Genomic DNA, 144,179 nt, shown 5'->3' with positions numbered 1-144,179 from the left:
CCCTTAAATAGTTACAGTTGTCCTTCAAGTACACATTCACAGGTAAGGGGTTAGGGAGGGCATTACTCACATGGCTCAGCTTTCATTGTTTGAGCTAATCTATTTACCTAGTTGATATCACACATTTAGCTGTTTTTTTTAGTACAATATGTCATTAGCATAGTAAACATCATTGTTTCCAAACGAATAGAAGTCAACATTCAGGGTTATGGTCTGTCCACAGCCACATATATTTACAAGTCAACACAAAGATAATAGTGTATTTCTCTTGGATTGTCACACACCTCTGCTTTCAGGGGCAATTTCACTGCAAGTGAGTTCAAAGGGGCCTTACTTTGTAAAGAAGCAGTTACTACACAACACATTAAGTGCAGTAAAAAAAAGACATATGGGGCAGAGAAACGTGATTTGTCGCTCCACAAAACACGTTTCCACTGCTTTATAGTCCAATATTGGTGTGCTTTACACAACTCCATCCAGTGCTTGTGCTTGATGATGTAAGGCTTGCAAAATCACAGGTTTTCAGATCACTTCTTTGGTTCTGAACTGGGAACTCCTGTACTCAAACTGTCACGCAAGGTGTGGGAAAGACTTGGTGCAACACAAAGGGAAGAGGGAAAGGGAGCCCAGACACTAGGGAAAGGGGGGAGTGGAGACCTCCTAGGCTGGTCTAGTGTCACCCTGTCTCCCTTAACGACCCTATATTGGCTTTTCACCAATTGCCGCACGCGTGCTTCGCCCTGTCTTTCCCTGGCGTATGGCTAAGGCTAGGGAAGGGAGGAGATGAGCACTAGTCGATCCCCACTGAACATTAAAGACAACAAGGGAGGACAAACAGGTGGAAATTGCTTAGCTTTAGATGACTCCAGATAAACGAACACACGTCCTCAAGGTCCAGAGAGGAAGATGTATTGCTCTTACTAAAGCCTTCACAAGGAGTACTGAATGTCGCCAGCACCTCCCTCTGAAACACAGCAGGTATTTATACACCCAGGCAGGGTGTTAATTAGCCAGAGGAAGGTAGCTGCTGGGTCCTAGAGACAGCCTCTAAGAAGATGTCTGTAATGCCAAACGTAGAGATCTCCTGCAACCCACTGCAGGCCGACTGTCTGTCACTTCTGACACACCCCTGACAGATGTTCAAGACTTCAATGAACCAAACTTGTATATAAAAAGTAGAAATCCACTAACAGGGAGGGATCATTTGAAATGGGCGGCATAGGGTTCTCCTCCTTTTTCTCCTCCATTTTCCTCCTTCCACCTTGTCCAGGAAGATTCTTGGCTGCTCCATAAGAAGCAAACTTATTGATATGTTTGCCACATCTCAGCACTGACTGACAGGTAATTGAGCAGTGCATCATTGCATTACTGGCTATCAGGCACTGTTGGGGCCTGAGTACTGAGCGATGACTGAAGCCGCACCGGCCGTGTCTCTATGACTGAAAGCTCTAGGCGGCAGGAGGAATAAAGCTCATTTCCTCCTTGTAGTGAAGCTTTCAGTGCAGCTGCACAACTTTGGGTCGCTATTAACCTGCAGATTAACCCCATATCTGCAGGATAGTAGTGGTATCATTAATCGAGGCCTGACAACTTTTTCAGTTTTGTATTCTTTTCTCTTGCAAAGTTTTCATTATTTATGTGTTTTATACAGCGTTTAGCGCTGTATAAAATGAAGCCTGATTTCTTGCTACCACCAAGTCTAACTGCAGGACTTTTGCAGTCAGTTGATGGGTTTTTATCACCTACCTCCGCAGGAATCTGGTGGCAGCCGGTGGTAGCTTCCTGTTGATGCCACATCTAGGCAGTGTTGCCAGCTATCCTTTCATTTTGAATTTGCAATCTATGTTTCCAGTTGCATCACCAAGAACTTTCAATGCCCTTGCTGTGTTTTTTTAATCATTTTCCGTGTTTATTTAAGGTAATGGTCTTTTCTCTTACCTTTTTGTATCAGTATCTTGACAAATTAGGAATTTTATTGAATTAAAGACTATTGCTAATAAGAAATAGGCTAAAATTTCTCAAGAATGCTGCCAGAACTTGGTGTTTGACAGTTTACAGCAGGTCATACAACTTAAGCTGCCCCGATGGTGCGGGTTCAGCTGTATAATATGGCCAACACTATGCTGCAACAGATAGGAGTTATCTCTGACCCTATCCTTGATGTTTAACCCCTTAGGTGGTGCAGACATTAGTAACATAATTAAGTGCCTGTCAGCAATATGGCTTCCCAAATAATAAAAGTGATCATAAATGACAACTTATCTCGCAAAAAAACGGCCCTTCACACAGCTTAGTCAATAAAAAAAATTGGTATGAACCAACTGCAACACAAAACTGAAGAGTTTGTCTTTTTAATTTTATGAACTTTATAGCTTTGGTATAATTGTACTCATGCCATTATGTGGAATAATGTTAGCATGTTATTTTTACCAAGTAAAGAAAAACCCCAAATGTTGTTGTTTTTTCTTATTCCTTCCCCCCTAAATTAAAATTGGAGAAGACTAACAGGAGAGGTGAGAAAAGCTGTATTATGAATGCTCCTGACGGAGTAGGAGAATTCATAATACTTACATATTACTAAGTGCCGCGAAAGTAAAATTTGTTAAAAGAAAAGTAAAGTGATCACCCCTTTTAAGGGAATAAAAAAGATTGGAGAATTTTTCAGTTAAACAAATTAATTTATTTTTTTTCTCATACAACAGAGGCACATTACACTTTATAGTTACAGTTCACAATCATTGGCACAAGATACTTGGTGGTTGCTATTCACTTTAAGTAGCACAATACGCTGACTTTTTCCATTCTTCTTAACAAAGTCCAAACTGACCCAGTTATTTCTTCCTCCAGGGCTGAAGTCTGACACAGGCCAAGCAATCCTGACCTACCACAGGGCGGTAGCTCGCACTGTATATGCTCATCTGAGGAATGGTTTCCAACAGTCTACAAAGGCCTCACAGAGCTGGATCCTTTAAGGTCTCTTACAGCCTCACAGTCTTAATGTCTGATTTTCCCTAATACGTTCATTCAGTATGAATGCTGGATGGGAGTACAATACTATATATATCAAGTACCATGGGAACCAAGCACCCAGTGGGAGCCGGTAATTCAGAATAGTCGTCACGTGACTCAGAAGAGGACCGGAGCGGCACTGAAAACTGGAGAAGATGGCGATGAGTGAGTATGTTAATACATATAATATACACTATACATGTACATTCACACAGGTTTGGCCCATAAAAATTTTAATAGGAATGTTTCTTTAAAGTGGGGTCAGTATAGCATTTACCTCCTTCCACACTCATGAATCCTATTAATCTACAATCTGCATTTTTTTCATTAGTTTGTAAGCGATTATTTTTCTCCACTTTTGCTGTTGCCTCCTAAGGACCTTTGGTACATAAACACTCCTTATCCATAGTCTCATATGCTTCTCCAGTGCAGTAAGAAGGGAGGACAATGTTATAAATACATTACACCGGCCACCATATATTACTATCATACAAGAAAAGGCACAGACCCAGTAAGGAAAGTTAAACTATGTGAAATGTATTATAATTGTGTATTTGTGTTATATGTATATGGTTGTTACCTCTCATCACTCACGAAGAGCATACAGCGACACTCAGGTCAGGAAAAAACCCCAGTGGAGGAAACCTGCAGGGAATCCATGGCCGCTGAACTGCCCTTCCTCCGGGCATGCTAAAGGAGGTTAACACTATAAATCATTCAGTGTTTGTTTGTTTGTATGTATGTACATTATTTTGGTATGTGTGTGTAGGAGTGTGTATGTATGTATGTATTATGTGTGTTTTTGTGCGTGCATGCATATGTGCATTATATATTACCCGCTCTTTTTGTTGGTCATCCATCATGGTCTTATCAGTCAAGGACCTCAATTGATGTCCCAGGGTCCTCTGCGGTGTCTATCCGGCATGGATGCAAAATTAAGTTTCTACAGCGGGCACAGGACACTGCGCTCCTCCAAGGACCGTGGACTTTGAGCTCCCATGCATTCCTATTCCTGTACCGTATAGCCCAGCTGTGATGGATCCGCCGGTTTCTCATCCATACCCAATGGGAAGGGTCTTGTGCCATTATCTAGAATTATATTGTTTATAATGTAACTTGTCTTCTTATGTCAGGTAATATTATATATATAAAAAAAAATACTAACCAGCTCACACGTGGTCCGGTCCACCCACACTCTGAAGTCCATCCGGTGGAGCATCTGGTTGCGTTGGTAATGCAGCTCTTCTTTCCTCTGTATCCAGGTTCTTCCTAAAGCCCACGCGTAGATTTCATGACGGAAGTATTCATCTTCCTCAAATTGGTTAGCTAAGAATCTGAAAAAAGAACAAAGTTATGACCCATATACTTTAGTATATACTGTAAGTGCAAAAGGAGTGGGTGAGTATAAATGATAACAATGATGAAAAAATGTTAATATGGACCCAAAAAGTCAAAAGGCTGCATAGTAAAGTTTGCTATTTTGTCTTTGCAGATAGAATGGTAAGACATTTTTTTTTTCTCTTTGCACTAAGATAAAGACCTTAACTGATTTTCCACCTATAACTGGTAAAGCCAATATAAAACGCTGGATCCACAACTATTGAGAGTTTTCCTCAAACAGGTTTACATGAAAAAACTTACAGTGATGCAAAGAAATTCTCTCTATATTCCTCGGCGCTCAGTCCGGCTCTCTTGAAGTATACGAGGACCATGGCGAGAAGATACTAGTGGAAGAAGACAAGAAGTTACATTTTGGGAATTATTTTTAGCTGTAGGTATCTGTATGAGGCTGTATTTTAGCTGTTATAATGACTGATGTAATTCTGTAATCCAGACACAAAATTCACTGATTGCAATTGTTCGCCTGTAATACTTCTCTACCAGGTATATGATGTAAATTATCAATTCTGCTAAAGACATTGACTGCTAATTGTCCTTTTATTTTGTCATTATAAAGGTACCTTGTCCGAAATCCTCAAACAGATGTCCTTTGCCAAAAATAGCTGGATATCCTCATCTCCTAGGAGAAAGGATGAGATTAGATTCTATACATTCAAAATATTTAATAAATTACAAGGGATTAAAGAGGATTTCTGTAATGTTAACCCCTTTTTGACATATAAGCTAATAGTGCTTCATATGTCGGGGCACTGTCTTTGATACAGGCTTATTTATTAATGAAAAAATAATCATATCTGGTATCACCGTGTCCATAAATTCTAGTCTATCAAAGCATACGCTTAAAGCACCACTCCAGCGTTTGTTGTTTTTCAGTCCCCTGCCCCCGATCATATACTCACCCTCCAGCCTCTTCACCATTTTTCAGCACCACTCCGGTCCGGCACCATCTTGTGAGCAGCTTCTGACTGTCCAGAAGTCAGAAGTTACGTCACAAGTAGTGATAAGTGAGCGTGTTCTGTTAACCCTTTCGGTGAGCATGCTCTGGTGCTCGCCGAGTATCTTCAGCTTTGCTCGGGTCTTATGTTTTCGTCACTCAGTGCTCATGATTTTCGACAGTTTGACAGCTTTAATACATGTGAGGAATGCCTAAGAAACAGGCATTCCTCACATGTATTAAAGCTGTCAAACAGTCGCAAATCATGCACACAGCGCGACTAAAACATAATACCCGAGCACGCTGAAGATACTTTGGAAACACCCGAGCATGCTTGTAAATCTCGAGTAACGAGCATGCTCGCTCATCACTAGTCACAAGCTCTCAATACAAGTCTATGAGAGCCAGAATGAGGGCAGAACGAGGCTCTTATAAACTCTTATTGAAAAGTGACCTTTACACCACTCCATGAAACACTGGAGACCGAAGGGGGCAACACTGGAAAATGATGACTTTACTGACGTAGAAAATCACGTTGAAAAGTCATTTTTACAATACAATGAATGATTAGCATAATAACAAACCTTCCTCGCCCAAAAATTTTTTTTCCAGTTTTCCTGTACATTGAAATAAATATTGCCGTTCAAAACTCCAGCTAGTCCTGCAAAAAAGCAACCCGTCAACTTCGATGGAAAAATAAAAAAAAGTTATGGCTCTTGGAAGAAGGGTAGTAAAAACAAAAGCACATAAATGGAAAATCACCATGTTGCAAAGGGGTTAATATTGATAGACCATCCACTTAACTATTTACCCAAGCACAAAGCTGGATACACAGGTGTGGCCATATCCGTCCAGTACTGCTGCTCACTCCCATTCATGTCAATGGGACACAGATGTAACATGCAGTACCAGGCATGGCACAACCGTATGGTGTTATACCAGGGTAACCAGCGAAGGGGGTAATACTCTCACTAGAGAACTGAGGCCTTGTCACTCAGCTGATACATGGGGGCTTCAGAAGTCAGGACCCCAACAATCACATAAGATAAGCCAACTGGCAGTAAAGTCAAGTCATTTTACCAAGCAGCTTATAGAAAGCAGCCCATTCTTCTGGCTGCAGCGTGAGCACCTTCATCCTCTTCTGGCAATTTTCTATCATGGTGGTCGGCAAACTGCGATATAAAATATAACTACTGTATATCCATCAGACAGTCCAGTGTACAATATACAAATGCAGGTCTAAATTAATAAATTTACAATTAACTCCTTCTTGACATTCGCCATACATATCCAGGGTATTTTGGGAACCTGTGCATGGAGCAGGTTTAAGAGCATCTGCCTGAAAAAGGAGCCAAGCTCTGATCGCTCCTGTTAAATCATTATGGCCACGGCCCCACTATCAGTATTTGGTCAGTATTTTTTCTCAGGAGTGGGAGCCAAAACCAGGAGTGGGTGATAAATGCAGAATTGGTGACTTGTTTCTATTATACCTTTTCTCTGATTGTTCCTCACCTGGTTTTGGCTCCCACTCCTGAGAAAAAATACTGACCAAATACTGATAGTGGGACCGTGGCCTAAATATGACTTTCTGTCTTTGACAGCAGCATTTAGGATGCTCACTCAGGGGGCATGCCAGCACGGGCGCCCATCGCGACAACCTTATATTTGAGATGTCTGTTGAAGACCAGCCTGTGATTTTCTGTATATATTGCACTTTTGTTAGATTGCAGTTTATATAACAATCAGACAATCACAGATTCAAGTCCAATTATGGGAGAAACAAAAAAAAGTTTTAAAAAATATAAAAAAAATTAAAAGAAAATTTGAATCACTCCCATTTATGACACTAAAATAAATGTTGCATCTTTAAAAGTGCTATCTATCAAAATATAAAGGTATTTCACCTGTAATGTGAATTCCGTAAGGAAAAAGAAATCGAAATACCAGAATTGCCATTTTTTGGCTGTTGCATCTCTTAAAAAAATGCAATATAAGTTGACAAAAACATCTCACATACCCCAAAATGGTGTCAATAAAAATATCAAATAAAAAAAAGAAAAAGCCTAGGCACAACTTTATGCATTAAAAAATGAATAAGTCTCAGAATACGACGGCACAAACACTTTTTTTTTCGTACAAATTTCAGAATTTTTCTCATCACTAAAATAAGTTTGGTATTGCCGTAATCGCCCTGACCTGGAGAATCATATTGCCAGGACTTTTTACCATACAATTAATGCCGTAAAACAGAACCCACAAAACAATAACAAAATTGTGTTTTTCTATATTTTTTGCAATTTTTCTGCACTATATGAATGGAAAAATAAAGTTATTCTTGGAAGGGGAAAACAGCAAAAAACGTAAAAATGAAAATTGCCTGCGATGTGAAAGTGTTTATAAGAAATGGCGCATTGCAGTGTAAGGACATGACGTGACCTTAGTGCTGTCATCTTGGAAGAGGCAGCAACGGACATAAACCTGATGAGCTCCGTGCTGTAAGTATCATATCAGATAATGGGTAACGATAAGTGTGGACCTTGTATATGGGGACTGTAGCGTTAATAAATCTCACGTCTCTTCTTCATAAAGAGCAATCAGCTCTCTCTTCCTCTTCCTGCTCATCTTTTTTTCTTCTTCCTGAGTCTTATAGAGAAGGGAATATCACTATAACCATCTTACAGAGATAATACAGAGACCTATAATAGCATGAGCTAGTACTATCGGAGCTCACCTGCCATTATATCATGGGCATAGCCATAGGCAACTCAAATGGCTGCTGTCACAGCCCGGCCCGGGTGCCTGAGAGAGCCCAATAGCCACGTGAAATTACAATTCCATTAGAGATGGCACATGGTGTATGAGAGCCCTGCTATAGATGGTATTGTGGCCCATGGGCTGTGTACCATACATATTTGTCTAGAAAAAAACAACTAACCCCAAATGTAATCTTTACGTTTTTTTCATTAAGACTGGCGTTGTGTCCGTTAGTGTTAATGAAGGGCTCTCTGGAGCATGATGTGCGAAATTCATGAACATATGAACACCATTGAATGCATTTAGCGCATCTTCTCAGTGGTGTGCACCTCCGTATGCCTCACTAATATGTTACTCCAGTCAGAGACTTGAGTTCCAATTTTTTGCATAAGAAATGCCTTGCAATTTTTTGCTAAATTTGACGAGCGAGTGCAGTCAGGTCCTATTCCACCCCAGCTTCTCCCGAGCTCCACCCATTTTGATGGAACTACTTTAAACTGATGTGAAAACTTCAAAAGTCGCAGTATTTTAGCACAAGGCTAAAAGCTGTGTGCCCACTATGCGTTTTTTTAAGCGTTTTTGCAGCGGCAATTCCGCTGCAGAAACGCTTAAAAACGCTTGGTAGAAGGTCTGTCATGGTCCCCAATGATAATCCGCATGTGCTGTGCACATGCTGCGGAAATTTCCGCTGCGGATTATCATTGCGGAAAAATCCACAGCACTACCATTAATTTTGCGAAAATGCGGCGTTTTCGCCGCCATTGACTTGCATTGGAACGCGTGGATTACGCATCACTGCATCTGTACATCTGGAATCCATGCGTTTCAATGACTCTCCTCCAGACCCGGGTACTATAGAACCTGTAAAAAAAAGAATAAAATAAATATTATACTTACCTCCTGATGACCTCCGGAGTCCTTGTCTTCACTTGCCGGCAACTCGCGGTAGACTAAAGGACCTGCGCTGACGTTATTTAGTTATGTGACTGGTCACGCAACCGCTGACGTCGGCAGGTCCTTAAATCTACCGCGAGCTGCCGGCAAGCAGAGGCAAGGACTCCGGGGGCCATCAGAAGGTAAGTATAATATTTATTCGTTATTTTTTACCATACTTTCGGTCACACTATATAAATCCATGCTGGTTGCATGGATTTATATAGTGTGACCAAGTTGTCAAGCACTTTCCAAGTGGTGCTAAAATTGCTTGAAAAGCGCTTGACAACCCGCATGCGGAAATGCATGTGAAGAACGCTTCACATCCGCATGTCCCTGGCAGGAAAAACGCATGTACAATCCGCATGCGTTTTTTTCTGCCAGGGAGATGGAGAAACGCTCTGGAAAAAATCCAGAGCATTTCAACATCATGGGCACATAGCCTAATTGTATTTCTTCTGGCAGATCACAGTTCAGTCACCATGGCCCCTGTCATTTCACATAACCCCTATGCACAGTATGTGCTGCCACTCCCTAGTGTATAGTAACCTCCCAAAAAATGTCTGCAAACCCCATTTAGATAACTAGGACAGTCACTTAAATTTCGGGAACAAATCTGGAACATGAGGCTATATACCCTTAGAGATCTTACTAATCTTCACAGCAGAGACCCCTTGTGGTGCAAACTTGAGTACGGGGATTCAGTTAACTCTAGAATTTTTCCTCTTTGGGTTCAGGTCTTCCAGAAATTATAATACATTGACATAAGACACATTTTCCCTATGACTTTGCGTTGACTTCTTCCTCCACTACTGGCCCACTCCTGGCTAATAACCATAGAATAATAATGATGACCAGCTTCACCAACTAACTGGGTAATTCTGTATGACCCTATAACTTGGGATCCATCAGAAAGAGTTGGGAAATAAAAGTGATGTCTTGGGTTTTACTTTGGTCACCATGGTTTATCCATATTTTGAGAATTTAGGTGAAACTCTTTGAGTTTATGAAGTCCTTTCGCTTTCAGTGTCAGACTGCCAGCTGTCGCTGGCATCTGGATGACCTGGAGCAGTTATTGTAAGTAATAAATAATGATACTTTACCACTGAAGACAGTTAGTGTTATCTTCCAGAAGATGCTGATGTGTAGTAAGGTCGTCTCCTCCTTCGCCAAACAATTAAAAATGGTCACTAAATCGCTTTTGGGGTCAAAGTGGAGCCTGTGCTATCTCTATAAAAGCGATGGCAGAGTGGCACCAACTGACGTTTTTTTTCTAAATGTGAATACAAATTCTGCGATCCTATTGGTTGATGTTTGCGGCACATGCAATGATGATTTATTCTCCAGTAAATTTAAAGGGGAAGTACGCTCAAATAATGTCAGGTTGAATTAAATTCTGAGGCTTCCAATTAAGTCAATTAAAAACCTAAAATTATCTTTATATTTTCAATCATTCTTACTATTGTCATTGGTTTTTGTCTTATTTTTGTATGTCAGTTCTTAGGCTAATGTTCAAGGAGCATTTAGATAAAACTTTCTATGTGCGAAATTTACCTAATTTGTCCCAAATTCTCAAAGATAAAGAATATAATGTGGCATATATTAGTCCAGAAGGCCTAGTCTGACGTTTGGGGTTTTAATGCCTTCCCATCCCCAATCCTACATTTTCACTTACTGGATGTGGCTATAATTTATGTGCAACCTCTGTGCTTTTCCATTTCTTCATAGACATTTTTTTCTTGAATCAGCTTCTAGGAGCAGCAGTATGTAACGCAGGGCGGCCAGTGAGCTGGGTCTGAAGAGAAGAGCACCCCAGCATGGACTTCTGTATGCAGAGAGCCTGACAAGAATGACTTTGGTTGGCTTTGTTTTATATAAAACATATTTCAACATTGAAATTGGAAAACCAAGAAGGAAGTCATGGAATTCTGAATATCACAGGATGGACAGACATGTTAATGATCTGGAAATGATGAAAAAATGGAAACAAAATTTTCAAACTATCTTGATTTTTTTATTATTGAGTATGAGCTCTACATGCAGAAATCCCCGCAATTACATACCATGGAATGTTATCAGTGAAGTTATTAACCACTTCGCGCCAGAGCCTGTTTTTGCCTTCGTGACCAGGGCAATTTTTTCAATTCTGACCACTGTCACTTTATGAAGTAATTACTCTGCAACGCTTCAACAGATTCCCCTGATTCTGAGACTGTTTTTTCGTGACATATTGTACTTCATGATAGTGGTAAAATTTCTTCGATATCACTTGCGTTTATTTGTGAAAAAATCAGAAATTTGGCGAAAATTTTGCAATTTTCAAACTTTGAATTTTCATGCCCTTAAATGAGAGAGATATGTCACACAAAATAGTTAATAAATAACATTTCCTACATGTCTACTTTACATCAGCACAATTTTGGAACCAAAATTTTTTTTGTTAGGAAGCTATGAGGGTTAAAAGTTGACCAGCAATTTCTAATTTTTCCAACAAAATTTACAAAAACGTTTTTTTAGGGGCCACATCTTATTTGAAGTGACTTTGAGGGGCCTTTACGACAGAAAATACTCAAAAGTGACACCATTCTAAAAACTGCACCCCTCAAGATGCTCAAAACCACATTCAAGAAGTTTATTAACCCTTCAGGTGTTTCACGGGAATTTTTGAAATGTGGAAGAAAACAATGAGCATTTAACTTTTTTTTCACAAAAATGTTACTTTATACCCAATTTTTTTATTTTCACAAGGGTAACAGGAAAAAATAGAATACACAATTTGTAGTGCAATTTCTCATTAGCGCGCTGATACCCCATATGTGAGGGAAAACCACTGTTTGGGCGCACTGCAGGGTTCGGAAGGGAAGGAGCGCCATTTGACTTTTTGAATGTAAAATTTGTTTGAATAATTAGCAGACGCCATGTTGCGTTTGGAGAGCTCCTGATGTGCCTAAACAGTGGAAACCCCCCACAAGTGACACCATTTTGGAAACTAGACCCCTTAGGGAACTTATCTAGATGTGTGGTGAGCACCTTGCACCCCCAGGTGCTTCACAGAAGTTTATAATATTGAGCCGTAAAAATAAAATTTTCACATTTTTCCCACAAAAACATTTTTCATCCCTTAATTTTGCATTATCATAAGGGTAATAGGATAAATTGCACCATGAAATTTGTTGTGCAATTTCTCCTGAACACGCCAATACCCCATATGTGGAGGAAAACCACTGTTTGGGCGCACGGCAGGGTTTGGAAAGGAAGGAGCGCCATTTGACTTTTTGAATGTAAAATTTGCTTGAATAATTAGCGGACGCCGTGTTGCATTTGGGGAGCCCCTGATGTGCCTAAACAGTGGAAACCCCCCACAAGTGACACCGTTTTGGAAACTATACCCCTTAGGGAACTTATCTAGATGTGTGGTGAGCACCTTGCACCCCCAGGTGCTTCACAGAAGTTTATAATATTGAGCTGTAAAAGTAAAATTTTCACATTTTTCCCACAAAAAATGGTTTTCATCCCCTAATTTTGCATTACCATAAGGATAACAGGAGAAATTGCACCATGAAACTTGTTGTGCAATTTCTCCTGACTACACCGAGACCCCATATGTGGGGGAAAACTACTGCTTTGGTGTATGGCAGGGTTCGGAAGAGAAAGGAGCGCTATGTTGGCTGGGATAGGTTGCAGACACCATGTCACATTTGAAGAGTCGCTGACATGCCGAAACAGCAGAAATCCCCACAAGTGACCCCATTTTGTAAACTACACCTCTCAAGGAATTCATCTAGGGAAGTAGTGAGTATTTTTTAATTTTTAAATTTATACCATTGGGCAGTGAAGAAAACATAATTATATTTTTACCACAAAAAAATGTTTTACCCTCAGATTTTACATTTTCACACAGGGCAATAGGTAAAAATGGTGCTGAAATGTGTCACACAATTTCCTCTAAAAGTGGCAATACCCCATATGTGGCTGTATCGTAGCGGTTAGCCATACGGCGAGATCTGGGAGGGACTGAGCGCTATTTGACAGAGAGAACAAATTATTGTAGATTAGGCATTTGGATTTGGGAGCATAAAATTTTCTGAATTTCTTTTGGGGGGCAAGGGCCATTTAGCTTTTCCAGAGCCTTTCTGCTGCCAGTAACTTGGAAGTCCCTTATATTTTTAACAGATGATGGACCTGAGTGGGGACTAGCTTTTTTTGAGGACCGAGTTGAAGCTTTTATTGGGAACATTTTACGTAACATTTATCCGGCACTCTGGCTGAGCACTTACAGTACAGACCAAAAGTTTGGACGCACCTTCTCATTTAAAGATTTTTCTGTATTTTCATGACTATGAAAATTGCACATTCACACTGAAGGCATCAAAACTATGAATTAACACATGTGGAATTATATACTTAACAAAAAAGTGTGAAACAACTGAAAATATGTCTTATATTCTAGGTTCTTCAAAGTAGCCACCTTTTGCTTTGATGACTGCTTTGCACACTCTTGGCATTCTCTTGATGAGCTTCAAGAGGTAGTCACCGGAAATGGTCTTCCAACAATCTTGAAGGAGTTCCCAGAGATTTAGCACTTGTTGGCCCTTTTGCCTTCACTCTGCGGTCCAGCTCACCCCAAACCATCTCGATTTGGTTCAGGTCTGGTGACTGTGGAGGCCAGGTCATCTGGCGTAGCACCCCATCACTCTACTTCTTGGTCAAATAGCCCTTACACAGCCTGGAGGTGTGTTTGGGGCAATTGTCCTGTTGAAAAATAAATGATGCTCCAAATAAATGCAAACCAGATGGAATAGCATGCTGCTGCAAGATGCTGTGGTAGCCATGCTGGTTCAGTATGCCTTCAATTTTGAATAAATCCCCAACAGTGTCACCAGCAAAGCACCCCCACACCATCACACCTCCTCCTCCATGCTTCACGGTGGGAACTAGGCATGTAGAGTCCATTCGTTCACCTTTTCTGCGTCGCACAAAGACACGGTGGTTGGAACCAAGGATCTCAAATTTGCACTCAGACCAAAGCACAGATTTCCACTGGTCTAATGTCCATTCCTTGTGTTCTTTAGCCCAAACAAGTCTCTTCTGCTTGTTGCCTGTCCTTAGCAGTGGTTTCCTAGCAGCTATTTTACCATGAAAGCCTGCTGCACAAAGTCTCCTCTTAACAGTTGTTGAAGAGATGTGTCTGCTGGTAGAACTCTGTGTGGCATTGACCTGGTCTCTAATCTGAGCTGCTGTTAACCTGCGATTTCTGAGGCTGGTGACTCGGATAAACTTATCCTCAGAATCAGAGGTGACTCTTGGACTTCCTTTCCTGGGGCGGTCCTCATGTGAGCCAGTTTCTTTGTAGCGCTTGATGGTTTTTGCAACTGCACTTGGGGACACATTCAAAGTTTTCCCAATTTTTCGCACTGACTGACCTTCATTTCTTAAAGTAATGATGGCCACTCGTTTTTCTTTACTTAGCTGCTTTTTTCTTTCCATAATACAAATTCTAACAGTCTATTCAGTAGGACTATCAGCTGTGTATCCACCTGACTTCTGCACAACACAACTGATGGTCCCAACCCCATTTATAAGGCAAGAAATCCCACTTATTAAACCTGACAGGGCACCCCTGTGAAGTGAAAACCATTTCCAGTGACTACCTCTTGAATCTCATAAAGAGAATGCCAAGAGTGTGCAAAGCAGTCATCAAAGCAAAAGGTGTCTACTTTGAAGAACCTAGAATATAAGACATATTTTCAGTTGTTTCACACTTTTTTGTTAAGTATATAATTCCACATGTGTTAATTCATAGTAATGATGCCTTCAGTGTGAATGTACAATTTTCAAAGTCATGAAAATACAGAAAAATCTTTAAATGAGAAGGTGTGTCCAAACTTTTGGTCTGTACTGTACATCGGGGTTTCCATCTAAATTTCCAAGTGATGTAATTCAGATGAAACCCCTGCAGGATCCATTCACTATAATGAAACAGCAGAGTTACTCTGGACTCCGTCTGGCCTCTGTTTAGCGGTGTCCTTTTTTTCAGAAGTCCACAAAACTGTGGCCAACCGCACTTTTATGCACGCCTAAAAAAAATGAGACCGTGAGATCACAGGCCAGATGGCATCCACAGTGGCCTAAATCTGCCTCATTACAGGGAATTTTCCGTCATGGGTTCCGTCTGAATTACGTATTTCAGAGATTTACACGGAAACTCTGGTGTAAGTGCTCAGCGCAGAGCGCAGGATAAGTGTGAGCAGAGCCTTACTGCGATCTTTGGGAGACATAATAAACAAATCAGTAGCAGGTGAAGAATTGGTTTTATTTATTTTTTACGCCGTTCCTTGTGTGGTATAAGTGCTGAGATTACTTTATTCTTCGGGTCGGTGCGATTACAGAGCATTTTATGGGGGCCAACATGGAGCATTTTATGGGGGCCAGTATTCTGCATGGAGCATTATATGGGGACCAGTATCCTGTATGGAGCTTTATATGGGGACCAGTATCCTGTATGGAGCTTTATATGGGGACCAGTATCCTGTATGGAGCATTTTATGGGGGCCAGTATTCTGTGTGGAGCTTTATATGGGGACCAGTATCCTGTATGGAGCTTTATATGGGGACCAGTATCCTGTATGGAGCGTTATGTGGGGGCTAGTATCCTGTATGGAGCATTATATGGGGACCAGTATCCTGTATGGAGCATTTTATGGGGGTCAGTATCCTGTATGGAGCATTATATGGGGTCCATTATACTGTATGGAGTACTATACTGTCCGGTCTGCACTGTGCGCTGTGAGGATTCGCCGGTTTCTGAGCTATTGTAGAATTTACAATAGATATCGCTCATGTAATGTAGTAAGTGAAATCTTTGCATTGTACTATATATATATATATATATATATATATATATATATATATATATATATATACAGTACAGACCAAAAGTTTGGACACACCTTCTCATTTAAAGATTTTTCTGTATTTTCATGACTATGAAAATTGTACATTCACACTGAAGGCATCAAAACTATGAATTAACACATGTGGAATTATATACTTAACAAAAAAGTGTGAAACAACTGAAAATATGTCTTATATTCTAGGTTCTTCAAAGTAGCCACCTTTTCCTTTGATGACTGCTTTGCACACTCTTGGCATTCTCTCGATGAGCTTCAAGAGGTAGTCACCGGAAATGGTCTTCCAACAATCTTGAAGGAGTTCCCAGAGATGCTTAGCACTTGTTGGCCCTTTTGCCTTCACTCTGCGGTCCAGCTCACCCCAAACCATCTCGATTGGGTTCAGGTCTGGTGACTGTGGAGGCCAGGTCATCTGGCGTAGCACCCCATCATTCTCCTTCTTGGTCAACTAGCCCTTACACAGCCTGGAGGTGTGTTTGGGGTCATTGTCCTGTTGAAAAATAAATGATGGTCCAACTAAACGCAAACCGGATGGAATAGCATGCCGCTGCAAGATGCTGTGGTAGCCATGCTGGTTCAGTATGCCTTCAATTTTGAATAAATCCCCAACAGTGTCACCAGAAAAGCGCCCCCACACCATCACACCTCCTCCTCCATACATCACGGTGGGAACCAGGCATGTAGAGTCCATCCGTTCACCTTTTCTGCGTCGCACAAAGACACGGTGGTTGGAACCAAAGATCTCAAATTTGGACTCATCAGACCAAAGCACAGATTTACACTGCTCTAATGTGCATTCCTTGTGTTCTTTAGCCCAAACAAGTCTCTTCTGCTTGTTGCCTGTCCTTAGCAGTGGTTTCCTAGCAGCTATTTTACCATGAAGGCCTGCTGCACAAAGTCTCCTCTTAACAGTTGTTGAAGAGATGTGTCTGCTGCTAGAACTCTGTGTGGCATTGACCTGGTCTCTAATCTGAGCTGCTGTTAACCTGCGATTTCTGAGGCTGGTAACTCGGATAAACTTATCCTCAGAAGCAGAGGTGACTCTTGGTCTTCCTTTCCTGGGGCAGTCCTCATGTGAGCTAGTTTCTTTGTAGCGCTTGATGGTTTTTGCAACCGCACTTGGGGACACTTTCAAAGTTTGCCCAATTTTTCGCACTGATTGATCTTCATTTCTTAAAGTAATGATGGCCATTCGTTTTTCTTTACTTAGCTGCTTTTTTCTTGCCATAATACAAATTCTAACAGTCTATTCAGTAGGATTATCAGCTGTGTATCCACCTGACTTCTGCACAACACAACTGATGGTCCCAACCCCATTTATAAGGCAAGAAATCCCACTTATTAAACCTGACAGGGCACACCTGTGAAGTGAAAACCATTTCCGGTGACTACCTCTTGAAGCTCATCAAGAGAATGCCAAGAGTGTGCAAAGCAGTCATCAAAGCAAAAGGTGGCTACTTTGAAGAACCTAGAATATAAGACATATTTTCAGTTCTTTCACACTTTTTTGTTAAGTATATAATTCCACATGTGTTCATTCATAGTTTTGATGCCTTCAGTGTGAATGTACAATTTTCATAGTCATGAAAATACAGAAAAATCTTTAAATAAGAAGGTGTGTCCAAACTTTTGGTCTGTACTGTATATATATATATATATATATATATATATATATATATATATATATATATATTTCTCTGTGGTATTTGTGCATCGTGAATCGTGGTGTGTGCTAAAGGGGCCTACTGAGACTCTTTCGCCCAGGGCCCACAAAAACCTGGAGCCGGCCCTGGTCCCCAAGCCTGGTCCTCATATTGCAGTAATGGTCCCCCAACTTGGTCCCCTTCTTGCAGTAATGGTTCCCAAGCCTGGTCCTTATATTGCAGTAATGGTCCCTCAACCTGGTTCCCATCTTGCAGTAATGGTCCCCAAGCCTGGTCCTCATATTGCAGTAATGGTCCCCAAGCCTGGTCCTCATATTGCAGTAATGGTCCCCAAGCCTGGTCCTCATATTGCCGTAATGGTCCTCGTCTTGCAGTAATGGTCCCCTCACAAACACATTACTCCACAGCCGGGGCAGAGCATGGCAGTAACATCATACACTACCAGTGCCAGCACGCCGACATCAGCTGTTGGCCTCTGATTGGCCGGTGGCTGCTAGTCGCATTGGGACGCAGAGACCAGCTCTCTGCACCATGATACACCATGTCCGAGGGCGCACATTCAATTACAGATAAGCACTGGAATCGGCGTCTCCCTGGACCGGGCCACATCATTACGGGACCTCACGTGCTTGCGGGCTGAATGACGCAGCCTGAGAGTCTTTGAGACCCTACTGTAAATTATACCTTTGTTTCATCAAGGCCAGACATGTACAGATTTTTACTCTTCTTGACCCTTTGTACGTTGTGAGCTTTATCTAGCTCTAAATTGAAAAGGCGGAATAAACTCCGGCTGAGGTGCTGAGCAGTAGGGCAAGTGTCACCCATATGAAAAAAGTGATAGAGGGCACTTAGTGCTTTATTTGCTATATCTGACGGCTTCTCCATTGTTTGAAATTACACATTATGGCTGTTCAACACTTCACCTACTCTTTATCTATTTGTCTGCGCTAATACTTTAACTTTATTGCATGAATGCTGTAAAACAAATAGGGAAAGAGCAATTCATAGTTATTTTTCTGATGCTAGTAGAAACCAGTAGCCTTAAGGGAAACCTGTAATTTAAAAGAACGCTATTAACCTGCAGATATGGCAGCCCGCTCTAATGCTGATTCAGCTGTCAGTGCTGAGGCTTGGTTACAGCCACAGCTCTCTATGCACTGAATGGTGATTGAAGCCGCGCCGGTAGCACCCCTATGACTGATAGAGCGAGGCTGCCGGGTGGAATAAAGTATATTTCCTCCCAGCAGTGGCTCTCAGTGCAGCGGCCGCACGTTGTCATATCTGCACGTTAATCGCGTTATTTTACACGACAGGTTCCCTTTAAAAAGTACACCTACGCTATGCACCATAATAGTATGGCAAGAAATCAGGTCTGCCATGTATGAAAACATATTGGGCTTCTTATCTGTATAAGGCTACGCTCCCACAATGAGATTTTGGTGCGTTCTTAATGTTCCAGCAAAGTGGATGGGATTTATAGGAATCTCATGCCCACTGTGCTTTTATTTTACTCAGCATAAACTGACCTGCGGTGCGTGTTTCCAAGCCACAGCATGTCAATTTATCTTGTGAATACACTGAGTTTTGTGTGCGGATTTCTCCCATAGACTTGAATTAGCGGTGAAAAATCCGCAGGTAGAAAACACATGTAATCCGCAGCTATGTATATCAATAAAGATTTGTCAAAGCCAAATACTGGGAAGTATCAAAAACAAAGCAGCTTTCTTTACAGCATGACACACCGAAAAGAGCAGAGTCAAAAACGCATGTTAAAAAAGCTCACACAAAATGAAAAACCGCAAGTAACCTAATTTAAATAATAGGTGCAGAAATTCTGCAGTGTCAGAAACTCACTAAAAGCTCATCATGGGAACGTAGCCTAACACTGACCACTGTAATACACTGAAATTCGTACAAGTATTGCAATGTATTATCTTAGTGATCAAAAGATCGTAGGTTCAAGTCTGCTGGTTACTTAAGAATATATTGCAAAAAGTCTGTGTTTAGTAAAGTTAAAGAGGTAAAGGTAAATGCTTAAAAGGAACCTGTCATGTCCCAAAATGTTGTTAACTTGCAGATCTTGGGTTAATCTGAAGGTTAAAAGCGTTCTGAAACCACGCAGCTGTAAAGTGCTGTCTGCTTGCGCTCTTGCACTCTACAGACCAACGGTGTCCCAGTCACAGTGTGCTGTCAGGTGTAGGGGGCATCACACTCACTTTTAGGTCAAGTTCATCAGGTGGTGACATCTGTGACCACTGGCGGACAAAGACAAAAAAGGGCCCCTTGTGCAAGAACAGTATTTGGGCTTTTTACAGTCCAATAATGCAAAATGTCACCTGCTTTGGAGATGGAGGTAGTGGCCCCCATGTAATTCCACGTCCACCGGCCTTAAGATGTTAGAAGACCAGGCCCGCTCCTTGGTAACTGTCCCGAGCCCTAGGTTCCAGACATTAGAGGAATGTCCACCAGGGATATCAATATGGCCTCCCACTTCCTCGAACAATTGGCCCATTCTGTCCCCAGCAGCCCACTGCACCTGAACTTGACCTTGATACTGCACTTTTCTAACCACCCACTGTCAGGAAGTACCGCCTTTTTATCAACACTAGTTCCCACCCACTGGGCTAGTTCTATCATTAACTATTTGCTATGTTATAGACTAAACCTGTAGCTAAACCATTTACTATATAAACCATACTCCTGCTATCTCAAAGCTAATCCTATACTTATCCTGCACTATACACTACTTACGTTATTCAGTACAGACCAAAAGTTTGGACACACCTTCTCATTTAAAGATTTTTCTGTATTTTCATGACTATGAAAATTGTACATTCACACTGAAGGCATCAAAACTATGAATTAACACATATGGACTTATATACTTAACAAAAAAAGTGTGAAACAACTGAAAATATGTCTTATATTCTAGGTTCTTCAAAGTAGCCACCTTTTGCTTTGATGACTGCTTTGCACACTCTTGGCATTCTCTTGATGAGCTTCAAGAGGTAGTCACCGGAAATGGTTTTCACTTCACAGGTGTGCCCTGTCAGGTTTAATAAGTGGGATTTCTTGCCTTATAAATGGGGTTGGGACCATCAGTTGTGTTGTGCAGAAGTCAGGTGGATACACAGCTGATAGTCCTACTGAATAGACTGTTAGAATTTGTATTATGGCAAGAAAAAAGCAGCTAAGTAAAGAAAAACGAGTGGCCATCATTACTTTAAGAAATGAAGGTCAGTCAGTGCGAAAAATTGGGAAAACTTCGAAAGTGTCCCCAAGTGCAGTTGCAAAAACCATTAAGCGCTACAAAGAAACTGTCTCACATGAGGACCGCCCCAGGACAGAAAGACCAAGAGTCACCTCTGCTTCTGAGGATAAGTTTATCCAAGTCACCAGCCTCAGAAATCGCAGGTTAACAGCAGCTCAGATTAGAGACCAGGTCAATGCCACACAGAGTTCTAGCAGCAGACACATCTCTTCATCAACTGTTAAGAGGAGACTTTGTGCAGCAGGCCTTCATGGTAAAATAGCTGCTAGGAAACTACTGCTAAGGACAGGCAACAAGCAGAAGAGACTTGTTTGGGCTAAAGAACACATGGAATGGACATTAAACCAGTGGAAATCTGTGCTTTGGTCTGATGAGTCCAAATTTGAGATCTTTGGTTCCAACCACCGTGTCTTTGTGCGATGCAGAAAAGGTGAACGGATGGACTCTACATACCTGGTTCCCACCATGAAGCTTGGAGGAGGAGGTGTGATGGTGTGGGGGTGCTTTGCTGATGACACTGTTGGGGATTTATTCAAAATTGAAGGCATACTGAACCAGCATGGCTACCACATCATCTTGCAGCGGCATGCTATTCTATCCGCTTTGCGTTTAGTTTGACCATCATTTATTTTTCAACAGGACAATGACCCCAAACACACCTCCAGGCTGTGTAAGGGCTAGTTGACCAAGAAGGAGAGTGATGGGGTGCTACGCCAGATGACCTGGCTTTCAGAGTCATCAGACCTGAACCCAATCGAGATGGTTTGGGGTGAGCTTGACCGCAGAGTGAAGGCAAAAGGGCCAACAAGTGCTAAGCATCTCTGGGAACTCCTTCAAGATTGTTGGAAGACCATTTCCGGTGACTACCTCTTGAAGCTCATCAAGAGAATGCCAAGAGTGTGCAAAGCAGTCATCAAAGCAAAAGGTGGCTACTTTGAAGAACCTATAATATAAAACATATTTTCAGTTGTTTCACACTTTTTTGTTAAGTATATATTCCACATGTGTTAATTCATAGTTTTGATGCCTTCAGTGTGAATGTACAATTTTCATAGTCATGAAAATACAGAAAAATCTTTAAATGAGAAGGTGTGTCCAAACTTTTGGTCTGTACTGTATATGCTCTAGCCCCAGCGTCTCCTATAATGTATATACACAAATTCCAGCATCTCCTGTGATGTATATGCTCCAGCCTTAGTGTATCCTATGTGAAATGTATGATCCAGCTCCAGCATCTCCTGTGATGTATATGTTCCAGCCCCAGTGTATCCTATGTGATGTATATGCTGCAGCCTCAATGTATCCAATGTGATCTATATGCTCCAGCCCCATTGTCTCCTGTGATGTATATGATCCAGCCCCAGTGTCTCCTGTGATGTATATGTTCCAGCCCCAGTGTATCCTATATGATGTACTGTATATGCTCTAGTCCCAGCGTCTCCTATAATGTATATACACAAACTCCAGCATCTCCTGTGATGTATATGCTCCAGCCCCAGTGTCTCCTGTGATATATATGCTCCAGCCCCAGTGTCTCCTGTGATGTATATTCTCCAGCCCCAGTGTCTTATGTGATGTATATGTTTCAGCCCCAGTGTATCCGATATGATGTATATGCTCCAGCCCCAGCATCTCCTATAATGTATATACTCCAACCCCAGCATCTCCTGTGATGTATATGCAATGTATCCTTTATGATGTATATACCACAGCCCCTCCTGTGATGTATATGCCCCCAGTGTCTCCTATGATGTATATGTCCCAAACCCTCCTGTGATGTATATGCCCCCAGCGTCTCCAGTGATGTATATGCCAGTCTCCTGTGATGTATATACCCCAGCATCTCCTGTGATGTATATACTCCATACTTAGTGTATCCTATGTGATGCATATGATCTAGCCCCAGTGTCTCTTGTAATCTATATGCTTCAGCTCAGCGTCTCCTGTGATGTACATGCTCCAGCGCCAGCATTTCCTGTGATGTATATACTCCAGCCCCAGTGTATCCCATGTGATGCATATGCTCCAGCCCAAGTGTCTCTTGTGATGTATGTATTCAAGCCCTAATGTACAAGTGCTTCGCACTAAATTAGAATATCATCAAAAAGTTAATTTATTTCAGTTCTTCAATTCAAAAAGTGAAACTCTTATATTATATATAGTCATTACAAACAGAGTGATCTATTTCAAGTGTTTATTTCTGTTAATGTTGATGATTATGGCTTACAGCCAATGAAAACACAAAAGTCATTATCTCAGTAAATTAGAATACTTTATAACAACAGCTTGAAAAATGATTTTAAAATCCGAAATGTTGGCCTACTGAAATATATGTTCAGTAAATGCACTCAATACTTCCAGGTTGCTTTGATAGCAGCCTTCAGCTAGTCTGCATTATTGGGTATGGTGTCTGTTACGGATCCGGGTGGTGGAACCTCTGTGCCGTGGTGCAAGGAGGGACCCATAGGGGCGTAACTAAGTATCAACTCAGACCGACCCTGGTCGTACGGCGGCTAACGACTCTGTGACCAGGGAGGGACCGAGCGGAGGGACCAGGTGCTACTCTGGGGAAGACCTTGTAAGAGAGTAGGTGGCTCCCACAGGTCAGATGACTGGAACTGACCGGTAGAGCGGATGGGCACAACAAGCAGGCAGAAGTCTCTGGGCTAGCTGACAGGTGGTCACGGCACGTGACGGCAGAGCAGGCAGAAGTCTCTAGGTTAGCAGACAGGTGGTCACGGCAGGTGACAGCAGGAGCTTCCAGGTAGGCTATCTAGTAACAAGCAGGTAACAGGCGAGTGCTCCCAGGTGAGCGGGCTAGCAGGCACGGCAGGTAGCAGGCAGGTAACAGGCGAGTGCTCCCAGGTGAGCGGGCTAGCAGGCACGGCAGGTAGCAGGCAGGTAACAGGTGAGAGCTCCCAGGTGAGCGGGCTTAGCAGGCAGGTAGGTAGCAGGCAGGTAACTGACAGGTGCTTCCTGGTAAGTAGGCGGACTTGCCCATAGACAGACTGGTGGCAGGCAGAGACGCCGATGCTATAGTACCCCCCCTTTACGCCCCCTCTTTTTTAGGCCAGAAAGAAATCTTTCAAGGAAAAGCGGGGCGTGGATTTTCTCCTTGGGTTCCCAAGTTCTCTCCTCTGGGCCAAACCCCTTCCAATCCACCAGAAAGAAAGGTTTTTCCTCTTACCCTCTTGGTGGCCAGAATATTTTCTACCTCAAAAACGTCCTCAGCGGAAATCGGGGCAGGGGAAGTACCTGGATTATTGGAAAAAGAATTAAAGACAACTGGTTTGAGGAGAGATACGTGGAAGGAGTTGGGAATCCTTAAGGTGGCTGGAAGCTTTAACTTGTAGGCCACTGGATTGATTTGTTTAAGGACTTCAAATGGACCGATGAACCGAGGACCCAACTTGTAGGAGGGTATTTTGAGCCGAACATGTTTGGAGGAGAGCCAAACCTTGTCTCCCGGATGGAATTGAGGCGGATCCAGACGTATTTGTTATGCACACGCCCGGGCTGAGCGGCGTGTGCGTGTGATTGTAGTGATTCCACTGGACCATGAACCGGAGAGTGCCTGGAGGGGCGTGACTAAGTATCTGGCCGATCCGACCAAGATGGCACGACGGCATACGACGCCAGTGCACCAGGGAGAAACCGGGCAGAGGGACCAGGTGCTACTCCAGGTCAAACTCCGGACACGGGGGTTGACCCACACAGGGATTACTGGATCAGGCTGGTTAGGCTGGCGCACAGACTGGAGGGTATAGGCAGGCACGACTGGTATGCAGGCAGGCGGGTAAAGGCAAGCGCAGCTAGAGTGCAGACAGGGAGGCACTAGCAGGTAGGAACACAGGCGGGATAGGACCCAGTACACACTGGGACTCAGGAACAATACAGGTAGAGGGGTACAGGCAAGCACAGCTAGAGTGCAGACAGGGAGGCACTAGCAGGTAGGAACACAGGCGGGATAGGACCCAGTACACACTGGGACTCAGGAACAGGCAGGTTAGGCTGGCACAGACTGGTGGATATAAGCAAACACGGCAGGTATGCAGATGGGTGGATACAGGCGAGTATGCAGGCAGGGAGGTACTGGCCGAAAGGACGGGCTGGAGCACAGAAAGGTTAAGACCCAGTACAGACTGGGTCACAGAACCGCAGATGCGGTAGACAACCACAGCAGAGAGGGAACGCCCGAAGCGGTGGGCAAGAACAGAGCAGGACGGGGCTGCAGGAGCAGCGAGCACAAGCAGGGCAGGACAGGACTGCCGGAGCAGCGGGCAGAAGCAGGGCAGGACAGGACTGCCGGAGCAGCGGGCAGAAGCAGGGCAGGACAGGACTGCCGGAGCAGCGGGCAGAAGCAGGGCAGGACAGGACTGCCGGAGCAGCGGGCAGAAGCAGGGCAGGACAGGACTGCCGGAGCAGCGGGCAGAAGCAGGGCAGGACAGGACTGCCGGAGCAGCGGGCAGAAGCAGGGCAGGACAGGACTGCCGGAGCAGTGAGCAAGGAGTCAGAGCAGGCTAGAACCGCCGGAGCGGTAAGCAAAGGAGTCAGAGCAGACTAGAACCGCCGGAGCGGTGAGCAAAGGAGTCAGAGCAGGCTAGAACCGCCGGAGCGGTGAGCAAAGGAGTCAGAGCAGGCTAGAACCGCCGGAGCGGTGAGCAAAGGAGTCAGAGCAGGCTAGGCTGAGTAGGGGGGACAGGGCTCTGTTCACACGGAACAGACAGGAAGGGAAAGGCAGAGCCAGACACCCACAGGGTACTTGCAGTGAAGTAGCGAGTGGACCACAAACTCACAAACGGGAGTACAGAGACAACAAGCAGGAGTTAGGTACGAGTTCAGACTCTGCAGAAAAAGGAAGGGAACGGACATAGAGGCAAAACAGGTAAAGGATAGGAGAGAGTTCAGACTGGAACTGAGTGTACGGAGGAGACCGACACTGCAGCGGAATACAGGAGCGGGTCTGGGAATACGGCCCCCAGAGAGGCAGGACGAACAGGCAAGGAGCGTGTTCAGACAGGACAGACAAGATACAGGAGCGAGTCTAGGTAATCAGCCCCTAGAAGGCGAGAGGAACAGGCTAGGAGCGTGTTCAGACAGGTCAGACAAGATACAGGAACAGGTCTAGGTAATCGGCCCCTAGAAGGCAGGAGGAACAGGCTAGGAGCGTGTTCAGACAGGCCTGGAAATACAGCCTCCAGGATAGGCAGACAAGAGAACACAGAACGGGACCTGGCACCTTCAGAGTGTAAGCACACACTGAATGAAACACTATGCTCAGGCAGGGATAGATGGGCGCAGCTGACCTATATACCAGGTGACAGACAGCAATAGGCTGAGGACGCACAAGAGGTGTGACCCACAGCAGGTACAAAAAGCAGGAAGTGATCGGGCGCCGCCCTTAAGCAGCAGAAACAGACACAAACAGACAGCATGGAGGGAAGCCAGAGAGACATTCTGGACAGGAGATCAAGTGCGCGCTCTTGCACAGTGGGAGATGGACCACTATGCAAGGACGCCGCCAGGTATGTTACAGTACCCCCCCCCCTTACGCCCCCTCTTCTTCAGGCCTGCCAGAATCTTCCGCAGGGAATTCGAGGGCCAATTCTTCACTTCGAAGAGATCACTTCCCCTGTCCACCGGAAAAACTGGTCTCCTCTGGGTAGCTAGGATGCTACCTCCCATCCAGCCACCCTTAGCAACAGACGAAACGGGTGGAGTACCAGGAACAGCACACAAGGAAGTCTCTCTCCACATATTTTCAGGTGGCACCCCAGAGGGTACAGGAGACAACTGGAAGTCCTCCACCGGGTTGGAGGGGGACAGAGACTTGGGGGTAATCTCTGCTTCGAGGTACATCTTGTCAAGCTCACAGGAAGAAATAGACGGGTTATCAGGTACATAATGAGGAAAAGTCACTGTCTCTTTGTTTTCTGGTGGTACCCCGGAGGATTCAGGAAACAACTGGAGGTCCTCCGCCGGGTCAGAAGAGTGCAGAGGCTCAGAGAAAACATCTGCTTCAGAGTACACTAGGTCGGACTCACTGGACGAAGCAGGCGAGGTATCGGGTACCGAGTATAGGAAAGTCTCTGTCCATTCTCCACCAGGTGGCACCCCGAAGGGTTCTGGAGACAACTGGCGGTCCTCCGCCTGGTCAGAGGGGTGTAGAGACTCACGGGTAACCTCTGCTTCAGAGTACACTAGGTCGGACTCACTGGACGAAGCAAGCGAGGTATCAGATCCAGGATATAGGAAAGTCTCTGTCCATTTACCACCAGGTGGCACCCCGAAGGGTTCTGGAGACAACTGGAGGTCCTCCGCCTGGTCAGAGGAGTGTAGAGACTCGGGAGTAACCACTGCTTCAGAGTACACTAGGTTGGACTCACTGGACGAAGCGAGCGAGGTATCAGGTACAGAGTATAGGAGAGTCTCTGTCCTTTCGCTACCAGGTAGCACCCCGAAGGGTTCAGGAGACAACTGGAGGTCCTCCGCCTGGTCGGAGGGGTGTAGAGACTCGGGGGTAACTACCACTTTGGGGTACCCATTGTCAGGCTCACAGGACGAAGCGGACAAAGTATCGAGTACCGGGTGTAGAGAATTCTCTCTCCATTTGTCATCGAGTGGTATCCCGGAGGATTCAGGAGGCAACAGGGGGTCCTCCGCCAGGTAGTAGAGGTGCACAGACTCTGAGGTAACCACAGCTTTGGAGCATCCTTGGACATGCACACCGGTTAAAGTGGGTGAAGCATCTGATGCCGGGTGCAGGAAGTTCTCCTGTGTGGAGTCTGGATGGGCAGAAGTCTCTTCGGGCAGGAGAACTGGTGCACTACCCACGCACATTACCCGTTGGGGCTTCTCCGGGATACAGGGAGATGAAGCTTCAGTAGGGACTTCAAGGTTGGGGTCAGGAGGTCTCAGGGAGGACAGACCCTGGCGTGACGGCTTGCCTCTACGTCTAGCACGTCTGGACTGCCTCTTGAGGTTGGGAGAAGTATTCCGGAAAGCGTAGTCACCCTGTGAGGATTCTGGGTGGGCAGTAGTCTCATTGGGCTGGAGGACTATTGCGCTACCCACACACATTACCCATTGGGGCTGCTCCGGGATATTGGGAAGTGAAGCTTCAGCAGGAGCCTCCGGGTTAGGATCATCGAAGACCATTAGAAAGGCCACCAGGAAGGCCATTAGGCCCAGGAGGATCGGATCCTGTGTTTCATATAGGGGGTTGATCCATTCCAAGGCATCACCCGCCAGGTAAGACATAATGAATGCCACCTTAACCCGATCGGTGGGAAAACATAGAGGGTAGAACTTGAAGTGTAGCATGCATTGCTCCACAAATGCACGACTTTGTCTAGGATCCCCATAATAACGTAGCGGATCCGCGGGAACGAGAGCAGATAGATCCATCTGGACGGGTGCGTAATTCGCCTGGAACTCAGCTAAAGGAAAAAAAAAATATTTTTTATTTATTTTAATGCATGTATTCGCTGGAAAACTTCTCAGAGAGCGAAGGCCGTGGGGCTCAACGGGAACCATGGCCTGAGCATGCTGTTATGCACACGCCCGGGCTGAGCGGCGTGTGCGTGTGATTGTAGTGATTCCACTGGACCATGAACCGGAGAGTGCCTGGAGGGGCGTGACTAAGTATCTGGCCGATCCGACCAAGATGGCACGACGGCATACGACGCCAGTGCACCAGGGAGAAACCGGGCAGAGGGACCAGGTGCTACTCCAGGTCAAACTCCGGACACGGGGGTTGACCCACACAGGGATTACTGGATCAGGCTGGTTAGGCTGGCGCACAGACTGGAGGGTATAGGCAGGCACGACTGGTATGCAGGCAGGCGGGTAAAGGCAAGCGCAGCTAGAGTGCAGACAGGGAGGCACTAGCAGGTAGGAACACAGGCGGGATAGGACCCAGTACACACTGGGACTCAGGAACAATACAGGTAGAGGGGTACAGGCAAGCACAGCTAGAGTGCAGACAGGGAGGCACTAGCAGGTAGGAACACAGGCGGGATAGGACCCAGTACACACTGGGACTCAGGAACAGGCAGGTTAGGCTGGCACAGACTGGTGGATATAAGCAAACACGGCAGGTATGCAGATGGGTGGATACAGGCGAGTATGCAGGCAGGGAGGTACTGGCCGAAAGGACGGGCTGGAGCACAGAAAGGTTAAGACCCAGTACAGACTGGGTCACAGAACCGCAGATGCGGTAGACAACCACAGCAGAGAGGGAACGCCCGAAGCGGTGGGCAAGAACAGAGCAGGACGGGGCTGCAGGAGCAGCGAGCACAAGCAGGGCAGGACAGGACTGCCGGAGCAGCGGGCAGAAGCAGGGCAGGACAGGACTGCCGGAGCAGCGGGCAGAAGCAGGGCAGGACAGGACTGCCGGAGCAGCGGGCAGAAGCAGGGCAGGACAGGACTGCCGGAGCAGCGGGCAGAAGCAGGGCAGGACAGGACTGCCGGAGCAGCGGGCAGAAGCAGGGCAGGACAGGACTGCCGGAGCAGCGGGCGGAAGCAGGGCAGGACAGGACTGCCGGAGCAGCGGGCAGAAGCAGGGCAGGACAGGACTGCCGGAGCAGCGGGCAGAAGCAGGACAGGACTGCCGGAGCAGTGAGCAAGGAGTCAGAGCAGGCTAGAACCGCCGGAGCGGTAAGCAAAGGAGTCAGAGCAGACTAGAACCGCCGGAGCGGTGAGCAAAGGAGTCAGAGCAGGCTAGAACCGCCGGAGCGGTGAGCAAAGGAGTCAGAGCAGGCTAGAACCGCCGGAGCGGTGAGCAAAGGAGTCAGAGCAGGCTAGGCTGAGTAGGGGGGACAGGGCTCTGTTCACACGGAACAGACAGGAAGGGAAAGGCAGAGCCAGACACCCACAGGGTACTTGCAGTGAAGTAGCGAGTGGACCACAAACTCACAAACGGGAGTACAGAGACAACAAGCAGGAGTTAGGTACGAGTTCAGACTCTGCAGAAAAAGGAAGGGAACGGACATAGAGGCAAAACAGGTAAAGGATAGGAGAGAGTTCAGACTGGAACTGAGTGTACGGAGGAGACCGACACTGCAGCGGAATACAGGAGCAGGTCTGGGAATACGGCCCCCAGAGAGGCAGGACGAACAGGCAAGGAGCGTGTTCAGACAGGACAGACAAGATACAGGAGCGGGTCTAGGTAATCAGCCCCTAGAAGGCGAGAGGAACAGGCTAGGAGCGTGTTCAGACAGGTCAGACAAGATACAGGAACAGGTCTAGGTAATCGGCCCCTAGAAGGCAGGAGGAACAGGCTAGGAGCGTGTTCAGACAGGCCTGGAAATACAGCCTCCAGGATAGGCAGACAAGAGAACACAGAACGGGACCTGGCACCTTCAGAGTGCAAGCACACACTGAATGAAACACTATGCTCAGGCAGGGATAGATGGGCGCAGCTGAGCTATATACCAGGTGACAGACAGCAATAGGCTGAGGACGCACAAGAGGTGTGACCCACAGCAGGTACAAAAAGCAGGAAGTGATCGGGCGCCGCCCTTAAGCAGCAGAAACAGACACAAACAGACAGCATGGAGGGAAGCCAGAGAGACATTCTGGACAGGAGATCAAGTGCGCGCTCTTGCACAGTGGGAGATGGACCACTATGCAAGGACGCCGCCAGGTATGTTACAGTATTTTGACAGCAAATCTCTTCATCCGCTCGGAGGACTGAAGAAGTGCGGACCTAGTATTCTCCCAAATGGTGGAAAATTCGCTGACCAGAGACTCCGCTGCAGGGTTGTCCACAGAAGCGGAGACGGGAAACGGAATCCGGGGATGTTGACCATAGACTATAAAGAATGGGGACTTGGAAGTCGATTCGCTCTCATGGTTGTTGTAGGAGAATTCGGCCCATGGTAGGAGGTCCACCCAATCAGTATGGTGAGCATTAACAAAGTGCCGGAGGTAGCCGGTAAGGATCTGGTTGATCCACTCCACTTGACCATTGGACTGTGGATGGTAAGCGGAGGAGAAATCTAGGGTGACATCCAGCAGCTTACACGTAGCTCTCCAGAAACGTGAGGTGAACTGAACCCCTCGATCCGACACGATGTGGAGGGGTAGACCATGGAGATGGAAGATATGAAGGAAGAAGTCCTTAGCTAGCTCTGATGCAGACGGGAGACCAGGCAAAGGGATGAAGTGGGCCATCTTAGAAAAGCGGTCGGCGACCACCCAAATGACTGTACAACCGGCAGAGACAGGGAGATCTGTAATATAGTCCATAGCAATGTGTTGCCACGGGGCATTAGGTACGGGAAGAGGTAGGAGATGACGGGCTGGTTGATGTCTAGGAACTTTGTTGCGGGCACAAGACGAACAGGCTGAGACGAAGTCTACCACATCCTTGCGCAGGGTAGGCCACCAGTAATGTCGGGTAATGAACAGGAAGGTCTTTTTCTGGCCAGCATGGCCGGCTAGTTTAGATGAATGACCCCAGTGAAGAACCTTCTTCCGATCTGGTACTGCTACAAACGTCTTACCGGGTGGAAGACTAGTCAGATCCAAGGGGGCCACATTCATAAACTTGGAGGGATCGATGATGTACATAGGCTCCTCCTCTTGGTCGGAGGACAGGAAGGATCGGAACAAGGCGTCGGCTTTGACATTCTTGTCCGCCGGGTGGAAATGTAGGACGAAGTCGAAGTAGGCGAAGAACAAAGACCACCGGGCCTGACGCGGATTAAGTCTTTGGGCATTTTGGAGATATGCCAGGTTTTTGTGATCCGTATAGATGATCACCGGGTATAGAGCCCCTTCAAGCAGGTAACGCCACTCCTCCAGCGCCAATTTGATGGCTAGCAGTTCTCGGTCTCCTATGGAGTAGTTGCCCTCAGACGAGGAGAAGAGTTTGGAGAAGAAGCCGCAGGTTACCATTCTCCCGGATGAAGACGTTTGGGTGAGCACCGCTCCGGCTCCGGAGGAGGAAGCATCAACCTCCAGGAAGAACTGTTTGTTGCTATCCGGACGGTGCAGCACTGGGGCAGAGGAGAAGGCTTGCTTTAAGGAAAGGAAGGCCTCCTCAGCTTCGGACGACCATTCCTTGGGATTTGCTCCCTTACGGGTGAGCGCAGATATGGGAGCAGTCCAGGAAGAGAAGTGCGGGATGAAGAGACTGTAGTAGTTGGCGAAGCCCAGGAATCGCTGAATTGCCTTCAACCCCTCCGGACGGGGCCACTTTAGGACAGCAGAGAGCTTCTCGGGATCCATTCATAGGCCTGTCTGGGAGATAACATAGCCCAGGAAAGGAAGAGAGGTCTGCTTGAAGAAGCACTTCTCGTATTTTGCATAGAGGTGGTCTGCCTGAGCCTAAGCAGGACCTGACGAACATCCCACCGGTGTGTGTGAAGATCCGCAGAGAAGACCAAAATATCGTCCAGGTACACCACCACGCAGGAGTAGAGGAGATCACGGAAGATGTCATTGACCAATTCTTGGAAGACTGCGGGAGCATTGCAGAGACCGAAGGGCATGACACGGTATTCATAGTGACCGTTCCGGGTATTGAATGCCGTCTTCCACTCGTCTCCTTGACGGATACGGACCAGGTTATATGCTCCATGTAGATCCAACTTGGAAAAGATCCTGGCGCCCTTAAGGCGATCAAACAACTCGGAGATGAGTGGCAGGGGGTATTTGTTTTTTACCGTGATCTGATTGAGTCCTCTATAATCAATACAGGGGCGTAGCGAGCCATCCTTCTTCTTGACAAAGAAGAATCCGGCTCCAGCCGGGGAGGTAGATTTCCAGATGAATCCCCTAGCCAGATTCTCCTCAATGTATTCAGGCATGGCCTGGGTTTCGGCCGCCGACAACGGATAAATACGCCAGGTACCAGGTCGATCGGGCAATCATATGGCCTATAGGGTGGCAGTGTCTCTGCTTCCTTTTTACCGAAGACATCCGCATAGGACCAGTAAGGAGCCGGAAGACCGGGTAAATTAGCTGGGGTAGGTGGTGGACGAGCCGGGCGAACCGGAACCAGGCAGGTCCTGTGGCCGTCCTGACCCCACCGTAGTACTTCACCGGATTGCCAATTCAGCACGGGTTCATGCGTCTGGAGCCAGGGTAGACCTAGCAATAGGGAGTGGGAGAGTCCGGGTAGCACATGGAAGGAGATTTTCTCAGAGTGCAGCATTCCCACCTGCAGGGTTATGGGTTCAGTGACGAGCAGGATGGTCACCGAAAGGAGTCTTCCATCCACGGAGGCAACTGACAATGGTTCAGCCAGAGGTTTGGTGGGAATCCGGTATCTCTCTACCCGGGACTGGGAAATGAGGCTTCCAGCAGCTCCAGAATCCAGGTGAGCAATTTCAAAGTGACGATTCTCTCCCCAGGAGATAGAGACAGACAAAGTCAGGGACGGAGAAGGCTTCCTTTGCCTAGGACGACCTCTCCGAGCGGTCCTAGACACTGGAGTTTCCCAGCCTTTCCGGGCAGGAACGGCTGAAGTGCTCCTTACTGCCACAATAGAAACCGCTCCCCTCGGCTCGGCGTGACTCTTGGCGAGATTTGACCATCTTGGTCTGGTCGATCTGCATAGGTTCGGGTGAGTGCACCCGGGGAGTGACTGGTTGAGAGGCAGGTCTCTGGAAAGTAGGAGCAAGGCGAGGAAACTTTCTCTCCCGGGTAGTCTCTTTGGTACGTTCTTTGAAACGGATGTCAATCCAAGTAGCTAGTGACACTAGGTCATCCAGGGTGGTAAGAATGTCCTGACCGGCTAACTCGTCCTTAATCCGACCGGAAAGACCCTCCCAGAAGACGGACACCAGAGCCTCGTTGTCCCAGGCAAGCTCAGAAGCGAGGGTACGGAACCGTATGGCATATTAGCCCACGGTGAGACTCTCTTGGCGGAGACGTAGCAGAGAGGAGGATTTTCGTCCTGGTTCATCGAAGACTTTCCGGAAAGCAGCGAGGAAAGACGATAGGTCAGACACCAGGGGATCCCCTCTCTCCCACAAGGGATTTAGCCATGCCAGTGCTTCCCCAGTGAGATGGGACATCATGAATGCCACCTTGGCCCGGTCGGAGATGAACTGATGTGCCAAGAGTTCGAAGTGCAGGGTGCACTGGTTTATGAAACTTCAAGCTAAGGCGGGGTTGCCTGAAAAACGTGGAGGTGCCGAGAGCCGGGGTCCAGGGCTGGATGCTGTGGTATAGGTGGGCAGTGGTGCTGCCGGAGCGGAAGTCACACGACTCGAGGTGGATACAGGTGGGACAGACAGCTTGTCCAGTCGGGAGTTGACATTCCGCAGGTAGTTCAGAATGGTTTCCTGTTGGGATCTCTGACGGGAAACCTCCTGGTACAGGTCCGTAAGCGAGGGGGCTTGGGGGCCACCGGGTTCCATAGCCCGAGCAAACTGTTACGGATCCGGGTGGTGGAACCTCTGTGCCGTGGTGCAAGGAGGGACCCAGAGGGGCGTAACTAAGTATCAACTCAGACCGACCCTGGTCATACGGCGGCTAACAACTCCGTGACCAGAGAGGGACCGAGCGGAGGGACCAGGTGCTACTCTGGGGACGACCTTGTAAGAGAGTAGGTGGCTCCCACAGGTCAGATGACTGGGACTGACCGGTATAGCGGATGGGCACAACAAGCAGGCAGAAGTCTCTGGGCTAGCTGACAGGTGGTCACGGCACGTGACGGCAGAGCAGGCAGAAGTCTCTAGGTTAGCAGACAGGTGGTCACGGCAAGTGGCAGCAGGAGCCTCCAGGTAGGCTATCAGGTATCAAGCAGGTAACAGGCGAGTGCTCCCAGGTGAGCGGGCTAACAGGCACGGCAGGTAACAGGCGAGTGCTCCCAGGTGAGCGGGCTAGCAGGCACAGCAGGTAACAGGCGAGCGCTCCAAGGTGAGCGGGCTTAGCAGGCAGGTAGGTAGCTGGCAGGTAACTGGCAGGTGCTTCCTGGTAAGCAGGCAGACTTGCCCATAGACAGACTGGTGGGTAGAACGGAAGACAGACTGTCGGGCTGGAGAGTAGTCAGGCTGGCGGACTGGAACAGTAGTCAGGCTGGCAACTGGACCTGAGGGCTGAAGCAGAGGTAAGTATACTGTGCAACAACTATTGCTCGAGCACCTCCATTTTGGAGGAGGTGCCTTAAATATGGGAGGTCCTCCGACCATTGGCCGGGGACTCCTTAGGACGGCGCGCGCGGCCCCTTTAAGAGAGAGGGAGCGCGCGCGCCCTAAGCACAGTGCCCGGGAAGCAGCGCGCGCCGACAGCAGCAGGAGGAGGAGCGCTGGAGGACGCCGCGTGGGGAGCGAGGAGGTGAGAGGGACGGCGTCTCTGCCTGGCAGGGGGCAGAGACGCCGATGCTACAGTGTCTCTCATCTTCCGCTTGACAATACACCATAGATTCTCTATGGGATTAAGGTCAGGTGAGTTTGCTGGCCAATCAAGCACAGTGATACTGTTGTTTTTAAACCAGGTATTGGTACTTTTGGCAGTGTGGACAGGTGCCAAGTGCTGCTGGAAAATGAAATTTCCATCTCCAAAAAACTTGTCGGCAGAGGGAAGGATGTAATGCTCTAAAATTTCCTGGTAGAAGGCTGCGCTGACTTTGGTCTTGATAAAACACAGAGGACTCACACCAGCAGATGACATGGCTCCCCAACCTTCACTGATTGTGGAAACTTCACACTAGACCTCAAGCATCTTGGATTGTGTGCCTCTCCACTCTTCCTTCAGACTCTTGGACTTTGATTTCCAAATGAAATGCAAAATTTACTTTCATCTGAAAACAGCACCTTGGACCACTGAGCAACAATCTCCTTGGCCCAGGTAAGACGCTTCTGGTATTGTCTATTGGTCATGAGTGGCTTGACACAAGGAATAGGACTCTTGTAGCCCATGTCCTGGATACGTCTGTGTGTGGTGGCTCTTGAAGCAATGACTCCAGCAGCGGTCCACTCCTTGTGAATCTCCCCCAAATTTTTGAATGGCCTTTTCTTAACAATCCTTTCAAGGCTGCGGTTATCCCGGTTGCTTGTGCACCTTTTCCTACCACACTTTTTCCTTCCACTCAACTTTCCATTAATATGCTTGGATGCAGCACTCTGAACAGCCAGCTTCTTTAACAATGACCTTTTGTGACTTACCCTCCTTTTGAAGTGTGTCAATGACTGCCTTCTGGACATCTGTCAAGTCAGCAGTCTTCCCCATGATTGTGGAGACTACTGAAACAGACTAAGGGACCTTTTTAAATGCTTAGGAAGCCTTTTACAGGTGTTTTTTGTTAATTATTCTAATTTACTGAGATAATGACTTTTGTATTTTCATTGGCTGTAAGCCATAATCATCAACATTAACAGAAATAAAGACTTGAACTAGATCACTTTGTTTGTAATGACTCTATATAATATGAGTTTCACTTTTTGTATTGAAGAACTGAAATAAATTAACTTTTTGATGATATTCTAATTTAGTGAGAAGCACCTGTATCTGATGTGATGTATATGCTCCAGCCACAGCATCTCATGTGATGTATATGCACCAACCCCAGCATCTCCTGTGATGTATATACCCCAGCGTCTCCTGTGATATATGTGCTACAACCCCAGCATCTCCTGTTATGTATATGAACAATCCCCAGCGTCACATGTGTGATGTATATAATCTCAGCCCCTCCTGTGATGTATATGCCCTCAGCCCCTCCTGTGAAGTATATGCCCCCAGCATCTCCTGTGATGTATATGTCCCTAGTGTCTACTGTGATATACATGCCCTGTCTCCTGTGATGTATATACACCAGTCCTAGCTTCTCCATTCATCTATATGCTTCAATGTCTCCTGGGATGTATATGCCCCAATGTCTACTGTGATGTATATGCCCCAGCCCAAGCATCTCCTGTGATGTATATGCCTCAAAGTCTCCTGTGATATATATACTCCAGCGTCTCCTGTGATGTACTGTATATACTCCAGCCCCAGTGTATCCTATGTAATACATATGCTTAAGCTCCAGAATCTTCTGTGATATATATGATCCAGCCCCTTGTGTATCCTATGTGAGGTATATGCTCCAGCCCCAGCGTCTCCTGTGATGTATATGTTCCAGCCCCAGCATATCCTATTTGATGTACAGTACAGACCAAAAGTTTCGACACACCTTCTCATTTAAAGATTTTTCTGTATTTTCATGACTATGAAAATTGTACATTCACACTGAAGGCATCAAAACTATGAATTAACACATGTGGAATTATATACTTAACAAAAAAGTGTGAAACAACTGAAAATATGTCTTATATTCTAGGTTCTTCAAAGTAGCCACCTTTTCCTTTGATGACTGCTTTGCACACTCTTGGCATTCTCTTGATGAGCTTCAAGAGGTAGTCACCGGAAATGGTCTTCCAACAATCTTGAAGGAGTTCCCAGAGATGCTTAGCACTTGTTGACCCTTTTGCCTTCACTCTGCGATCCAGCTCACCCCAAACCATCTCGATTGGGTTCAGGTCTGGTGACTGTGGAGTAACAACATAAGAGAAAGAGATGTGCAGAATGCATATCTAAACAGTTCTTAACGGCACTTATTGCATTACATCAAGGGCTCCTTAGATTATGAATCACAAGTTTATTTCTGCATTAAGTCATAAGGAAGACCAAAAAAAATGTACAATTGACCAAAAATCATAATTTCATGCCACAGAGACACTTCTTGTGTAGAAGGCAAATCTTGATGAGCAAAAATCAGTTATAAAACTATTATCCGCTTATGAGACAGAAAAACCACTGGGTCCCATCTTGCACCAGTCCTTGGGCTCCTAAAAATGGACACAGGAATGTAATTATTACAGTTATATCTAAGACCCTGGATAGTTCACACAAGGAGACCATGATATCACAGCACATTGATAATAAATAGTGAAGTCACAGTACAAGGAAGATAGACACAATGATGTCATTATACGTGGAAAATGAACACTGAAGTCATAGTACAAGAAAGATAGATGCAATGATGTCATCGTACGTGGAAAATAAACAATGAAGTCATAGTACAAGGTGTAACGGGTCTGGGAGGTGGAACCTCTGAGCTACTGACGCGCCCCCTGGGCCTGTGTTGTGCAGGGGAACCCGGAACCGGGCCTGTTGTAGAATGCTGGGGGTTGTAGTCTCCGTGTGGCGGTGACCCGGTCCGTGCCCAGGGTGGTCAAACCAGTGGCAGTCTATTTGTATTGTAATAAGTGTCCGACTACGCCACCCGTGGATTGCGGTCAGTGGGGACCGCCGCTGCACTGCAGACCACTGAGGCTGATGTTGTTTGCGCAGCTGAGTATGGGATGACTCCCCACGGGAGAAGTATTGCCTCAGGGCAGCTAATGTGGAAGATGATGGGAGTGATGGTCTGAGGGTCCCAGTGCTAATGGTGCAGGAGCGGCAAGGAATCACAGAGACGGGAGGTGCAGTTCAGGGTCTTTACTGATGGTACAAGGCAGACCCTCCCGGGAGTACTGGCTAGTATAAGGGGCCTGGTCAGTCTGCGAGCAAGCAGGAGTTCCCCTGGCCAGGTGGAGTTGTAGGCCTCCCCGTTTATCTGCACTCTTCCTGGCTACCTTGCTGTCAGCGGTTACAAGTAGCCCACGTCCCTGAGTATACCGTGTGGTGCTCACCCGTATGGCTGGTGACTTGGGGCCTTCTGTTAGCCTCCGCTCCTGGATGGCGGTGCTGGTCCCTTCTTTGTGACTGAGCCTCCGGGCTTCTATGGCCAAAGGACCTGGAATCCCCTGCCGGCTGGTTTCTGCTGCTGGGTATATATCAGTCCCCACAGCCTCGGACTCCTGTGTCCGGTTTTAGTGTCTTCGTCCAGGGCGAGCTCTGCTCAGCTCCAGCCCCTGGACTTCAGCTACTGCTCCTCCAGAGCTCCTGATCTCACTTTCCCTCTCCAGACTCTGACTCTGTCTGCAGCTTCACACACTAATCCCGCCCCAGACCCAGTTTATAAGGGCGGATTCCTCCCCTCCCAGGTCTGGGTGGGCCGTGTTGCATGTTTAGGGCTCCTGACCAGAGAAACCTCCCACTTGCTCTCAGACATAATATCTCTATTACTGTGGCAACCAGACCCCTGGGGTGTCACATTCCCCCCTAGTAAATTTTAGTACTCCGGGACTAAACACATTTTTTAAAGAAACATAAATACAAGGTATAACAATAATACAATAACATATTCACAAGAAACTTTAGTCTGTAGAGGTCACGGCGTTTCCGTGACCGGGTGTCCATATCACCCAAGGTGAAGTTTATGAAACAAAGGGGGTGTCCATGTCACCCAACAAGGCGAAGTCTTGGCACAGAATAGGGGACCTGTCCAAAGCAAACCCCTTGCGTTGTCCTTGGGCGTGGCTGCAAGGGTAGACTAACTACTTTGGGCCGCAAGGAGGCCACGCCAGACAGGTTTTCTCTTCCGCGGCCGTCTTCGCAAGAGGCACCAAGGTGCAACTATCTACAATACTGTTCCGGTTATCCAGCGTCCATAACCTGTTAGTCCATAAAAATCTGCAGGGTAACTGAGAAACATAATTAATAACAGGCAACAAACATAAACCATAAACATTTTTCAATAAACAGTCAACTTTACAGTGCATTGGTTTAGATTCTCCAGCGAGCGGGCATCTGACCTCTAGTGACTCTAGTGGACCTACGGAGCTCACTAACTGGTTCTGCACTACAGGGTGTAGGAGGTGTTATGGGCAAGCTGGGCAGCTTTCTGCGCACTCTTTGGCTCACTAGGGGCACGGCAGGCTCACTACTAGCAGAGGGTTGATCCTCCTGTACTGCTGGTGTGGACTCTTCTGCCTCTTGGGCCGGCTGCTCATCCAGCTCTACCGGTTCCTCTGTAGGCACTTGCGGGGCTGGCTGGAGAAAGGTGAGGACGGGTACCACGACAGCGCCGTTTATTTGTGTCCAAGACCGGGGGAAGTCTCCGAGTACGGTACTGATCATTTCTTCCCTTTCCTCTGCGGGTTGAGGGTTTTCTTGATCTTCTTCAGGGCTTTGCAGCTGCTCGGGACACTTCTTCAGGTGGTCTCTGGAGACAATGGCTGTGGTTTCTCCTCCATCCTTACTGATTACGCAGATTTTTGGGTTCTCATGGCTTGATGGCAGTACGGTGTACGGGTCCTCCCACTGGTCGTCCAACTTGTGGAGTCGCCTCTTCCTCTTCAAGACCTGCTCTCCAGGTACCAGGGGAACAGTGGGAGCATACTGGTTATAAGCCTTCTCTTGCCTTTCTCTAGCTTGAGACAGACTTCGCTCGACACTCTCCTGTACTTTCCGATACTGCTGCTGCCGTTCTGTATCCCAGTCTGCCTCTGGCGAGGTGTCCTCAGGCGTCAGGACTCCCATATCCAGGTCAATAGGCAGCTTACCAGGTCTTGCTCTCATTAGGTAAGCCGGGGTACAGTTGGTGGAACCTACAGGGATGTGGTTATACAGGTCCACCAGATCGGGCAGTTTCTCAGGCCACAGACTGCGTTCTTCCAGGGGCAACGTTTTTAGCAGATCTATCACCACCTGGTTCATCTTCTCGGAGAGTCCATTGGTTTGAGGGTGATAGGGCGTTGTTCTTATCTTCTTGCAGCCATACAGGTTGCAGAACTCCTGGAAGACCTCCGCTTCGAAGGCTGGTCCTTGGTCTGTCAACACTTGGTCCGGGTACCCGTGTGGACGGCAGAAGTGCTGCTGGAAGGCTCTAGCTGCTGTTTGAGCCGTTAAGTCCTTGACCGGGACCACCACCAGGAACCGGGAGTAATGATCTACGATTGTGAGGGCGTAGACATACCCAGATCTGCTTGGAGCCAGTTTCACATGGTCCAGGGCTACCAGTTCCAGTGGCTGTCTGGTGATGATGGGCTGCAGGGGAGTCTTCTGGCTGGCTCGGTCTTTTCTTCTCAGGTGGCACGGGCCACAGTCTCTGCACCACCTCTCGATGGCTCCTCTCATGCCTACCCAGTAGAACCGTTCACGCAACAAGAACTCCAGCTTCTTCCATCCGAAATGCCCTGCTCCGTTGTGGTATGCCTCCAGAACCATAGCCGCGTCTCGTCTTGGGACCACTACCTGCCAGGTCAACTCATGTGTTCGAGAGTTAACCATTCTCCGGCACAGCTTCTCCCTGTAGAGGAACAGCTTACTTTTCTCCTTCCACAGTTGCTTGGTCTCCTCCGGAGCATCTGGGTCAAGACGGGCATTGGCCTGGGTCAGCATTTCCTTCACCAAATGGACTGCGGGATCACTGTCTTGCGTCTCCGCCCAGTTGTAGTGGGGCAAGGGATTGAACGTCACGGAGCGCCTGTCCTTCACACGGTGGGAATACAGGGTAATCCCATGACGGTGGAACGCAGGGAGCTCAACTTCTTCCAGATCTTCTGGATCTTCCCCTACGTCCGGTAAGTTCGGCATTCTAGACAGGGCATCCGCGTTGGCATTTGAGCGTCCTGCCCGGTATTTGATGGTGAATTCAAAGTTGGACAGGCGGGCCATCCATCTCTGTTCCAGGGCACCGAGCCTTGCAGTGTCCAGGTGTGTCAACGGGTTGTTATCCGTGTACACGGTGAATTTGGAGGAGGCAAGGTAATGCTTGAAACGTTCGGTCACTGCCCACACTACTGCCAGGAACTCCAGCTTGAATGAGCTATAATTCTCAGGGTTCCTCTCCGTGGGCCGTAGCTTTCGGCTGGCGTAAGCGATTACCCGTTCTTTCCCTTGCCCGATGTTGCTTGCGTCCGTGTGGAGGATAAAGGGCTGGCTGTAGTCTGGATATGCCAGGATTTCATCCCCTGTGAGGGCCATCTTCAGCTGGCAGAAGGACTCCTCTTCCAGCTTTTCCCACCTAAAGGGCGGCTTCTGGTTTTTGGCTTTCCGAGATTGACCTATCAGGAGGTCCTGCATAGGGGCTGCCATTTTGGTGAAACCGGGAATGAATCTTCGGTAGTAGCCTACCAACCCGAGGAACTGCCGCACTTCCTTTATGCTGGAGGGTCTTGGCCAGTCCTTAATCACGGTGATCTTATCAGGGTCAGGAGCCACTCCGTCAGCACTCACCACGTGTCCCAGGTATTGCACCTTTGGTTTCAGGAGGTGACACTTGGAGGGTTTCACCTTTAGGCCGTAGTTTGCCAGAGCTTCAAACACTTCTGCCAGGTGTTTCAGGTGGTCCTCGTAGGTCTTGGAATAGACGATGACATCGTCCAGGTACAACAGGACCGTCTCGAAGTTCCGGTGTCCCAGACAGCATTCCATCAACCGTTGGAAGGTTCCTGGTGCGTTGCAGAGCCCGAACGGCATACAGTTAAATTCGCTGAGACCCATCGGGGTGGTGAATGCGGTCTTCTCCCGGTCCGCCTCTGCTACAGGAACCTGCCAGTACCCGCTAGTGAGATCCAAAGTAGAGAAGAAGTTAGCAGATTTTAATGCAGCTAAGGACTCTTCTATCCTTGGTAACGGGTACGCATCTTTGTGTGTGATACGGTTGACCTTCCTGTAGTCTACACACATTCTCATGGTGTTGTCTTTCTTTTTCACTAAGACTAGTGGAGCTGCCCAGGGGCTACAGCTGTCCCTGATTACCCCAGCCTCCTTCATGTCTCTAAGCATCCCCTTGGCGCGTTGGTAGTGTGCCGGGGGTACGGGTCGGTATCTCTCCTTTATGGGAGGATGGTCTCCCGTGGGGATGTGGTGTTCTACCCCTTTTACTCGCCCAAAGTGTAGCGGGTGTTTACTAAACACTCTCTCGTACTCTCGAACCACCCGATAGACTCCCTGTTTCTGGTGTGAGGGAGTGGAGTCAGTACCCAAATGCAGTTGCTGACACCAGTCCTCCATTGGTTTCTTAGAGCCGTTACCTTCCTCTGGTTGAGATGGAGGCAAGGGTTCCACGGCCTGTACAGAATTCTGGTTTATGGTGAACAATTTGGCTAGCGTGGCATACCGGGGCAGGTATACTTCTCTCTCCCCGATATTTATGATGCGAACGGGCACCCTCCCATGGCGTACATCGACCACCCCCCGTGCTGTCAAAATGGTGGGCCTACTGTCTGAGTAGACGGGTTCTACCATTGCTTGGTAGTCTCTACCTCTTAGACCAATAGCTGCCCGGCACCAAATCATCATCTCACTTTTTGGGGGCATGGCAATAGGGAACGGGTCACACATTCTCACGCTACCTATCTCACCACCAGATAGTTCCACCTGTTGCCGCTTCATCAGTGCCCGGATCTCTTTTTGGAGCACACGCTGCTGGCCGGAACTGGCATTCTTGGCAACCTGCTGTAAAATGAGAATCACCTCTGCAAGACAATTTTCAATCACATTAGTTCCCAAGGTTATTCTAGGGTGACTCTCATGACGGTCTATGTCCACTATTATCAGTCCTTGTGCCGCCAGTTCGACTTTACCGATCTTAATGGTCACCTCTTTGAATCCCACCTGCGGCACGGGCTGACCATTGCTGGCGATGATACTCAGGTCGTCATCTGGGTAGCGGGTTATGTCCGAGTCATTCCAGTACTGTTTAAAGAGCACGGATGGTGGTCACCTGTGACTCAGTGTCTAGTAGGGCACTCACAGGAATGCCATCCAGTACCACAGGCAAGATTGGACGTCCCCCTACGTATTTATCACGCCAGTTTGATGGGCCTGATGGTCTTATGCCTGGGGGTTGGCCCTCTACCCCAGGTTGTGCCCGTTTAAATGACAGTACCTTGCCACATGTCCGGGTTGATTGCAGCGGCGGCAGATGGGTCGTCCGTCCTCGTTGTATCTGTCGCTGGGTCTTCCTCTGGCCGGTGGGGTCCTCCTCAGTCGGCGCCACGGGACGTCCTCCGGTCCGGATGCCAGCTGGATCTTTCCTGGAGAAGAGACCTGTAAAGACTGCACAGTTCTGGTTAGCGCGGCAACGCTCTTAGTCAGCTCTTGGACCTGATGGTGCAGGTCTGTAGCCGGGTCACTGTTTAAAGCCTGCGCATCAGCTCCCACAGACCCTGCAGACAAGGGCGCCGTCTCCTGGTGGTAAGTGATAGCAGGGAGCCTGTGGGTCGCAGCGCCACCTGGTGCCGGTTCTCGAAGCACCCGGATGGCTCTGTCCTTGAACTGTGCAAAGTCCAGGTCAGGGTCCTGTAAGGCCATTGCCCGCAACTGGGTTCGGTGGGCATTGCACAGTAGACCCTCAATAAATTGTTCAGTCAACAGCTTATCTTCATTTCCCACGCTGTCAGGGTCTGCCTGCTTAATGGCTCTCAGGGCCTCTTGTAGGTTTAGAACATAGTCTCTTATACTCTCATGTGCCCGCTGTTTACACCTATAAAATCTGAGCTTTATTTCGGCTGAGGTGCGGGTGTCAAATGTGTCTTTCAGCAGGGCTAGTATCTCTCTGACAGTCCTCTTCCTCCCAGGTGGCCAGGACTTTACCTCCCTTTGGGCTGCCCCGATTAATTGGGCCACCAGGATGCTCACTTTTTGCTCTTCTGTGAGGGGGTACACCTGGAAGAGGCTATCCAGTCTTTCTCTAAAGTCATTTAGAGTATGTGACTCCCCTGAGTACTGGGGTAGCCAGGTTGCCCCCGGGATATAGGGCATGGTGAATGGCATGACTGCTGTAGCGGTTGCGCTGGCGGTGGCTGTGGCAGTGGAGCTCCCCTCGGTATCCGGCATCCTCCTCCCCCCTAGTGGACCGTGGCCTACCTTGCGATGCTCTTCTTCCGTAGGCCGCGGCTCCGCAGTCGATCGTCGGGGTTGAGGACCTGGCGTCGCGCTCCGATGACATCAGCGTCGCTCTTCCTCCCTTCCAGGACCTTGCGCAGCGTCAGAGCGTGGGGCGGAGCGTGGGGCGGAGCTTCGGATCTCGCGCGCTTTCGGCGTCCACGCCCCTCTTCTTCCCGTGCGGCGTCCCGAAGATGGCGTCCGAAGGCGGGAAGCAGCTGCGGATGGCGGGAAGAAGGCAGAAGACGGCGGGAAACGGTCCAAGATGGCGTCTGATGGCGGGAATCGGCTCCGGATGGCGGGAAACGACTCCGGACAGCGGGAAACTTCACCCCAGGTAAGTATAATAGTCTCTTTTTCAGGCACGCAGTACCCGGTGGTTGCGGGCACGAAATCCTGCCGACTACGCCAAAGTTGACGCGCCCCCTGGGCCTGTGTTGTGCAGGCGAACCCGGAACCTGTTGTAGAATGCTGGGGGTTGTAGTCTCCGTGTGGCGGTGACCCGGTCCGTGCCCAGGGTGGTCAAACCAGTGGCAGTCTATTTGTATTGTAATAAGTGTCCGACTACGCCACCCGTGGATTGCGGTCAGTGGGGACCGCCGCTGCACTGCAGACCGCTGAGGCTGATGTTGTTTGCGCAGCCGAGTATGGGATGACTCCCCACGGGAGAAGTATTGCCTCAGGGCAGCTAATGTGGAAAATGATGGGAGTGATGGTCTGAGGGTCCCAGTGCTAATGGTGCAGGAGCGGCAAGGAATCACAGAGACGGGAGGTGCAGTTCAGGGTCTTTACTGATGGTACAAGGCAGACCCTCCCGGGAGTACTGGCTAGTATAAGGGGCCTGGTCAGTCTGCGAGCAAGCAGGAGTTCCCCTGGCCAGGTGGAGTTGTAGGCCTCCCCGTTTATCTGCACTCTTCCTGGCTACCTTGCTGTCAGCGGTTACAAGTAGCCCACGTCCCTGAGTATACCGTGTGGTGCTCACCCGTATGGCTGGTGACTTGGGGCCTTCTGTTAGCCTCCGCTCCTGGATGGCGGTGCTGGTCCCTTCTTTGTGACTGAGCCTCCGGGCTTCTATGGCCAGAGGACCTGGAATCCCCTGCCGGCTGGTTTCTGCTGCTGGGTATATATCAGTCCCCACAGCCTCGGACTCCTGTGTCCGGTTTTAGTGTCTTCGTCCAGGGCGAGCTCTGCTCAGCTCCAGCCCCTGGACTTCAGCTACTGCTCATCCAGAGCTCCTGATCTCACTTTCCCTCTCCAGACTCTGACTCTGTCTGCAGCTTCACACACTAATCCCGTCCCAGACCCAGTTTATAAGGGCAGATTCCTCCCCTCCCAGGTCTGGGTGGGCCGTGTTGCATGTTTAGGGCTCCTGACCAGAGAAACCTCCCACTTGCTCTCAGACATAATATCTCTATTACTGTGGCAACCAGACTCCTGGGGTGTCACACTACTATACAAAGGGGCAGTCCTTGTAAGGAAGCGGGTGGCTCCCAGGGAAAGCAGGCAGGCAGTCACGTCAAGTGACAGGGATAGTCTCTGGGTAGAAGGGCAGGAGGTCACGGCGAGTGATGGGGACAGTCTCTCGACAGGCGGGTGGTCACGGCAAGTGACAGCAGGATAAGAGTCTCTAGACAGGCGGGCGGTCGCGGCAAGTGACAGCAGGATAAGAGTCTCTGGACAGGCAGGTGGTCACGGCAAGTGACAGCAGGGTAAGAGTCTCTGGACAGGCAGGTGGTCACAGCAAGTGACGGCTAAGCCTCCAGGTAGGCTAGCAGGCGGGTAGCAGGTGAGCGCTCCCAGGTGAGCGGGTAAGAGTCTCTGGACAGGCTGGCAGGCAGGTATCAGGCAGGTATCTGGCAGGTGCTTTCTGGTCCGCGGGCGGACTGATCCATAGACAGACTGGCAGGTGCTGGTAGGCAGACTGTCGGACCGCAGGATTGCAAGCAGGTAGACAGGTATCAGGCAGGTATCTGGCAGGTGCTTCCTGGTCCGCAGGCGGACTGATCCATAGACAGACTGGCAGATGCTGGTAGGCAGACTGCCGGACCGCAGGATTGCAAGGAGGTAGACAGCCCTGGAAAACAAGCTGGCAACGGGACCTGAGGGCTGAAGCAGAGTTGAAAGGCTTTGCAACAACATTGCTCGGGCACCTCCATTTTGGAGGAGGTGCCTTATATATGGTGAGATCCTCCGGCCATTGGCCGGGGACTCCTTAGGACGGCGCGCGCGTCCCCTTTAAGAGAGAGGGAGCGCGCGCGCGCCCTAAGCACAGTGACCGGGAAGCAGCGCGCGCTGCCAGCAGAGCGGGAGGAAGACGCCAGGCACGGAGCGGAGAGGTGAGGGGAACGGCGTCCCTGCCTAGCAGGAGGCAGGGATGCCGACGCTACACAACGTAGATAGAAACAATGATGTCATCGTATGTGGAAAATGAACACTGTGAAGTCATAGTACAAGGAAGATAGACACAATGTTATAGTAAGTGGGAAATAAACACTAAAGTCATAGTACAAGGAAGTTAGATGCAATGATGTCATCATATGTGGAACATGAACACTGTGAAGTCATAGTACAAGGAAGATTGACACAATGCTGTGACACCATAAGAATAATATGCCCAGCCAGTGGTGTACTGCTCATAGCAGAAGACCAGGCAGCCCATATGGAGCGTATGACTCTAGGGGCCTGGTTGCAGTGCCAGCAACGCCCCTGCACCCGACTTTCAACTGTATCCGCATCCTGCATGCCGATACAGTTGAAAGTAATGATGGAGGAGGGAGCGTCATCTGCTGCTCCCTCCTTCATCATTCTCCCTGTACACCTGACATCTCAGCCCAGCAGGCGCAATGATGTCATTACATCGCGACCGCTGTGCCGTTGTAACGCAAGGTGTAGGAAAGACTAAGTGCAACACAAAGGAAATGGGGAAAAGGGGCCCTAGACTCTAGGGAAAGGGGGTAATGGAGACCTCCTAGGCTGATATTATATCACCCTGTCTCCCCTAACGTCCCTATATTGGTTCTGCACCAATCGCCGCACAGGAACCTCGCCCTGTCTTTACCTGCCTTTTGTCCCTGACTAGGGAAGGGCGGAGATGAGCACTAGTTGATCCCCACTGATAAGTAAAGACAACAAGGGGGAACAAACAAGGGATGATAGCTTAGCTTTAGGTGACTCCAGATAGATGAACACACATCCTCTCCAGAGAGATGAACACACGTCCTCTTAGGACCAGAGAGGAAGAAGTAATGCACTTGCTTCAAACCACACAAGGGGTCATGTGAGTATCGCCGGCACCTTCCTTTAGCAAACAGCAGGCATTTATACACCAGGCCAGGGTGTTAATTAGCAAGAGGAAGGAGCCACTGGGTCCTAGAGAGACAGCTTCTAAGAAGGTGTCAGTAATGCTAAACGAAGAGATCTCCTGCAACTAAATGCAGGGCAACTGTCTGTCACTTCTGACACACCAGTGACAGCCGAGCAGTGCAGACAACACACTGAAGAGAGCAGAGCAGCAGGGGAACAGGGATAGGTGAGGTTTTTTTTTAAACAATACTTTTGGGGGCCATAATACTCTTTGTGGGGCCATCATACTATTTGGAGTGCTATGTGGGGGCCATCATGCTACTTGGATGGCCATTATACTATTAGAAGGGCTATTTGTGGGGCCATCATACTATTTGGAGGGCTATTTGTGGGACCATCATACTGTATAAAGACCTATTTGGATGGCCATCATACTATTTGGAAGGCTATTTATGGGGCTATCATACTATTTCTAGGGCTATTTATGGGGCCATCATACTATTTGGTGGGTTATTTGTGGTCCTTCATACTATTTTCTGGGCTATGTGTGGGGGCATCATACTATTTGAGGGGGCATCAAAATAATTGGAGGTCTATGTGAACACCACAATACTATTTGGAGTGCTATGTGGGGACCATCATACTATTTGGGGGGTATCATACTATTTGGAGGACTATTTGGGGGCCATCGGACTATTTGGACTACTCTGTGGAGACTATCATGCTAATTGGGAGGGTCATTATACTATTTCCAGGGCTATGTGGGGGGGCCATCATACTATTTGGAGTGTTATGTGAAGGACATCATACAATTTGGAGGGCTATGTAGAGGCCATCATACTATTTGGAGTGCTCTGTGGGGATGATCATGCTAATTGGGGGGTCATTATACTATTTGCATGGCTATGTGGGGGGCCATCATACTATTTGGAGTGCTATGCAAGGGTCATCCTACTATTTGGGGGGCATCATACTATTTGAAGAGCTATGTGTAGGCCATCATACTATTTGAAGTGCTATGTTGGGGCCATCGTACTATTTGGAGAGCTATGTGGCGGCCATCATACTATTGGGGGGCATAATACTATTTGAGGGACTATTTGAGGGTCCACATACTATTTGGAAGACTATGTGGGGGGCAACTATACTGTTTAGAGGCATGTGTGGGGCTAATTATACTGTTTGGAGGGCTGTGTGGTGAACATTATACTCTTTGGTGAGCTGTCTGGGAGCCAATTATAATATTTGGAGGATTGTATGGGGGTCAATTATGCTGTGTGCAGGGTTGTGTGGGGTCCATTATATTGTGTGCAGGGTTGTGTGGTGTCCATTATCCTGTGTGAGGGGTTGTACAGGGGCCATTATACTGTGTAGAGGTTTGTGTGGGGACCGTTATACTGTCTGGAGGGCTATGTGGGGAGCCATTATATTGTTTAGTTGGCTAGCGAGGGCCATTATAATGTGTGTTGGCCATTATACAGTGTGAAGGATTATGTGGGGGCCACTGCACTGTATAGAGTGCCATCATACTGTATTAAGGGCTGTGTGAGGGCCATCATATTGTGTAAAGGGCTGTGTTGGGGTCATCATACTGTGTGTGGTGGACTAGGGAGGCCATCATACTGTGTTGGGGTCACTGTGGTGGTATCATACTTTGCGGGGCGTCCTGTAGGGTCATCATACTGTGCGTGTGGAGGGTACTGTGGAGGAATTCACTGTGACAGTTACTTATTGTGTTTGGGGGCCACATTTGTTGGCATCATACTTTTTGGGGGCCATGAAAGGGGTATCTTAGTGTGTGGGTTTCAATAGGGGCAAAATTACTTTGTAAGGGCTGCAACGTTGTGGAATATGCTCTTCAGTGATCCCGCTGAATATTATTTTATTTTTTTTGGGGGGGGGGGGCAATTAGGATTTTTGCTATGAGTGTAGCGATAATAGATACTGAGATAATAAGTACTGCTACGCTCTTATAAGACAGAGTGGCCTCTGGGCCCTTTTAGACACACCGCTTATGGTACGTTCACATGACATAATTTAATGTGGATGTTCCATTTCGAGATCCAGGTGAAATCTATCCTCAAACCATTCCCAATTGTTTTCAACATGCAAATTCCAGCTGAAAATCATGTTGACTGAGTTAATTGAATGAGGCTAATCTGCATGCGAATCTGTGGCATATCAAACTGCAAATCTGCAGCAGAAACTGAACAATCAGTCTCGGATTCCTGGTGCAAATTTTCTGGCAAAACAGGTTCACATATTTCTGATACAATCAAGAGCTATATGAATGTACGAATACTGTCATATTTCAGATCTGTAATATTACTCTTCACAAGTATGTTTTTGAAGTTGCTGCCAATTTGCCTGTTCAAATTGATACCGTGAAAACAGATTTGAGTGAAATCATGTGAGCAAATAAGTAACAGTTGGGTGCGGTGACCAGGATGTGCTGTACATAAGAGCTGGACTTCAAGGATTCCTTTAGTGACAATTTGCTTCCAGGACTGAGAAGAGTCACACTAGCTGGCTGGTCTTCTCCATCCCAAAAATCTCATTATCCTCATATCACTATGCCTATATTTACCCTGCACACTAATATATGCCAGAGCGCAATACCCCAGACCCTCATGTCTGACGTGAGCCAGCTACTTGAACAAGCCATGGATGTACCAGCTAAGGTAAGATGTGGGATTAGAAGAAGATCGCAATCACTATGAAGATTGTACAAAAAATTATTCATATACTTATTTAAAGGTTTACTTTACTCGATCATTGAAAATTAGGAATGTATTAAAAGGGTTCAACTAGATGGGATAGAATAAAAAGAGTGCAAAGCTAGAAGTATTTGTTTTTCAACTCGTGCACTAGTTTTATGTAGAGTTTTTGTTATACGACTTTCTAAGTGTTTTTATGTATTTACCATTAATAGAGATAAAAAATAGCACTTCCAATCTGTGGATGGAAATAAATTAAATTCTAGGGTCATTTTCCACACTGCAGATTTTGGTGCAAATATTTCTGAGACTTTTAATAGGAATGGGGTTGTTTCAGATGAATGGGACAGTTGCAAAACTTTTCACAACAAAGTCTGCTGCAAATATGCAACATATTGGCCTATAGGATGGCAACGGCATAGTATTATTGGATGGCATAATAAATAAGTTCCTTCACTGTTTACAAAGTTGTGCCAACTGCAGGTTAGTTACAAGTGAATGATGCTGAACGCATAAAGAAAGTGATGGAGTTAGTGCACTTCAAAATCTTGTGCCTACTATGAAGCGATATATGAAAAAAGTAATTTATAATGTTTCCTATATGGCTAATAAAATGGAGGACTTTGAAAATAGATTACATTGAAGTGAATAAGACAAGCTGCGATTCTAGGGACAGCGAACCGTACAGAAGAGCCCCCATACTTGTGTAAACAATTATGTGGCTCCTTCATGTGCTGATTGGCAAGAGCCCCAGAAATCCTCACAATAAAACATTTATGGCATTTTCTAAGGATAGGCCATCAATGCTTAAGGTTATCTGCACATCTTCCTTGACGAACATTTTAGCATGGACTCTATGGTCACTGAAGTACAGTTATAAGGATTTCAGAAGTTTTTACATTTTAATTGACAAATACATCAAGGTTATGCAAAGACTCAATATTTCCAATGTTGAGCCTTATTTTTCAAAACTTCTGCAATTCATCCTGGCATTCTGGATATCAGCTTCTGGGCCAAATCCTGACTGATGGTTGCCCGTTCTTACCTAATCAGTGCTTGGAGTTTCCTGCAATTTTTGTGTTTTTGTTTGGTCACCCACTTTTTGAGGATTGACCACAGGTTCTCAATTGGATTGAGATCTGGGGAGTTTCCTGGTCATGGACCCAAACTTTCAATGTTTTGTTCACTAAGCCACTTAGTTATCACTTTTGCCTTGTGATATAGTGCTCCATCATGTGGGAAAAAGCATTGTGCATCACCAAACTACTCCTAAATCATGGGGAGACTTTTCTCTTTCGGGATGTTTAGATACCATTCTTCATTAGGATGTTATTGGTGCCATATATCAATCCAGCCCAATTCTGTGGAGAATATTTGAAGAGTAGTTATCCCAGGGGGTTCTTCTATCATATGCTCAAAGTCTATCTAATGCAGGGTGTAGAATCGTATAGCGCTTAGGTATTGGGCTATAAAATAGGCGCTTGATGGAGGTAGGAGGAAGAACATAGACCCCAAGAATGAAATATGGTATTGAGTCAATAAAGCAATCAATGAAACCATAACACCACTCCGGATCACATGGTGTTAGTAATACAGCCATATACACGAAAATAGACCCCCATTTGAAATAGAAGGTATGTGTGGTGTGCCCACCCCCTGCACCCATGGTTTTCAAAGCCTCTGAATTTTATCGAGTATCATATGAGTCTCTTGGGAAAAAACTATGTGAGTGCCTCACTATACCCAAACCTACGATATACCAAAAAACTATTTTAAGATCAGCCATTTCCGTATTGGGTGCCTATGGGTGTGAACTTAATGGGAGCACACATCACCAGATAGACTCCCAGCAACCCTCTCATCAATGGCAAAAGTAAGTGTAGCACCCTGAGGATTCGGCTGCTACAGGGGTATTGCACCTCAACCCAGAGGTGTGGTATTCCACTCCCGGGTAAGGATGGAGTGTGGAGCTGAGCTCAGTAAGCTGCATGCACTACACACATCCCATTTCCGAGGAACAGACCAACGGTACTCTCACTTAGAAATGTGCAGGTACGACAGAGTCTGTTCCTGGCTGGAGTGGGAGGGGGGTGGTACATCCCAGTAGTGTAGGGGCAGATAGGGGGAGCAGCCTGGGTAAAGATAGGAGCTCATTGGGTGCTGGTCACCTGAGCTCACACATAGAGGGAGTATTTAAGGTGGGCACCATCTAAGATCAGGGTCGGTCAGTCAGCCACAGTCAGTCAGTCAGTCTGTGAGAAGTAAGTCTTTGCAGAGCAGTGGAAGAGAGCAGAAGAGCAGAGCAGCCCCAGCCCAAGAGTGAGAGAGGAGAGCAAGAAAGACCCAGAGGGGGAGAAAGAAGGAACTCTGAGACCCCAAATACAACCACAGGGTGAAGAGTTGGCAACAGGGTACCGGATCCCAAACTGGTGGGGGCTACAGCATACCTCAGCCAGAGACCGGAGGCCGTGGGCAGCATCTGCCACGGCCACCCACCATATCCACCCGGAAGGCAGACCACGCATAGGGTCAGGGAACCCAGAGTCAAGGGTTACCAACAGAAGGCCCGAGGGAGCCGGACATAGGTGGATCCCTGGTGGGGAAGGCCAGAGATGAGGACAGGACAGAACGGGAGCTCAGAACCACGCTCCAGAACTACTTGGGGGTTGGCCGAGTCCAGGACCTGGTGGACGCAGCACGGCTCGGGTGGTCACTCAAGGCCGGAGTGACCGGAACATCTGCAGTAAGTAAAGAACCCTGAACTGCACAACCCGACTCTGACTCTCATTACCATCATCCCTGCACTTCCATAACCACCATCCTCTGCACCTGACCCCCTGAGACTATACCCCTCCCGTTGGGGGTTATACTACCTAAGCTGCACAAACACCATCAGCCTCAGCGGACCCTGCTGCAGCGGCGGCCGTAGTGACCGCAATTCAACGGGCGGCGTAGTCGACATAAAGAACTTTAGTAACATCAGTAAGGACTGCCACACACTGAGCTTGACACCCTGGGCACGGACCGGGTCACAGCCACTCGGAGACTACAACCCCCATCTGATCCGGCTCCGGGTATTCCCTTAAAGAATATGGCCCAGGGGGCGCGTCATAAGTGCATGAGCAGATATCAGATATAATTCTTGTTAGATCTAGTTCTCACAATAAAACCAAAATAGATGTTTGCAGTGTATTTGTGAAGTTACTTAAGCTACAACTATAAGTCATTTAAACCAGGAAAATGCAACATAACCTTGGATAAAAGGGGGAGATTTAGAAACAAACATGATTGTGTAATCGTGACTACAAGAACCTTTTTTTCTCTCTTTTTCGTGTTGTTCCAAAACATACAAAGGAAATAAACATGTGTATAACAAAACGTGTAATTGCTATAATTTTCTGGGAGAAATACTTCATTTTCTGGAACAATTTCAAGGGTGCCAACACTTTCGGCCATGACTGTAAACAAGTGCTTTCAGGCAGTGCATGATGCTCTGGTATAATAACAAAGTATAATTCTATAAAAGAGAAAATATTATCAGAAAATGACCTATTGCTTCAATCTGTTTTTTTGTTACATGTATTATTAAAAAAAAATTAGCAATTTTTTTATATCACAATCTTTATTTAAAAAAAATTAGAAACCTTGCAATTTTCACTCTAGCCATTGAAGCTTTTTTAACATAATTCCTGTCCATTCTGAAGAGTTTTCAGCAGGCTCTTTATCATCAGCGGCAGCTTTATAGTGACAGGTAACATCTCTATACACAGCTGATAATACAGGATCCACCAATCATAATAGGCGATGTTATACCTGACCATGCTCTCCCTCCCTTTACAACGACTTTTGCTCACACTCATTAAACATGCAAAAGATAGGATTGGTATCCAACCATTGTGGCTAATGTACTGAAACAATAGGAAGTATGGGTCTAAAAAAGCCCCATTGGCCAATGTAAAAATCGCATGATTTCTATTTTTATTTTTATTAGAAAGTGTGAAAAAAAATTACCAAATGTTTTAAAAAATACATGTAAGGCTGTGTGCCCACGATGCGTTTTTTAAGCGTTTCCACAGCGGCAATTCCGCAGCGGAAACGCTTAAAAAACGCCTGGTAGAAGGTTTGCAATGTTCCCCAATGACAATCCGCATGTGCTGTGAAATTTCCGCAGCGGATTATCATTGCAGAAAAATCCACAGCACTACCATTCATTTTGCGTAATTACGGCGTTTTCGCCGCCATTGACTTGCATTGAATCGCTTAATATCCGCATCACTGCATCTGCACATGCGGATATTCTGCGATTCAATGTGCGGATGGTACCCGGGTCTGGAGAAGAGGAGACTCTCCTCCAGACCCGGGTACCATAGTACCTGTTAAAAAAAATAATTTAAACTAAAAAATAAACATTATACTTACCTTCTGATGGCCCCCGGTCTTCTATCCCGAACGTCTTGGCTCACTGGCGGCTCGCGATGGTGTAAAAGGACCTTCCATGACGTATTTAGTCATGTGACAGGTCACGCAACCGCTGAAGTCGGCGGTCGCGTGACCTGTCACATGACTAAATGACGTCATGGAAGGTCCTTGTACACCACCGTGAGCCGCCCAAGACACCGGACGCACCAGAGAAGGAGACCGGGGGCCATCGGAAGGTGAGTATAATGTTTTGTTTTGTTTTTTTTTACCATTTTTATTCTTTTTTTAACTATTAACTTGGTCACACTATATAAATCCATGCCGGTTGCATGGATTTATATAGTGTGACCAAGTTGTCAAGCACTTTCCAAGTGATGCTAAAATTGCTTGGAAAAGCGCTTTACAACCCGCATGCGAAATCACATTTGCAAACGCGTGACATATGCTTGTCCCTAGCAGAAAAAAACGCATGTAAAATCCGCATGCGTTTTTTCTGCCAGGGAGATGCAGAAACGCTCAGGAAAAATCCGGAGCATTTCTGCATCGTGGACACATAGCCTAACACAAAAACCTGCTTTAAAAAAATAGTCCATTTTCTGATGATAGCTCTAAAGGGGTACATTTTAATTAATATAGATCTTGGAATAAAAATAATTCCCACAATTAGATGTGTTGAAAAAAAATGTTTCTGTGCAGAGATAATCATATAAATGTGCCCCTGCTATGTACTGTGTAATGGCTGTAATGCAGGAACATAGACGGCACATACCACATCTCCTGGGCAGGGGAGGACGCAAAAGAGAAACAATATTACAATATGGGATCACATCTTTTAGTTTCTGTGAGGTATAACGTTTTTTTATGCAGGAAAGCAGCAGCTGTGATCCCCATGCTTTAACATCTGTATACTTTCTTTTGCGTCATCCCCTGCCCAGGAGCTGTGGTATGATCAGACCATGGTCCTGCAAGATCAGACACAGACATTACACAGTACACAGCAGGGGCACATTTATAAGATTATCTCAGCACAGAAAAATTTATTTTTAACACATCCAATTGTAGAACTTATTTTTATTCCAAGATCTAGTGATTGAAATGCACTTTTTAAGTAGATAAGCAATCAAGCTGTTAACCACTATGTATTTAGCTGAAATAGACTGGAGAAGAAAATATGTAGGCATATATGCATAAAAGTCCCTAAGCTACTGCTGACCTCAGAACTATTTTAAAACTCAGCCCACAGTCCAACCTGTACAAATGGGCATGTTGTCAGAGTAACCGTGTGTGTCTTGAACATCATAAACCTACAGGTATTACAACATACATATTTGTCTCAGGAGGACAGGAAACTCTTGAGCCAAGACTGTAGAAACAATAAAATAAAATCAAGCTGTAAACCTGAGTTTGAATGAAGTGACAACTGAAGGAATTAGGATAGAATCATAGAATGTTAGCGTTGGAAGGGACCTCCGGGGTCATCGTGTCGAACCCCCTGCTCCATGCAAGATTCACTAAACCATCTCAGACAGATGTCTATCCAGCCTCTGTTTGAAGACTTCCATTGAAAGAGAACTTACCACCTCTCGTGGCAGCCTGTTCCACTCATTGATCACCCTCACAGTCAAAAAGTTGTTTTCAAATATCTAATCTGTATCTTCTTCCTGTCAGTTTCCATCATTGCTTCTCGTGTTTCCATGTGCAAATGAGAATAAGGATGATCCCTCTAAACTGTGACAATTCCTTCAGATATTTGTAGACAGCTATTAAGTCTCCTCTTAGCCTTATTTTTTGCAAGCTAAACATTCCCAGATCCTTTAACCTTTCCTCGTAGGACATCATTTGCAGTCTGCTCACCATCCTGGTAGCTCTTCTCTGAACTTGCTCCAGTTTTTCGATGTTTTTTTTAAAATGGGGTGCCTAGAACTTGACACAGTATTCCAGATGAGGTCTGACTAAGGAGGAGTAGAAGGGGATAATTACTTCATGCGATCTAGATGCTATGCTTCTCTTAATACATTCCAGAACTGTGTTTGCCTTTTTTTGCTGCTGCATCACACTGTTGACTCATGTGCAGTCTGTGATCTATTAGTATACCCAAGTCTTTCACTCACTGTAGCCTGGTCAATCCCATACTTGGTCATTTTTTCAATAAGGATAGTATAAGATACTTTATCAAATACTTTGCTGAAGTCGAGATATACTATAACTACCACATTTCCCTGACCCATCCAGTCACTGATTCCATCATAGAAGGAAATAAGATTAGTCTGGCATGACTTGTTTGCTACAATCCCATGCTGGCTCTAGTTAATTACTGTATTCTTATCCAAGTACTTACATACATGCTGTTTAATAATTTGCTTAAAGATCTTTCCTGGTATAGAAGTAAGGCTTACTGGCCTGTAATTTCCTGGTTCCGTCTTCTTTCCTTTTTTGAAGATAGGGACAACATTTGCCCTTCTCCAATCTTCTGGGACTTCTCCTGTTCTCCAAGATTTTTCAAAGATTCTGGCTAGTGGTTTTGCAATTTCCTCTGCTATCTCTTTTAGTACCCTAGGATATAATTCATCTGGGCCAGGAGATTTAAATTCATTAAAATTAGCTAAGTGCTCCCTCACCATCTCTCTGTTTATAGATAGTGTGGATTCTTTTATTCCTTCGATAGCACAGTGAAGATCAGCTGCAAAATAGGAATTTAAAAGTTCGGCCTTCTCAACATCATTTTTGACCACTTCACCCTTTTCATCCTGTAAAAATCCTATAGAATCTTTAACTTTTCTTTTGCTTTTGACATACCCCCAAAATCCTTTTTTATTGCTTTTGGTCTACATTGCAAGCCTCACTTCATTACTGGCTTTAGCTCATCTAATGCTTGCACTGCATTCCCTGCAGACAGCATTCTATTTTTCTTTAGATATGCCCCCCCTCTTTCCATTGCTATACATTTCTTTTTTCCTTTTTAGCAAGTGTTTAAGTTCTGTGTTCATCCAGCCTGATCTCTTTAAATGCTTCCAATTCTTCCTTCTTTTCGGGATTGTTACTGATTGTGCAATGAGAATTTTATTTAGCAAAAGCTCCCATCTTTCTTGGACATTTCTGTCCTTTAGAACATCCAGCTATTGGACCTTTTCTACCCTCTTTCTGAGTTCATTAAAATCTGCCTTTCTGAAGTCTAAAGTTAATGTCTTCCTCCTCGCAGGCCATCCTCCTCTTGTAATTCGAGGATAGTATGATCTCTGCCTCCAAAATTCCCAGCCAACCATTCCCTTCCTCCTCAACCATTTCCTCCCTGTTGGCAAGAATTAGGTCCAAGATGGCAGACAATCTTATCCTTTTTTTGAGAACAAAGACATCTGATGTAAGAAGAGTTCATCCATATCTTCAGTCTGTCTAGGTGGCCTATAGTAAACACCTACAATAGTGTCCTTTTTGTTCTTTTCTCCTTGTATTTTTACCCAAACAGTTTCTAGCGCGCAACCATTCTCTGAGCTTGGATCTCTGTGGAGATATACACTTTCCTAGCATACAATGTAATACCTCCTCCCCTCTTGTTAAGCCTGTTTCTTATAAATAAATTGTAGCCTTCAAGGTTTGTATTCCAGTCATGTGTATCATCCCTCCAAATTTCAATGATGCCTATGACATCACATCTCTTTTTCTGTGTTAGCAGCTCATATTCTCCTTGTTTGTTTGCCATGATACAGGATTAGTGTGTTCTATATTACATATTCATCCATTTTTATAAGCTGGATTGTCTGAAAGGAGGCCTGGGTGTTCCGAACTTGGCCAAATATTACCAAGCAGTTTAGCTAGCCCAACTAACATCATACCATACCTCCACTGAACCACCTATCTGGCTTTCTCTGGAAGCTCCAGAATACCATCCACTAACTCTCGATACCCTAACATGGCTCCTGCCTGCCCAACTAAATCATATCACTAATCCCATCATATCGCATTTGCTTAAAATATGGGATTCTTTAAAATACTCCTCTGCCCTTGTTTCCCCCCTTTCACTGTAAGCTGCCCAAACAAGGTAGTCGTGGGCAAGCTGTTGCCCATGTTCGCTTTGGCACCCTACAGACAAAGTGTGTCCTCACTCTGGTGTGCTGCTGTGTATGTGGTGTTCCCCACTTACTTCTGGCCAGCCAGCCTCTTCAGACGCCAGGAACTCCTCTTCTGGAACCAGGGCAGCAATCAATTCAGAGGACACAGAGTTCATAAAAGCAACCAGAACTTTACTTGGTAACAGGCAGTATTTACAAGCAGGTATAAAGGATAATGCACAACGGTTTGTCATCTTTCCCACAAGTAGCAGATACAACTTCAGCCGTGGTTCCCGATCTAGGTGAAGCATCTCTGTTGTTTTCTTCTCTAGCCTTAGAGACTCTTCCTCACCAATGACATTATATGGATGCCATTTCTCTCCACCTCTGAGTACTTGAGTCATGACTTCTTCTGCAGCCTCGCAGACAGAATGTGATTCCAGGCTCGCGATGACTTTGTTGAGGTTCCCAGGTAGGCTAAGGTGACTCTTGTGGAGGGATTCCTTGGCGATCCAATGTCCGGGATACTAAGCCCACGTCTACCCTAGCAGCCACTATAGAGCCTGCTCGTTTCTGCAGTACTGCACACTACTGACTAAACTCTACTTCCTGTTTCTGGAAAATACCCAGAGATTCCTAAAGTGCCCATTCACTATTGCTGTCCTCACGCATAGCTAACTCTCAAACTGTCTCTATGCAGGCTGTGTTACCGGCAAAACATCACCTTTCACCTACATTCTAAATAATGACATCTTGGGACCGTTAGTTACTACTACAGCCCACAAGGACACATATCAGGAACAAAGCATTATTCACATTCTATACCATAGCAGCATTGATGTCTTCAAGGAGAACATGGCAGCTGGTCATCTCCTTACACTACCCCTAGCCCTCCTGTTGGGTAACTCTCAATTTCTGCAGGGTACTGAGTCCCTTCTATCCTTTCGTTCATGGATCACAGCCAGAATCTCTAGACTCCATCATCTATTTAGTAAAGACAGTATTACTGTTCCCAGTCCTCCAAAAGAAATGCAACCCTCCCCTAGGGAAATATTCTGATATTTAAAACTCAAACACTTTATTTCCATGCTATTAAGGAATTTTACTCCACCCTACACGTTCACTCCATTCGAGCAAAGATGCAGCCAAAACCCAAATTCCCGCTGGGAATCTGACATTGGAACTACCTTAACTAACTCAGAATGGACCCAAGTTTGGTCCTCCTCTACAGGCTGTATTCTCAACATTCTGATGCTAGAAACAAATTACAAGGTACTAACAAGATGGTATCTGACTCCAGTCAGGATAGCCAAAACAGTCCCCAATTATTCACCCAAATGTTTTAGAGGATGCAGATCCACTGGTGACATGTACCACATATGGTGGTTATGTGCCATAGTACGCAGGCTTTAGATCGGGTACACTTCCTAATTCTTTCAGTAACTGACCATAACCTTAAAAAGGACCCCTGGGAAGCCCTGCTCAACAAGCAAATTCCTAATATCCCTAAACACTCGCACGTCCTTATTTCATTTATATTCCTAGCGACTAAACAAATAATAGCCTCAGCTTGGAAAAAATAGGAACTAGACAAAGTCAATGTCTTGGTATATGATTAACAAAAAGTTATCAGCTATTCTCACAGACAAAGTTCATAGACTTGAAAAAATTTGGCTACCCTGGGCAGAGTACACCAACTAAACCCCTTTTGCAGCACCTCCACTACATTTAAAATCTTCTTCCACCCCTGACTCTTGATGAAATAATACCTTCTAGAAGAACCATTTGGTCCCATCCTCAGGCTCCATTCAATTTCCTACCTCTCACCCCTTCCTCCACCCTCACCTTTGTCTCCCCTACAGTTTTTTTTCTCAATACTTGCTAATACAATCACATTTTGCATTGTGCAATATTCGTAATGTACTTTTGTCTCTTGAGTGTTCTATATAGAATTCATAGTCCCGATTTCAGAGGTGAAATCAGAATCTCTGTATCACGTAAGTTTTTTTTAGATATGATGTGAAACATACTATTTATTGCTAATATGTTAAAGCAACTACTTGAAAATTTTTCTGTCACAGCAAATTTTACATTGGACATGTTGCCATGGATACAACATTGTTATATATGAGGCGTCAGCTGCAGCCGGTCGAATTTCAAGTTCATGAACATTACCGTTTCCGCGATCAATCCTCATTGCAAATGCTTGATATACATCTCTAGTATGTTGTAATAAATTGAGTCTCGTCAGTGTCGTAATAGCCATGACACTTTCTGTTACATTTGCGGTGAGTACACTCTGAAAAGTCAGAGAAGAAACATAAGTCCATTCATCAAGAAAGCATAAGAACTATATTTTGGTTGTGCAATTGGGGACCAAGCTAAGTCCTGGGTTATGAAAGTTATGAAAACATGCAGTTACTGTTGAACCAAATTCATTACAGCAATCACAACTGGAATATATGCGGAGATTGAAGGTAGTGGCAATTCTCCTTGGAATGCAGCTTAGCTTTACCAAGTGCTGCTGCTTTCTCTGTGAATGGGGCGGTCGTGCGAGAGATCAACACTTTGGTCAGAAATGACTGGCCACTACGTGCAAGACTGGTTGCTGGGAAAAAAAATATAAAACATGATGCGCTTGTAGATCCGTCAAAGATATTTCTTCCTCCTCTACACAAAACTCGGGCTAATGAAGAACTTTGTTAAAGGACTGAACAAGCAAGCGGAGGCATTTTGTTACTTGCGACAGAAGTTTCTATGTATCAGTGATGCAAAGATTAGAGAGGGAATTTTTGTTGGCCCACAGATTAGAGAGATAATGAAAGACAGTCACCATCTCCAATGCACTGAAAAAGTTGCATGGACAGCCTTAAAAAATGTGATTTCTAACTTTTTTGGCAATAGAAGAATGTCCAACTGGTGGAAAACATGCTCTCTGAGTTCAAATCGATGAACTGTAACATGTCGTTGAAAATACATGTCCTGCATTCCCACTTGGACTTTTTCCCTAGCAATCTTGGATCTGTTAGCGATGAACATGGTGAAAGGTTCATCAGGAGATTGCAAAGATGGAGAATGATACGAGGGCAAGTGGAGTTCTTCGACGCTGTCTGACTACTGTTGGCATCTGATTGATGATTCGCTAGTGGCTGATTATAAGCGAAAATCGGCAGCAAAACACGGTGGTTGGAACCAAAGATCTCAAATTTGGACTCATCAGACCAAAGCACAGATTTCCACTGGTCTAATGTCCATTCCATGTGTTCTTTAGCCCAAACAAGTCTCTTCTGCTTGTTGCCTGTCCTTAGCAGTGGTTTCCTAGCAGCTATTTTACCATGAAGGCCTGCTGCACAAAGTCTCCTCTTAACAGTTGTGGTAGAGATGTGTCTGCTGCTAGAACTCTGTGTGGCATTGACCTGGTCTCTAATCTGAGCTGCTGTTAACCTGCGATTTCTGAGGCTGGTGACTCATATAAACTTATCCTCAGAAGCAGAGGTGACTCTTGGCCTTCCTTTCCTGGGGCAGTCCTCATGGGAGCCAGTTTCTTTGTAGCGCTTGATGGTTTTTGCAACTGCACTTGAGGACACTTTCAAAGTTTGCCCAATCTTTCAGACTGACTGACCTTAATTTCTTAACGTAATGATGGCCACTCGTTTTTCTTTACTTAGCTGCTTTTTTCTTGCCATAATACAAATTCTAACAGTCTATTCAGTAGGACTATCAGCTGTGTATCCACCAGACTTCTGCACAACACAACTGATAGTCCCAACCCCATTTATAAGGCAAGAAATCCCACTTATTAAACCTGACATGGCACACATGGGAAGTGAAAACCATTTCCGATGACTACCTCTTGAAGCTCATCAAGAGAATGCCAAGAGTGTGCAAAGCAGTCATCAAAGCAAAAGGTGGCTACTTTAAAGAACCTAGAATATAAGACATATTTTCAGTTGTTTCACACTTTTTTGTTAAGTATATAATTCCACATGTGTTAATTCATAGTTATGATGCCTTCAGTCTGAATGTACAATTTTCATAGTTATGAAAATAAAGAAAAATCTTTAAATGAGAAGGTGTGTCCAAACTTTTGGTCTGTACTGTATATGTATGGCGATCGAGGGGTAGTGATGTGCAAAATTTTTAATTTGCTGTATCTTAAAAACCCTACATGATAGATATTGTTGGCTTACATATTCTTGTTCAGCATTGTGAAATCTATATGAATCAACCAAAACTAGAAGAGACAAAACAAACTATAAAAAATTGTTGTTCAGTGAAATCATTGTTTAAAAATTAAAATAATGAAACGTAAATGAAAGTATGTGCATACACAAGGAGCATATTGTACAAATACTCTTGTCTGGGTTGTGTGGCCAGCTTTCATTGCATGGTGCTACATTAACATACATTATATTGTTTGTGTCTTCTAGTACTTTGCGGTGATCATTCACCCAGATCAACAATTGTCTTTTGCTGGAACTAAAGATCCCTGTGGCCTCTGTAGTCTGCAAAGCATTGCAAAGACTGGTGGTATACGTAATGAAAGATACTCCAAGATACTGTGCGAGTTTCTCAACAAACAGCTGCAAATACCTCCTGAAAGGCAAGTCTTGTGCATACATGTATTATATGTCTTTTTATTGATATTGACAAAGAGGTGGATCACACGGGAATGGAAATGCTTTACAGCTATTACAGAGTGGAAGAGTTGGAAACTACAGAAATCCTCTGGGTGCTGCCAAAGCTTCCCCAAATCCAAAAGCACTTCAAGAAAGTTTCCTGTGCATGATAGCCTCTGTCATCAGAAAAAGTCAGAGTCCAGATGAACATTCGAGGTTGTATAAAAGGGGCAGGGCCTTGATAAAAAAAAAGTAATGCATGATTATGCAAAACATTTTTGGAGTTGATATTTACATACCACAATCCAGAGTCTCACGCAGAACCACTTAGAAGAGTTAGAAAGTATGAGAATGGATAAAGATTACCCCCTACCACCACCATCATTCATTTAATGCTGAGGTAACACTGTAGATGTCCGTGGGTAGGAAAATGAGGGTAATAGTCCGTACTGCCGATGTAGATAAGAAACCAGGGAACAGTGACAGTAAGAACAAGTGGTTTATTCTCTATGTGTTTCGAAGTTGGACTAACTTTTTCAACAAGAGAACCACAGTAGTAGATTAAAATACATCAGCCAGGACACAATATCTACTACTGTGGTTCTCCTGTGGAAGAAGATAGTCTGCGGTGCCGATGTTAGACTATCACCCTCATTCTCCTACCTATTGATTGTTACGACGGGATTCCCGGACTGCGGGGACTCCAACCAAACGCTGACGCGCCCACCACCCCTTTACATCGCCAATAATACACGAGGTACAACTTGATGGGTGAAGGTCAGTCGCAGCTTTATTAATTATCCGTTTATTTTTCCATTAGAAAGGCACTTAATTTATCAACATGCTCGTCGCCAAATGCCCTGTTGTCTCGTCACAGGCAAGTCAGCCAACGAGCGGTACTTTACAACATGTCCTTTCTTTATTTCCAGGCCACTGTGACTTGCAAAGTCTAAAAGAAATAGCCACTTTAACCGTCTTCTCAAAGGGGAGGGAGGGTAGGACCCACAGGGGAAAAGGAAGGAGGCTGGGTCATCACTAGGTTTTATACTTATGGGACGGCCTGTGCCAGCCATCTCTGTTATTTTATTGGTCCCTGCAGGGACTTCCCATTACCCACTGGTAAGTAAGGGTTGGTGGAGGGGTGGGCACCAATCGTCACAGATGACTGGGAAGGGGCACCGCAGTCAGAGGCACTTTCCTTATTTAGTACAGTGCCTGCCAGACTGCAGGGACCCCAAACAAACGCCGATGCATGCTTAATCCCCCACCACCCCTCTACATCGCCAATAATACACGAGGTACAACTTGATGGGTGAAGGTCGGTCACAGCTTTATTAATTATCCGTTTATTTTTCCATTAGAAAGGCACTTAAGTTATCAACATACTCGTCGCCAAATGCCCTGTTGTCTCGTCACAGGCAAGTCAGCCAACGAGCGGTACTTTACAACATGTCCTTTCTTTATTTCCAGGCCACGGAGGATCCTGCGTACTCGTATGCAGGACTCCGACCCCCACCCATCGCTTGTAATGCTTGTTCGACTCCATCTTGGAGTCCAGACAAGAATATGTCGAGTCCAATGTCCGTGAGGTGCACTCCGTCGGGCCTTAGAAGGTTTGCGTTATCCCCTTCTAGTTGACGGTGCTGTATTACCACTCCGCATCTGTCCCTTATAAATTTTGACATCCGTGCATTGATTGTATGCCTCGTACGTTCGATGGCCATGCTGCCTCGTGCTCCTTGCCACACTGCTCTCGGCACGATCTCGGACCACACTATTGTGAGTTTGGGAAAGAATACTTTGAAACCCTCGGTATCTAATTTCATCATCGTAACCAATTCTGTGATCTTGTAATGGCAGAGGATGTTTCCCCCGGCATGTATGATCAGAATGACAGGACTTCTTGCTTCTCTCGCGATATCGACTGCCCCCAGGAACACTTGTGGCCATTGTAGGCCACTGTTATACCTCTCCAATTAAATTTGATTCCCCAAAAACCCAAATTACTCCCGCCTGGGCGACACTTTGCCCGTTGTTCTGCCCAATATATGAATGAATGGCCTAATACCCAAACTGTTGGCTTTGCAACACCTGGAAGAAAATAAACCGAGTTAACTTAACAAGTCAGGTCTTACGTGTCTCACGAAACACGCGGAGCGTCATCGACCTATCCTCTGAACTTCTGCTTCTGGCAATCCTGCTCTTGCTGCTTCTATTGCTGCGCCTATGCGGAATGAGTGTGTCCTGTAATCTTTGGGGTGGGTCCCTGCCGCTGTTAAACAATTATTAAATATTGATTGAAATTGGTACCTCGTTAGTGAAGAGCCGTCGAGGTGGGATAAGGAGAAACTGACTCGTCTGATAGATAGATCGATCGATCGATCAATAGATAGGTTTTGACTAGTTTGACCGGACAAACCATCCCGTTTGTAGGGTGCAATAGCACCCAGGTGCCCCTGTCGGAAGGATCTACTTTGGATTTGCGTATGCGTATAACGTTATTGGCTATGACTACGTCTTTGTGGATTAACCATCCACTGGCGCTGTTCTTTGATCGAGGGACTAATTCGCTGATACGTAGCGCCCCAAAAAATGCGATCCCAAAGGCGACAGACAGGAGTGACGACTCAAATTGGGAGTGGCATGTTACTGCCTTTAGGGATATGATGTGAGTAAGCAGGCTTATCGAAATGGGGCGTCTACATTCCTTGCTTGGCTGAGCCCTTTTCCACTCTTTTAAGGCTTGTCTAATGATGAATCTTTTTGTCACGTCTTCCCAATTCAGTAATTGGAAATGAACTGCCACTTTGGCCAGCCTCTGATGTGCTGATGCCCCTGATATGCCTTTATTCACGAGCTGGTAGAGAAAATTGGTGGCAACTTCTAATCTGGCTTGGTCACACCTGTCCACTCTTCTGCCTGCCACTAATCGTAGCCACTCTTCCCATGCCTTACCATATGCTTGCCATGTCGACGGTGCGACTTAAGCCCAAGTAACGGCATCAGTTTTCGCCACTAGGTCCCAGAGGGGGGGCAAAGGGAGCCCAACGGATGGGCGTTAGGGAGGAGCTCTCTGAAAACCTGCCAATTAAATTGTCATAGTGCGTTATTAATGGCATTATTTGCCTCCAGGCCATGTATTATTGTGATTTAAACATAGCAGTGCTAGCCAGCGCAGGAGGCCTAGTACTGGAAGGGATGACGATGATATCTTGTTTATGCAAAGTGCCAGGTTGACATTTTCTGTTTGGAAAAGGATGTTTTTGTTAGCCAGGTGCATGCCCCATAGTTCTAGCGCTGCTACTATCGGAAAGAGTTCTAGGAGGGTATAGTTTTTAGTCAGTCCTTGCTCTTTCTAGTAGGGGGACATAGGCCTGTGCTCCACTGGGTGTCTAGTATTGCTGCGTAGCCACCAGATTCTGCTGCCGGCGTGAATAGTTTTAGGTCCTGGTTGGATGTTTCGGCTGACATAAAGAAGTTGTGACCATTGAATGACTGTAAGAAAGTTTTCCACACTTCTAAATCCGCCCGTAGCTGCCTGTTGATTTTGATTTTATGGTTAGGTTTGGACGCGCCTTTTGTTGTAAGTGATAAGCGAGGAGAAAAAACTGCCGACCGGCATCACCTGGCTCGCGAAAACGAGAAGTCCTAGTAACGCTTGCATTTCCTGTAGGGTTACTTTCTGTACCGCACAAAAACCTTCGATCAGGTGAATTGTTTTTTGTATTTTTTCCATCGGGAGACGAAACACCATCGCCGTGGTGTCAATTTCTATGCCTAAAAACGACAGCTTTGTTGTGGGGCCTACGTTTTTTTCTGGGGAGAGTGGAACTCCGAACCGTTGCAAGATGTTTTTAAATTCGTTCAGTAGTGATTGGTATAGGTTTGAGTTTTTTGGTCCAACAAATAGGAAGTCGTCCAAGTAATGGGTGACGGACCTACTGCCGATTACGTGCCTTAGTACCCACTCCAGGAAGGAACTGAATAGCTCGAAGTAAAAGCAAGAGATTGAACAACCCATTGGGAGGCAAGTGTCGTAGACGTAGTTGTTGTCCACTTGGCATCCCAACAGGTGTACTGGTAATAGGCGTTAAGCGGATTCTATGTGAGATTTTGAAAGCCGCGCTCCTGGTCCCGCGTCCCATACTAGCGTTACTGCTCTGTCGAAGGACGCGTAGGAGACCGAGGCCTCTTCCGACGAAATACCGTCATTCACGGAGTCTCCTTTGGGGTACGATAGATGGTGGATCAGGCAGAATTTACCTGGGTCTTTTTTGGAGATTACTCCCAGCGGGGAAACTCTCAGGTTCCTGAAAGGTGGGTTTGGAAAGGGGCCTGCCATTCTACCTAGGGCTACTTCTTTTTATTTCTGAGGATTTTAGGATGTTCTCTTGCGGATTTTAGGTTATTTGCGAAGGTGGGCAATTTATTGAACTTGAAAGGAATAAAAAAAAGTATGTAAAGCCAAAACGTAACTGTCCCGCCTCTTCCTTTTTAGGAGATCGGTCTAACCATGGGCCCATCGCGGTTACGCTCACTGGGGTCCTTGGATTCTGACTGTGGGAGTTTGGTTGATAATTTGCTTGTCGGGCGAGAACATCTTGCGGCGGGGTGGGCTCCCCTACAGGCTGAGCATTCCTGCTTGAATTTGCATAGTCTGAAAAAAGACAGTGTCCCTCGTTATACAACCAGCAGGCCCGGGGTCTATGTACCTCCACTGAATTTTGGCCTGCTGTTGTCAGTTGTCCAGTAGCCACTGTTGGAAAGGGGTGGTGCTTTTGCGACAACATAAGTCGCAGCCAAACGTCGGTTGCTTTTACCCCCAGCCTAATAGAGGTTGCAGGGCCATCCGCCTACGCACTTCCAGGACCCACAGGGGAAAAGGAAGGAGGCTGGGTCATCACTAGGTTTTATACTTATGGGACGGCCTGTGCCAGCTGTCCCTGTTATTTTATTGGTCCCTGCAGGGACTTCCCATTACCCACTGGCAAGTAAAGGGTGGTGGAGGAGGGGGCACCAATCGTCACAGCTGACTGGGGAAGGGCGCCACAGTCAGAGGCATTTTCCTTACTTATACAGTGCCTGCCGTTCTGTGGGCGCTGCAGCAGCTGATTCATCCTGATTTCTCCGTTGTGGATTAACACAACACGACAGGTGAGCAGTTCCTCAAAATATCTAATACCTTCTTTTTCCCTAGGATAAGACCCTATTGCGCTTGGTGTCCCCTTTTTCCTTTACTATAGATGTTTTACAACAGCTAACAGTAATAAGCTTTGCCTCAGGCCAATCTCTGAAAACACATGCGACATTCAGAACACGGAAATATCACTTCACACAAAGCTTGCCCTAAAAACGGTGCAGATTTGAATTACAGAAGTATAAGATTCTTACAAGTTATCTTCACTACAATATAATATGTGGCTGCTGCAGGATTTCCCAACAAAGAGAGACCATGAAATAAAGACTATGAGGTTCATAAAGAATTCCCTTTCCTCCTAGATACATGCCTCTTAATGAATTTGGTGCAATCTTCAGGGTTGTCATTCTTCAGAGGCCTTTTGGAAAATAGCAACTGGAACTTGATTGGTTAGGATGGGCATCTGCTCCTTTCCTTTGCATTAGTTTTATTATTCTATAGCGCTATCATATTCCATAGCGCTTTACAGACATCATCACTGTTCCCAATTGGGCTCACAATCTAAATTCCCTACCAATATGTTTTTGGAGTGTAGAAGGAAATGGGAAAATCCGGAGGAAACATATGCAAACACAGGGAGAACATACAAACTCCTTGCATGCTGTGCAAACCAGGGCGAGGCCACCATTCCAAGAGCTGGATAATACATTTAAATAGCTTCCCTTGGCTGGTGTTCACAGTTCGGCACCTGGTCCTTTGTCTGCCCTTATTCACAGAGGTCAACTTTGACACATGGTAAGGTTTTTAATATTAGACAGAGTAGGGCTATCCCGAACGGGTTCACTTTGTCGTGGTGGGATAGCTTTCATACTATTTTTGATCAAAAACAGTGTTACTAAGAACCTTATTTTATTTAAATGCACTCGCTTTTTATTTATTTGCAACAGGGTTTATGTTCATTTTGCTTCTTGTAGTTTTTTCTAAAAAATAAATGTACTACTTAAAGATAGAAAATGAGTTTCCCTACAAAATTAATAAAGCTCACAAAGCCTTATCAAAATCCTTCATATTGCCTTGAGGTGACACAAAGTTTATTATTTTTTTTTTTATAATTGAGCTATCATGCTTCATTTGTCATTACTCTAAGCACATTATCCATTTTAATTCAGCAAAAAAATCAAAAACAATGGCCCAATGTAACATCTACACAAACATCTAGACAAATATTGGCTGATGCTCAGATGCTTCCTCTCTTCTATGGTACGGCTCTTGTGTGGAGTACACAGCACAATTTTACAGCTGAAATGTCAGACAAGCCTAATATTCTTTCTTTTCTTTTTCTTTCTTTTTTTTTATATAGCGCTAACATATTCCGCAGCGCTTTACATACATTATCGTCACTGTCCCCATCGGGGCTCACAATCTAGATTCCCTATCAGTATGTCTTCTGAGTTCAAAATCAATCAGTTTTTCAAAGAATAAATAGTATGAGCTGAAATAAAGCCTGGGCTTGTCTGCTGGTCAGTATTTACCAGCATATGACAACTAGTGCACAAATAATAAGAAGTGATATGGTTGTGGCGCTCACCATTGATGCAGTTATACAAATCCTTTATTGCAGTTGCCTAGTCATCGTATGTGAGATAGCTATAAAGCAACAGCTGTTTCACCTTAAAGCCATCATATCGAACGCCAAACAGCCTCCATATATATAAATTATCCAGCTTTAGTTACATATAAAACACACAAGACAATAGTATGTTAAAATATTTTTAAAACCTCAAAATTATAAAATTAGACCTACACATATTTATGATCACTAATTAGACTCAGTTGATTACGGTCACTAAAACCTACAGGACCAAAAGCTTCCAATGGCAATATCATTTCAGCTTCTTTCCTCAGCAGTAGTGTGGGGCAGATTCATTAAGACTGGAGTTGCGCATAGTGGCACCTTTCCTGAATTTGATGGGCAGGAGTAGCCACACCCTGTCCTGCCCAGGCTCCTCTCCAGCTCAGCTCATTTTGGCAGAGCTGCTTCTAACTGGTGTGAAAATGCCAAAAGTCTCAAAATGTTTGTGCAACTCACGCCTTTCTAAGTGTTTTACACCAGTTTTCTGCCAAAAAAGTTTTGATGAATTGGGGTGACTGTCTTATCGTGCCCTCTTGAAGGTGCCACTACATCATATAGATCGCCTGGGGTTAGATCTGGCCCCATGTGCCTCACGGATATGTGCATTTGATTTGTTTTGTGTATGCGCCTTTTACCACTACGGCTTTCACATTTTTCAGCCTTCTAAATTAAACAATTAATTTCCTACTACCTATCTCGGACAATAATGTTTGTTAGTTTTCACTCTCTCCTCTATAGTCCTTCACTTTCTACTAACCCATATAATCCCTATTCCAAGTAAGGAACTCTTCATCTCTCCCTATATCCTCCCCATCCATCTCACCTCCTCCTCAGAACTATTCCTTAACATTCAATCCCGTGTCTCCAAACACAGACAGCCACCTCATGCTCTCTCTTGCTCCCACCTGGTAACACTTTCTCTGCTCCTCATCACTGCCAGCGACATCTCTCCAATCCTGGTCCTCCTCACCGCATCCCCACAGTCACTTCCGCCTCCTATCCACGATCCCATTCACCCAGTCCCGACTTCTCCAGTCGCACTAACAGGAGCTCTGTGGAACGCTCACTTCGTCTGAAACAAACTTTCCTATATTCATGATCTTTTCATTACTAACAAACTTTCTTTCCTCGCCATCACCGAAACCTGGCTCACCCCCTATGACACAGCTTCTCCAGCAGCACTTTCATATGGTGGATTCCACCTTTCCCACACACCCCGTCCCAGCAGCAAACATGGTGGAGGAGTAGGCTTTCTCATGTCTGATACCTGTGCCTTCACCCAAATCTAACTGCCGCTCTAAGTTACTCTCCCCTCTTTTGAGGTGCACTGTGAGCTCATCTGCTTCCTCTCCAACCCCCAACTGGCTGTCACAGGGACAGCCACCACTTTCTTTGAACAATTCACCACCTGGCTACTTCATTTCGTTTCCGCCGACATCCCCACTATCATGGGCGACTTCATCATCCCCATTGACACTTCCCACTCATCTGTCTCTAAGCTTCTATCCCTCACTTCTTCCTTCAGCCTTGCTCAGTGATCTTCCACAGCCACTCACAAAGATGGCCACACACTGGACCTCATCTTCACCTGCCTCTGTTCCCTATCTAACCTCTCCAACTCACCTCTCCCTCTTTCTGACCACAACCTACTTACATTCTCTGCCCTCTTCTCTCCAGGTCCGCAAACCCCACTGCACAAACTTGCACACCCTCGCAGAAATCTCAAACACCTTGACCTACACTCACACTCTGAATCCCTCCTCCCTCTTGCAGACATAAGTTTCTTACACAATGCAGACGTTGCTGCTGCTTTATATAACACCACAATAGCAGCAGCTCTCGATTTGGACGCCCCTCTCAAACGTACCAAAGCTCGCACAATCAATAGGCAACCCTGGCACACCAACCTGACTAAAGGACTGCGACGGGCCTCCAGGGTTGCTGAGCAGAGATGGAAAAGGTCCCACTCCAATGAACACTTCATCGCATTCAAACAGTCCCTCACTATCTTCAAGTCCACAATCACTGCAGCAAAACCAACCTACTTCTTATCTCTCATATCCTCCCTGTCTCACAACCCTAAACAGCTATCCGACACTTTCAATTCTCTCCTCCGACCCCCAGCGCCTCCTCCCTCTCCTCTCATCTCAGCCGAAGACTTTGCCTCATTCTTCAAGCAGAAGATTGACAACATCAGACAAAGCTTCTGCCTTAAGTCCCCACAGCCCCTCCTCACATCTATCCAACCTTCCTCCTCCAAAACCAGCTTCTCCACCATTACAGAAGATCAAGTTTCCTCTTCACTCTCCAAATTGCACCTCACCACCTGTGACCTCGACCCAATGCCATCCCACCTCATCCCAAACCTTACCACTGTCTTCATCCCAACTCTAACCCACCTCTTCAACCTGTCACTAACAACTGGCATCTTCCCCTCATGTTTCAAACATGCCTAAATCACACCCATCCTCAAAAAGCCCCCCCTTGACCCATCCTCTCTGTCTAGCTATCGCCCCATAGCACTCCTCTCCTATGCCTCAAAACTACTGGAACAACACGTCCACCTTGAACTGTCCTCCTACCTCTCCTCCTGCTCCCTCTTTCACCACTTACAATCAAGCTTCCGACCGCACCACTCCACTGAAACTGCCCTGACTAAAATCACCAATGACCTACTAACTGCCAAATCCAAGCGCCACTACTCTGTCCTCCTCCTCCTGGACCTGTCATCTACCTTTGACACAGTGGACCATTCCCTCTTACTGCAGACTCTCTCTTCTCTTGGCATCACAGACTTGGCCCTATCTTAGATCTCTTCATACCTAACAGACCGGACACTCAGCGTCTCACACATCACCTCCTCATCTCGCCCCCTATCTGTCTGTGTCTCCCAAGGTTCATTTCTATGGCCCCTGCTTTTTTTTCCACTCAACCTCACTCAACCCCCTCATCTGACCTATCCATCAAAGTTAATGACTGCCCACTCTCCCCAGTAACACAAGCTCGCTGCCTCTGTGTAACCCTAGACTCTGATCTCTCCTTCAAACCACATATCCAAGCCCTTTCCACTTCTTGCTGACTCCAACTCAGAAATATCTCCCTGATCCGCACATTCCTCAGCAAAGACTCTGCAAAAACACTAGTGCATGCGCTCATCATCTCCCGCCTCGACAACTGCAACCTCCTGCTCTGTTGCCTCCTTACTAACACTCTCGCAGCCCTCCAATCTATCCTAAACTCTGCTGCCCGACTAATCCACCTGTCCCCCCACTACTCCCCGGCCTCCCCCCTCTGTCAATCCCTTCACTGGCTCCCCATTACCCAGAGACTCAAGTTCAAGACCCTAACCTTGGCATGCAAAGCCATCCACAACCTGTCTCCTCCACACATCTGTGACCTAATCTCCCGGTACTTACCTGCACGCAACCTCCGATCCTCACAAGATCTCCTTCTCTACTCCCCTTTTATCTACTCTTCCCACAATCGCAAACAAGATTTCTCCCATGCATCCCTCCTACTCTGGAACTCTCTACCCCAACATATCAGACTGTCGCCTACCGTGGAAATCTTCAAAAGGAACCTGAAGGCCCACCTCTTCCGACAAGCCTACAACCTGCAGTAACCACCGCTCCACCATATCGCTGCCCGACCAGCTCTACCCTCACCTACTGTATCCTCACCCATCCCTTGTAGATTGTGAGTCCTCATGGGCAGGGTCCTCTCTCCTCCTGTACCAGTCGCTGACTCGTTTTGTTCAAGATTTTTGTGTTTTTGCTACGTATACTCCTTTTTCACATGTAAAGCACCATGGAATAAATAACGCTATAGTAATAAATAATAATAATACACCAATTACTGGGCAGCACAATGGCTCAGTAGTTAGCACTGCAGCCTTGCAGCGCTGGAATCCCTGGTTCAAATCTCACCAAGGACAATATCTGCAAAGAGTTTCTCCCCATGTTTATGGGGGTTTCCTCCGGGTTCTCTGGTTTCCTCCCACACCCCAAACCATAAAGATAAGGGAATCAAGATTGTGAGCCTCAATGGGGACATTGTCAATAATATCTGTAAAGCGCTGTGGAATTAATAGCGCTATATAAATGAGTAAAATAAAAAATTTAAATAAATTATTTCTAACAATGGATTTTTTCTTTGAACCTCTATATTAGACTATATTGGAAAAAATTGTTTTCTTTTTCTTATATTTCAATAAGGATAGGCTATGCTGATTGTAAACTCAAAACCTTGCTTAGTTATCTCAAACCGGTATCCTTGTGTTAATGGTCTATTACAAAGTTCTTGTGATAAGAATGTCTCATTGCTATTGTGGATACTGCACAATCACAGGAATTGCGAATATTGTAAGCCTTGGTTAACATGAAAGAAATGATAGCTGTCATGTCTCATTGGAGATATGGTAGTTATCATCTTATGATAACCTCTACCTTTTACATTTAAAGGGGTATCTGTTAAAAAAAAGGGATCATGGGCAGGTAATATTTGAATATTACAAAATAGCATTACTAATCTGTTGAAGCCCCTGACACTCCAACACAATGCTAAAGCATTACTGACCCATGCCCCATTTTTTAACTGATTTTCACATGTCCAAAGGATCCATATGTCTAAAGCTATAGTGCTATGCTAGATTTATTAAATAGGTATACAGTGCCTACAAGTAGTATTCAACCCCCTGCAGATTTAGCTGGTTGACACATGCGGAATTAACTTGGCATTGTGACATTTGTACTGTAGATCAGCCTGGAAGTGGGAAATGCACTGCAGCAAATTTTGTCTTTGTTTTTTTTTTTTGCTTTTTTTTTTAAAACGTTAAAAGTTAATTCAGAGTGTCATTTATTATTCAACCCCTCAAACCACAAGAATTCTGTTTGGTCCCCCTAAAGTATTAAGAAGTAGTTCAGGCACCAAGAATAATGAGCTTCACATGTGTGGATTAAAGATCTCTTTTGCCAGCCTTTTCTGACTATTTAAGACCCTCCCCAAACTTGTGAACAGCACTCAGACATGGTCAACATGGGAAAGACAAAGGAGCATTCCAATGCCATCAGAGACAAGATCGTGGAGGGTCACAAGGCTGGCAAGGGGTACAAAACCCTTTCCAAGGAGTTGGGCCTACCTGTCTCCACTGTTGGGAGCATCATCCGTAAGTGGAAGGCTTATGGAACTACTGTTAGCCTTCCACGGCCTGGACAGCCTTTGAAAGTGTCCTCCCGTGCCGAGGCCAGGCTTGTCCGAAGAGTCAAGGCTAACCCAAGGACAACAAGGAAGGAGCTCCGGGAAGATCTCATGGCAGTGGGGACATTGGTTTCAGTCAATACCATAAGTAACGTACTCCACCACAATGGTCTCCGTTCCAGACGAGCCTGTATGGTACCTTTACTTTCAAAGCGTCATGTCAAGGCTCGTCTACAGTTTGCTCATGATCACTTGGAGGACTCTGAGACAGACTGGTTCAAGGTTCTATGGTCTGATGAGACCAAGATCGAGATCTTTGATGCCAACCACACACGTGACGTTTGGAGACTGGATGGCACTGCATACAACCCCAAGAATACCATCCCTACAGTCAAGCATGGTGGTGGCAGCATCATGCTGTGGGGCTGTTTCTCAGCCAAGGGGCCTGGCCATCTGGTCCGCATCCATGGGAAGATGGATAGCACGGCCTACCTGGAGATTTTGGCCAAGAACCTCCGCTCCTCCATCAAGGATCTTAAGATGGGTCGTAATTTCATCTTCCAACAAGACAACGACCCAAAGCACACAGCCAAGAAAACCAAGGCCTGGTTCAAGAGGGAAAAAGTCAAGGTGTTGGAGTGGCCTAGTCAGTCTCCTGACCTTAACCCAATTGAAAACTTGTGGAAGGAGCTCAAGAATAAAGTCCACATGAGACACCCAAAGAACCTAGATAACTTGGAGAAGATCTGCATGGAGGAGTGGGCCAAGATAACTCCACAGACCTGTGCCGGCCTGATCAGGTCTTATAAAAGACGATTATTAGCTGTAATTGCAAACAAGGGTTAATCCACAAAATATTAAACATAGGGGTTGTATAATAATTGACCCACACTTTTATGCTTAAAATTTAATAAAATTCAACTGAGCAACATAACTTTTTGGTTTGTAAGATTTATGCTTCTGTTCATAAAACCTACTCTCGTTTGCAGTTTGAAGGCTCTAACTTATTTGCATCTTATCAAACCAGCTAAATCTGCAGGGGGTTGAATACTACTTGTAGGCACTGTATATAGTTTATATATACGCTTGCGCTGGTAACAGAGTGTGGGAGTGAGACGGGTATAGATGAAATAAAATAAAAGGATTTATTAAGACAAGTTAAAAAGTAAAAGGTACAATTTTAGTTAAAACCGGATTTAAAATCGGATTTAAATAATCATAAGGCTGGGAAGGATCCTCGTGGTCCTGAATGAAGTGCGTAGTGCTTCTTATAAATGGGATGGAGGATTTTTCGTAGAAGAGAATCCCCTAGGAAACATAGATAGTGAACAGGTATAAGTAGGTTAACCTGTGTAGGGGGATCCAGAATATTTATAGTTACCTGTGGTTGATGCAAAGAGCAGATGGCTGGTTAATCATTGAGATGGATAAGATAACCTGGGAGTGATACCTTTAGAATAGGGAGAGAGGTTCTAAATTATAAAAAATGAGACCTGTAAAGAATGAAGGGCCGATATAGTTACCTGGGTCTTTTTGATAGGGAGAATGGTAGTGGATTCGGCCTGTTTAGGCAATTTTCTATTACGTAGAGGCTGTAAGTGATGGATAGTTCATAAGTACCTTAGGCTATACGGAAGGTAGTTAGGACAGTTTTGAGCCAATATACCTCTGTTGTTGAAGAAAGGGGAGAATGCGTGGATTATAAACATAAGTGTTCCTTCAACAACAGAGGTATATTGGCTCAAAACTGTCCTAACTCCCTTCCGTATAGCCTAAGGTACTTATGAACTATCCATCACTTACAGCCTCTACATAATAGAAAATTGCCTAAACAGGCCGAATCCACTACCATTCTCCCTATCAAAAAGACCCAGGTAAATATATCTGCCCTTCATTCTTTACAGGTTTCATTTTTTATCATTTAGAACCTCTCTCCCTATTCTAAGGCTATGTGCCCACGATGCAGAAATGCTCAGGATTTTTTCATGAGCGTTTCTGCATCTCCCTGGCAGAAAAAAACGCATGCGGATTGTACATGCGGATTGTACATGCGTTTTTCCTGCCAGGGACATGCAAAATGAAGCGTTCTTCACTTGCATTTCCGCATGCGGGTTGTCAAGCGCTTTCCAAGCAATTTTAGCATCACTTGGAAAGTGCTTGTCAACTTGGTCACACTATATAAATCCATGCAACCAGCATGGATTTATATAGTGTGACCCGAGAGAATGGTTAAAAATAAAAAAATAAACCTATACTTACCTTCCAATGGCCCCTGCAGTCTTGCTGCGCTCCTGTGCTGGCTGCAGCAAGATGCAGTCTTGCAGAATTGGCGCGTTCTAATGCAAGTCAATGGCGGCGAAAACGCAGCGCTTCCGCAAAATAATTGGTAGTGCTGCGTTTTTTTCCGCAATGATAATCCGCAGCAGAAATTTCCGCAGCATGTGCACAGCACATGCAGATTATCATTGGGGAACATGGCAGGCCTTCTACCATGCGTTTTTTAAGCGTTTCTGCAGCGTTTTTGCCGCTGCGGAAACGCTTAAAAAACGCATCGTGGGCACACAGCCTAAAGGTATCACTCCCAGGTTATCTTATCCATCTCACTGATTAACCAGCCATCTGCTCTTTGCATCAACCACAGGTAACTATAAATATTCTGGATCCCCCTACACAGGTTAACCTACTTATACCTGTTCACTATCTATGTTTCCTAGGGGATTCTCTTCTACGAAAAATCCTCCATCCCATTTATAAGACACACTACGCACTTCATTCAGGACCACAAGGATCCTTCCCAGCCTTATGATTATTTAAATCCGGTTTTAACTAAAATTGTACCTTTTACTTTTTAACTTGTCTTAATAAATCCTTTTATTTTATTTCATCTATACCCATCTCACTCCCACACTCCGTTACCAGCGCAAGCGTATATATAAACTATATATACCTATTTAATCTTTTTACCCATTAGACTACTGTGGTAGTAGTTTTTCTTGCAGCAGGTTCACAGTATCCACCCACTAGCACCACCACTCTTATTAAACTATGCTAGATTTACCTTACTCAGTTTTCATTTTCACCTATGCATGTATTGCAGTTCTCTCATAGAAATTTTTTCTATTGTCTCTTTCAGGGTTTACATCACTTTCATTGACGTAAATGCGGGAAATGTTGGTTGGAACGGTTCTACTTTTGCTGGAGTTCCTCTTTAAAACCTTGGAATAATACTATTTGCATCTGCAATGTATTTTACTTTCTCCTATGAATATATTGTACTAGCAAATAAACAGAAAAAAATTACAGTTACAGCTTTTAGACTTCCATCCTTTGTCTTCTCTTATGAAATTGAAAGACTTTATTCAGAAATTCTTTGTCTTATTAAGATAAGATAAGATATACTTTATTTATTCCGGAGGAAATTGCGGTATCACAGCAGCAGAACACAGATCTCGAACATGACACATATGATAACATAACATTTGGAATGCTTTAGACATTGCTTTTCAGACATTTGTTAAACACCCCCATAGCTGTTGGAACAAACGATTTCCTGTATTTTTCCTTTTTACACCTTAGTTGTATTAGGCGATTGCTGAATGTGCTCTTCTGTTTCGCAAACAGTTCATAAAGCGGGTGTGTGTTGTTGCCCATTATAGCTCTGCACTTCTTCTTAATCCTATCCTTTACCACCTCTTCAAAAGTCCCAAGCTGTAGGCCCACCGTCGCGCTAGCCTTCTTGATAAGTCTGTTGAGCTTGTTGGCGTCAGCAACACGCACACTGTTACCCCAGCAAATTATTGCCGCAAAGGTGGCACTAGCCACAATGTGTAACATACCTGGCGGCGTCCTTGCATGGTGGTCCATCTCCCACTGTGCAAGAGGGCGCACTTGATCTCCTGTCCAGAATGTCTCTCTGGCTTCCCTCCATGCTGTCTGTTTGTGTCTGTTTCTGCTGCTTAAGGGCGGCGCCCGATCACTTCCTGCCTTTTGTACCTGCTGTGGGTCACACCCCTTGTGCGTCCTCAGCCTATTGCTGTCTGTCACTTGGTATATAGCTCAGCAGCTCCCTTCTATCCCTGCCTGAGCATAGTGTTTCCTTCAGTGTGTGCTTGCACTCTGAAGGTGCCAGGTCCCGTCTCTTGTCTCCTGCTTTTTGTATCAGTTCCCGTGTCTGAACTGAGTCCTGTATGTCTCCTGCTTTGCGGTATCAGCTCCCGTGTCTGAACTGAGTCCTTTCTGTGTTCTCTTGTCTGTCCTGTCTGAACACGCTCCTAGCCTGTTCCTCCTGCCTTCTAGGGGCCGATTACCTAGACCCGTTCCTGTATCTTGTCTGACCTGTCTGAACACGCTCCTAGCCTTTTCCTCTCGCCTTCTAGTGGCCGATTTCCTAGACCCGCTCCTGTGTCTGGTCTGTCCTGTCTGAACACGCTCCTTGCCTGTTCGCTCCGCCTTCTAGTGGCCGATTTCCTAGACCCGCTCCTGTGTCTGGTCTGTCCTGTCTGAACACGCTCCTTGCCTGTTCGTTCCGCCTCTCTGGGGGCCGTATTCCCAGACCCGCTCCTGTATCCCTCTGCAGTGTCGGTCTCCTCCGTACACTCAGTTCCAGTCTGAACTCTCTCCTGTCCTTTACCTGTTTTGCCTCTATGTCCGTTCCCTTCCTTTTTCTGCAGAGTCTGAACTCGTACCTAACTCCTGCTTGTTGTCTCTGCAAGTACTGTGTGAGTATCTGGCTCTGTCTTTCCCTTCCTGTCTGTTCTGTGTGAACAGAGCCCTGTCCTCCCTGCTCAGCCTTGTCTGCACTCTAGCTGTGCTTGCCTGTAACCCTCTGCCTGTATTGTTCCTGAGTCCCGGTGTGTACTGGGTCCTATCCCGCCTGTGTTCCTACCTGCTAGTGCCTCCCTGTCTGCACTCTAGCTGTGCTTGCCTTTACCCCCCTGCCTGCATACCCGCCTGCCTGCATACCAGTCGTGCCTGCCTATACCCACCAGTCTGTGTGCCAGCCTACCAGCCTGTTCCTGTATTCCCCTGTGTGGGTCAACAGCCGTGTCCGGGGTCTGTCCTGGAGTAGCACCTGGTCCCTCTGCTCGGTTCCTCCTTGGTGCACTGGCGTCGTATGCCGTCGTGCGACCCTGGTCGGATCGGGTGAATACTTAGTCACGCCCCTCCAGGCATTCACTCTCCGGCACGGTCCAGTGGAATCACTACCAATCACACGCACACGCCGCTTAGCCCGGGCGTGTGCATAACAGCATGCTCAGGCCATGGTTCCCGTTGAGCCCCACGGCCTTCGCTCTTTGAGAAGTTTTTCCAGCGAATACATGCATTAAAATAAAATAAATAATTTTTTTTCCCCCTTTAGCTGAGTTCCAGGCGAATTACGCACCCGTCCAGATGGATCTATCAGCCCTCGTTCCTGCGGATCCGCCACGTTACTATGGGGATCCAAGACAGTGTCGTGCATTTGTGGGGCAATGCATGCTACACTTTAAGGCCTACCCTCTCTATTTTCCTTCCGATTGGGCTAAAGTGGCCTTTATGATTGACTACCTAGCGGGTGATGCCTTGAAATGGGTCACCCCCCTATGGGAAGCATGGGATCCTGTCATCCTTGACCTGCAGGCCTTCCTGGTGGCCTTTCGTATGGTCTTCGAGGACCCTAACTCTGAAGCCCCTGCTGAAGCTTCACTTCCCAATATCCCGGAGCAGCCCCGACGGGTAATGTGTGTGGGTAGCGCAATAGTCCTCCAGCCCAATGAGACTACTGCCCACCCAGAATCCTCACAGGGTGTCTACGCTTTCCGGAATACTTCTCTCAACCTCAAGAGGCAGTCCAGACGTGCTAGACTTAGAGGCAAGCCGTCACGCCAGGGTCTGTCCTCCCTGAGACCTCCTGACCCCAACCTTGAAGTCCCTACTGAAGCTTCATCTCCCTGTATCCCGGAGAAACCCCAATGGGTAATGTGCGTGGGTAGTGCACCAGTTCTCCTGGCCGAAGAGACTTCTGCCCATCCAGACTCCACACAGGAGAACTTCCTGCACCCGGCATCAGATGCTTCTTTCTCTTTAACCGGTGTGCATGTCCAAGGATGCTCCAAAGCTGTGGTTACCTCAGAGTCTGTGCACCTCTACTACCTGGCGGAGGATCCCCTGTTGCCTCCTGAACCCTCCGGGATACCACTCGATGACAAATGGCGAGAGACTTCTCTACACCCGGTACTCAATACTTTGTCCGCTTCGTCCTGTGAGCCTGACAATGGGTACCCCAAAGTGGTAGTTACCTCCGAGTCTCTACACCCCTCCGACCAGGCGGAGGATCTCCAGTTGTCTCCTGAACCCTTCGGGGTGCTACCTGGTAGCGAAAGGACAGAGACTCTCCTATACTCTGTACCTGATACCTCGCTCGCTTCGTCCAGTGAGTCCAACCTAGTGTACTCCGAAGCAGAGGTTACTCCTGAGTCTCTACACCCCTCCGACCAGGCGGAGGACCTCCAGTTGTGTTCAGAATCCTTCGGGGTGCCACCTGGTGGTGAATGGACAGAGACTTTCCTATACTCGGTACCTGATACCTCGCCTGCTTCCTCCAGTGAGTCCGACCTAGTGTACTCTGAAGCAGAGGTTACCCGTGAGTCTCTACACCCCTCTGACCAGGCGGAGGACCGCCAGCTGTCTCCAGAACCCTTCGGGGTGCCACCTGGTGGTGAATGGACAGAGACTTTCCTATACTCGGTACCCGATACCTCGCCTGCTTCCTCCAGTGAGTCCGACCTAGTGTACTCTGAAGCAGTTGTTTTCTCTGAGCCTCTGCACTCTTCTGACCCAGCGGAGGACCTCCAGTTGTTTCCTGAATCCTCCGGGATACCACCAGATAACAAAGAGACAGTGACTTTTCCTCATTGTGTACCTGATAACCCGTCTATTTCTTCCTGTGAGCTTGACAAGATGTACCTCGAAGCAGAGATTACCCTTAAGTCTCTGTCCCCCTCCAACCCAGTGAACGACTGGCCCTCGAATTCCCTGCGGAAGATTCTGGCAGGCCTGAAGAAGAGGGGGCGTAAGGGGGGAGGTACTGTAACATACCTGGCGGCGTCCTTGCATGGTGGTCCATCTCCCACTGTGCAAGAGGGCGCACTTGATCTCCTGTCCAGAATGTCTCTCTGGCTTCCCTCCATGCTGTCTGTTTGTGTCTGTTTCTGCTGCTTAAGGGCGGCGCCCGATCACTTCCTGCCTTTTGTACCTGCTGTGGGTCACACCCCTTGTGCGTCCTCAGCCTATTGCTGTCTGTCACTTGGTATATAGCTCAGCAGCTCCCTTCTATCCCTGCCTGAGCATAGTGTTTCCTTCAGTGTGTGCTTGCACTCTGAAGGTGCCAGGTCCCGTCTCTTGTCTCCTGCTTTTTGTATCAGTTCCCGTGTCTGAACTGAGTCCTGTATGTCTCCTGCTTTGCGGTATCAGCTCCCGTGTCTGAACTGAGTCCTTTCTGTGTTCTCTTGTCTGTCCTGTCTGAACACGCTCCTAGCCTGTTCCTCCTGCCTTCTAGGGGCCGATTACCTAGACCCGTTCCTGTATCTTGTCTGACCTGTCTGAACACGCTCCTAGCCTTTTCCTCTCGCCTTCTAGTGGCCGATTTCCTAGACCCGCTCCTGTGTCTGGTCTGTCCTGTCTGAACACGCTCCTTGCCTGTTCGCTCCGCCTTCTAGTGGCCGATTTCCTAGACCCGCTCCTGTGTCTGGTCTGTCCTGTCTGAACACGCTCCTTGCCTGTTCGTTCCGCCTCTCTGGGGGCCGTATTCCCAGACCCGCTCCTGTATCCCTCTGCAGTGTCGGTCTCCTCCGTACACTCAGTTCCAGTCTGAACTCTCTCCTGTCCTTTACCTGTTTTGCCTCTATGTCCGTTCCCTTCCTTTTTCTGCAGAGTCTGAACTCGTACCTAACTCCTGCTTGTTGTCTCTGCAAGTACTGTGTGAGTATCTGGCTCTGTCTTTCCCTTCCTGTCTGTTCTGTGTGAACAGAGCCCTGTCCTCCCTGCTCAGCCTTGTCTGCACTCTAGCTGTGCTTGCCTGTAACCCTCTGCCTGTATTGTTCCTGAGTCCCGGTGTGTACTGGGTCCTATCCCGCCTGTGTTCCTACCTGCTAGTGCCTCCCTGTCTGCACTCTAGCTGTGCTTGCCTTTACCCCCCTGCCTGCATACCCGCCTGCCTGCATACCAGTCGTGCCTGCCTATACCCACCAGTCTGTGTGCCAGCCTACCAGCCTGTTCCTGTATTCCCCTGTGTGGGTCAACAGCCGTGTCCGGGGTCTGTCCTGGAGTAGCACCTGGTCCCTCTGCTCGGTTCCTCCTTGGTGCACTGGCGTCGTATGCCGTCGTGCGACCCTGGTCGGATCGGGTGAATACTTAGTCACGCCCCTCCAGGCATTCACTCTCCGGCACGGTCCAGTGGAATCACTACCAATCACACGCACACGCCGCTTAGCCCGGGCGTGTGCATAACACAATGGATTGGTAGAACACCTCAAGCATTTTGCCACACACATTAAACGACCTTAACTTCCTTTGGAAGTACAATCTACTCATCCCCTTCTTGTAGACCTTCTCCATGTGGCACTTCCAGTCTAGCTTGCTATCCAGGTAAACCCCCAAATATTTGAAACTGTCCACCATCTCCACATCCTGACCGTCAATGGTAACAGGTAGGCATACCTTCTTGCACCTTCCATAGCTCATCACCAACTCCCTGGTTTTCTTAACATTTAGTTCTAGATGGTTAGCCTGGCACCATACTACAAAGTCCGCAACCACCCTTTTATATTCCTCTTCATCCTGGTCCTTCCCAATACCGCCAACTATCACAGAGTCATCCGAGTACTTCTGGAGGTGACAACGGTCTGATTTATACTGAAAGTCAGCTGTGTACAATGTAAAGAGGAATGGCGACAGCACTGTTCCCTGCGGGGCTCCGACACTGCTCAGTACACTATCTGATGTAGCTGTCCCCCACCTAACAAACTGTGGCCTATCCGACAGGTAGACAATTATCCAATTCACAAGTCCCTCATCCACCGCCATTTTAATCAACTTTCCACGCAGTAAGAGTGGCTGTAATGTGTTGAATGTTATGTTCTGCTACCAAAGCTAAGGAAAGAGAGGAGATCTGTCCCTACTATAAGACTCAGCTGAATCCCTACGATGTAACAGGGAACCTGATCCTGCGATCAGACCTGCTAAAGTCCTAATCTAGTCTGTACGAAGACCTATAGATGTGGGGAGGGAATCCCTACAAGTACTAAGGACTGGGAGGAATATGGGACACCTCCTAACAGAAATAGTAGCAGACAGACGAACAAACAAAATAGATAGAACATAGAGGTCCGTAGACCAAGCAAACTAACAGAGTTAGATACAGAGCACAGGCTAGCTAGAAAGTAGATATACAATGAAGTCCAGCAAAGCCAGAAGGGCGGAGCAGGATTAAATAGGCCAACAAGGTCATGTGACCAGCAAAGGGAAAAAAAACCTAACAGCAAGGTTCTAACAGTACCCCCCCTTCTAAGAGGATCCTCCGGATCCCCTAGGACCAGGCTTATCAGGAAATTTCCTGTGAAACGCTCTGATAACTCTGGACGCGGAAACATCATCTGACCTCACCCAAGAGTTATCCTCGGGTCCGAAACCTTTCCAGGCCACAAGATACTGCAAACTACCTCTATACCGTCTAGAGTCAAGGATGCGAGAAATTTCATATTCCCCGTCCTCCACCACCGGAGGAACAGAGGCAGAGGCGTCACCATCCGACACAACAGCTTTTTTTAACAGAGAGACATGAAAGACCGGATTAATTCTCCAGGAGGTAGGAACCTCCAACCTAACAGCAGATTGGTTGACAACCTGAAGCACCTTAAAGGGCCCTACAAACTTGGGACCCAATTTCTTAGAAGGAATCCTCAACCGCAGATTCCTAGAGGACAACCAAACCATGTCACCAACAGCGAACAAAACCTCCTGTCGTTTCCTATCAAAGTAGTCTTTAGATTTTCTGTTGGCCTCCTGAAGATTACCACGCACATCCGTCCAAACTCTTTCCAAATCACCGGAAAAATTCTCCTCCTCAGGCACGGCAGATCCCAACTTGGAGAACGACCCAAACGACGGATGTCTCCCAGAACAACAAAAAAAAGACGAACAACCAGCAGAAGAAGATGTATGATTGTTCAGAGCAAATTCGGCAAGTGGCAGAAACTCAGACCACCCCTCTTGATTGTCTGCCACAAAACAACGCAAGAACTGCTCAACATCCTGGTTTTTCCTTTCTGTCTGGCCATTAGACTCAGGATGATATCCGGACGAAAACGACAAATGAATTCCCAACCTGTCACAAAAGGCACGCCAAAAACGAGCCACGAACTGAGGACCCCTATCGGAAACAATGTCAGTAGGAACGCCATGAAGTCTGACAATTTCCTTGACAAAGGCCTTAGCGAGAGTTTTAGCGCAGGGCAGTTTGACGAAGGGAACCAAGTGACACATCTTGCTAAAACGGTCCACGACCACCCAGATGACAGTAAAACCCTCAGAGGGGGGAAGGTCAGTTATAAAGTCCATAGCCAAATGTGTCCAAGGAGCACTGGGGACCTCCAAAGGACAAAGCAACCCCGCAGCAGGAGTATGTGAGGACTTAGATCTAGCACATATAGTACATTGGCGCACCCACTTAATGACTTCCTTCTGCCATCCAGGCCACCAAAAACTGCGACCCACCAGTCTCTTGGTCTCAGAGATTCCGGGATGACCTGCCAATCGAGATTCGTGACACTCAACAAACAAATCTCTCCTAAAGGTCCCAGGCACAAACAACCTCCCATGAGGAGTGTTAGATGGGGCATTCTCCTGAGCTTTAAGAATCTCATCTTCCAAAACGGAGTCTAAAGCAGCTATCACAACACCTTCTTGTAGAATGTTTTCCTCTTTCTCAGCACCGACTATGGGAGAAAAACTGCGAGACAAGGCATCCGCCTTAACATTCTTAGTACCAGGGATGTAAGTAACGGAGAAATTAAACCGCGAGAAAAACAGTGCCCACCTAGCCTGACGGGCATTCAGGCGCTTGGCAGCATCAAGATATATCAGATTTTTATGATCCGTAAGAACCTGAACGGGAAATTCCGCACCTTCCAAGAAGTGGCGCCAGTGTTCAAATGCGAGTTTAATAGGCAATAATTCCCGATTACCAATATCGTAATTCAGTTCAGTCTCCGAAAATTTTTTTGAAAAAAAGGCACAGGGATGTAATCCATCCCCGTTATCCTGAGACAATACTGCGCCAACCCCCACAGAGGAAGCATCAACCTCAACCAAAAACGGCCTAGTAACATCAGGCTGCATAAGGATGGGAGCAGAGGTGAACCTCTCCTTGAGATACACAAAAGCTTCAATGGCCTCAGAAGACCACTGAACCGCATCAGCACCTTTCCTGGTGAGATCAGTCAGAGGTTTGACAATACTAGAAAAATTTTTTATGAATTTTCTGTAGTAATTGGCGAAACCCAAAAACCTCTGTATCGATTTCAAACCAATAGGCCTAGGCCATTCCTGCACAGCCTGAACCTTAACCGGATCCATCTCAAAACCTTTGCTGGAGATAATGTAGCCCAAAAAACTAATTCTCTGTACAGCGAACTCACATTTCTCCAGCTTAGCAAAAAGCGAATTGTCCATTAATAACTGTAATACCTCACGCACGCTCCGCCAATGAGACTCCAGATCTGGCGAATAAATCAAAATGTCATCCAAATACACAACCACATTTTTACCGATCAAAGGTCTAAGGATGTCATTAATCAGATTCTGAAAAAATGCAGGAGCATTAGTAAGACCAAAAGGCATAACCAGATTCTCAAAATGACCCACAGGAGTGTTAAAAGCAGTCTTCCATTCATCACCCTCCTTCATGCGCAACAGATTGTATGCCCCCTTAAGGTCAATTTTAGAGAACCACTTGGCCCCCAATAACTGGTTAAACAGATCAGGAATCAATGGCAGTGGGTAAGGATTGCGTACCGTAATTTTGTTAATCTCACGAAAATCCAGACAAGGACGTAAACCGCCGTCCTTTTTTTTTACAAAAAAAAATCCAACCGCCACAGGAGACTTAGAGGGCCTAATGTGACCGGCGGCCAAACTTGTCTGTATGTATTCCTCCAAAGCCTTCCTCTCAGGAATAGTAAGGTTAAATAAACGACTTTTAGGAAGAGTCGCTCCAGGGACAAATTCAATAGAACAATCATAGTCTCTATGGGGAGGCAAAACCTGCGATTCCTTCTCAGAAAAAACTCTCCAAAAATCCTGAATAGGAACAGGCAATTCTCCCCTATCCAAAGCTGCAATACGCCCATTACAACACTTGTCATAACATTTATGGCTCCAGGATTTAATTTCACTGGTAGACCAATCCAGTACAGGATTGTGAAATTTTAACCAGGGCAAACCCAATATTACTGGAGAAGGCAAGTTATTCAACACTACCAAATCCAATTTCTCATGGTGAACACCATTAATAGTGAGAGGAAATTCACTGACCTTGAGAGTAATATTCTTCAAAGGGGAGCCATCCACAGAAACCACAGCAATGGGGGATGATAAAGGTTCAGGTTTTAAATTGAGTTTTTCCACGAATCCCCCATCAATTACATTCAGTGTAGACCCGCAATCAACAAACACCCGAAATTCCATTAATTTTTCCTGAGCAATCGTGGAAGCAGCTAAAAATATACCCTTGGAATTTAAACAGGCAATACGGGCGTGACTGACCATTTTTTTTTCTTTCTTCATCCGAAGCTCACAGCCTTTAATCAAATGACCAGATTTTCCGCAATAGAAGCACAAGCCTTCTGAAAAACGACGGTCTTTTTCTTGAGAGCGAAGTGCCACCGATCCAATCTCCATCGGTTCACCACTGTTAGTACACACATTATCATAACCAGAAACTGACATAGCAGAGGATTTGCTCTCATTAACCCTAGCACGCAGTCTTCTATCCACCCGTATAGCTAATTGCATAGCCTGTTGCAAATCCTCAGGTGTAGGATAAGCAATTAGCAGGTCTTTAACCCTTTCACTGAGCCCAGCAAGAAATAGACTTTTCAGAGCAGAATCGTTCCACCCTGTTTGAGTGGACCAACGACGAAAATGTGTACAATATTTTTCCACATTACCCGATCCTTGTTTTAGACGTCTCAACTCAGTCTCAGCTGATGCGACACGGTCAGGATCATCATATAATAGTCCCAAAGCAGAAAAAAAACTATCCACTGATCTGAAGCATGAATCACTAGGTTGCAAAGAAAAGGCCCACTCCTGAGGCTCTTTGCGCAAAAGTGACATTATGAACCCTACGCGCTGGGATTCATCCCCAGAGGACTTAGGTCTCAAACGAAAATACAATAAGCAAGCATTTTTAAATGAAAAAAATTCTCGGTGTTCACCAAAAAATAAATCCGGCAAACATACCTTAGGCTCCAAGAAATGTGCTCCAGGACAGTTACTCACGTGCTGACGGAGCTCGGCCACCTCCAGAGAGAGTCCCTGCAGGCGATGAGCCAAATCCTGAACCGACACCATGATGGAACAGAAAAATCTTTCCTTAGAGAATTTGCTGGCTGGACTTACTGTTATGTTCTGCTACCAAAGCTAAGGAAAGAGAGGAGATCTGTCCCTACTATAAGACTCAGCTGAATCCCTACGATGTAACAGGGAACCTGATCCTGCGATCAGACCTGCTAAAGTCCTAATCTAGTCTGTACGAAGACCTATAGATGTGGGGAGGGAATCCCTACAAGTACTAAGGACTGGGAGGAATATGGGACACCTCCTAACAGAAATAGTAGCAGACAGACGAACAAACAAAATAGATAGAACATAGAGGTCCGTAGACCAAGCAAACTAACAGAGTTAGATACAGAGCACAGGCTAGCTAGAAAGTAGATATACAATGAAGTCCAGCAAAGCCAGAAGGGCGGAGCAGGATTAAATAGGCCAACAAGGTCATGTGACCAGCAAAGGGAAAAAAAACCTAACAGCAAGGTTCTAACATTGAACGCACTAGAGAAATCAAAGAACAAAGCACGCACTGTGGTTCCATCATTGTCAAAAAAGGAATGTACTGTTTGTAGCAGAGACGCTACAGCATCGTCCACCCCCAGTCCCTGCCGGTACGCAAACTGAAGAGCATCAGTATGCGCCATCACCCTCGGACACAAGTGAGCAAGTACTATTCTCTCCAAGGACTTCATCGCATGCGATGTTAAGGCCACCGGTCTATAGTCCCCCGGGGAAGCTGGGAAGGTAGTCTTGGGAACCGGCACCAGGCAGGAAGTCTTCCATAGCACTGGTACTCTCTTTGATTGTAAGCTCTGGTTAAAGAGATGCTGGAAGACAGTACACAACTCATTTGCACACACTCTGAGGACACGTGGACTGAGACCGTCAGGCCCTGCTGCTTTGCCAATGGCCAGCTTACTAAACTGGTCCCTCACGTCATTTTTGGAGACCGAGAAATGATCTATTTCACCCCCTGTTAATTTAGCTAGTTGTTCCCCGGCCTCCTCCCCCTTCCCTGCTGCTACCGCACCTTTATTGCTGAATCTATTGAAGAACTCATTCATTTCATTAGCCATTCTAAGTCCACCACCCCCCTGCTCCGACCTTGCCTTAAACCCAGTCACTAGCTTCATTCCAGCCCACACCTCTCTGGAGCTTTTTTGTGCAAATTGATTTTCTAATTTAACTCTGAATGCCTCACGGGCAATCTTAATTTTCCCCTTTAGGTCTCGCTGTATAATTTTCAATGCCTCTTTGTCCTTCCTTTTAAAAGCCAGTTTTTTCATGTTTAGTAAATTTATTAGACAGTTTTGAAAAATGTGAGTCGGAAATTTACTTATTAAAGGGAACCTGTCAGGTTGCACCTGATATCCCATCTCTGGGCAAATTGTTATAGATCAGAAGAAGGTGAACAGATTGATATATAGTCTTGTGGGAAAAGATTGAGTATATTATTCATTAATTGAAATCACAGATTATTCTGGGTTTAGGAGTCAAGTAGTCGGTCCTCATCAGGGATTGGTAGTCCATTTCATCTCATCTCACACTAAAGTCTTAAAACACAATCTGAAGGCACAGATGCGTGTCCTAATGGGTCTTTAAAGGCCTAGGGAGATGATGTCACATGCTGTATAACCTGCAAAACCCGACGTGGAGCACAACAGAGGGCAGCGGACTGAGGTGAAGGGATCAGAGCCTGGGATACCCGGAACAGGTGTGTAACATCTGCCCACTGCCTATTGTAGAGTGTAGTAAGTCTGCTCCTGCTTTCCTGTTTGTCAAACTGCATTCAGGTATAACAAAGTGGCAAGCTTCCAGCTCAGGGCAGACAAGTTATTGAACAATGGTAGGTGTGCGAAAAAAGGAACTCCAACACCTATAGTGCTATAAAAATGATGATGAAAAGGAAGGAACCACTCCAAAAGAGTTGAATGACAAATTACCTCACATAAGAATGAAAATGATTCCTGGACATACAGTGGCATGTTAAAGTTTGGACACCCCTGATCAAAATTACTGTCATTGTGAACAGTTAAGCAAGTTGAAGATGAAATGATCTCCACAAGGCCTAAAGTTAAAGATGACACATTCCCTTTGCATTTTAGGCAAATAAAAAAATATTGTTATTTTTTATATTTTAAAAATTACAAAAAGGAAAATGGGCTGATGCAAAAGTTTGGGCACCCTTGAATATTTGTGTGCTCAGATAACTTTGACCAAGGTTTCAGACCTTAATTAACCTGTTATGGTTATGACTTGTTCACTATCATCGTTAGGAAAGGCCAGGCGATGCAAGTTTTCCAGCTTTATAAAAACCCAGCCTCCTCTAACCTCGTGTCAAAAAAACGTAGCCATAGGTTCTTCTAAGTAGCTGCCTAGCACTCTGAAAATGAAAATAGTGGAGGCCCACAAAGCAGAGAGATATAAGAAGATAGCAAAGCATTTTCAAGTTGTCTTTCCTCAGTTTGAAATGCAATTAAGAAATGGCAGTTAACAGGAACAGTGGAGGTTAAGATAAGTTCTGGAAGACCAAGCAAAATTTCAGTGAGAGCTGCTTGTAGGATTGCTAGAGAGGCAAATCAGAATCCCCGCTTGACTGGAAAAAACATTCAGAAAGATTTAGCAGACTCTGGAGTTGTGGTACATTGTTCTACTGTTCAGAGACACCTGCACAAATATGGCCTTCATGGAAGAGTCATCAGAAGAAAATCTCTCCTGCGTCCTCACCATAAAATTTATTTTCATTTTCAGAAGTATGCAAAATAACATCCAAACAAGCCTGATGAATTTTGGAAACAAGTTCTGTGGACCGATGAAGTTAAAATAGAACTCTTTGGTTTTATAATGGCCCTCACAGTAACCTGATCTGAACATCATTGAAAATCTGTGGCGAGACCTCAAAATAGTAGTGCACACAATATGACTCATGAATCTCACAAAACTGGAAGAATTTTCCAAGGAAGAATGGATGAAAACCCTCAAACTAGAATTGAACGACTCTTGGCTGGCTACAAAAAGCTGTGATACTTTCAAAAGGGGGGTGCTACTGGGTATTAACCATGCAGGGTGCCCAAACTTTTGCATTGACCTATTTTTCTTTTTGTAACTTTTAAAATGTAAATTATGAAAATTCATTTTTTTTGTCTAAAATTCAAGGGAAATGTGACATCTTTAACTTTAGGCCTCTTAGAGATCATTTCATCTTCAACTTGCTTAACTTTTCACAGTAACAGTAATTTTGACCAGGGGTGCCCAAACTTTTACATGCCACTGTATTACACTGTTATCTGCATCAAAAGCTGATTTAACTTGCTATATGTATGAAGACAACAAGATAATCTTTTTCTACAGATGTGAAATGAGATGTATTCCTTAAATTCTATGAAGCTATCCTGAACGGTTATTCAATCCCCGCTACTTGTAGACATAGTCATTTGTGTAAAAATTGTGCAGTATATTAGAGCATTGCTTTTGCTGTTTTATACAAAGCAATAACAAACTGGAGGTACATTTACATTTTCTTGAAAATTTACTCATATGTGAGCTACTTTTCAAAGGTAATGGGAGGTTTGGCAAGTGATCAGCGAACGTGCTCGGTTAAGGGTGCTTACCGAGTATCTTCGGCATGCTCGAAAACTATGTTTGAGTCGCTGCGGCTGCATGTCTTGTGGCTGTTAGACAGCTGCGACACATGCAGGGATTGGCAGTTTGTTAGTCAATCCCTGCATGTGTCACGGCTGTCTAACAAAACAGCCGCAAGACATGCAGCCATGGCGTCTCGAACATAGTTTTCGAGCACACCGAAGACACTCGGTAAGCACACGAGCGTGCTCGGTTAACCCCTTAACCAAGCACGTTGGCTGATCACTAATGGGGACCTTTAAAAAAAAGAAAAATATGCCTGAGAAAAATAATTGCATAATCCTATAGTTACTATATACAGTCATGGCTGAAAATGTTGGCACCCTTGAACTTGTTCCAGAAAATGAAGTATTTCTCCCAGAAAATTAATGCAATTACACATGTTTTGTTATAAACATCTGTGGGGTTTCTACTCACTTGGGTGCATCGGGAGGCAAAGAGGAAGCGTTTTCATTTACAGTGGGTACGGAAAGTATTCAGACCCCTTTAAATTTTTTACTCTTTGTTGAGAAGCGACAAAAGCCAAAAGTGTATCTGGGCAGAAGACTTGTGCCCCTTCATTCTAGATAACAGTGAGGGGATCAGGATCTTTTCCCTTATAAGAATATATATATATATTATTTTTATTTTATTTTATATATATATATATATATATATATATATACATAAACACAGTGGGTACAGAAAGTATTCAGACCCTTTTTTCTTCCTTACTTCTCTCACCAAGGCTCTTCTCCCACGATTTATTAGTTTGGCTGGACGGCCAGGTCTAGGAAGATTTCTGGTGGTCCCAAACTTCTTCCATTTAAGGATTATGGAGGCCACTGTGCTCTTAGGAACTTTAAGTACTGCAGAAATTCTTTTGTGACCTTGGCCAGATCTGTGCCTTTCCACAATTCTGTCTCTGAGCTCCTTGGCAGTTCCTTTGAACTCATGATTCTCATTTGGTCTGACATGCACTGTGAGCTGTGAGGTCTTACATAGACAGGTGTGTGCCTTTCTAAATCAAGTCCTATCAGATTAATTAAACACAGCTGGACTCCAATGAAGGAGTAGAACCATCTCAAGGAGGATCACAAGGAAATGAACAGCATGTGATTTAAATATGAATGTCTGAGCAAAGGGTCTGAATACTTATGACCATGTGATATTTCAGTTTTTCTTTTTTAATAAATTTGCAAAAAATTTACATTTCTTTTTTTTCAGTCAAGATGGGGTGCAGAGTGTACTTTAAAGAGAAAAGAATGAACTTTTTAGAATTTACCAAATGGCTGCAATGAAACAAAGAGTGAAAAATTTAAAGGAGTCTGAATACTTTTCGTACCCACTGTAAATGTCCATATTCGTTTATTGCTTCATAAACCGATCAAAAGAAAAAAGAAAACAAAGAGCCTTTAGTGCAGGCAAAACAAAGTAAATAGTCCTTTAGGCAAAGTCTCTAGGTAGCCCGTCCTGTGGGCACATGGGCTGGATAGCATCCAGTACACGGCCTCAGTCTTGAGACAACAACACACAGGAGGCCTTCTCCCTCCAAACAAAGACCATGTGCCAAACAACGGCCTCCATTTTAACTAGTTAACCACACCAAGAGATGAGGTATGTGGGCAACAGGACCCGCCCGTCTCTCAAGTTGCCCATAAAACCTGGACCGGGATGCAGCAAACAATCCTCTTAGCGCTATGTGCACTAGTGCAACACTCCAGGATTACATCATAGAGGATAACCATCTCTGTGATACATACCTCCCATCGACTTTGTGTCCGTGAGCTATCTTACACATCTTATTTCCTTTTTGTGTATTGGAACAACACAAAAACAGAGAAAAAAGGCAAATTGGACATAATTTCATACAATCAGCCCCAATTCTCTTGCACGAGAGAGCATACGCTTGTGTAGCCCCGACCATACAGCTGTAAAGTGCACAGGGCAGTAGTCATGGGCAAGAGGCTGTTGTTCTCACACACCCTTGCACCCCACAAATAAACAGTGTCCCAGTTCCCATGTGCTGTGGGTGTAGTGTATAACACTCACATTTCGGCCGGAGGCCTCCGCTGTCTCCACGTTTCAGGATCCAGGAACAGCCGCACACAAATCAGGGGACAGTTGCTTCATAACCTGTGGCCCCTGGGATATTCCATCTGGCCCCCAGCTTCCATGAGTTCCGTCCTGTCTCCCTGATGTTTCTCCCCATCTGGCTTCCACTTGTGGGAAAGGAATAAGGCACACTTTCCAGTGCCTAATTCTGGCCGTAGGTCCCGAACATTGCAGGGATGTTGGCTGAAAACAGTAGCTGACGTTCTCATGCTCCTCGAACAGTCCATACTTTTTGTACCCTCCAGCCTTTTGGCCTTGTATGCTGCAAACACTCACTTACAATCTAATCTTCAACCATTTCTATCTGACAAAAAACAGTAAGTGCTCCTTTTATTAACTAACCCTTACTCCTCCCATGTTGGGGCTGATCCCAAACATTTAACTGTATCCTAACCTGTGTAATTCACTTCTTACTTCCTATATCTAGTATGCCCCCAACTGAATCTTTCTGTTATGCACTTCGTAGTGGGACCCAGCAAGGCTGGCACCAAACCAGTAAAGGTGGCAACTGAAGATGCAGCTGGTGCCTAGTCAAGAACCAGGTGAGCACCTCTACAAGAACCCCAGGAAGTAAAACCAGAAGAGAAAATGAGAAAACCCCTGAAAAGATAGCAAGACTAATGCCAGCACCACTCACCACCAAGCACATAGGGAACTGCAATAAACAGCAAAGGACTGAGCAGGGAGCAGGATTATATAGCCCGCCTAATGATCAGGTGTTGATTACCTCCCAATCATCCCCAGACACCCACTCCCTACTAGCTTCAACAGCAGACTGGACAAAATCCCACCATTGCTTAGTGCCAGACACAACAGTGTCCTGTGTTGCCTGGCAACCGGGGAAGGCAGTATCCTATCCCATCCCAGAAAAATCAGTCAGAGACACAGTATCCCGCGTCCTCACACATCCCACAACACCAGAATTCAATGCTCCACAAGATTGGGACAGTTTACCTGCACGTGTAGTAACTCCACCTCTAGGGTCAGGACAATGGCGGCGCTTGTGACTGGATCTGCTCCATTCCCAGGTGGGAGAACAGAATCACGATTTGTAATACTTTTCCTTCCTAACTTAATCCCTCAAGTCCTATGCTATACCTATGTCCTATACTTAACCCTAGACTTTAAGTATATGTTACACATAAAGAATATTGTACATTAATAACATTACATCACATTAACTGCACACATTAGTGCCTATAAGATTCTATGGCGTTTCACATTTTACATTACTCATACTATACAATAAAACCATGTTCTAACACATAATCACACACGGTTACTGCACATGTTGTCTTTAGGGGGAGAGGAGTATAACAGCTCCTGTCACACTCCTTACACAATCAGTGTCTGCCTGTATGGGTTCACCCTCCCAATCATATAATTGGCCCATACATAGCCCTCTAAACAGTATAATGGTATATAATGATGGAGCAGGGGCTGACGGCTCTGAGTTCTACCATTGCTTTTAACTGTATAAAGGATGCAGATACAGTTGAACATGTGATGCCAGGCAGGGAGGGGGTCCAGTGACAGTGCTTGCAGGGAGTCCCCCGAAATCACAGGCCCATAGCTGCCTCGTGGTCTGCCACTATTAGCAGTACACCACTGCCTCTATAGAACATCATATCACACACTTCAGCTGCTGCAGAACTTCATAATGGACACATCAGAGGTTTCACAGCCCCACATTAAAAGAGTTTTCTGGTTTCAGAAATCCCCTCTCCATTGGCTGCAGTTTGTTTGTTTTTTTTTTAAATTTCTCACCCTCCACAGGTCCAGTTCTGTCTCCGCCGCTGCTTCTGGTGTCTGCTATTGTCTGCAGCGCTGATGTCAACAACACTGCAGCCAATCAGTAAGCTCAGCGCCTCTGTTAGAGTTGACAGCACAAGGCGTTCAGCGCTGCAGACAATGACAGAAACCAGAAGCAATGATGGAGAAGCAGCGCTGGATTTGGGGAGTAAAGAACAGTTCATTGTTGCCATAGGCCCATTTATAAAAATGTTTCATTTTTAATTTTAGTTGACAACCCCTCGATCATTGGAGCAGGGTCCAGTCAGCTGCCTCAGGATATAACATTGTATATCATATAATTTTACATTTTGCAGCTATTAAATACTTTTTAACAAGCACAGTTTACATGATAACAAAAAAGTAATTTAATATCTACAAATCCTGCTCCATTTTATACTAAAAATTGATACAACAGAACAAGGGGCGGAGGAGATGTGCCCGCAGTGCAGCCAGATGAGAGGCAGACTGGGCCGATGTCAACATATTCCGAGCCAGCAGAGGGCGCTCAATAACAACTAGAAACCTCTCCAGACGTCCTGCACATGGCCGCTGCTGACGTCACTAACATGCGACATCCCATGCTGTGTCCCCCCACGTGACCTGCCGCGGTGTTTTACTGGGATTACCCAAGAAGCTCGCTCGGGATGTCGCTCTTTGTCATAAACAGGTGCTGTATGTAATATTGCTTCCGGTTAGTGATCGGGTGGGAAAGCGCCAGCAGGCCACGGACCTGCAGACTCCTCTGCCGCAGCTTCATCCGCTGAGAACCGTGTGCTGGCTGTGTGTGGAGACCTCGTCCTGTGGGATCTCCATGATGAGCTTCTCTCCCCCTGCAGCAAACAGCATGGCTTGTCTGGGTCACCTTTTAGTTAGTTGATGGTATCTATCTGTGGAGTACTCTATACCTTCCATATTAGTTTCCACCTGTGGGAAGCTTAGTTTGACTTCATAATTTCAATAATGTGATTATTGATGGTGGTCTGTGACCGGTGAGCCCCTTCATGAGAACTTACAGACAGAATTACCACATTAAAGGGGATGTGTCATCAGAAACTGATCTGTTGATTATATCAGGTTTTTGTGCTAAATCTGTTATTTTTTTTAAAATGTTTGGCTTTTTTTCTTGTGTTATAAATTTTACATTGGCCACTATGGCTTTTTTAGTCTCTTACTTTGTCCTTTCAGGAAGAGTTTACAGTAAGGCTCCATATTATCAGAGGCAGGACTAGACTGACAGCTAGCACCTCTACCAGGGCCGGCTGCAGGTTTTTGTGGGCCCCTGGCAAAAGAGTCTCAGTGGACCCATTTAACACATACCACGATTCATAATCCACAGATACCGCAGAGAAATTATATGTGTATATATATATATATATATATATATATATATATATATATATATATATATTACACATATACAGTACAGACCAAAAGTTTGGACACACCTTCTCATTTAAAGATTTTCCTGTATTTTCATAACTTTGAAAATTGTACATTCACACTGAAGGCATCAAAACTATGAATTAACACATGTGGTATTATATACTTATCAAAAAAGTGTGAAACAACTGAAAATATGTCTTATATTCTAGATTCTTCAAAGTAGCCACCTTTGATGACTGCTTTGCACACTCTTGGCATTCTCTTGATGAGCTTCAAGAGGTAGTCACCGGAAGTCTGGTGGATACACAGCTGATAGTCCTACTGAATAGACTGTTAGAATTTGTATTATGGCAAGAAAAAAGCAGCTAAGTAGAGCAAAACGAGTGGCCATCATTACTTTAAGAAATGAAGGTCAGTCAATGCGAAAAATTGGGAAAACTTTGAAAGTGTCCCCAAGTGCAGTTGCAAAAACCATCAAGTGCTACAAAGAAACTGGCTCACATGAGGACCGCCCCAGGAAAGTCAGACCAAGAGTCACCTCTGCTTCTGAGGATAAGTTTATCCGAGTCACCAGCCTCAGAAATCGCAGGTTAACAGCAGCTCAGATTAGAGACCAGGTCAATGCCACACAGAGCTCTAGCAGCTGACACATCTCTTCAACAACTGTTAAGAGGAGACTTTGTGCAGCAGGCCTTCATGGTAAAATAGCTGCTAGGAAACCACTGCTAAGGACAGGCAACAAGCAGAAGAGACTTGTTTGGGCTTATGAACACAAGGAATGGACATTAGACCAGTGGAAATCTGTGCTTTGGTCTGATGAGTCCATATTTGAGATCTTTGGTTCCAACCACCGTGCCTTTGTGCAACGCAGAAAAGGTGATGGACTCTACATGCCTGGTTCCCACCGTGAAGCATGGAGGAGGAGGTGTGATGGTGTGGGGGTGCTTTGCTGGTGACACTGTTGGGGATTTATTCAAAATTGAAGGCATACTGAACCAGCATGGCTACCTCAGCATCTTGCAGCGGTATGCTATTGCATCCGGTTTGCATTTAGTTGGACCATCATTTATTTTTCAACAGGACAATGACCCCAAACACACCTCCAGGCTGTGTAAGGGCTATTTGACCAAGAAGGAGAGTGATGGGGTGCTACGCCAGATGACCTGGCCTCCACCGTCACCAGACCTGAACCCAATCGAAATGGTTTGGGGTGAGCTGGACCGCAGAGTGAAGGCAAAAGGGCCAACAAGTGCTAAGCATCTCTGGGAACTCCTTCAAGATTGTTGGAAGACCATTTCCGGTGACTACCTCTTGAAGCTCATCAAGAGTGTGCAAAGCAGTCATCAAAGCAAAAGGTGGCTACTTTGAAGAACCTAGAATATAAGACATATTTTCAGTTGTTTCACACTTTTTTTGTTAAGTATATAATTCCACATGTGTTAATTCATAGTTTTGATGCCTTCAGTGTGAATGTACAATTTTCAAAGTCATGAAAATACAGAAAAATCTTTAAATGAGAAGGTGTGTCCAAACTTTTGGTCTGTACTGTATGTGTGTGTATATATGTATATATATATATATATATATATGTATATATATATATATATATATATATATATTACAGTGCAAAGACTTAAATTCTTACATTACATGACCGATATCTATTGTAAATTCCACAATAGCTCAGAAACCGGCGAATCGCTCCACACAGTATACTAGCCCCCATATAACACTCCATACAGAATACTGGCCCCCATATAACACTCCATACAAAATGCAGGCCCCCATAAAATGCTCCATACGGAATACTGGCCCCCATATAACGCTCCATACGGAATACTGGCCCCCATATAATGCTCCATACAGAGTACTGGCCCCCATATAATGCTCCATACAGGCTGTCCCCCCCCCCCTCCCCCCTTATAATGCCCCAAGCAGGCTGCCCCCCCCCCCCTTATAGTGTCCCATGCAGGATGTCACCCCCCCATATAATGCCCCATGCAGGATGTCACCCCCCCCATATAATGTCCCATGCAGGATGTCATCCCTCCCATATAATGCCCCATGCCGGATGTCACCCCCCCTTATAATGCCCCATGCGGGATGCCGCACCCCCCATATAATGCCCCATGCGGGATGCCGCACCCCCCATATAATGCCCCATGCGGGATGTCACCCCCCCCATATAATGCCCCATGCAGGATGTCACCTCTCCCCCTATATAATGCCCCATGCAGGATGTCACTTTCCCCCCATATAATGCCCCATGCAGGATATCAGCCCCCCATATAATGCCCCATGTAGGATGTCACCCCCCCCCATATAATGCCCCATGTAGGATGTCCCCCCCCCCCATATAATGCCCCATGCAGGATGTCACCCCCCCATATAATGCCCCATGCAGGATGTCACCCCCCCATATAATGCCCCATGCAGGATGTCACCCCCCCATATAATACCCCATGCAGGATGTCACCCCCCCATATAATGCCCCATGCCGGATGTCACCCCCTATATAATGCCCCATGCAGGATGTCACCCCCCCCCTATATAATGCCCCATGCAGGATGTCACCCCCCCCCATATAATGCCCCATGCAGGATGTCCCCCCCCCCTATATAATGCCCAATGCCTCCATACATTAAAAATAAAAAATCAAATACTCACCTCACTCCTACTGCCGCTGCTCAGGTGCGGACTCCGGCGGCGTCCCGCTCTGCGCTGCCTGTGACGGCTCAGGGGAGGGTGCGGTGGAAAGATGTCACCGCACCGTCTGACCTGAGACGTCACAGGGAGCGCACAGCAGGACGACAGCGGATCTGCGGAGGCACGAGGAGAGGTAAGTATCCGGCTGCCGGGGCCCTGAGCAAGTGGGGGAGAAGGCCGGGCGCTGGCACCACTCTCCTCCACCCATAGCCTGGCGGGGTGCCAGACCGCGAGTGGGCCCCCCGCCTGCTCAGGGCCCTGGCACTTGCCCGGGTGCTGACGCTGGCCCTGACCTCTACACAGCTGATAACACCGAATCCACAGTAGGCGATGTCACAGCTGACCCTGTGCCCCTTCCTTTCACAATGACCTCATTAGATTATTAAATACAAACGTTAGGGTCCACGTCTGTTCATTGCTGCTAATGTTCATGTAAATTTCCTGAATGAACAGAAAGTTAATTTAAAAAAGACCCTGGTGGCTGGTTTAAACAAATAAACCTGAAATAATAAGTCATTTTTTGATGATGCGTTCCCTTTAATCATCCTCTCCTTTGGCTCCTGTCAGTTTTCCTTGGCAGCACTGTACCATGGTTTGTCTTCAGTGTTTTTTGTTGCCAAAGAGAAGCGACAGAAGTCAAAAGTGCATCTGGGCGGAAGACTTGTGCCCCTTCATTCTAGACAACAGTGAGGGGCTCAGGATCTTTTCCCTTATAAGAATAATTATATATATATATGTAGAGACATAACTTGCGTCTCAAAGGACCCTATGCAAAATGTATAATAGGGCTCCTCCCGCCTACCATGAGCCACTTATAATACTAGTGTTGTCTTCTGTGGTTCATGAGTCTTTGCAAGTGCAACCTCAGCACAACCTATATATAGCTGCATCCTACATTACATCACTCTTGTTCTCTGTATACAGTTGATACCAGAAGTTTACATACACTATATAAAAAGACATATATTCTTATTTTTTCTCAATGTCTGACATGAAATCAGAATAAACCTTTCCCATTTTAGGTCAATTAGGATTACCATAATTTTTAATATTTGCCAAATGCCAGAATAATGAAAGAGAGAGAGAATGTTTTAAGGCATTTTTATTACTTACTGCAAAGTCAAAAGTTTACATACATTTCATTAGTATTTGGTACCATTTCCCTTAAACTGAATAACTTGGGTCAAACGTTTGGGATATCCTTCCACAAGCTTCTCACAATAGTTGGTCAGAATTTGGGCTCATTCCTCCTGACAAAACTGGTGTAACTGATCCAGGTTTGTAGATCGCCTTGCTCGCACCTGCCTTTTCAGCTTTGCCCATAAATTTTCAATAGGATTTAGATCAGGGCTTTGTGATGGCCACTCCAAAACATTGACTTTGTTATCCTTAAGCCACTTTGTAGCCATTTTGGCAGTATGCGTCAGGTCATTGTCCATTTGGAAGACCCATTTCCGCCCAAGCTTTAACTTCCTGCCTGATGTCTTGAGATGTTGCTTCAGTATTGCCACGTAATCTTCTTTTCTCATGATGCCATCTATTTTGTGAAATGCACCAGTCCCTGCTGCAGCAAAACAACCCCACAACATGATGCTGCCACCAGGGCTGTGGAGTCAGTATAAAATGGACCAACTCCGACTCCTAAAATATATAATAAATTGGGTACAGTAGTTCAATGCAGTTTGTGAGGAATATGTTTTCATAAGAATTTGGGAATGTTATGAAATGTCCTATAAATGTCTGTCCTATTCCTGATCGAAGGGTCTAGACTTTTAGCTGAGATGAATCTGTGCTACAGTAAATTTATCACTTAAACATGAGCCATGTATGAGGGAGTCGGAGTCATGGAAATTGAGGAGTCGGAGTTGGAATCTGAGGTTTGGCTTACCGACTCCACAGCCCTGGCTGCCACCACCGTGTTTCACAGTTGGGATGGTGTTCTTAGGCTTCCAAGCTTCTCCCTTTTTCCGCCAAACCTAACGATGGTCATTATGCCCAAAAAGATCAATTTTAGTTTCATCAGACCACAGAACATGTCTCCAAAAATTAAGGTCTTTGTTCCTGTGTGCATTTGCAAACCTTAATCTGGCTCTTTTATGTTTCTTTAGGAGTAATGGCTTCTTCCTGGCATAATAGCCTTTCAGCCCATGGTGATACAGTACTCGTTTCACTGTGGATATTGACACAATCTTACCAGCTTCCACCATCATCTTCACAAGGTCTTTTGCTTTTGTCCTTGGGTTGATATGCACCTGTCGGACCAAAGCACGTTCAGCTCTGGGACACAGAACCCGTGTCCTTCCTGAGCTGTATGATGGCTGGACATTCCCATCTTGTTTGTACTTGCATACAATTGTTTGTACAGATGAATGAGGCACCTTCTGGTATCTTGAAATTGTACTCAAGGATGAGCCAGACTTGTGCAAGTCCACAAATCTCTTCCTGATATCTTGATTTCTTTAGACTTTCCCATGATGCTACACAAAGAAGCAGTGTGTTTCAGGTCTGCATTAAAATACATCCACAGGTGTGTCTCTAATTAACTCAGATGTTGCCAAAAATCCTATCAGAAGCTTCCAAACACATGACATCATCATATGGGCAGTCCAGAATTGTTTAAAGGCATAGTAATCTTAGTGTATGTAAACTTTTGACTTTGCAGTAAGTAATAAAAATGCCTTAAAACATTTAGCTCTCTCTCATTATTCTGCCATTTGGCAAATATTACAAATTATGGTAATTCTAATTGACCTAAAACGGGAAAGGTTTATTCTGATTTCATGTCCGATATTGAGAAAAACATGCATATGTGTCTTTTTATATAGTGTATGTAAACTTCTGGTTTCAACTGTACATGCCACCATTCATGGGTGCACTGGAACCTTTTAATGATGTGGTTTATTTTAAACCCTGCTTTTTTTTCCCACTTCCACATTTCGAAAACGATAATTTTTTTGATGTGTCTATCAACATAGCTCTCCTATGGCTTTTTTTTTTGTGAGTTGAGTTCTCCAGGGCCACATGTGACTGATTATATAATACACTGCCATGTTTCTATATTGCGATGTGCTATTGCCTTTAAGTGCTTTACTGACAGACAACCTATTAGTCCTAGCCCATGGCAGAGTCATTTACCTTTGTAAGGATCCTGGCTGCAGTAACAACCTATCGGCACCCTACAATTGTGTCAGGGCGTTGATGACGTGACAGAGGGAGCCCCTACTTTTGCCTCAATGCTTAGATCCTGCAGTCACCCATTACTGTCTTCAACATCCAGGATCAGCGTTATCTCTGCTGTCTGTCCATTACAGTGGGGTGTCAGTTGTATAATACTGTCAGCATCTGCAAATAATGAGCTTCTGTGCCTCTGCCATAACTGTGGCCATCTTTTCCCATCTGTGTATTAATATTTATAGTTGTCTCACAGGAGTAAATTGTTATAAGTCACAGCTGGATTCTCTCTGCATATTATGTAACCATTATCCTTTTCCTTGTTAGGTACCTTGGTGATGAGGTAGATTCAACTGAAGATAGGGCCAAAGCTTTGCTAAAGAAGCTACATCAGCAAGCCAAAGATCGGCAGTCACAACTAAAGTGTAAGGAGAAAACAGCGAAGGGAAAGTCCAACAGTGTAGAGGAGGTACAAGAATCCAAAGTGTCTGAAACACAGAAGAAACCTAAGAAACGGAAGAAAACTCTTAATGAGTCACCTTCTGAGGTAGAGAATACTTGTCTTGATGTTGAGGCAAAGGATATAGGAAATGTGAAGGTAAAGAAGCCTCGTAAGCAAAACGTCAGTGATGAGGAACAAAAAAAGACCAAAGGTCTGGATCCACAAGATGAAAAGAAGAAGCATAAGAAGAAAGTCAGTGAATGTGAGACAAGCATGAGAACGAACTCTGAATCCGTCCTGAGTGAAGACTCAAAGACACCTCATAAGAAGAAACCCAAACAAATAGATGATAACCCTGGCAAAGAGTTGGGGGATGTAATGGAAGATACAAAAGCAGCATGTACAAAGGAAGATAAAGCTGAATTAGAAAGGAACACAGCAAAAAGTGATGAGGCTGAGCCGGAACAGAAGAGTGGTGGGAAGAAAGACTTTCTACTACTTGGAGGCTTTAAGGCCAAACCAGTTCAGAAGGCAAGACCACCCAGCAGACGTGCAAACCCTTGAAGGTTATAAAGTATGATTAAATTGTAAACTGACAGCACATTTGCTTTCTCTTTTAGGTGCTTCCAGTTCTACCACAGTGGCTAGCAAAACCTAATCTGGTTCAGAAGGATATTAAGCAGAACCTTGTTCCCATCCATGATGTTCCATATTTAGACCCAAACATGCTAAAGAGACTGGAAACCAACAAAGTAAAATCTTTCTTTCCAGGTAGTTCTACCAATTTACAGTTTTTACATTTAATATGATAAATTCCTACAAAGACATGGAGTCAATGGTCCACCCAATGAAATATTCAAAAGTTTATTAGTAATTGCAAAAGTGGCATAAAAACATACAAAAAAAGTCAACAGAAAAGACTGAGCTGATTGAGGCATATAGTCCACACATATACAGTAGGAAGAGGCAGTATAGATAGAAATTGCATATAATTAATACATAAAGTATATATCATCATAAATGTAGATGGCATAAAGTAGATTAATATGATCAGCATGTAGCAGATCAATTGCACTTCATTTATGTATAGGGTATAAGCATGCTGCAATCATAACCATCACTCATAAAATAGCACATATAAACCTGTACAAAATAACTACATATGCAATCACCTCGTAACAGATCTCACCTTACCCATGACTCCCTAATATGATGTTGTGAAGATCCATTCGACAGTGGGGGATGAGGAAAGAAATCCTAACAATATGTGTTCCTTTGAATGATTGAAGGGGTTTTTCAGTCTTTAAAGCGCACCTGTCAGCAGGATTGTGCTTAGTAAATCACATACACTGTCAGGTGGGCGACAATACACTGAGTAAAATAATACCTGCGGTGATGAAATCCGTTCTGTGGTTCTTTTATAATCTTTATTTTCAGTTCTGCCATAATGATATGATCGTGTTCTGGGGCTGGGACTTTAGAGATCGGCTGTAGCTGGTTCTCTCATTATGTATGCCTGTGTCTGGCCTCTGACAGGTCACTGTGCTTTCAGTGACTAGCCTACTGTTTTAAATATTGTCTGTGTAATTTCTCTGCCAACGTGAAATTTACATGTCCCAAAATGGCTGCCCGACGCATCCGCAGTAGCATCTTTCGGTTGCCGAGAGACACTACTGTGCACGCGCGGACGCCACTTTGCTTTTGGAAAAAGAATTTGGGTGCAGCAATATGGCACCGCGCATGCGCAGTAGCATCTCTCGACAACCGAGAAATGCTACTGCGCAAGTGCAAGGGCCATATTGCTGCAGGCAAGTTTTTTTTTTCCTGTAGCAAAATGGCGCCCGCGCGTGTTCAGTAGCATTGGCAAGCGATAGATGCTACTGCGCACGCGTGGGCGCCATTTTGCTTGAGGAAAAAGAAATTTGCGTGCAACAATATGGTCCCCGCCGCCATAAGACCCGAGAGCACGGGCATATCATTATGGCAGAACTGAAAATAAAGATTATAAAAGAACCACTGGACGGATTTCATCACCGCAGGTATCGTTTTACTCAGTGTAATGGCGCCCACCTGACAGTGTATGTGGTTTACTAAGCACAATCCTTTTGACAGGTGCGCTTTATATAAAAGTCTGTAGTCACGTAGGATTCTGTGATGTTGCCATGTGACAGCAAGTATGCAATTTGCATATTTCCGGTCACATTCCGACTAGACATGCTCAGCCTTGCTAAATTCACTCAATTGAGTGAGGCTGTGCATGTCTAATCAGCATATGACATCATGTATGCAGATCACATACTGGTGGTCGCGTGACCATTCACTCTCGCCGACAACAACAGAGAATCCTGACAGCATGCGGTGCACACAGTCAGGATTCAGAAGTCTGCAGTAACGAAGAGTAATGTATATAAAATGGTCAATAATTCACATTATGTATCAAAGATTACAGTAGTGGAAGTATTAGAGATAGAAGTAGAGATCATGGGCGCAGACATTTATTTTTTTTTCCTGGGCATCTCCGTAATACTATTAAAAAAAAAATTATAAAAAGTGTCCACTTAACTTTATTGTCCTTTGTAATTAGTTTTTTTTTTCCTCTCACTCATGTCTAGTTCAAGCTGAAGTCATCCCAGCTATTTTGGATAGCTGTGCCCATGGATTTCTCGTGGGCAGAGGCGGGTATCGCCCAAATGACATTTGTGTTTCTGCACCTACTGGAAGTGGGAAGACTTTGGCATTTGTCGTTCCGATAGTACAGGTCAGTTTGGCAATATTAGTATTTGGTCTACTGTATCGACCCCTTCCCACCGCAGACACTTTTCATTTTTGGAATTTAATTTTTTCATCCTCTTCTTCCAAGACCTATAGCTTTTTTATTTTTCGATCGACATAGCCATAAGTGATGTTTGTGGGGGTTTTTTCGGAACAAGTTGTAGTTTTGAAAGACAACGAATCCAAGTGTGGTGAAAATCGCAACAAAACTGCAATTCCCAAAGGTTTTTTTGGGGTTTTGTTTTTACAACATTCACTGTGTGGTAAAAATTACATAATAACATGATTCTCCAGGTCAGTATGATTGTGCTGATACCAAACTCATATACGTATTTTTCGGACTATAAGACGCACTTTTTTCCTCCAAAATTTTGGAGGAAAGTGGGGGGTGCGTCTTATAGTCCTATATACATAAATACTGTGGGTGGTGGGGGATGTGGGGGAAGCGAGAGCGGCGGAGTAGCGGGGCACAGGAAGCAGCAGCCGCCTGCTGCAGCCTACACTGTGCCCGCTACTAAAGAAAATGAATATTCACTGCCCCCCACGCCCATGGGCGTGGGGAGCAGTGAATATTCATTTTACTTACTAGCCGGCACACTGTGCCTGCAGCGTGGCTCCTGGTATGTATGGCACCCCTCATTCCGGTATGTATGGCACACTTCATCCCTGTATGCATGGCCCCCCTCATCCTAGTATGTTTGGCACCCCCTGATCCCCGTCGCGCTGCATAGAAAAAAATAAACAATTATACTCACCTGCTCTCTCCTCCAGCGCTGTGTCCCGCTCTGTGCTGGAATAGTTACTGCTCCCCACTCTGGGACAGTGTGCGTGGGGAGCAGTGACCATTCATTCTCCCTAATAGCACGCACACTGTACTCACAGCGCGGCTCCTGCTGCACTCGGTGGTCAGTGTGCCCGCTATTAAAGGCCATGAATATTCACCACTCCCATACATACAGGGATGAAGAGTGCTATACATACCAGGAAGAGGAATGAAGGTATCATACATACCAGGAAGAGGGATAAAGGTGCCATACATACCAAGATGGGTGTGAGGGGGGCCATACATACCAGCATGAAGGGGGCCATGCATACCAGGATGGGGGATTGGGGTGTCATGCATACCAGGATGGTGGATTGGGGTGCCATGCATATCAGAATGGGGATGAGGGCAACTTATAACAGGAAGGAGGGGGCCATATATACCAGGATGGGGCATATTAACAGAATTGGGGGACATTACTCCTATAACACTGTCAGCAGCAGACCCCCTCCCCCTTAACAGGGCATCATGACCACATTTTTTGCTTACATTTTTTTCTATTAAAAGTTTAAATTGATTTGTTTTGTCATTTTCTGACACCCATAAATATTTACATCAATTGAGCTGTGTGAGGGCTTGTTTTTAGCAGGGCAATCTAATGATTGATCTTTTCTTTTTTTTTTTTTTTTTTTACAAAAGTGTGTCAACCAAAAAAATGGGAATTCTGGCGTTTTTTTGCTTTATGGCCTTTACGGTACAGGTTGCATAATTTTTAATTTTGATAGCTCTCATTTTTCTGAACTCTGCAATACCAAACATGTTTATTTTTTTATTACATTTTTAATGGGAGGAAAGTAAAGTGAGTACATAATTTTTTTTTACTTTTTTGTGAACTTTTTTTTTTTATATTGTCGCTCATCGAAATTGCTTGCTCTATATACTGGAATACTGCTTTATTACAGTATATAGAGAAAATTGTCACATATGAAGCTGTGCCTTTGGCTGGGCTTCAAAGAAGTACTGACATAGCAGGCCTTCTGCTGCCACGGCAAGCCATTGGCACCCCGTGATCACGTTGCACGGGTTGATGGTCGCACTGATGAGTGACAGTGGCATTAAAGGGGTTAACCGCAGTGCTCGGAGTGCTGCTGTTAGAGGCAAATGCTGGCTGTGTAACACAGCCAGCATATGCTGAGTATGGCGCAGGCTCAGCTCCTGAGACCTCTCGATACACCCGTACCCGACTTGCGCTTACATGTTCATCAGCTGTCTGGATTATGCTACCTTGTGCGAGTTGTCTCATGAAGGCACCACCTCTGCTTCTGCTCTTTCCGGACATACAAACATCATAGAGCGCAGTCACCTGTTCAGAATTTCCATGCATGAGCCAGATGGATAACCGCTGTGGTGGACCCAGCCACACATTTGAATGGTCCACGTGTAGTCCCATATTTGTCCCATCTGGTCATGTGGGGGCAGCCCCTGGCAATAACAGTTCATTTCTGGGGGCTAGAGAAGTCCGCTCCTAACCACAATGGTTGTTTCTCTGCATTAATAAGCTAACCATTTGAGTTTCACGCTTTGCCCATAGGCTTTGACACAACGTGTTGTATGTGAAGTCCGAGCTCTTGTAGTGCTGCCCACCAAGGAACTGGCACAACAGGTACTTACAAGGGCATGATTTATCTTGTCCTTTCTTACTACCATTACGCTGCATTATTTATTCATATTTTTTTAATTCTCTCATCAGGTCTGCAAGGTGTTTAATGTCTATGCAGACGGTACAGGTCTCAAGGTTGTCCTGATAGCTGGACATAAATCTTTTTCTAAAGAGCAGGAAACTCTGGTCACTAAAAAGTGAGTTTATGTATATATATATATTGCTTAAAGATGTTGTCTACTACAGGAAAGCCTCAGCTTAATCACTTCAGGACCTTAATTAAAATAAAAACAGTACATACTTGATATTTAGCATTACATCCCGGCTGCAGCTAATGAGCTCGTCATCTGCAGCCTTTACTATTTCGTCACAGTAGACGTCAGCCCTATTGGAATATCAGAATATTGATGAGCAGCATGTGATACAATAAGTCACGTCACCACCTAGAATAGCAGTGCCGATGCCGCGGAAGGAGGTGAGTATACACTGTTCTTATTTTATATGGTGTCCTGAATTGATTAAACTGGGGTTGTCTGGCAGTGGTCAGCGCTCTTAAAGGCATACCCCAGTGAGAGCTGTTAGAGCCTATCCGGAGAATGTGCCATAAATGTATCATATGTGAGTGTCCCATAACTGTACGGGCCTGCAGTGCATAAAACACATAGGGAAACAGCCAGTCATATATTTACCGGAAACGTGGCGTCCCAGAGGAGGAGCTCCAACCTATGGATATGCCATAATTGCCACTTGTTGAAATACCTACAGTCATGGCCGAAAGTGTTGGCACCCTTGAAATTGTTCCAGAATATGAAATATTTCTCCTAGGAAATAATTGCAATGCCACGTTTTGTTATACACATTTATTTCCTTTGTGTGTATTGGAACAACACAAAAAAAGAGAGAAAAAAAGGCAAATTGGAAATAATTTCACACAAAACCTCCAAGATGGGCTGGACAAAATTGTTGGCACCTTCAACTTAATATCTGGTTGCACACACTTTGGAATAAATAACTGCAATAAATCGCTTCTTATAACCAACAACAAGCTTCTTACACCTCTCACCTGGAATGTTGAAGTTCTCTTCTTTTGCAAACTGCTCCAGGTCTCATTTGAAGGGTGCCTTCTCCCCAACAGCAATTTTAAGATCTCTCCACAGGTGTCCAATGGGATTTAGATCCGGACCCATTGTTGGCCACTTCAGAACTCTCCAGCACTTTGTTTCCTTCCATTTCTGGGTGCTTCCTAAAGTATGTTTGGGGTCTTTAGCCTGCTGGAAGACCCATGACCTAGGACACATACCCAGCTTTCTGACACTGGGCTCTACATTGCAACCCAAAATCCTTTGGTAATCTTCAGATTTCATGATGCCTTGCACACAGTCAAGGCACCCAGTGCCAGAGGCAGCAAATCCACCCCAAAACATCTTTGAACCTCCACCATATTTGACTGTAGGTACTCTGTTATTTTCTTTGTAGACCTCATTTCATTTTCGATAATCAGTAGAAAAAGCTCTATTTTTATCTCATCTGTCCACAAGAAGCTTTCCCAGAAGGATTTTGGCTTACATACATTTTGTCAAACTGCAGTCTAGCTTTTTTATGTCTTTGTGTCAGCAGTGGGGTCCTCCTGGGTCTCCTGCCAAAGCGTTTCATTTAATTCAAATGTCAACAGATAGTTCGCGCTGACACTGATGAACCCTGAGGCTGCAGGACAGTTTGAATTTCTTTGGAACTTGATTGGGACTCCTTATCCATTATCCGGACAATATTGTGTTGCAACCTTTCATCAGTTTTTCTCTGCCATCCACGTCCAGGGAGATTAGCTACAGTGCCATGGGTTGTAAACTTCTTGATTATGTTGCGCACCGTGGGCAAAGGAACATCAAGATCTCTGAAGATGGACATTGTTTAACAATTTTGGTTCTCAATTCCTCAGACAGTTCTCTTCTCCTTTTTCTGTTCTCCATGCTTAGTGTTACACACACAGACACACAATGCATAGATTGAGTCAACGTCTCCCCTTTTTATCTGGTCTCAGGTGTGATTTTCATATTGCCCCACCTGTTACTTGCCACAGGTGAGTTTGAACGAGCATCACATACTTGAAACAAAGTTGTCTAGCTACAATTTTGGAAAGGTGCCAACAATTTTGTCCGGCCCATTTTGGGTGTTTTGTGTGAAATGAGGTCCAAATTGCCTTTTAGTTATCTTTTTTTTTGTGTTGTTGCAATACATACAAAGGAAATAAACATGTGTATAACAAAATGTCTAATTGCATTAATTTTCTGGGAGAAATTCTTCATTTTCTGGAACAATTTCAAGGGTGCCAACACTTTCAGCCAAGACTGTATATACAACTGAACTTTTTTGCTTTACAGAGAGTACCCTTTGTGATATGAATGTTATTGTTTTTTTGTGATACACTGATTATATTCCTTTACTTTTTACCATAGGATCTTTGGGTTCTGCAGTCTGGCGGACATTCTTGTATGCACTCCTGGTAGACTTGTTGATCACATTCAGATGACAGAAGGCTTCACCTTGAGGCATCTACGATTTCTGGTAAGCTTCACTAGGCTATAAAGCTTGTATGTTGAATTTTCCTTATTTTATAGAGCTGCATCTGTATCATATTGCAGGTTACTGATGAGGCAGATCGCATGATTAACACTATGAATCAAGACTGGCTCACCCAAGTGATCAATGCTGTTTATAAGGTGGAACCACAAGATCATAAAAAGCTTTTTGCTCGCAAGATGCCCGGAGTGCCCACTGCAGCAAAGTAACTGTTACATAATCTACTTTAATATCTATCCACTCCTGTATACAGTCAGTGATAGCTTTGAGTATCTGTCATTTCATGCTTTCATCTCACTCTCTTACTATTTTATAGTTATAGCCAGCTTCAGATACCACTGCAGAAACTGCTTTTCTCGGCTACGCTGACGCACAATCCAGAGAAACTTCAGAAGCTCGGCTTGTACCAACCACGGCTCTTTACATCTTTATACAAGATGCCAACATTACACACCACTGGAGAAGAAACTGAGCCCCCCACTTCTGAAAAATTCTCTCTCCCCGATGAGCTTACGGTATGCAGCATTTAAGAGATTCTGTCATCAGGTTTTTACTACCCCATCTGATCTGAGAGCAACATGATGCCGGGGGCAGAGACCTTGATTCCAGCGATGTGTCACTTACTGTTCTGAAGGCTGCAATTTTGATAAAATCACTGTTTTATCTGCTGCAAACCTCTGAATAACCCCACCCACACCAATGATTGGCAGCTTTCTGCCTATGCACAGCGCACACAGAAAGCTGCTATTAGTAGAGCTCATACAGAGCTTATACAGAGCTCATAAATATGGAGGACGACATGGCAGCAGGTTTACTAGTCCTGTAGTGATAATCCCCTTCTGATAAATCTGTGATTTTATCAAAACTACATCAACAGCCCAGTAAGTGAAATATCATTGAAATTCTGATCTCTGTATCTACATCATGGTGCTCTCAGATGAGGTGGCAAAAACCTGTTGACCGATTCCTTTTGAAAACTAGCTAGTGTGTGTGTAATATGTATAAGGACTATATACTGTGATGCTAGAAATGACGGTGATGTCTTACAGCACTACTATGTTCCATGCAACCTAAACTCCAAGCCTCTCATCCTCCTCCACTTCTTACTCAACCTACGCTTTTCCCGTGTGCTTTGCTTCACCAACTCCAGAGAGTCTTCACACCGGTAAGTGAGCCCCCTTAAACGTATTTGCTAATCGTTGTCTTAACAAAATCTTTTAGAGCCCTACAATAAGTTCCAAAATATCGAAAAAAAAGCAATATTTCCTTAAAATACAAAATGAGCTATGTGAACAAAACACAAGGGTGGTTGAATTTTTGGTGAGATGTGCTTGTTTAAGGGAATGTCCCATCTTCCCTCTTTGGGAGCGCGCTGTTCACTGCCTGCTGACGTCCTGATTGCTGGTGGGGTTGCTCCTGATCAACCATTCAGATCAGCAGCATCGTCTTGGGCCAAAACTGTGCGCTCCCGATGCTGCTATATGAGGTAGTGTGTTGTATCTGCAGCATCAGAAACATGGTGGCACTGAAGCTGGGTGAGATCAGGAGCTAGCAGTGAGCTGCAGTGATCCCTTCCAGCTTCAGTGCAGTGCAGTGCTTACTAGCTCAGTAGAAAAGAGTTTGTAAGCCCAGCACCTGTTCCGGTATCGCTGCTAGACTGCAGAGGTGGCTGGTCCCCTAGGCAACATGGAATGGTTGTCCTGCACCTTGCACAGAGTCTGGGATTATTATTCCACTGCTGTGTCCATTTAGACTTGCTTTGTATGCTGGTTGATCACATTTTTTACATAAATATATTACATTATAACTATACTATGAGATACATTGTATTTTACAGCCTGTTCCTGCTCATAAAACTTTTTGGTGGAATCAATGTAGCCGAATTCTCCTCTCGTCTTAAAGCTGGGGAGAGGAAGAAAACCCTGAAGGAATTTGAGCAAGGAAAGCTACAGCTGTGAGTTGGACTAATATCATGGTGACTTAGAGGGAAGGTAGTGTTCTTGCATTCTTTGTAATGGCGTGCGAGCTTAGGAATCAAATGTCATTGGTACGACATGTTTGTTTTTATTGCAGGGCTGAGAAAACGATACCATCTTGGTAAAAATGTAAACTATGTAAAGCAGGTCATGAGTTTATTACTTCTAAGTAAGAAAAACTAAGCTTTTCGTATTGGGATAAGTCACATGGCAGGTATTCCCATTGAGATGAAGGTGGCAGAGGTGAGCGTTCTCGACTCCCCCTAAATTCATGTCTCAGCATCGCTGGAGGTCCCAGTGATCAGGAAATTCTCCCTTATTTCATGGATAGGGGATATCTTTAGAACTAAAGGATTTGTACCAAGATATGAAGAAAAATATCTATGCAATAGAGTGCTAGACTGCAAAACACAGCTGAGAGATTTAGTTAGACTGGCATTTTATTGTGTTTTAGGCCAGTCTAAACTTGATATGCAATAGAGTAAAATGCCCAAAATGTATTAAGGGGGTGCCCCTTATTACCTTTGGCACATAGTTGGCTGTCCTTGAGCCAGAATATGAGCAGGCATAGATTTCCGGTATAGTTCATGCAACTTTCTGTCATGAATTATAGTAGTAGGGCTAGACATGCCCTTTGTGTTAAATGACACTCGAAAAGGTGTCAACTGGCATAAAACAGCAAAAAGCCATTAAGTGTCTTCCTTTTTTTTTCTCCATAAAAGTGAAGCCTTTATTAAATGGCACAGTATTTCCGTAGTACCAAACCATAATGGATCTTCTGCTCCCGGCTCAGACATGTGCATGAGGCTTTGCTGTACCTCAATCATATAAATGCTACTAAATAGCTATTATATATCCAGATGGATATCTCATGGGTATGTAAAAGCTGATGAAAATCAAACGTCTGCGGAAATTCTGAGGTCTTGTTTTTTCACCATTCAAATTAATGGCAGATGTAACTATTCTGAAACTTCTGTCAAGGAAGAAAAACTCCTGCCATGGTGTCATCACATTGCAGAAAACATATACATGTGCACATTAGACTCTCACCTTCCCAGTCTCTACATGTTTACAATCTAGCGCTTGTTCTGTGCTATGTCCAAGCCAAGAGATTGGATAATAAAGTTGTTCAGCAACTCTCTAATGGTTATTATATTGTATATGAGTTTATGGGGGTCTTAGGAAGGAAAGAGTATCTATAAGTTTATTTTATTTAAAGAAGTTGTTTCATGTAAACATCCATCGTCTATATGTTCTAATAGGGCATATGGACCTCATTAACCCCTTCCCACAATAGGCGTGAATTAACTTCATGGGAAGGGGCCTGCATGTGTGGAGGGGGCTTAGGATCTCAATCTCTTATAGCGGCATTTAAATGGAACGCGCGTTGGTGCTCACACTTTTTGGCTCCCATCAGTTGTCCTGCAACATGATCACAGGGGACTGATGGGATATGTAACAGTTGGGCGTCTGCTGAAGGCATCACCGAGATTTTCACTATATACTGCATCAATATGGTATTGCAGTATATAGTACAAGCGATCAAGTCCCCTAATGCTATTCAGCAATAATGTAAAAAAAAATTAAAAACAAAATATTAAAAAAATGAAAGATAAAATCACTCCTATTTTCCAGAGTTAAAAATAAAGGTAAATAATATTTAAAGAAAAATGAACACATTTGGTATTGCAGTATATAGTACAAGCGATCAAGTCGACTAATGCGATTGAGCAATAATGTATAAAAAATAAAAACAAACTATAAAAAATATTTACTTTAAAATCACCTCTATTTTCCCCAGTTAAAAATAAAGAAAAGTAAATGTGTTTGGAAAGTCCAATCTGTCAATTAACGCCTTTGGTACACACTGTAAACATGAGATAAATAAAAATGCCAGGATTGCGGGGGTTTTTGGTCACGGTCCTTACCTGCCTAAAACAAATTTAATAATAAGAAATCAAAATATTGTATGTACACCAAATCAATATCAATAAAAACATCAGCTCACCGCACAAAAAAACAAGCCTTCACTCCGCCCCATCGACAGAAAAATAAAATATTACAGGTCTCAGAATATGGCAACGCAAAGTCAAAACATTTTTTTTTAGAATGTTCTGAATTTTTTTCATCACTACAATAGAAAAAAAATTGATGCAAGTTGGTATCGCCTTAATCACACTGACCTTGAGAATAATTTTTCCAGGTCATTTGTACTTCACAATGAACACTGTAAAACCAAAAGCTAAAAATTTTGTTCACCATTTTATCCCACTTGGAATTGTTTTCCCTGTTTTGCAGTATATTGTATGGCAGAATGAATAATGTCATGTGTCTATGTTGACTTAAAAATAAAAAAGTTATGGCTCTTGGAAGAAGGTGAAAAAAAAAAAGCGCAAAAATGAAAAATTTCCTGATTCTTAAGAGTTTAAAATGTCCCCTTCTTGGGACCCATCTCTATGAGCCAGAACAGAGAGTCATTCTCAAGCCAGGTTTGTATTAAGTGCTAGCCGTTGATCTGAATGGCCGCATGTAATCCTACATTCCTCCTGCAGTGGAAAAATCTACCAAATGTATTGGCTTCTCCAATCAAAAAAAACTCCTATCAGGAGTGGGAACCACGGCGATCAGCTATCGTTCGGTGGAGGATTAGGGCACGTGGACATACTAGAGGAGAGGGGGGTTCCTTGCTTGCCCAAGTTGGACATAGCTTGTCTGTGTATTACAAGGTCAGCCATTAATTTCAATATGTAAAAATGTACGGTCAGGCCCAGCTTAGAGAAGACAGACCTAGGGTGATCAGCTGATCGCTGGCCGACTTTCTATTTAGCTCGGGTTCTGGCCTTCTCCATATAGGAGCTGTATATTTAGTGTCCAGAGTTGAATTGAATGCAGTTTGAACAAAGTGGGGAAACTGACGCAAAATATAAGCCACCTGGACAGAGCTGTACTATGGGCATTATAGGACAATTTAGATTTGTTTTTCTTAATTAAGTTTTATTAAATATATTTGCTAATAATTTTGCATGTTCTTGCCATACAGGCTAATAAGCACCGATGCCACAGCAAGAGGAATAGACATCACCGGAGTGAAATGTGTGATCAACTATGATGCCCCGCAGTATATCAGGGTATATGTTCACAGGTATGGTCGACTTGAGTGTATACAAATATGTATACTGTGTGAATCATCTAGATTTCATAATGTTTTCCAAAATTAGTTTATACTTAAATTACTGTCTGATGTGCGTAATACCCTTAGGCTGGATTCACATGTCCGTTTTTCGTGGTCCTAGTACAGACTACAGGTCTCCTGACCTAAAAACAGGAGCCTCATGGGCATATATAAAACTATTATGTTCAAGTAAAGAAGTTCGTGGTCTGTCTTGAAATCACGGTTCTTATTCAAAACATGAAAACCAGACATATTGTGAAAATAAGCGCTAAGGCAGATTTTTCTCGTAGGAAAATCATAGACCAAGTTTCATGAGTGTTTTGGATCAGATTTTCATCAGTATTTTGTCAGTGTCAGTTTTTACAATCTATGATTTTCTCATATGCAAAAAAGAAAAATTGCAAACCTTCTCCTAACCATTGCAATGTTAAAAATGGACAGCACACTGATGCCACCTGGCCCCATAGACTTGTATGGGAAATTTTGAACTGTGACTTGGATTAAAACCAGGTATATCTCCGTGATTTTTTTTTTTTGTGGGCGTGTGGTTTTCAAGAAAAATTACTGACGTGAACATCTCCATGGACTATAATTGGTATATGTTCTACCTATGAAAAGCACAGATAGAAGACAGTCTGTTTTTTCACGTATGAGGCCTAATTGTTCTTGCACTTGTAGGGTCGGAAGGACGGCCCGAGGAGGGACAGCTGGCCTGGCGTTTACTTTGCTGCTGAGAATACAAGTCTGTAACTTGTTCCCTTGCTATGGCTGGAAGATATAGAATCATAGAATGGTAGAGTTGGAGGGGACCTCCTGGGTCATCTGGTCCAACCCCCTGCTCAAAGCAGGATTCACTAAATCATCTCAGACAGATATCTGTCCATATAATTGTTATTCTCTCACTGAGACATATCACTCTTTTAGGAGCAGAGATATCTGAACATGATTCAGGAAGCAGGAGTCCCAGAGTTACAAAAGCAGCTGGTGAAGAAAGAAAACCTCCGGCAGTTTGAGGAGCGATATGAAGAGGTGCTGTCTCAGCTACAGACAGTTATTAAGGTGACTGTTTTGTGATCGATTCCCCTTTAAGTTTTATATTTTTCTATCTCCATGGTTTTTACTAATTAAAATACATTTTTTTAATTATTTTCTTTCTGTACATGATTATGGAGGTGACCAACGTGATTATGGAGGTGCCTGAGCTGCTGTAATCAGCATTCAGAGATATGATTTAAAGCATTTGACACTGTGGATCACCAGCTCCTCCTCACTATGCTCCGCTCTATAGGCCTCAAGGAAACCATTCTCTCCTGGTTCTCCTCCTACCTCTCTGACCGCTCCTTCACTGTATCTTTTGCCGGCTCATCTTCCTCTCCTCGTCCCCTTACTATCCGGGTTCCGCAGGGCTCAGTCCTAGGCTCCCTCCTCTTCTCTCTATACACTGCCCCTATTGGACAAACAATCAGCAGATTTGGGTTCCATTATCATCTCTATGCTGACGACACCCAATTATACACTTCTTCCCCTGACATCACCCCTAACCTAATACAAAATACCAGTGATTGTCTGTCTGCTGTCTCTAACATCATGTCCTCCCTCTATGTTAAACTGAATCTCTCCAAAACTGAACTTCTTGTGTTTCTCCCCTTTACTAACCTAACTCTACCTAACATCGAAACTACCTTGGAGGGTTCAACCATGACTCCCAAGCAGCATGCCCGCTCCCTTGGGGTCATATTCAACACTAATCTTTCCTTTACTCCCTATATCCGATCACTCACTCGCTCTTGCCACCTGCATCTTAAAAACATCTCCAGAATCCGACCTTATCTCACCTTTGAAACTGCTAAAACTCTTACTGTCGCTCTCATTCACTCTCGTCTGGACTACTGCACTCTCTTCTGATCGGTCTCCCTCTTACCAAACTTTCTCCTCTCCAATCCGTCCTGAATGCGGCAGCTAGGGTCGTATTTTTGTCCAGCTGTTTCACCGATGCCTCCACCTTGTGCCAGTCATTACACTGGTTACCCATTCGCTACAGAGTCCAATATAAACTCATTGCTCTCACCCACAAAGCTCTCCACAGTTCTGCACCGCCTTATCTCCTCTCTCTAACCTTTGTTTATCGCCCTACACGTGCCCTCCGTTCTACAAATGACCTAAGACTAACATTCCCCATAATCCGAACCTTGCACCTCCGTCTCCAAGACTTCTCTCGTGCTGCGCCAGTTCTCTGGAATGCACTACCCCAGACAATCCGACTGATGCCTAGACCACACGTCTTCAAGCGCGCTTTAAAAACCCATCTCTTCAAACAAGTCTACCACCTCAACTACTCAGTAAACTAACTTTCCCCTGTCCCCTCCTTCTAAATATTATTCAGAATCTATTCCCTACTAGTCATCTGTCTCCACACTCTCCATGCACACGAGAACTGCACTCGATACTTGAGTATTGCACTTAAACATACAGGCTGATGACCGGATCATACAGCTTTATATGAAAATTCCTATTTATTATAATTGCCAGACCTGAAATAACAAGCACTTATCTATTGTGTCCACCCATTTCCTTGTAGAATGTAAGCTTGTGAGCAGGGACCTCACTACTAATGTAACTGTTAAAACTGTCTTAAATTGTATTGAATTTATTGTCTCTACATGTCCCCGCTTAATTGTAAAGTGCTGCGGAATATGTTGGCGCTATATAAATAAAAATTATTATTAAGCTATTACATGAATAGGAAGCTGTACACTAGAAATGATCATTGACTTCTAGAGTAGTTTTGTGTGCATGTTTTGTGACCTGTGCAGGGAGAGGGAGGAGGTCACCTGTGACCATCACCTATTGTGAATGATGGATCTCGTATTATCTGCCTCCAGCTATTAAATATATTTTTAAATATTGTAAATAAAATATATATATATATATATATATATATATATATATATACATACAGTACAGACCAAAAGTTTGGACACACCTTCTCATTTAAAGATTTTTCTGAATTTTCATGACTATAAAAATTGTACATTCACAATGAAGGCGTCAAAACTATGAATTAACACATGTGGAGTTATATACTTAACAAAAAAGTGTGAAACAACTGAAAATATGTCTTATATTCTAGGTTCTTCAAAGTAGCCACCTTTTCCTTTAATGACTGCTTTGCACACTCTTGGCATTCTCTTGATGAGCTTCAAGAGGTAGTCACCAGAAATGGTTTTTACTTCACAGGTGTGCCCTGTCAGGTTTAATAAGTGGGATTTCTTGCCTTATAAATGGGGTTGGGACCATCAGTTGTGTTGCGGAGAAGTCTGGTGGATACACAGCTGATAGTCCTACTGAATAGACTGTTAGAATTTGTATTATGGCAAGAAAAAAGCAGCTAAGTAAAGAAAAACGAGTGGCCATCATTACTTTAAGAAATGAAGGTCAGTCAGTCCGAAAAATTGGGAAAACTTTGAAAGTGTCCCCAAGTGCAGTTGCAAAAACCATCAAGCGCTACAAAGAAACTGGCTCACATGAGGGCCGCCCCAGAAAAGGAAGACCAAGAGTCACCTCTGCTTCTGAGGATAAGTTTATCCGAGTCACCAGCCTCAGAAATCGCAGGTTAACAGCAGCTCAGATTAGAGACCAGGTCAATGACACACAGAGTTCTAGCAGCAGACACATCTCTACAACAACTGTTAAGAGGAGACTTTGGGCAGCAGGCCTTCATGGTAAAATAGCTGCTAGGAAACCACTGTTAAGGACAGGCAACAAGCAGAAGAGACTTGTTTGGGCTAAAGAACACAAGGAATGGACATTAGACCAGTGGAAATCTGTGCTTTGGTCTGATGAGTCCAAATTTGAGATCTTTGGTTCCAACCACCATGTCTTTGTGCGACGCAGAAAAGGTGAACGGATGGACTCTACATGCCTGGTTCCCACCGTGAAGCATGGAGGAGGAGGTGTGATGGTGTGGGGGTGCTTTGCTGGTGACACTGATGGGGATTTATTCAAAATTGAAAGCATACTGAACCAGCATGGCTACCACAGCATCTTGCAGCGGCATGCTATTCCATCCGGTTTGCGTTTAGTTGGACCATCATTTATTTTTCAACAGGACAATGACCCCAAACACACCTCCAGGCTGTGTAAGGGCTACTTGACCAAGAAGGAGAGTGATGGGGTGCTACGCCAGATGACCTGGCCTCTACAGTCACCAGACCTGAACCCAATCGAGATGGTTTGGGGTGAGCTGGACCGCAGAGTGAAGGCAAAAGGGCCAACAAGTGCTAAGCATCTCTGGGAACTCCTTCAAGATTGTTGGAAGACCATTTCCGGTGACTACCTCTTGAAGCTCATCAAGAGAATGCCAAGAGTGTGCAAAGCAGTCATCAAAGCAAAAGGTGGCTACTTTGAAGAACCTAGAATATAAGACATATTTTCAGTTGTTTCACACTTTTTTGTTAAGTATATAATTCCACATGTGTTAATTCATAGTTTTGATGCCTTCAGTGTGAATGTACAATTTTCATAGTCATGAAAATACAGAAAAATCTTTAAATGAGAAGGTGTGTCCAAACTTTTGGTCTGTACTGTATATATAGAGAGATAAACTATATCTAGATAGATAGAGAGAGATAACATAAACTGTATTTAAACAAGAGGTCACTTTCCAATACATTCTCTTATGTTATGTCCCCACGGGGCGCCTAAATACTGTAGATTTTTGTGACAATGTTACAAGAGCAGCAGCGTGAGTAACATTTTACAAAACTCACCAACACATTGGAGAAAAAAAGACAGACATCAATACTTGACCTGTGCTGTGAATCTGAAATCTGCAGTATACCAATGAATGCAATGCAAATGGTGAATTTGCTGTAAGTTTGCAGCATTTCTGCAACAAAATATGATTATTTGTGGATTTTACTGCTGCAGATTTGCTGTGGATTTTCAGTTTGTGAACAAAACCCTAAAAGTAAATTTCAACTAAATGATCCCTTCTAAAATGACCCCCACCCAAAATGTAACTGCTGTGTGTAGTCTCTACATTGACTGCTACGTGGCATCCATTCAAATTAATGCGTGACCATTTAGTACAATTACCTTAATTCTACAAAACCACTTTGACTCCTAGAGTTCCCAAGTCGGAGACCTCTCTCTTTTATAATGTGTACAGGCACAAATAGGACATTTGAAGAGATGTGTTCAATCCCTTGCCGCTTAAGGACATGAGTAAACATCTTTGACAGGGGTTAATATTGACTTTTTGGATCAGAGCCCCCAATAGTTGGCGCTAGAATTCTAGTCCTCTTCCGCTCTGAAGAGGCTATTTGTATATTTAATTTCCCAGAGAAGCATTGCATGGCCTATAAGTCTCCTTACACCAGCTTGGCACTCTCTGAGGGAAAAACATTCCATCTTAAACCCTCACCCCCCTCCTCAGTAAAAATCTTGAAGTTTTATCACTTTAATATGAAAGTTAAATTGTTTAGATAAATAGTATTACGGCTTTTTTTTTTTTTAACCCCTTTAAAGCCCATGACGTATTAATACGCGTCTGTGCCCTGGGCTTTAAGAGCCTGACCTGTATTAGTACGTCATGGCGATCACGCGCGCACACAGGCTGTGCGGGCGCGATCGTCACCGGGTGTCAGCTGATTGTCACAGCTGACACCCGGTACTATGTGCAGGGAGCGGTCCCGCACCGCTCCCGGCACATTAACCCCCGCAATGCTGCGATCGAAGTCAATCGCAGCATTGCGGTGGCTAAGGGCAGGTGATCGGTATGCTCACCTCCTCTTCCGGCCTCCAGCGCTGTCTGCCGCGGCTTCCCGGATGTTGCCATGACGACCCGATGTCGTCATGACAACATCCGGGTCACCAGACAGCAGGAAGATTTTTTGATCATGCGCAGTGCATGACCAAACAATCTTCTCACTGTGCAGCGCTGACAGCCTGCATAGCACAGGGATGGTGCTCCATCCGTATGCTATGCAGGCGATCAGAATAAAAAAAGTGAAAGTCCCATAGTGCGACAAAGCATACAGATAAAAAAACTGTCAAAGTGAAAAAGAAAAAAAAATTGTAAAAATATTAAAAAATAAAAATAATCCACCAAAAATAAAAATATAATGTACCCATCAATAAATATTATTATGAGGAAAAAAAACAAACAATAAAAGTACACATATTTGGTATCGCCGCGTCCGGAACGATGTGCCCTATAAAATTGTCCCACTAGTTAACCCCTTCAGTGAACACGGTAAAAAAAAAAAAAAACGAAGCAAAAAACAATGCTTTATCATTATACTGCCAAACAAAAGATGGAATAACACGCGATCAAAAAGACGAATATAAATAAAAATGCTGAAAACGTCATCTCGTCCCGCAAAAAACAAGCCGCCATACAGCTCCATCAGCCGAAAAATAAAAGTTATAGCTCTCAGAATAAAGCGATGCAAAAAAATAATTTTTTCTATAAAATAGCTTTTATTGTGTAAAAGCGCCAAAACATAGAAAAACTATATAAATGTGGTACCGCTGTAAACGTACTGACCCGAAGAATAAAGCTGCTTTATCAATTTTACCACACGCGGAGCAGAATAAAAAAATTAAAAAAAAAACAATTCCTGAATTGTTGGTTTTTGTTTATTCTGCCTCCCAAAAATCAGAATAGAAAGCGATCAAAAAATGTCACGTGCCTGAAAATGGCACCAATAAAAACGTCAACTCATCCCGCAAAAAACAAGCCGTCACATGACTGTCTGCCAAAATATGGAAAAATTATAGCTCTCAAAATATGGCGATGCAAAAACTAGATTTTACAAAAAAAATGCGTCTTTTAGTGTGTGACAGCTGTCAATCATAAAAACCCGATATGATTCTGGTATCTCTGTAGTCGCACTGACCCGAAGAATAAAGACGTCTAATCACTTATACCGTACTAGGAACGGCGTAAAAAAATAAACGCTAGGGCTGGAGTTGGGGTTAGGGTTGTGCTAGGGTTAGGGTTGTTTTTTTTTTTCAAAAGTAAAAAAAAAAAGAAAAGATGATGATATGGCGACTAGTGTTGAGCGCAAGTGCTCGTTACTTGAGTTTGCATCGGGTGCTCGGGTATGCATTGAGTATCGTGGGTGCTCGAGTGACATGCTCGAGTCTCCGCCCCATATGCTTCGCGGCCTAAAAAACTTTGCAGGGATTGCCTGCCATGCACGAGCGATCCTCGCATGTTTTTTTTTGGGTGTCTAATAACCGTGAAACATGCGGGCGGGGACTCGAGCATGTCACTCGAGCACCCGTGATACATGGTGCATACCTGAGTACCCGATGCAAACTCAAGTAGCGAGCACTTGCGCTCAAGACTAATGACAACTTATTCTATATGATGACCTAATGCTATCAAATTCTGTGTCGTACCTCTGGGTTCAAAATGTTCACTATACCCCTTGATAAAATCCTCAGGGAACTTATCTAGATGAGTGGTGAGCACCTTGAACCCCCAAGTCCTTTACAGAAGTTTATAACATGGAGCCGTGAAAATAAAAAAATCAAACTTTTTCCACAAAAATGATGTTTTAGCCCCAATTTTTTTATTTTCACAAGGGTAAGAGGAGAAAATGGACCCCAAAAACTGTTGTGCAATTTCTCCTGAGTACGCCAATACCCCATATGTGGGGAAAATACAGTGTTTGGGCGCACGGCAGAGTTCAGAAGGGAAGGAGCACTGTGTGACTTTTTGAACGCAAAATCGGCTGGAATCGAGAGCGGATGCCATGTCTCGTTTGGAGAGCCCCTGATGTGCCTAAACAGTGGAAACCCCCCACAAGTGACACCATTTTGGAAACTAGACCCCTCAAAGTGACTTCAAATATGATGTGGTCCCTAAAAAATGGTTTTGTAAATTTTGTTGGAAAAATGAGAAATCGCTGGTCAACTTTTAACCCTTATAGCTCCCCAATAAAAAAAATTCAAATTTTGAAAATTGCAACATTTTCAAAATTTTCGCCAAATTTCCGTTTTTTGCACAAATAAATGCAAGTGATATCGAAGAAATTTCACCACAATCATGAAGTACAATATGTCACGAATAAACAATCTCAGAATCAGGGGGATCCGTTGAAGTGTTCCAGAGTAATTACCTCATAAAGTGACAGTGGTCAGAATTGTAAAAATTGGCCTGGTCATTAACGTGCAAACCACCTTGGGTTGTAAAGGGGTTAATATTGAATAATTTATCTTGATCCTTGCTATTTTTTCTGTTCACAGGAAGAACGAGCTGAGAAGCGCCGGTGAATTATGGATAAATAAATGAAAAAATGATCAGTTCCGTTATTAGGAACTAATCACTTCTGCTTATTAGTTCAGAAGAGTTTCTGTTGCATCAATTGTTAAGCATGAAGACTTATTAAGAAAGAGCTGACAGATTCTGGTGCCTTCTGTTGGGAATGTGTGTGATAATTCACCAGCCTGGTATGGACGAGAGCTGTTTTATGGGGATCACGATTCTAGGAAGTGCTGACCTTGTGCCTTAATGATTCACAGGACGTTTACAAATTGTTTACCTATTATTTTCATGTACAGAATGACTTTTTTAATTAAAGTGGCACCATATTCTTGCCTAGAACATTTAAAGAAGCACTCCCAATATTTTTTTAATTAGCTAAACCTATGTAAATGTGTGTGTTTAGTAATGTAAGAGTGTTCTCCAGTTTCCATCACCGCTCAGGTTCTCCTCTCACGTGACTTCTATTGCGACTTGCCGATTCACACTGTGGTCTGTGTATGAGCTGGAAGTCGCTTTTACATTCTAAGTCTATGGAGCGTCAGAACAAGGCTCCATGGGATTATATTGTAACAACAACTTCAAGCTCACACCTAAACCCCAAGTCGGAATAGACGTCAGCTGAGTGAGACGGAGATTGCTAAGTATATTAACACACTAACACTACATTACACATATTTACACAATTTAGCTAGTAAAAAAATTTTTGGGAGTGCTTCTTTAATTGAAGGGATTGTCAGTAAGGCTATGTTGACATGATGTTTGGTGGTTATACCAGTAAAGCACTCAGCGTATACACTAAACATGTCCATAGGGTTCTATTACAGCTGTATGGAATAGCAAGTCCATGCAGTGGTATAGATATGGTAACAGATATGATTTTTGTATTGACGGACAGGTGATGGATACCATTGTATGGCAATAATTTAATCTATACATCTGTATGGCATATACAGTAAACAGAGGCCAAAGACATGAGGTGAACATAGACTAAGATAAGAAGGCTTTTATTAGCCAGCGGTAACCTCTTCTGCTGGCATATATCTATTGGAAAACAAATACAGCACAGTTTGGTTACAACCTTGCTGAAGCGTTGTCAATGGAATTCCAATTTTTTGCAGCCGACCGTGTCCTTTATCTACAAATCTGTAGGATTAATAAAAAAAAAAATAGGGTTATTCACGCAGTGCTGTGGAGTCGGTATAAAATATATAATAAATTGGGTACAGTAGTACAATGCAGGATGTGCTGTAAATGTTTCCATAAGAATTTGGGAAAGTTCTGAAATTTCCTATAAATGTCTGTCCTGTTCCTGATCTAAGTATCTCGGCTTTTAGTTGAGATGAATCTGTGCTGCACTTTATGTACACGCTCAGTAGTGAGGTCGGGCTGTGGAGTCCGGTTTGACTTACCGACTCCACAGCCATGTTATTTCGAACTTTTACATTTGTGGTTCACCTCCAAAGGAGATTTTTGTGGTTGGAATATGGATATTGTTGAATAGGGTTATACATATCAGTGGGATATTACCTGTGATTTGATAATGTGTCTCTATTTCATTTATGCAATATAACATCTATGATGACCTCCAGCTAGTACTTTTTTGGGTGCCTTTTGTACCTTTTTGTAATCCATTCTATACATATACAGTACAGACCAAAAGTGTGGACACACCTTCTCATTTAAAGATTTTTCTGTATTTTCATGACTATGAAAATTGTACATTCACACTGAAGGCATCAAAACTATGAATTAACACATGTGGAATTATATAGTTAACAAAAAAGTGTGAAACAACTGAAAATATGTCTTATATTCTAGGTTCTTCAAAGTAGTCACCTTTTGCTTTGATGATTGCTTTGCACACTCTTGGCATTCTCTTGATGAGCTTCAAGAGGTAGTCACCGGAAATGGTCTTCCAACAATCTTGAAGGAGTTCCCAGAGATGCTTAACACTTGTTGGCCCTTTTGCCTTCACCCAGCTCACCCCAAACCATCTCGATTGGGTTCAGGTCTGGTGACTGCAGAGGCCAGGTCATCTGGCGTAGCACCTCATCACTCTACTTCTTGGTCAAATAGCCCTTACACAGCCTGGAGGTGTGTTTGGGGTCACTGTCCTGTTGAAAAATAAATGATGGTCCAAATAAACGCAAACCGGATGGAATAGCATGCCGCTGCAAGATGCTGTGGTAGCCATGCTGGTTCAGTATGCCTTCAATTTTGAATAAATCCCCAACAGTGTCACCAGCAAAGCACCCCCACACCATCACACCTCCTCCTCCATGCTTCACGGTGGGAACCAGGCATGTAGAGTCCATCCGTTCACCTTTTCTGCGTAGTACAAAGACACGGTGGTTGGAACCAAAGATCTCAAATTTGGACTCATCAGACCAAAGCACAGATTTCCACTGGTCTAATGTCCATTCCTTGTGTTCTTTAGCCCAAGCAAGTCTCTTCTGCTTGTTGCCTGTCCTTAGCAGTGGTTTCCTAGCAGCTATTTTACCATGAAGGCCTGCTGCACAAAGTCTCCTCTTAACAGTTGTTGAAGAGATGTGTCTGCTGCTAGAACTCTGTGTGGCATTGACCTGGTCTCTAATCTGAGCTGCTGTTAACCTGCGATTTCTGAGGCTGGTAACTCGGATAAACTTATCCTCAGAAGCAGAGGTGACTCTTGGTCTTCCTTTCCTGGGGCGGTCCTCATGTGAGCCAGTTTCTTTGTAGCGCTTGATGGTTTTTGCAACTGCACTTGGGGACACTTTCAAAGTTTGCCCAATTTTTCACACTGACTGACCTTCATTTCTTAAAATAATGATGGCCACTCGTTTTTCTTTACTTAGCTGCTTTTTTCTTGTCATAATACAAATTCTAACAGTCTATTCAGTAGGACTATAAGCTGTGTATCCACCAGACGTCTGCACAACACAACTGATGGTCCCAACCCCATTTATAAGGCAAGAAATCCCACTTATTAAACCTGACAGTGCACACCTGTGAAGGGAAAACCATTTCCGGTGACTACCTCTTGAAGCTCATCAAGAGAATGCCAAGAGTGTGCAAAGCAGTCATCAAAGCAAAAGGTGGCTACTTTGAAGAACCTAGAATATAAGACATATTTTCAAGTGTTTCACACTTTTTTGTTAAGTATATAATTCCACATGTGTTAATTCATAGTTTTGATGCCTTCAGTGTGAATGTACAATTTTCATAGTCATGAAAATACAGAAAAATCTTTAAATGACAAGGTGTGTCCAAACTTTTGGTCTGTACTGTACATGCTGAAATGCACTCACATTTATTAAAGAAAAAGGTGTCTTGCTAGGAGAAGCAGTACATCCTTTCACAGGGACAATTAAGTACAGATATTGCGGTCAGCCTGTCTCCTACAGAAATGCCTCTCATTCACGGATATGTAACTATATAATAAAAGGATGAGGTGCCCAATAGAGAAATTAGAATAAAAAAATGCCTCCTGTGCTCATGTGATATGCTATCAATTAGAATAGGAATCTTTATCATCATGTAAGGGTTTATTCACTTTGATTTGTCACATACATTTCTACATCTGTTCCATTCATCTGAAAAATTTTGTGGAAGTCCATGCCCGAGCTGCAGAAATGAACCCGATCAGATGATTGGAACTGAATTTCAATAGCAGAAAATTCTGCTGTAAATATACCACAATTGATGGTATGCTGCAGAAATTAAGATCTATAGCATGCTCTACAGTATCTGAGAGGTTATCCTCTAGCAGTGCACAAATTTTCACTTACTGTATAAAAATGGAGGGCATGTTTGGATTCACATGCAGATTTACTAAGTTATGATTGAAAAAGAATGTGAACAAGGTCATAAGGTGCAGTCAAAAATTAAGGCACAAAACCTATAGTTCTGTGTATCTGCAAAACTGTAGGCACACCTTTTAATCCTCTATGGTGCCCCAATGAGGTGCCATATTTTCCACTAGAAGTGATCCATCTGAAGTAATTATTACTCCACAGTACAACATGCAATGTGCCACAACACATTTTACTCTGTCGCCTCATTGGGGGACAGAGGACCATGGGTGTTATGCTGCTGTCCACTAGGAGGCGACACTATGCATAATCTGAAAAAGATTAACCGTGGCTCATCCTCTGCAGTATACACCCCTGGACGGCGTCAGCCTTCTCCAGTTTTTCCTTAGTGTTGCATAGGAGGCACACCTAAAACTTTTACTCCATTTTCTCCGACGGGATTACAGATGAAGGAAAGCGGGTCTCCTGCGAGACTTCCGGCATGGCTCCTTCCTCTGCCCCCTATTATGGGGTGCACAGTTGAAGTTGAGATGGCTATTCCCCATGTCGCTCCTTCCCCAGCCCCTCAGGTGCTGGTTCGAAGTCGAGACCCCCCTCCTTCCCCAATTCCTTTTTGGTTTCTGGGTTGAGGTCGAGGCGAGGATAAAGCCCCCTGATGGTGACAGCAGCACCCTCCCTAATCCCCCTTTTGGGGCATTAGGTTGAGACGCCTCAGGTAGGGCCTGTACAGGCAGCACTCTGCAGCTCCCAGTAGCTAGCACACTGCAGCTGAATCCAGGGACCCCAGCCCTGCTGCGGGCTCCTTTCGGGACCGGGGGGAGTGCAGGCAGGCATGGTACAACACAGGCACAGGCCTCCCTGCGCCCTGTCTCTGCGGCAGCACCAGCTCTATGGTGCCTCAGGGGGACTCCTCACAGGGCCCCCCTTCCGCTTATACCCCCACCGCTATCCTGCCTTCAAAACCGGGGGGGTCCGGTTCAGATCCGGCCCCCTCCCGGACTTCCGCGCCAGCCTGGAGCCCCTTTGGGCATCAGGCTTCTAATTTAGACCGTGGCTCCGGCCTAGCCGAAGCCGCCACCCCCTCTCCGCCCCCCGAATGACTAATATGACACTACAGTGTCATAGAAGGGGCGGATCCAGACTGAAAGGGCGCGATTTCACAGCAAACTGCCGCCCTTTTTCAGCTCTCCGCCCCCCTTCTTCCTCAAACATTTACTCCGGCGGCCATTATCTGCTGCATGAAAAAGATTAACCCTGCAGCTACCGGTCGGCAGATACAGACCAGACCTGCCAGTGTCCGGGGAGGCACTGGACATAGAGGCACACTGGTGGGGTAAGATCACAGCTGGAGTTCCTCCTTGGCTGTGAATCCATTATTTCTCATAAGCTCCTCTGCACTCTGCATAGCCATCCCTGTGCACTATGCAGGACTCCAGGTCCAAGAGAACCAGGCAGGACTGCTATTATGCACTCTGTACAGCCTGCAGTAATACTCTCCCCAGTGGCAGTACGTACCTGCACTACCAGGACTGCATCCAGACTACTGTGCCAGAGCCCCAAGAAGCCCCTACCAATGCTTCGGGTCTAATGCCACGCAGGAATGGGTCACTCAGATGTCGCAATCTATGACGCAGTCTATAGATAACCTAACCTCCACATTACTTCAAGCTCTGCAGCATCATGCCTCGTCTATGAACGCTAACCAGCAAAGGGAGAGCTCGACTCAGGGACATGACGACCCGGGCACATCCACGTCTAGGTCAGGACGCAAGCGGACCCACAAGTCACGCTCATCTGCGTCATCCCATAGCACACGGTCACCCCCTTCTAGGGAGAGACACCGTAATTCCAGGTAATTTAGACCTTCCCCTAACAGGGACAGACAACGCAGCAATCCCCGACCAGAGAAGGCCTCCGCCCCACCAGCAGGAGACGCCTTAGCGAGTTTAAATCGATCCTTAAATCGCAAATATCTGGAGGCGCGGTACCCCTTCGTACAGGAGGTCACCAAGGAATGGACAGATCCACCCAAAGGGGATCCCCCAGTCTCTAGGCTAGCACCACAGTCACTCCTTTCACTGCCAGGTAGCTCAACCCTCAGGGATGCAGCAGACCGGCAGGTGGAACGCAAGGCTTGTTCAATCTTCGAGGCCGCAGGGGCCTTCCTGGCTCCTGCGTACGCTTCAGTTTGGGCTGCCAAGGCCATCCTGGCTTAGCCCCAAAAATTTACAAGCTGGCCTCCAAGCATCTGCTCCTGAGCTGTCGGACCAAGCGGTTCAAATAGCAGTTGTAGCAGATTACATGCTTCATGCTGCTCTGCATTCAGCAAGGGGTGCAGCGGGGATAGCATCAAACGCCATCACGATTCGGCGTATCCTCTGGCTGCGGGAATGGAAACAGACGCAGCCTCAAGGAAGTCCCTCACGCACCTCCCGTACCTCAGTAGTCAGGAGAAAATGAAAGGATTCATCCAGTCAGTTCAGCGCTCCCAGGAGACAGGCACCAGGCAGAGGTATTAAAAGTCTTCAGAAATTTACTTAGATAAAAATCATCATAAAAAAAGATACATAGAACAACGCGTTTCGGCTATATATTAGTACAGAATAGCCTTCCTCAGGTAAGAAGGCTATCCTAAATTTCTGAAGACTTTTAATACCTCTGCCTGGTGCCTGTCTCCTGGGAGCGCTGAACTGACTGGATGAATCCTTTCATTTTCTCCTGACCTTCATTTCACGGTCTCCTGGCTGAGAGATCCGTTGTATCCAGACTATAGCTGCACACCAAGGAGTCAAGGCATCTGAGTCAGACCTAAGAGGTCGATACGCTATGCCACAAGCTACATCAAAGGTGAGCAAATTAGCTTCTGAAAAATAGCTGAACCTAATAATCTGCACTTAGATCTGCGCCTGTGTTTTCTGTCTTTTCCCCTCTCCTAGACCCTATAGCCTTGGGGTCATATACCTCGTACTTCAGTAGTCGACTTTTTGGTGAACAGTTGGACATGATGATATCCAATGCCACCGGGGGTATAAGTACTCTCTCCCCCAACTGAAACCCAAACGCACTTACAGGAAGCGTAACCAAACTCGATTCCGATCCTTTCGGAACTCTTCGGACTGGTCCATCTCGCGTCCAGCACAAAATAGCAACCGCCCCCACGCAGGGACAACTCTCGGTCGACGCAAAAGTCGGACAAGACCTGGCAGTCAAAAGCAGGCCAGTCAAAGTCCAAAGGAGGAAAATCTCAGATTTCCTCCTCATTATGACACCCCACCCGTAGGCGGCCGACTTTTGCTCTTTCATCAAGTCTGGCTGCCTATTACAGAAGACAGGTGGGTCAGGGAACTAGTGTCTTCGGGATACAAGATAGAGTTCACTTCCAACCCACCAAACAGACTCTTTCTTTCTGTTCCCCCAAAGCAGCCAGCCAAGGCTCCTGCCTTCCGCCAAGCGGTCTCCTCGCTTCTTCAAGCAGGAGTCATAGTACCGGTCCCCGCGGCCGAGCGCTTCCGAGGGTTCTATTCCAATCTATTCGTAGTCCCCAAGAAAGGAGGCGGCGTACGGCCCATACTGGACCTAAAACAACTCAACAAATATGTACGGGTACCTCACTTCCGCATGGAGTCCCTTCGGTCCATCATTGCGTCCATGGAGAAGGGAGAATTTCTCGACTCCATAGACATACAAGACACATACCTGCATATACCAATTGCACCCGCCCATCTGAGATTTCTCAGGTTCGCAATCGACTAGGACCACTACCTGTTAGTGTCTCTCCCGTTCGGACTCGCCGCGGCTCCCAGAGGGTTTACCAAAGTCATGGCAGCCACCATGGACATCCTGCACTCCAGAGGCATAGTAGACGTTCCATACCTGGACGATCTCCTTATCAAGGCTCCTACTTTCAAGCACTACGAACTCAGCGTCTCAATCACAATCGACACTCTGAGTCGCCTGGGCTGGTTAGTCAACCTACGAAGGTCATCACCAACCCCGAGTCAGTCTCTGACCTTCCTGGGAATGCTATTCAACACCTTCCGGGGTCTAGTGCTCCTTCCCAAGGACAAGGCACTGCGTCTCCGTCTAGGAGTTCGCACCCTCCTCAGCAAACCCCCTCGATCTCTCTGGTTTGCCATGAGAGTCCTCGACAGGATGATGGCGGCAATAGAAGCGGTCCTATTTGCCCAGCTTCACCTCAGGCCTCTCCAACTACCCATCCTCAAGTCATGGGACAGGAACCCCTTTTTCTCTCGACAGGGAGTTCCAGTTGACGTCGTCAGCCAAGAAGTCCCTGCACTGGTGGCTCAAGCCAACCTCACTAACAAAGGGGAAATCCTTTCTCACGGGTCAATGGAAGGTCCTGACCACCTACTCGAGCCTGACGGGTTGGGGTGCGGTGCACTTACACCACAGAGCACAGGGCAAGTGGTCCCCAGCGGAAGCGACCATGCCCATCAACATCTTGGAAATTCGTGCCATCCTCCTGGCGTTGAGAGCCTTCCATCACTTACTGGCAGCCTCTCACATCAGAGTACAGTCGGACAATGCCACGGCTGTGGCATATGTGAATCACCATGGGGGGGACCCGCAGTGCCCAGGCGATGCGAGAAGTGACACACATTCTCCTCTGGGCGGAAGACACAGGTTTGGTTCTCTCTGCGGTCCACATTCCGGGTGTGGACAACTGGAAAGCAGACTTCCTCAGCCGGCAAGCAATTGGTTCGGGAGAGCGGTCTCTCCATCCCGAAGTTTTTTGCCAGATCTGCTATCACTGGGGGACTCTGGACGTGGACCTAATGGCATCCCACTTCAATACCAAGGTCTCCAACTTCATGGCCAGAACACAAGACCCGCAGGTGCTAGGAGCGGACGCCCTGGTTCAGGACTGGACCCAGTTCCAGCCCCTGTACATTTTTTTTTCCACCTCTCCCCCTGATATCCAGAGTGGTGAGGAAGATCAAGCAAGAGGGAGTTCCAACCATCCTAATCGCACCGGACTGGCCCAGACGTACATGGTACGCCGACATCGTACAGCTCACAGCAGACGTCCTCTGGCGTCTCCCCGACCGCCTGGATCTTCGGTCACAAGGCCCGTTCTACCACCAGAACTCAGGGGCCCTCAATTTGACGGCGTGGCCATTGAGACTTGGGTTCTAACCCAGTCAGGGTTCTTGCCGCACTGCAACCATGATCAGGGCACGGAAGCCAACTTCTGCTAAGATTTATTACCGTACCTGGAAAGCCTTCTTTAACTGGTGCAAATCTCGTGGCCAGACCCCATTCCCTTATTCCCTCCCCAGGGTACTTGGGTTTCTCCAATCGGGTCTGGAGGCCAGACTGTCCCTGGCCTCCCTTAAGAGCCAGGTGTCAGCTCTCTCAGTGCTTTTTCAGAAGTGCATTGCTAACAAGCCGCAAATAAGGACATTTCTTCAGGGGGTTTCCCGATTGGTTCCCCCCTACAGACGACCACTAGAAACGTGGGACCTCAACCTGGTGCTGACAACATTGCAGTAAACACATTTTGAACCCCTTAGTGAAGTCCCACTCCACCTCTATCCCAGAAAGTGGTTTTCCTAGTGGCAATCACCTCGCTACGCAGGGTGTCTGAACTGACAGCACTCTCCTGCAGGCGGCCCTTCCTGGCTTTTTTACCAGGACAAGGTAGTTCTCTGTAGGTCCCATCCTTCCTTCTGAAGGTTGTGTCCAATTTCCACCTCAATGAGGAAATTTCACTGCCATCCCTCTGTCCGGTCCCGGCTCATAGAATGCAGAAGGCTCTGCATACGCTTGACCTTGTCAGGGCATTGCGTATCTATGTGTCTAGGACTGCGCCCTTCCGGAAGTCTGTTTCTCTTTTCCTTCTACTGGAAGGTGGCCGCAAGGGTCTGCCAGCTTCCAAAGCTACCTTTGCCAGGTGGATCAAATCCACCATACAAGAGGCCTACCGCCTCAAAAATTCTCCTCTTCCAGCATGAATTACGGCACACTCTACACGTAGGGGCCTCCTGGGCCATTCGGCACCAGGCTTCGGCACAACAAGTGTGTAAGGCAGCCACCTAGCCTACATACGTTTACCAAACACTACACAGTTCATACCCAGTCCTCAGCAGATGCAAGCCTGGGTAGATGGGTTCTGCAGGCGACAGTGCGCCAAATGTAGGGGCCTGTCTACACAATATTCGTCCATTGCTTCCCACCCAGGGACTGCTTTGGGACGTCCCATGGTCCTGTGTCCCCCAATGAGGCGACAGAGTAAAGGAGATTTTTGTGTACTCAAAAGGTTTTCAACCTTTTCATTTTAATAAAGAACAAAAAAATGGTCATTTTTGAAATTATAAGCCTTAGCAGGTTATTACAAACTGAAATCAAACAGTTTTCAACTCAAAACTTTATTCTAGGTGATGTTACATTTGCACATAGGACCGCTTGTTCGAAAGGAGCTTCTGAACTCTCTCGTCCATTGAATTTGTCAGGTTTTGGATGGTTTCTGCTTCAATTGTTTTGCATGAGGACAGAATACCCTCCCAGAGCTGTTGCTTAGATGTGAACTGCCTCCCGCCATCATAGACACTCCTTTTGATGATGCTCCAGAGGTTCTCAATGGGGTTGAGGTCAGGGGAGCATGGGGGTCACACCATAAGTTTGTCCCCTTTTATGCCCATAGCAGCCAGAGATGCAGATGTGTTATGTGCAGCATGAGACGGTGCATGCACATTCAGCGGGTGAAATAAGTTTTGAACACGTCACCAATTTTCTAAGTCAGTATATTTCTATAGGTGCTATTGATATGAAATTCTCACCAGATGTCGGAAACAACCCATCTAATCCACACAGGCAAAAAAATCAAACCATATATGTCCATAAATTAAGTTATGTGTAATAATGAGAAGTGACACAGGGATAAAGTATTGAACACGCTTACTGAAATTTAGTGCTTCACACAAAAGCTTTTGTTGGTGATGACAGCTTCAAGACGACTCCAGTATGGAGAAACTAGACGCATGCATTGCCCAGGTGTGATTTTGGCCCATTTTTCCACACAAACACTCTTCAAATCTTGAAGGTTCTGTGGACTGCTATGAACTCTGATTTAGTTCCTTTGTACATTTTCTATTGGATTCAGGTCAGGTGATTGGCTGGGCCATTCTAGCAGCTTTATTTTCTTTCTCTAAAACCAATTTGCGAGTTTCCTTGGCTGTGTGTTTGGTATCATTGTCTTGCTGAAATGTCTACCCTCATTTTATCTTCCTCATCCTTGTAGATGGCCGCAGATTTTTTTCAAGAATGTCTCAGTACATTTATCCATTCATCCTTCCTTCAACTATATGACATTTGCCAGTGACGTATGCCGAAAAACAGCCCCACACCATGATGGTCCCACATCCAAACTTCACAATTGGTATGGTGTTTTTGAGGTGATATACAGCGATTTTTGGCCTCCAAACATGGTGTGTATTATGGCATCCAAAGAGTTACTTTTTTGTCTCATCTGACCAGACTATATTCTCAGTATTTCACAGGCTTGTTGAGCAAACTTTAAAAGCGCTTGGATATGCTTTTTGTTCAGCAATGGAGTCTTACATGGTGAGTGTGCATACAGGCCATGGAGGTTGAGTGCATTACTTTTTGTTTTCTTTGAAACAATTGTACCTGCTTATTTCAGGTCTTTCTGTAGCTCTCCACAGGTGGCCCTTGGCTCTTGTACCACTCTTATAATTCTTTTCACTCCTATGTGTGAAATCTTGCAGAGAGCACCTGGTCGTGGCCGGTTTATGGTGAAATGATGTTCTTTCTATTTCCGCATTATGGTCCCAAGAGTGCTCACTGGAACCTTCAGTAGTTTAGAAATTCTTCTGTAACCAATGCCATCAGTATGTTTTTCAACAATAACGTTGCGAAGGTCTTGAGACATCTCTCTGGTTTTACCCATCGTGAGATTTTTCTTGTGTGGCACCTTGGTAATGAGACACCTTTTTATAGGCAATCAGTTGAACCATCTGATATTATTTTTTCACTAAGTGGCAAGATTGCTTTCTAATTACTGAGATTTCAGCTGGTGTCATTACTTTCAATTGCTTTTTGCACCTCTCTTTCTTCATGTGTTCAATACTTTTTCCCAGTGTCATTTCTCATTATTACACATAATTTATGGACATCTATGGTTTGATTTCTTTGCCTGTTACTTAAGTTGCTTCAAATCAACATTAAATAAGGAGAAAAGAGTATTAAAAAAACATGCAAAAATCCAATAAGCAGAACATGAAGATTTTGGGTACCTACCTTAAAATCTTTCTTGGAGCTTTTATTGTGGACACAGGAAACCATGGGTGTCTGCTGCTGACACTATGCAAAAAAAGTTAGCTCCTCCCCAGCAGTATATGTTCACCAACTGGCACAAAGCTAATCGGTGAGAAAGCAGTAGGAGAAGCAACATGAATACAACAACCATAACAGAAACCAACACAATGATAAACAAGGGCTGTTGCTCTGTTCCCCAATGAAGGCTCAGAGAAAAATTTTACGGTAGGTATCCAAAATCTTTATTTCTCTTTTACTTCGTTGGATGACACGGGAAACCATGGGACTTCCAAAATCAGTCCCAAGGGTAAGTAAAAGAGTAGTACCCTTAAGTCAGAGCTTGGGCCACTTCGGCTTGCAGGTCCTGTCTACTGAGGTTCGCATCCGACAAGGCGTAGGTGTGAACCTTGTAGAAGATGGTGAAGGTATGCATGGTGGAACTGGGGGACAGGCCAGATTCTAGGCCCGAGTGTAAGAAGGACAAAATAGATGGCAGATGAAAAACCAAAGGGGCAGCTGAGTTAGCTTCGTACGAGTGGAAGAAGGCTTTCAACGTACGGTGGTAAATGCGAGAGGAAGAAGGCTGAGAATTCTGGTGGGAGAGAGGACCCTGCAGGAGAAGATCTGGAAGGTCCTGGGAGTTTCCACAGAGTGTTTGCGAGGAAGTTAATTACTTCTGCATACCAGGGTCTTCTGGGCCAGTCTGGAGCGACGGGTATGATGGGCACTCCCTCCACCTTGATCTTCTTGACCACCTTGGGGATTGTTGGTAGGGGAGGAAACTGGTATGAGAGGGATAACTAGGTCCATGGAATTACCAGGTTGTCGGAGCCGATTGCTAGCGGGTCGCGGGATATGAAAACAAACGGAGGAACCTTGTGGTTCAGTCTGGATGCCATCAGGTCGATGTCGGGAGTTCCCCATCTGAGACAAATCTTATGGAAGACCAACGGATTCAGGGACCATTCACTGGCGGCAAGACCTTCTTGGCTGAGAAAATTGGCTGCCCAGTTGTCCACTCCTGGAATGTGAACTGCTGAGATTGTCGGTACGGTCTGCTCAGCCCATAACAGAATTTGAGTCACTTCTGACATCACTGCTTGACTTCAGGTTCCTTCTTGTTGGTTGATGTATGCCAACGCCATGGCATTGTCGAATTGGACCCGAATTGGGTGTTTGGAGAGAAGTTTCTGCCAGTGGACCAGAGCAAGAAAGATTGCCTTGAGCTCCAAAATGTTGGGAAGAGACATTTCCTGATCATTCCATCGGCCCTGGACTGTTAGGTCTTGAAAAACTGCTCCCCAACCAAGTAGTCTGGCATCCGTTGTCACAATCTTTCAACGTGGTGGCAGGAACGATCTTCCACGATGGACTAAGGGAGAACGTGTTCACCATTCTAAGGACTTCTTCATCTGGGAGGGGAAGTGTGATCAGTCGATCCAAGGAGCGAGTCGACCTGTTCCATCTTGATAAAAGAAAAAATTGAAGAGGACATGTACGAAACTGAGCGAATGGAACTGCTTCCATTGATGCAACCATCCTGCTTAGGACGCTCATGCAGAAGCTAAAGGTGCAAGGTAATGGGCCTCTGAGGGAGCGAATGCCGCGTGATAGAGTCGAATATTTTTCTCCGGGCAGAAAAACCCTTGATCGTTTGTTGTCAAACAGCATTCTCAGAAAAGTAATATGTTGGACCTGGATCAGACACGACTTTGCGGACTCGAAGGCTGATTTGACGAGGGCTTTAGTTTGTCTGTTAGAGGGCTTCTCTAGGGAGGCTGCATCAGAGAGAGGGAGGATGGTGTTAGTAGAGAACGGGGGGTCCACTGAGGGAGACTGCCCATTTCTAAAGCAGATCAGATGCAAAAGGATACAAGACGTCCATGCATTTTCTTCTTTGAAAACTCTTATCTGGGTGCTCCAGATTTAGTTGAACTTTTTGTGATTGGCAAAGGTTTGGGGAGGGCACTTTGTCTTTCTGAATGATACGGTCTGCTCAGAGGAAGAGGTCTCCTCATCCTCTACGTTAAGTGTCTTAACGGCTAGAATCAGACTATCCACTGTGTTCCGTAGTTTGGAGATCTGTTCAGAGTCTAGGTCAGAAGCTGACTCAGACTGGAGATCTGATTCCTGCGCAGTTAGGGCGTCCAGGGGGATGAGGAGAGAGATGGTATCCTGGAGGACTGAGATGATGCTGGGGAACTAGACGATGAACCCATGCGTGGAACTCGTGCGTGGTGTACCCTTTTGGATTTGGGGGCTGCAGGGCGCCAAGGTGAGCGAGCGGGGGTCCCGTGGCGAAGGCAGGGTTGGGTAACCGTTCTAGGACCGAGACCGAAGCATAGGATACCTTGGTTAGGTCAGCTACTGACTGGGAGAGAGCTGCAGCCCACTCGGGGGGGGGGGAGGCTCCTGTAGGGGTAGCATATTACATGGGTTGCAATTTAGGCCGAGGGACTAGGTCTGACCAGAGGGGAACTTTTTATTACAAGTGGAACATGCAGAATGCAGGACAAAAGGAGGAGGATGGGAGTGGAGCTCCCTGGGTATAGGCGTAGAGAGAGAGATAATGTTCCAAAGTGAGCTATGCTGGGGATAAGAGCTGTCCCCCAGTGGCAGAGCTTACTCAGACCCTGGATCCCGATTCTTGGAGCGCTGAAGTCGGCAGTGATGTGGAGGGACCCGGTGGATGCTGCCCCAACAATATTACGGCCACAACTGTTTATCCAATAATAATAGCTCTGCTTTACGTCACTTGTCTCATCTATTGCATTATTTCTGTGTCTTGCTGTGTATAAATATGTGATTCAGATTTTGTGTTATATTATGCCTGATGAAGAAACTTGAATAGTTTCGAAAGCTTGCAATTTGTTACCTTTTAATGGCTAACTGAAAAGATGGTGTCAACCACTGAGGACTCTCAAATCTAAATATTTTAGTAAAAAGAATGTTCTTGGCGCATAAATTGGCCAATACATGTGAGCCCAACAGTGTACCTCATTGTTATGTCCCTGTCCTGGTACGACACCTCTCCTGGACTAAAAAGCCTACAATTTATGGGGCAGGAAAGAGCCAGCTAATTAAAACCGCCTAAGGCTATTGGGAGTAGGAGTGCACTTGTCATAGCAGTTTGCTACAAACAGAAAAACTGACCAGCACATCCAAACTAGTTCACAGGTGCAAGCTAAGACAGTAATTCTAAGAGAAAATATAGCTGCACTCTGAAATGCTAATAATAAATTTTAGAAAACTGGAACTGCATTACTACCATAGAAAATAGGCTCTGTGGGGCCCATTATTTTGTATGGAGGACTATGTGGGGCCAATTATACTGTATAATGGTTGGCCCGCGACTTTGTCCAAGTTTTTCATTTTGGCCCTCTGTGTGTTTGAGTTTCACATCCCTGCCCTATCAAATAGTGAAAATTATATAGACACAGATAGCATCCACACAGAGGCACAGCTAGAGTTTTGGTTCAGGGGCGAAAAGACCAACAAAGGCCATCTACAAAGACCAGCACTGATCTTAACGCCATATGGTGACCAAAAGTCAAATGGTGCTCCTTCCCTTCCGAGTCCTGCCTTTCTCCCAAACAGCAGTTTTCCCCGACATGTGGGGTATCGGCGTACTCAGGAGAAATTGCACAACAAATTATACAGCCAATTGTTTCCTGTTACCCTTGTGAAAATGCTAAATTTGAGGCTAAATCAATATTTTTTGGGGAAAAAGTAAAATTTTCATTTTTTCCTTCCACATTTCCTCAATTTCTGTGAAGCACCTGAAGGGTTAATAAACTTATTGAATGTGGTTTTCAGCACTTTGCAGTTTTTAATATGGTGTCACTTTTCGATATTTTCTGTCATATAGGCCTCTCAAAGTCACTTCAAATGTGATGGGGTCCTTAACTAAAATTAGTTTTCTAAATTTTGTTGAGAAATTGCTGATCAACTTTTAACCCTTCTAACTTCCTAACAAAAAAATTATGTTTATAAAATTATGCTTATGTAAAGTAGACATGTGGTAAATGTTATTTATTAACAATTTTTTGTGATGTAACTATCTGGTTTAAGAGCATAATAATTAAAAGTTTGAAAATTGTGAAACTTTCATAGTTTTCTACAAAATATGGATATTTTCACAAATGCAAAAAATATTGGCCTAAATTTACCACTAACATGAAGTATAATGAGCCACGAAAAAAGAATCTCAGAATCACTGGAATATAATGAAGCGTTCCAGAATTATTACCACATCAAGAGACACTGGGTAGAATTAAAATTTGGCCTGGTCAGGAAGGTGAAAACAGGCTCAGGGGTTAAGGGGTTAAAAAAAAGTAAAGAAAAAAACTCCAAGTACACCGAACATCCCACCATGCACAAAACAAGGGACCTCCATTACAACGGCAAGTGGTTCTATCTTCGATCTCCTCATGGCCCGGTAAACAGATGGATCAGTAGTAATGGCCGCCCCAGGTACTTCCACATCTACAACACAGCCAGAGGAAAGTCTGGGAATCCCTGAGACACAGCAAACTGTACTGGACTCAATAATTACAACTTCTGCTTTACTTACAAGCATACAAAATGCATTTAGATCGGACCTTAAAACCACTCTAGAAGCTTTTACTGTACAGCTACAGGAGAATGCTCAGCGTACATCTGATTTAGAAAACAAAATGGCCAAGGTGGCAGATGCATTAGAGGAAGATCAGGAGAAGCTTCAACAACACTCAGAGCGTCTTGACTTTCTCAAGCTTAAATATCAGGACATAGAAAACAGATCAAGGAGGGAGAACATACGCATAAAAGGTCTGCCAGAAATGTCTTTCTTTAAAGGACACAGCTATGACATCGTTTTCAGCTCTCTTACCTCATCTCCACTACATATAACAAGGATCCACAGAGCGATCGGACGACCCCACTCTAATGCTAACCGCGGGGATGTTGTATTAAAACTACATCATGAGGACTCCAGGAATCTAATTTTGTTGGCCACACGGGGTAAATCATCATTGCCTAACATGCCAAACTCGGTACACCTGTATGCCAACCTGTCCCCTGCCACCCTCTATAGAATGAGATCTCTACGTCCTATCATGGCAGCATAACAAGAAGCCAACATTAAATACCGATGGAGGTTTCCCTTCACCTTACTATTATCTCATAATAATGCCTTCTATACAGTCCGCTCATTAAAAGAAGGACAGAAGATGTTGGAAAAAGCGGGGATTCCTGGCTCTGGCAACATCCCATTACCTCAGCGTACCAAATGTCCTACAAGGGAATGGAAAGAAGCCAACAGAAGACAAAGACATCCATCAAATATCACCTGAAGCTACCCTCATAATCTACATTGGTTCTTACAGCTAAGGAACCCTATTTTTATATTTTTTCTACATAGCTGCTATTCTTGTATAGATCTGTAAGGTCTCTTTAAGAACAGGTAACCTATCAAGAACTTTTTGAAAGTCTATTATATTTGCCTGTTAATAACTGTGTTAATATGGTTCTGATATGGGTCTTTGTAACCCTAAAATACATAGAATCTGTGATACTTAGAAATTCTAAGTTAAAGCTATAAATGGTGCATATAGAACAAGTTTTACTACTATACTGCTCCCAACTGGCCGGATTGCATGCTGTCCAACATTAGTGATGATTAGACTGTTCCCCTCTATGATGAAATGGCAACAGGGAGACCCAGCAGAATCTCTGTTCCAACCATTTGTGATGGATCCACACCCTGCCACCCGCCTGACGTTACAATTACGTCAGATGGAGCACATGGTACGGACCTGCCCTCTGCACCTACGTGACATTCCACACCCCCCTCGGGGACGCGTAAGGTCAGATTGGTACCGTTCTGCACAGACTCCCCCTGTCCACACGGGTACAGGAAGGCACCAGGGAGTGAGAAGAGGAGGCCCACTGACATGGCACCACACTCGCTCACACCCCTGAGAGGCTTTCACTAGTTCCAGTGAAGCAGAGCCTGGTTGGCATGGGAGAGCTGCCACCAGTTTCTATTTGATTTAGCAGACTTATATCGGGCTAGAAATCAGACTGGTAGCTTGTTCGTTGGACCGAACAATGGACGTAAGGTTCGTGGATCAAGATAAAAGAACAGCCCAGGGTGAAATTATATATTTAATCGCCCTAAGGGCACACTAAACCGTGCACTATATACATAACGGTTATACATACACAGTGGTTTGAGTTGCAAACACGATTGTATGGGTACAAAAGATATAAAGTTATTACAAGTCATTTACTGGTTAGATGGAAAGGCCTGGCTTTCGGGGGAAGGGCTGCCACATGGGAGGTTTGTGGGCCTTCTCTTTGTTGCAGGACTTTTCCCACACGACTTGATGTCACGACCTCCCCAGGACAAAGACGCTGGGCTCT

General features: G+C 45.2%; 2 protein-coding genes and 1 long non-coding RNA gene across 10 annotated transcripts in view; all 3 read left to right on the top strand.

The window, feature by feature from the left end:
- Positions 1-12,107, top strand: part of LOC141259043 (uncharacterized) — a 14,777-nt gene extending 2,670 nt beyond the window's left edge. The window contains exons 2-6 of one of the 8 annotated variants that reach the window (XR_012318366.1): positions 2,848-3,174; positions 4,272-4,388; positions 4,631-4,780; positions 7,674-7,839; positions 10,780-12,107. This is a non-coding gene — a long non-coding RNA (uncharacterized lncRNA). Of the gene's footprint in view, positions 1-2,847; positions 3,175-4,271; positions 4,408-4,501; positions 4,781-7,673; positions 7,840-10,759 lie in introns of all 8 variants that reach the window. The other 7 variants (XR_012318361.1, XR_012318364.1, XR_012318360.1 and 4 more) reach the window with 7 other exon arrangements.
- Positions 12,108-50,307: 38,200 nt separating this feature from the next.
- Positions 50,308-78,976, top strand: LOC141167041 (macrophage migration inhibitory factor-like). Its single transcript, XM_073654361.1, has 3 exons — positions 50,308-50,579; positions 63,511-63,683; positions 78,799-78,976. Exons 1-3 carry the CDS (start codon positions 50,472-50,474, stop codon positions 78,875-78,877), a joined length of 360 nt encoding a protein of 119 aa, XP_073510462.1. The 5' UTR covers positions 50,308-50,471; the 3' UTR covers positions 78,878-78,976.
- An 18,325-nt stretch (positions 78,977-97,301) lies between these two features.
- DDX51 (DEAD-box helicase 51) lies at positions 97,302-126,860 on the top strand. The gene is made up of 15 exons (XM_073674454.1): positions 97,302-97,452; positions 104,373-105,018; positions 105,108-105,258; positions 107,100-107,245; positions 109,614-109,685; positions 109,773-109,879; positions 112,136-112,244; positions 112,322-112,464; positions 112,576-112,774; positions 113,309-113,424; positions 114,097-114,213; positions 117,276-117,377; positions 118,086-118,149; positions 118,332-118,466; positions 125,667-126,860. The coding sequence occupies exons 1-15, from the start codon at positions 97,430-97,432 to the stop codon at positions 125,691-125,693; spliced, it is 2,157 nt and encodes a 718-aa protein (XP_073530555.1). The 5' UTR covers positions 97,302-97,429; the 3' UTR covers positions 125,694-126,860.
- Positions 126,861-144,179: the final 17,319 nt, after the last annotated feature.

This window comes from Phyllobates terribilis, unplaced genomic scaffold, assembly GCF_046119375.1.
Source record: "Phyllobates terribilis strain yellow unplaced genomic scaffold, ASM4611937v1 Scaffold_1__5_contigs__length_1240528914, whole genome shotgun sequence".
Taxonomy (NCBI): domain Eukaryota; kingdom Metazoa; phylum Chordata; class Amphibia; order Anura; family Dendrobatidae; genus Phyllobates; species Phyllobates terribilis.
This window is presented reverse-complemented; position numbering and strand designations above follow the sequence as displayed.

Coding starts and splice junctions, on each gene's coding strand:
- DDX51 (XM_073674454.1), top strand. CDS start 97,430: ATGTCGCTCTTTGTCATAAACAG. Junction 107,246..109,613: donor TTGTCGTTCCGATAGTACAG/GTCAGTTTGGCA, acceptor CTTTGCCCATAG/GCTTTGACACAACGTGTTGT. Junction 114,214..117,275: donor GAGCAAGGAAAGCTACAGCT/GTGAGTTGGACT, acceptor CTTGCCATACAG/GCTAATAAGCACCGATGCCA.
- LOC141167041 (XM_073654361.1), top strand. CDS start 50,472: ATGCCTATATTTACCCTGCACACTAATATATGCCAGAGCGCAATACCC. Junction 50,580..63,510: donor CCATGGATGTACCAGCTAAG/GTAAGATGTGGG, acceptor TGTGTCTTCTAG/TACTTTGCGGTGATCATTCA. Junction 63,684..78,798: donor CTGCAAATACCTCCTGAAAG/GCAAGTCTTGTG, acceptor TGTCTCTTTCAG/GGTTTACATCACTTTCATTG.